The sequence below is a fragment of the Trichomycterus rosablanca genome, chromosome 9 (genome assembly GCF_030014385.1).
Source record: "Trichomycterus rosablanca isolate fTriRos1 chromosome 9, fTriRos1.hap1, whole genome shotgun sequence".
Lineage (NCBI taxonomy): Eukaryota > Metazoa > Chordata > Actinopteri > Siluriformes > Trichomycteridae > Trichomycterus > Trichomycterus rosablanca.
In genome coordinates, this window is record NC_085996.1 from 31,328,020 (window position 1) to 31,472,198 (window position 144,179).

The 144,179-nt window shown below is 38.2% G+C and overlaps 1 protein-coding gene across 7 annotated transcripts; it reads right to left on the minus strand.

Annotated features, from left to right (window-relative positions):
* Positions 1 to 18,944: 18,944 nt before the first annotated feature.
* runx2b (RUNX family transcription factor 2b) lies at positions 18,945 to 83,664 on the minus strand. 7 transcript variants are annotated; one of them, XM_063001361.1, is made up of 8 exons: positions 83,607 to 83,664; positions 53,853 to 53,933; positions 53,605 to 53,780; positions 51,230 to 51,386; positions 45,987 to 46,091; positions 29,012 to 29,185; positions 26,441 to 26,602; positions 18,945 to 19,432 (listed from the first exon to the last, which is right to left on the minus strand). In XM_063001361.1, the coding sequence occupies exons 1-8, from the start codon at positions 83,662 to 83,664 to the stop codon at positions 18,945 to 18,947; spliced, it is 1,401 nt and encodes a 466-aa protein (XP_062857431.1). The 7 variants fall into 7 exon arrangements, with proteins under 7 accessions (XP_062857431.1, XP_062857430.1, XP_062857429.1 ...); XM_063001360.1 differs by having other exon boundaries at positions 53,605 to 53,933; XM_063001359.1 differs by having other exon boundaries at positions 26,414 to 26,602; positions 53,605 to 53,933.
* Between the last annotated feature and the right edge of the window lie 60,515 nt (positions 83,665 to 144,179).

Genomic DNA, 144,179 nt, shown 5'->3' on the forward strand with positions numbered 1-144,179 from the left:
AAAACTGCAGGCCTGTCCAGTGATAAGGTCAGCATTTAGGATTTCACAGTTAAAAGAAGACTGGGTGAAATGATATAATAATAAATGAATAAATTAAATAATAATTCATACATAATTTAATTTCTATCCAGTTAAATAAAGTATCTATCTATCTAAATGAAAAAGATAAAAGGTGAAATCCACAGCTAAACAAATTAGAATATAAAAGCTTGATGAACACCATTGAGTGGTAATGTGTTGGTGTAGGGATGCTTTGCAGCGTGGGCGACTTGCCATAATTAAAAAACCCATAAAATTCACTACAGCAGGAGCAAGCAAAAGGCAAGTCAAGGTACAGCAGTAATAGATTTTTTCATTTTCTCACTACGCACCACTATGCACTACCACTTTCTCTGCACCTTCTTTGGGGCCATTTTAATATAGAATTTTACAAAATATAAAGAAATCACAGAAAAAACACTGTCTGCTGTCCAAATGTTTGCTCACTGTATATACCATAACATTAAAACCACCTCCTTGTTTCTACACTCACTATTCATTTTATTAGCTCCACTTACCATATAGAAGCACTTTGTAGTTCTACAATTACTGACTGTAGTCCATCTGTTTCTCTACATGCTTTGTTAGCCCCCTTTCATGCTGTTCTTCAATGGTCAGGACCACTACAGAGCAGGTATTATTTGGGTGGTGGATCATTCTCAGCACTGCAGTGACACTGACATGGTGGTGGTGTGTTAGTTTGTGTTGTGCTATCATGAGTGGATAAGACACAGCAATCCTGCTGGAGTTTTTAAACACCTCACTGTCACTGCTGGACTGAGAATAGTCCACCAACCAAAAATATATCCAGCCAACAGCATCCTGTGACCACTGATGAAGATCTTAGATGACCAACTCAAACAGCAGCATTAGATGAGCGATCGTCTCTGACTTTACTTCTACAAGGTGGACGAACTACGTAGGAGTGTCTAATAGAGTGGACAGTGAGTGGACACGGTATTTAAAAACTCCAGCAGCGCTGCTGTGTCTGATGCACTCATACCAGCACAACACACGCTAACACACCACCACCATGTCATTGTCACTGCAGTGCTGAGAATGATCCACCACCTACATAATACCTGCTCTGTGGTGGTCCTGACCATTGAAGAACAGCATGAAAGGGGGCTAACAAAGCATGTAGAGAAACAGATGGACTACAGTCAGTAATTGTAGAACTACAAAGTGCTTCTATATGGTAAGTGGAGCTGATAAAATGGACAGTGAGTGTAGAAACAAGGAGGTGGTTTTAATGTTATGGCTGATCTGTGTATATAAAGATAGAGATGGTCGGAGTCAACTTGATTGTGACGTCACGTGTTTCACAAATTTCATAATCCGAAATGTGTTCGTACATTAAGTTGAAAAAGATTGCTCGTAACCCAAAATGTTCGTATGGTAAACGGTTTGTAACTCAAGGGTCTACTGTAATGCAGTAAAATGTAATAGGCAGTTGTAGCCTAGTGGTTAAAGTACTGGACTAGTAATCAGGAGGTTGCAGGTTTAAGCCCCACCACTGACAGATTGGTGCTGTTGGGCCTTTGAGCAAGGCCCTTAACCCTCAGTTGCTCAAATTATATACTGTACTGTAAGTTGCTTTAGATAAAGGCATCTGCTAAATGCAGAAAATGTAAATGTACAGTAAATGCAAAAGCGTGTATAGTGTGCATACATCATTGCAATTCTGTACAGGTGAGTGGGGTGTAAAAATTTGCCACATACTTTGGTAAAGCATTTTGTGCTATGGAAAACTGTACATCTGCCTCAAGTGTGCTGTTCTTACCTCAACAGCTCTTACCCACCTTCTTCAGACACTTTATTGCCCAATAATCACTGTGGGAGTGAGCAGATGACAGTTTTGTTTTAAAGAACTACTTGGTCCTGCCTAGCAAAGTGACTATGCTACTATAAAAGTCTCCCAGCACAACTTGTGTCTAATATCTTGTTTCAAGGCTGCTGTTAAATGTTTTACTGGTATGTCACAGCTCATACATAACTTACATTTGCACCTGTGCTGGGTGCTGACCTGTTTTTTGAGCTGCTTTAGAAATTATGCCTCCCTGACTATATTTCTTCCAGCTACTGCATTAGCACCTTCACGGTATTGCCATTAACATCGCAGAGACGCCCAGCCTGAATCTCTTTCTGCTCATGTGTCAGTGAAATGCACAGTTTCTGCATGATTCCCTGTTCTCTAGAACAGCATGTATGAACATTAATACGTTTCTGAGTGAGATTGATTCAGTGCTGAAAAATCAGACTTTTCAAGCCAGGAGTGCACAGTTTCAGTCCTGCAGGAGTGGAGGAAGGTAATAATCTATTCATCTCATGCAAAACATCACTGAACAGTAGGGGGCTGTAGCTGTCCAGAAATACTAATCTTCCATTCATTTATTCATCTTTCTTTCCTCTTGATCATGGTTACAGTGGGCTCTGTGTATATAGTGTAATGCTATATGAACAACTGCACCAGTGTAGTGTTACTGGTTCCAGTTCTGCTGAGGTCCAACTGCACTGTTTCTCTTTCAAAGTTCTGTTTGCCCACCTTTGGTTATGAGGCAGCATGTGACACCAGGTATGACACCAGCAGCTATTGAAAACTGAGTAAAAGAATTGCTGACACTGCATCCCATCTTGTCATGGTGTTATGTTTCTAAACACTAGAACTGTTTTGTCTGTTCTTTGGGCTGGGCTTTGACTTTGACCATACACTGATCAGGGTCTGGGTGTTGTTATTGGCTTTCCTATACAGAATGTTTATGTTTCAATGTTTCTGCATAATATATTATCTTCTACAACAGCTAATCTAATATATAGTAACTGATAGCTTGACTATGGAATCAATGCTGATAAATCCAACCTATCAAGATAGAAGTGAATGATTATAAATGAATAGGTCTGCAGTGGACACAGGCTCAACAAAACTGGACAGTTAAAGCTTAAAAAAACATCACCTGGTCTGACAGTGGTAGCTTAGTAGTTAAGATACTGGACTAGTAATCAGAAGGTTGCAGGTTAAAGCCTCATCACCGGGCCGTTGCCACTGTTGGGTCCCTGAGCAAGGCCCTTAACCCTCAATTGCTCAAACTGTATTCAGTCACAATTGTAAGTCACTTTGGATAAAAAGCGTCTGCTAAATGCCACAGATGTAAATAATTACAATCGATTCCTGCTGCGACATGCAGATAGGGTCATAATTTGGCATAAACAGAAGCTTGGGTGGCAGCTGTCTGTTATGCTAACCCACCATTGCTGAGATCTGGGTTTGAATCTCAGCGGTGTTGTCAGCCAGCCGGGCGTCTACACAGACATCATTTTCTATGTCTGAATGTGGATGACTGAAACCTCACAATGAATTGGCACCCTGTCCAGGGTATTCCTGCCTTGTGCTCAGTGTTTTCTGGTGGAATCAGACCAGCATTTGGTCACAGTTAAAAGAAAAAATTCTAAAGAATTTTTAGCCTTTGGTCTTATTGTAAATTTTTGTATAACAGTTTAATATTATTTCTTTTCAAATTAAAATAAATGATAATTAAAGCATCAACCTCACTTTGTTCAAAGGCCCAGTTTTTTCTTTAATATATGTTAATATATAAAGTCCAATAAGTAAATCTGGAAATAAGAGTATTTGAATTTTAAGCAATCAATTGTAAAAGCATCAAGGGGTTAATCATAAAAAACAAAGTAGAACCATGGATGAGATGATCAAACATATTCCAATCTATTATACAGCTGGATATCATTATAATAAGACAAAATGGAAGAAATACAAATCCAGGATTTCCATATAGGAAACGAGTATTAAGTCTTTTTTTCTCAGAGTAGGCAGAGTTCACTAAAGTCTGCAGTGTGAGTGACTTAAGGTGGAATTTGATGGGGATTAATGCTACGATGGGCGCACGCCTGTGGCTTAAACGTGCAGCTGACAACCTAGCCAGAGGAACGTCTGGCTACAAAATACTCTACTTTGGCAGACTGTACATACACCAGGGATTAGTAATGGTCCCAAGGTCTCTTAGGTGGTTTGGTCTGGTTCACATCTACAACCTGGGTCCGATCATACAAAATACTGTGAGGGTTCTTATTTATACTGAATCCAGATCAAAGGGGTAGGTACTGTTTGAATAGTGCTGAGACAGTTGCATTAGCCACTGTATTTTGTCTGCAAATGACATGATTAAAGCCAGGGAATAAAAAAGAGGATGATGATTAGTATTCGCACGATTGAATGCACACCAAAAATGATGATTAGAGTGCATTTGAGTTTTAATTCAATATTTAATTTAATATTTTGAAATTGCTGTCTTTTATGTGGCAGGATGTTGGGGACACAGGAGCTTGCAGTATGACTGAGATTTTTATAATCCTTTTATGACATGACCTGGTGCTTAAAGGAGAAGTAAGGACAGTTGAGTTCCTTTCCTTTTCATTCCTGTATGCAATATATTTCTCCACATGAGAGAATGATCCGCTGGTTGTGCACTCAGCCTTGCCCACAGAAGCCATCGCAGCTGCACGGCTGTCAAGAAAATTCCCTTTATCATTCAGCTTTTTAAATCTCTGCACACTCCCCAGGAAATCAAGAATGTTTGATTTTCCAGTCATAAACCATTAAATCTGTCATTAATATAATAACATGATTTTAGGATGTTTGGAGACGGAGCCGGAGTATAAACGAGGAGCAGACATAGGCTTCAATGAAACACGCTGGCATGCTGCAGTGACGGCTGTTACTTTGTCATCTTCCAAAACAGAAGATCAAAAATAATTGGCATGGTGTCACCGAGACTGTATGTCGATCATCGAGAACGGCCCCTGGAAGCACTGCTTTGTGTTACCAGTTCATTAGTTCTCAATTAACACTCGGCCCCATCAAAAAGTTTATATGGCTGTTTTACTGATGAGAAACATGCCCATAGGATTCTATGGCTGAATACATCTGAAGATGGAGTTTCTGTCCAAATATTTCACATTTTACTGCTTGGCTTGGACCTATGGAAAAGGCCTGTGTTGCATGAGAATCTGGCACACGCTAGAGCTCTGTCCTGTCAAACGTTCTGCCGCCTGAGGGGCTTAATTGTGAGTCGTTTCGATGCTGGATAATCCGAGACTCTTGGCACCAAATTTGCAGACTCAACAAAGAGAGCTATTGTTTATCAGGTAGCTGTCCATGGTTCTGATATTAGAACAATTTCTCAATTAATGTAATTAAGCATGGCCTTTATTGTGACGGTTTCTGCAGGACATGCATGATTTCTTTTGCGCCTTAACGGTTTTGAGAACCGTTCTAATGTTCTTGGAACACTGACAGCTTAGAAATCAAAACTGTGACACCATATCTGTGAAACTGGAACCTAGTCTGTTCTTTTTTATTTATTTAATTTACTTTTTATTGTACATACTGTGAGCACAGTACTATTTCTAACACATACAGCATGTGCTGTAATGCATTTGAAGCTAGACATAACATTCTGAAGTTATATTAGACCCGAGGTAAAATGAAAAGGTGTCATTTTTTGTGTGAATGCCATGTGTCAGTGCCTGTTTTGGATTAAACAAACCAATATCCAACCCACTCAGCTGTTTGTTTTATGTAGTGCTATAGGACTCAATAATGGCTCTTAATTCGCTTCAGCTGGGATGTGTAATATAAACACCAAGGTGTGCCGCAACTACAGTGAAAACTAAGAAGCTGAGAGAGAAGATTATTTATTGAATCAAAAAGCATTTTGGGTATTGTCCGGGAGTTCTAAACTAATAGTGCACAAGCAAAACTGTTTGGACATGGAAGAAAGCCAAACATATTGTCCGAAGACCTGAGCAATCTCATCAGGACACCAATGAAAAACTACTGTGCTACTGCAAAAAAAACTACAGGATGACCTATTAAAGGCTGGGACAGTTTATGTGTTAGTGTCAACCATTGACAACCAAGGGCTATATTACAGTATTCCACAATGCCCACCACTTTTTACCAAGAAGCACAGAATAGGTCAACTGGAATACACCTGAAAGAATTTGGATAGACCTGTAGCGTTCTGAGCATGGGCATGGGCATGAGCATGGGCGATCGGGCGACGCACCACCGAAGGGCGAAAGGGAAGAAATTTTTCTATCACATTCAACCAGTGTTAAACTAGCTGTGACTGTTCTGGACAGTCTGTCTTGTCTCTGAATATCGTTGTCCAATCAGCAGTACCGCCCCTTTCGGGCAATTTCAGTCTGATAAAAAATCGCCCGGATTGCTCTGATAGACTCTCATATTAAGACACTTTTTTTTTAAACTGTAGGCACTGCAATACAATCTGTATGGGTTCTGTGAGGGCTCGCACTTACGTGCTTGCGTCACACGTAACCTGGTGTAGCGATAATTGGAGCAGCTTGCGATCTCGTCAACGTGACTACCATTACCTCAGGATCTGCTGCACCTAAAATAAAATGCTATCTGATGAAGACTAAATTAAATTGTTAGTGTGAAGGCTTTACTTAATTTTATGATTCATGGGAAAGCTGGTCTCTCTCCATGTTCAAAGTTATTTGTGAGGGCAAACTGACAGATGACTTAAGATGTTAATTATTAAGCTTTAATTTACCCATTGAACGGGTCACCTTGGCCATCATCGCAACAATTGCCTCCCTTGAGAGATTTGGCAGGAGCCGCCACTGGTTCTGGGACTAGAACTTGTTTGCCATACGGATCAGTGGATTGTCTGGTGCAGAAAAGGCCAGGCTTATGACCAGATAAAACCCCACGGTCAAACATAGAGGTGGGTCATTGGTAATGTGGGATGTTTTTCTGCGGCAAGAAATAGCAGTCTTGATCATATCACTTTGGGGAGGACTGTTAGACAGCCTTTGTGTTAAAATTAAACATTGATAATAATTGGACTTTACAGCAACACAATGATCCCAAGCAAACTTCCAAATCAACCAAAGCTTGGTTAATAAATCAGATCTGAAATGAGTGTCCTCTTAGTCTCCAGATTGAAATTCAATAGAAAATCTTTGGTGGGATTTAAAGGAAGCAGTTGTAGCCCAAAAGCCATGAAACCTTAATGGGCTGAAAGCTTTTGCACAATAAGAATGGGCAAAGATTCCACAAGAGGAGTGTCAGAATGTGTCAGCTGTAAATGTGTGAACTTGCTGGAACTGTGACATTGTCGGGTATAGTTTAAGCTAGTAATGAACCTCAGCAAAGCTTTCCAATAAGAAAAGCTAGACAGAGACCTTGAATGGGAAACAGCATCAACTTCCAGATGAAACTAACCGGGTTAGTGTGCTGGTTGATACTCAGGAGAGGTTCCTCTGGTGGCTGGGAGGAGCTATGACAGATGGAGTGACTTGACAGGCTGTTACTTTGGTACTATATACACCCCTTTGACAAAAAAACTGAACAAACAAAACAAAAAAGGACCCTGTACTGACCGTTCATCAATAATACCTGGTGAGTACCATGATAGTAGGCAACTTCATTACACTTATCAGCCATAACATTAAAACCACCTTGTTTGTACACTCACTGTCCATTTTATCAGCTCCCCTTACCATATAGAAGCACTTTGTAGTTCTACAATTACTGACTGTAGTCCATCTGTTTCTCTACATGCCTTTTTAGCCTGCTTTCACCCTGTTCTTTAATGGTCAGGACCCCCACAGGACCACCTCAGAGCAGGTATTATTTAGGTGGTGGATCATTCTCAGTACTGCAGTGACAATGACATGGTGGTGGTGTGTTAGTGTGTGTTGTGCTGGTATGAGTGGATCAGACACAGCAGCGCTGTTTGTTTTATGTAGTGCTATAGGACTCAATAATGGCTCTTAATTCGCTTCAGCTGGGATGTGTAATATAAACACCAAGGTGTGCCGCAACTACAGTGAAAACTAAGAAGCTGAGAGAGAAGATTATTTATTGAATCAAAAAGCATTTTGGGTATTGTCCGGGAGTTCTAAACTAATAGTGCACAAGCAAAACTGTTTGGACATGGAAGAAAGCCAAACATATTGTCCGAAGACCTGAGCAATCTCATCAGGACACCAATGAAAAACTACTGTGCTACTGCAAAAAAAACTACAGGATGACCTATTAAAGGCTGGGACAGTTTATGTGTTAGTGTCAACCATTGACAACCAAGGGCTATATTACAGTATTCCACAATGCCCACCACTTTTTACCAAGAAGCACAGAATAGGTCAACTGGAATACACCTGAAAGAATTTGGATAGACCTGTAGCGTTCTGAGCATGGGCATGGGCATGAGCATGGGCGATCGGGCGACGCACCACCGAAGGGCGAAAGGGAAGAAATTTTTCTATCACATTCAACCAGTGTTAAACTAGCTGTGACTGTTCTGGACAGTCTGTCTTGTCTCTGAATATCGTTGTCCAATCAGCAGTACCGCCCCTTTCGGGCAATTTCAGTCTGATAAAAAATCGCCCGGATTGCTCTGATAGACTCTCATATTAAGACACTTTTTTTTAAAACTGTAGGCACTGCAATACAATCTGTATGGGTTCTGTGAGGGCTCGCACTTACGTGCTTGCGTCACACGTAACCTGGTGTAGCGATAATTGGAGCAGCTTGCGATCTCGTCAACGTGACTACCATTACCTCAGGATCTGCTGCACCTAAAATAAAATGCTATCTGATGAAGACTAAATTAAATTGTTAGTGTGAAGGCTTTACTTAATTTTATGATTCATGGGAAAGCTGGTCTCTCTCCATGTTCAAAGTTATTTGTGAGGGCAAACTGACAGATGACTTAAGATGTTAATTATTAAGCTTTAATTTACCCATTGAACGGGTCACCTTGGCCATCATCGCAACAATTGCCTCCCTTGAGAGATTTGGCAGGAGCCGCCACTGGTTCTGGGACTAGAACTTGTTTGCCATACGGATCAGTGGATTGTCTGGTGCAGAAAAGGCCAGGCTTATGACCAGATAAAACCCCACGGTCAAACATAGAGGTGGGTCATTGGTAATGTGGGATGTTTTTCTGCGGCAAGAAATAGCAGTCTTGATCATATCACTTTGGGGAGGACTGTTAGACAGCCTTTGTGTTAAAATTAAACATTGATAATAATTGGACTTTACAGCAACACAATGATCCCAAGCAAACTTCCAAATCAACCAAAGCTTGGTTAATAAATCAGATCTGAAATGAGTGTCCTCTTAGTCTCCAGATTGAAATTCAATAGAAAATCTTTGGTGGGATTTAAAGGAAGCAGTTGTAGCCCAAAAGCCATGAAACCTTAATGGGCTGAAAGCTTTTGCACAATAAGAATGGGCAAAGATTCCACAAGAGGAGTGTCAGAATGTGTCAGCTGTAAATGTGTGAACTTGCTGGAACTGTGACATTGTCGGGTATAGTTTAAGCTAGTAATGAACCTCAGCAAAGCTTTCCAATAAGAAAAGCTAGACAGAGACCTTGAATGGGAAACAGCATCAACTTCCAGATGAAACTAACCGGGTTAGTGTGCTGGTTGATACTCAGGAGAGGTTCCTCTGGTGGCTGGGAGGAGCTATGACAGATGGAGTGACTTGACAGGCTGTTACTTTGGTACTATATACACCCCTTTGACAAAAAAACTGAACAAACAAAACAAAAAAGGACCCTGTACTGACCGTTCATCAATAATACCTGGTGAGTACCATGATAGTAGGCAACTTCATTACACTTATCAGCCATAACATTAAAACCACCTTGTTTGTACACTCACTGTCCATTTTATCAGCTCCCCTTACCATATAGAAGCACTTTGTAGTTCTACAATTACTGACTGTAGTCCATCTGTTTCTCTACATGCCTTTTTAGCCTGCTTTCACCCTGTTCTTTAATGGTCAGGACCCCCACAGGACCACCTCAGAGCAGGTATTATTTAGGTGGTGGATCATTCTCAGTACTGCAGTGACAATGACATGGTGGTGGTGTGTTAGTGTGTGTTGTGCTGGTATGAGTGGATCAGACACAGCAGCGCCATGTCCACTCACTGTCCACTCTATTAGACACTTCTACCTAGTTGGTCCACCTTGTAGATGTAAAGTCAGAGACTATTGCTCATCTATTGCTGCTGTTTGAGTTGGTCATCTTCTAGACCTTCATTAGTGGTCACAGGACGCTGCCCACTATTGGCACTATTGGCTGGATATTTTTGGTCGGTGGACTATTCTCAGTCCAGCAGTGATAGTGAGGTGTTTAAAAACTCCAGCAGCGCTGTTGTGTCTGATCCACTCATACCAGCACAACACACACTAACACACCACCACCATGTCAGTGTCACTGCAGTGCTGAGAATCATCCACCACCCAAATAATACCTGCTCTGTAGTGGTCCTGTGTGAGTCCTGACTATTGAAGAACAGCATAAAAGAGGGGTAACAAAGTATGTAGAAACAGATGGACTACAGTCAGTAATTGTAGAACTACAAAGTGCTCCTATATGGTAAGTGGAGCTGATAAAATGGACATTGAGTGTAGAAACCAGGAGGTCTATTTAATGTTATGGCTGATCAGTGTATATATAAGTACAATATATTATTCTTAAATATATTTACTGGTAAGTGTCTTTATTTCTCACACTACATGTACGAGGGATCTTCAAAAAGTTTCCGCACTTTTATATTTTGGTTGGAAACAGTGAGGGTGGGAGGATTAGTAATTGGTCGTGTCTGAGAGACTGAGAGACGCTTATAGTCCGGATTTAGCACCATCTGATTTTCACCTTTTTGGACACTCAATGAAGCTTTAAGGGGAAGAAGATTTTTATGTGATGATGATATGAAAGCAGTGGTGCATCAGTGGCTACGCACTCAACTAAAAATACTTTTTGCTGATGACATTAAAAAGTTGGTACAGAGCTGGGAAAAATGCATTGGAAGGTGACTCCGTAGTAAAGTCCTCATGCAAAGCCGGTTTATCAGTTCACTTTCATTTTTTAAATATAGAAGTACCTGACTGCTTTTTTCACCTGCACGAGACGGGTTCATGTGGAGCTCAGAATCGCGTACAGAGAGTCACGCACTGATCTTCATTATCCCCTGTCTTTGCCAATAAGCCAGCAAAGGTCATAAATGCATCAGTTATGAGAAATCCCCTCTGGCAATCCCACCTGCAGACCAGCCAATCATTGTTTGTGTAGGCGCCCAGCCTGCCGGTAGCAGAGCTGAGATTTGAACTTGGATTTGAGTTCGAGATATTACCTCTGGTGTACCACTGCGCCACCTGAGAGTCCCGACATGTTTTTACTAATTCTGCATTCATTAATTTATTCTAGTATTTACAATAAAAAGTGGTTATTACACTTTAAATGATTCACTGCTGGATTTGTAGCACTGCCAATGAAATTGTTATTATTATTCTTATTAACTTTATAAAATAAATTATACTCAAAATGAAACGCTAGTTTTAAATACAGTGTAATGTCAGTCCATTTTCCTTTTGTTTAACAGACTCCTTCAACTGACAAAGCCTTAGTCTGTAACAAGCGTAACCACAGACATTGCAGAGACAGCTTACTAAAAAGCCGAAATTCTAAACCTGTCGACATGTCTTTTCAGACATTCAGCACAACAGTGTTATAGTAGCACAAGCTCACTACAGCTGGCTCAGGACCTGAACATGCTGTGTTCGAGAGTTAATGTATTTTTCACCTCAAACACAGTGTCACTTCATATGAGAGGAGTCGCTGCAGGTTATGTAATAGCTCCGAGCATGTCTTGAGTGGCAGAATATAACTATGCCAGAGGTCCTTTCAGATGGACTTTAACACAGGCCATATGCCGCCGAGACTGTGCCAGACTCAAGTTTATCTTGGGCTTTGTGACATGGAGGTGTTGACTGGTTTGGGTAAGGCCTCTCTCTTTTCTTGTGTATGTGTAGAGATGCAAAGACTGATGTCCAAGCAAAAAAATATTGCAAATGCTATAAAATGCACCGTCAGCTTAAGTGCTCCAGTCCTGGCAGAGTGCTAAGTCGTTTCCAGTTCTTTCCTGCCATCCTCCACACATTATGGAAATAGCATATAGCTGTCTCTTGTTTCTCCTTTTCATTTCATAATCCTAATTGCTAGATGGGAACGATGGGAATGCAAACCTGAGACCTGCACCACTAATTTCATATTCAGGGAAATCCCTGGAATTCTCCCAGGTCACCTTAAAACAAGCTTGGTCTGAAGATGGATCACCTTAATAATTATGGTGGTTATGTCTTGAAATAATGTAGAACAGTCCCAGGTTTGGTTCCACTAGGGCCTGAGTATGCTAGGAGACAAAGGCAAGGCCATAGCCAGAAGCACTGTGCCAACGTAGACACTCCAAAGCAAATGTTTATCCGTTGCGCACTGTGAGGAAGTATATATGAGTATGTACAGTGGTGCTGAGGCCTTGTACAGGACGTACACTCTGATCCCTGGCCAGTCACATATATGATTCATGGATATAGTGACTTTAAAATAGTAAATGATTTGATTTTGGAAGCTGGCCATATGTCTTCATGTGGTGTGTATGCTTTGGAAAACCATAGCAGGAAAACCAGGCGGCAGTGGGCTTGATGGAAAGCAATGTCCGCAACGTTACTACGTTTGTAATGTAATGTAATGGATGTTTGTAAGGCTTCTGCTTTAATTACTTATAACATCTGCTTATGTAATGCATAAGAAAAGACAGTTACATTCTGTCTAAAATGACAAAAAAATCCTATTTAGCAAAAGCTCTAGGCTTTCATCTTCAGGTGTTTTAATTCATAAGGTAGGATTGAACTTGTGGGTTTTAGGGGTATAAACTGCATATATATATATTTAAGTTAGCTATTCTTAATAAAAGTTTTAATGTTAACCATGACCCAAACAAAACAAATTTTACCCTAAAATTGAGGTGCATTAAGCTGCACTGTATAATTATCTTGCTGCAATGTTACAGAAACGTACACTGTTAGTTGCTTAGTGCTCCTCTTATTACAGCTTCCTTGTATCTGCATTACATCTGTCTAGGAGGTCATGAGAATTAGAGTAAACTACTGTAAATGAACAGCAGATTAAGCCATAGAAACAGTAATATAGTGTTTATAATGCACACCAACACAATGCAAAATAGACAATGCTTTTTGGTGCAGAAAAAAACAACTTTTTGGTACTGTACTTTAAAAGCATTCATTTCACACAATTAAAACACATTGCATTTTCACATGCAGTGCTTTCCGGACATGCAGATAAAATAGGGATTTTAATAGACTAAATAAACAGGGCTTACATGCAACACATGAGATTAATTGACTTCTACACCAGCTGAGACTAAGAGCATACTTCAGATACTAAAAACATTTTAAAGAAGTAATAACACAAAGAGGGCATGACAGATGGGAGGGCTAGTAGACCAGTAAGGAAGATTAATAAGAGAGAAAATTATAGCACAATAAATAACCCTTCAAAATACATTACAATGCCAAAAAATGGCATTGTAAAAAAATGCCAAAGCACTACGCAATAATGGTTTTATTTCAGTATAGTGCTATACTGTAAAGATTAAGTATTGATTATTAATTTAATCACAGTAAAACTATGGTCATTTAGAATTTCAAGAACAAATTTCATCACTTCGTACCAACTTTTTAATTCCATCAGCAAAAAATGTTTTTGGTTGAGCGTGTAGCCACTGAGTCACCTCTGCTTTCACATCATCATCACATGAAATTCTTCTTCCCCTTAAAGCTTCTTTGAGTGTCCAAAAAGGTGGAAATCAGATGGCGCTAAATCCAGACTATAAGCTCTCTCTGTATTTCAGACACGACCAATTACTACTCCTCCCGCCCTCACCGTTTCCAACCAAAATATCCCTCATATTATTATTAGAATAGTATAGAACGCCTTTATTTGTCATATATACATATACAGACGTACAGTACAAACAAAATTCTTTCTTCGCATATCCCAGCTAGTTTGGAAGCTGGGGTCAGAGCGCAGGGTCAACCAATGTACGGCACCCCTGGAGCAGAGAGAGTTAAGGGTCTTGCTCAAGGGCCCAACAATAACTGCACGGCAGAGCTGGGATTCGAACTCTCAACCTTTCAGTCGATAGCCCAAAGCCCTACCCACTAGGCTAATATAAAGATTTATATGTGAATGAAGAGAAACTCCAGCCCATCAATATTATTGTAAATGATTATACTGTAAATAAATTTGGATGTATACTTTTTAGTTTAAAGTTGAGCATGTCAATAGAACAGCATTTTAAAGTATGGAAAAGCATTTTTAAGGACACATTGTTTTTCCATCCTAATGATAATAATAATGAAAGCTAAAAAAATTTATACAGTTGTTTGTGCATAATTAGTTTGGGCAGAATGTATTTGTGTATAAATTATTATAATTATTATAAATTATTATTTTCATTGATGCAGACACTCAAGAAGGACGAAGCTTGCGAAATGTAGTTTTATTTCCCCATTATAAAAGAGAACAAATACAACAATGCACATTAATAATAAGTAACAATGACTCCTGTTGTTGTAATTCCCTTTTGATGTTGTCCTGTAACCGAAAAAGATGTGACCTCTGAGGTCAGGAACATGATAAAGCAACAGTTTTGTGCAAGTAAAGCAAAGCATGCAAGCGGCAAGAGAAATCTGCTACGAAATGCCTCCCCTCCCGACACACTCTGATAGCTTAATGAGGAAATATAAATATGTTACAAAAAAAACAAGGATAATAAGCACAAATGCAATAGGGGGTATGTATAATAACACTCACAACACTGTAAAAACTTTGTAAACACATTTTGTCTTTGCTTTCTCACATAGCTAATCAGCTTCGTACAATTTGTCTTTTGAGAAAAAATCGGAAGTAAAGAATTCCTCAGAGATTATAAAATAATGTACAAATTACTGCTAATACAAATGTATAGATCAAATTAACTTGGTTCCGGGAAATATCCGTTCCATCAATTCCATTATACTGAGTGGCGTTATGGGTCAATGTGTATGAACCATATAAATGACCAAGTGTTCTGCTTATCTGACTGTACAAATGTAAGCATTACATCTGAGCATAAGAAATGCTCTAATTTCTTATTTAGTTCATATTATTTGAGAATTGATACACAGGGCACAGACTGGGCACAGACTGGGCACAGGCTACTCTTTTGTGTGCTTGTGCAAATTTTATAATATAAGGCACTGGTAAGTAAGGCAGTTGCAAAGATGAGGCTTTTACAGGCATGGTTGAGCATAACATTACATGGCAAGAAAGCAAAATCACATATTGTTAAAAAATAAATACAAATAAATATCCAGAGATGGAAAGTCTTTTTTGGGAACACTGGGCGTAAGGCAGTCCCTGAACAGACCCCGACCAGTTTACTGAAAAGCACTACTCACTTAATTTCACCTAGAAGCAATTTTGAAGAGCTAATCAACCTGTTACTTGTATTTGAGAAATAGAAAGATTGTAAAATGTCTTAGTCTAGCGAGTAGAGAGGTAGTATTAGAGATACAACCGAAATCCAACTGTGCAATGTTTGCTAATACAAAACAGCACAATTATGTATAATGTATAGAATAGAGAAAGTTGTTATTTGATACTAAAATACATGGACTGGTGACATCACACACCAGAAGTCACACCTACTGAACTTGTAATTCACCAATTTACTTATTAACTTTTTTAACATTTACATCAACCAAGTAGAAGCTTTATCACAAGGGGGAGCTACTGCGGTGTAATAGAGCCCTAGATTGTTAGTAACACCAGCAAGAAGAAGGCCTGTGGCTACTTGCAATCCAGCAAAATTACTTCAAGGCAGCATTTATCCTGATGTAAGATTTTTAGCTAAGGGTGAGTGTAGGTGCAATTGTAACAAAAAGCATTTGCTTTAACACTGAGTTAAGACACACCAGGTTTCTAGATTTGTGCCAGTTTCTATTTGCCAAAAAACAAGTATGTTTTATACTTGGATTTTCTCAGCAACAGATAGTGCAACTGCTCCACTATGTTGATCTCTGAACAGGCAGTGAGGCAGTGCTTCACATTAATACACAGTCAACTGTAAATGGTGAAATTGTACTTCTACTTAAACATATTTAGTAACATTTTAGCAAGTTATTGGTCAGAAATAATAATAAACAGGTCAAACTCAATAGAGACAGTAACCAGAGGTGAGTGAAACTTATGCAAACCAGCACCTCCAAAAAATGCTCTTAATGCATTCTGTGTCTTCTAAATGTACAGTAAGTACAATTACATTGTGAATTACAGCACTTAAACAGTAAGTACATTTACTTTGTTAGTAAGAAATTGCATTTATCTTGGATTTTCTTACTTTCAACAAAAAACAGAACCAGTACCAATTCAGACCTGGAGCTGATTCAGGTTTTCCAAAACCTGGGCTTTAAATCATTATCCATTGAGGCTATCAAATTACTTTAATAACAAAAAAATGCACAACCTTAATCTGCAGAATTTTACCTAAAGTATAGCCTAGCTGAACATCGACCTACATTATATTCATTCTGAATTTAATTCAGACATATCAAAAATCATAGAAGGTCTCTGGGGATTGTTTTAGCTGCCATTACACTGAGCAATACCATATTGAGAATAAACATAGCATATTTTGAGGCCATACAATAGTGTGTGTGTGTGTGTGTGTGTGTGTGTGTGTGTGGGTGTGTGGCTTTCATTAGGTACATTCTAGGTTCCAGTAAACTGATCCAACCTTCAGGTGGGTGCCCAGCAGGCCCCTTAGTCTGCAGAAGCTTTGGCAGTTTTTAACATATTCTATATAGCCCTTATTTCTATCCTAGCCTACTGCAAGCACTTTGGTTTAAAGTCATTGTGTTACAAAAGATCAGAGCTTTAAATACCAGGCAATAATTAGAACAACAATTCTGACCAGCATTCATGCTGGCTTTAAGAATTAACAAAAATTAACATTTTCAACAATAATAACATTACAGATTTAAGATATAAAATAGTATAAGCAACAACACAAAAACAGAAATCAATAAGCTTAAGGCACAATTATTTTGAAAAGTTATGGCTTTATAACTTACAATTCTTTCAGAGTATATGCATAATTTAAATTATTTAAGTTAAAAATAAAAACAATATTAATCCTAAAACCAAACTTGGTTTGTCATATTTAATAAAAAAAAGCCTGTTGTTCAGTGCTAAAAACTGCATGTAAGGTCCTAAAGTAAGCAAATAGCTAACAAACCAGTATATGGGTCAATGACGTCGTGAGTTTTTGGGGCTAATTTAATTATTTGAGATTGGTGATAATTTAAAAATACTATTTAAGACAGCCCAGGTTGATGACATTTAATTTGTCAGAAATTTTTGGGATGTTCTGCTTATGCTTTGTGTCTAATTTCCTTATTCAATTGATTTTGTATGTAAATACATTTTAATGTGTCAATATATAATTAAAGCTGGACAATTAAGTTCAGTTAAATAAAATACAATTAAAGCTATGTAACTCGTATTTTGCTGCAATTAATTTGATGATCATAAGTGGCAAGTTTAGACACATTCAAGGGGTATTTAGGTGGTTAGATGGCTGTTTTGCTTGTGCTGTATAAGTTATTTATGTTGTTTCAAGTCCCTTTAAATAATATGTTCTGGCTTAGATTAAAAAACAAAATATTCTTAGAAGTTCCAAAATCTGTAAATATTAGTGGGGTCGATATGTTTGTTTATTTGCTGGGATTTTAACATATTCTATAATTCTTTAATTATTCATACAATTTTGGTTACATTAATGACAGAACAGGTAGTTACTGGCTAGGCATGATTCATTAGTTCCAGTTTAATTTTCAAACACCATCACAGGCAGTTTTGTATCTTCAGTTCACCTAATTTACATATTTTTGGGCTGTGGGAGAAAACCGGAGCTCCCGGAAGAAAACCCACGCTGACACAGGGAGAACATGCAAACTCCACACAGAAAGGACCCAGACTGCTCAACCTGGGAATCAAATCCAGGACCTTCTCACTGAGCCACCATGTCATTCTATATGCAAATAACCAAAATTATGTAAAAAGATTTTTTAAATCGGGCAGCTTTAAAATTCCAGTAATAGTAAAAACTATTGTCAGAAAAATAAAATCATATTTCCTTAAAAATAAGATTGGTCATGATAATGTAATGTAAAAAAGACCATGACTGTGTTATTGTTTCTTATTGTTATTACTATTATATTTTATGTATTTCAGTAAATGATTTCCCACTACTATATAAGTATTAGTTTTAAGTTATGATTAGGCTGGTTTTATTTTTCAGGTTGGGCTGTATGACACCACGGTATTAAATAAGGTTTTAAACTTGCCCTTATATAGAAAATATAAACATTTTCACAATTTTTAAGCAATCTGAAAACTAATAAGATTTGTACATTAGTTACTACACTAGTTTTTAGTGGCATATTTTAGTCAAAATTAGTTTATTATTTTAGTGGTTGAGTCGTCACAATATTTTCCTGGTGCTGAATTTAGTTCATAATATTACATTTAAATTATTTACAACAGTCTAAATGCTGGAGAATGATAAATTAATTACATTATATAATTAGATTATTTATCAAATAAAAATGAACATAATATCCAATTTAATAACTAATTTAAATGCCAAATTAAAATTCTTTTGACACTTATTTTTCACTGACCCATATACTGTAATTGTTAAACATACAGTTACTATAACTGCTGAACTCTTAATGACACTCTTAATGAAACAACAACTGCCAGAAGAGTTTGCAATTAAATACTTCCATTTAAAAAACTTGTTCCATAAATACGTAAAAAAACAAAACAGAAGAGATTATTTCAGCAATACAAGACAGAAGTCCTGCTAGGCTTTGTGCTTTAGAACCATGTCTCTGGTTTGGAGTTTTCTGTTTTCTCAAACACAGTCTGATTTGTTCAATAAGGACGCCACACTCCTTCGTCCATCCTACCTGCTGGATTGAGCACGGTGGGGGAGTTGCTGTGGCTGCCGTCATCTTCCACCCCACTCCCTCCATCAGCCTGGACTGGCAGACTGGCATTGACCATCGTGGTGCCTGTGGAAGCGCTAGTGCAGGTGGGCAGCATCCTGGAGGGTGATCGGTCTCCCCCTGGAACCATGGAGAACTGGTAGGAGCCGGAAGAGGCCCCATAGTACAGATAGGGGGTGCTACTGCTCTGGAACGGTCCACTCTGGCTCTGAGTGGAGCCTGGGTATGGTGGGGGCAGGTATGTTGTGTAATGGCCACTGCTCAGCGACATGCCCGTGCTAACAGGGGTAGGTGTGTAGGTAAATGTGGGCGGGTAGTGCATTCGCGGGCTGGAGTATCGGCTCTCTGTGATGGAGGAGAAGCCCGGAAACTGGCGCTCAAACTGCCCAGGGAAGGGAGTCAGGTCTGTAGAACCTGCACACAACAAAGCACATGCACTGTTAATTACAGTTAACTTAGTTTGATTTAGAGATGCCTGTTTATTTGTTTTTGGAGGAAACCAGAGCACCAATTTCAAATATATTCAAATATTCAAATATTTAGGCGTCCTGTGAAACTGTGTGACCACATGTGGGCTGTAGTTTGGTTTGTAGGGACTGAGTCAAGCGAAGCTTTGTGCTTCCCAGCTTAAAAACATTTGATTCAACCAACCAGTTATTTACCAGGTTTAACAGATGAGTTAGTGCATGAATTTGTGTAATTACTATTATTAAATAATAATAATAATACACTACTCTTACTTTAGTAATAATAATAATAATAATAATTATTATTATTATTATTAGTGATAGTAGTAGTAGCAATAACAATAATATTTGTATTATTGTTATTATTATTATTTTTATTATTAGTAGTAGCAATAACAGTAATATTTGTATAATTGTTATTATTTTTATTAGTAGTAGTAGCAATAACAGTAATATTTGTAGTATTGTTATTATTATTATTATTAGTAGTAGCAATAACAGTAATATTTGTATTAATGTTATTATTATTTTTATTATTATTAGTAGCAATAACCGTAATATTTGTATTATTGTTATTATTATTTTTATTTTTATTAGTAGCAATAACTGTAATATTTGTATTATTGTTATTATTATTATTAGTAGTAGCAGTAGTAGTAGCAATAACAGTAGTGTTTGTATTAAAACTATAATTATTATTATTTTTATTAGTACTAATTACAGTAATATTTGTATTACTGTTATTATTATTATTATTATTGTTATTAGTGATAGTAGTAGTAGCAATAGCAGTAATATTTGTATTATTGTTATTGTTATTATTATTATTATTATTATTTTTATTAGTAGCAATAACCATAATTTTTGTATTATTGTTATTATTATTATTATTATTATTGTTATTAGTGATAGTAGTAGTAGCAATAGCAGTAATATTTGTTTTAATGTTAGTATTATTTTTTTTTTTATTAGTAGCAATAACCGTAATATTTGTATTGTTGTTGTTATTATTATTATTATTATTATTATTATTAGTAGTAGTAGTAGTAGTAGGAAAAGCAGTAGCATTTGTATATTATTATTATTAGTAGTAGCAAAAGCAGTAGTATTTGTATTATTATTATTATTATTAGTAGTAGCAGTAACCGTAGTATATGTATTATTGTTGTTATTATTATTATTATTATTATTAGTAGCAGTAACAGTAGTATTTGTATTATTATTATTATTAGTAGTAGTAGTAGTAGTAGTAGCCGTAACAGTAGTATTTGTATTATTATTATTAATATTATTAGTAGTAGCAAAAGCAGTAGTATTTGTATTATTATTATTAGTAGTAGTAGCAAAAGCAGTAGTATTTGTATTATTATTATTATTATTAGTAGTAGTAGTAGCAGTAACAGTAGTATTTGTATTATTATTATTAGTAGTAGTAGTAGCAAAAGCAGTAGTATTTGTATTATTATTATTAGTAGTAGTAGTAGTAGTAGTAGTAGTATTTGTATTATTATTATTACAATTAGTAGTAGCAGTAACAGTGGTATTTGTATTATTATTAGTGTAGTAGTAGTAGTAGTAGCAGTAACAGTAGTATTTGTATTATTATTATTATTATTATTATTAGTAGTAGTAGTAGCAGTAACAGTAGTATTTGTATTATTATTATTAGTAGTAGTAGTAGTAGCAAAAGCAGTAGTATTTGTATTATTAATATTATTATTATTAGTAGTAGTAGTAGTAGCAGTAACAGTAGTATTTGTATTATTATTATTAGTAGTAGTAGTAGCAAAAGCAGTAGTATTTGTATTATTATTATTATTATTATTAGTAGTAGTAGCAGTAACAGTAGTATTTGTATTATTATTATTATTATTATTATTAGTAGCAGTAACAGTAGTATTTGTATTATTATTATTAGTAGCAGTAACAGTAGTATTTGTATTATTATTATTAGTAGTAGTAGTAGTAGTAGCAAAAGCAGTAGTATTTGTATTATTATTATTATTAGTAGTAGTAGTAGTAGTAGCAGTAACAGTAGTATTTGTATTATTATTATTATTAGTAGTAGTAGTAGTAGCAAAAGCAGTAGTATTTGTATTATTATTATTATTATTATTATTATTATTAGTAGTAGTAGTAGTAGCAAAAGCAGTAGTATTTGTATTATTACTATTATTATTATTATTATTAGTAGTAGTATCAGTAACAGTAGTATCTGTATTATTATTAGTAGTAGTAGTAGTAGCAAAAGCAGTAGTATTTGTATTATTATTATTAGTAGTAGTAGTAGCAGTAACAGTAGTATTTGTATTATTATTATTATTAGTAGTAGTAGTAGCAGTAACAGTAGTATTTGTATTATTATTATTATTATTCTTATTATTATTAGTAGTAGTAGTAGTAGCAAAAGCAGTAGTATTTGTATTATTATTATTATTAGTAGTAGTAGTAGCAAAAGCAGTAGTATTTGTATTATTATTATTATTATTAGTAGTAGTAGTAGTAGCAGTAACAGTAGTATTTGTATTATTATTATTAGTAGTAGTAGCAGTAACAGTAGTATTTGTATTATTATTATTAGTAGCAGTAACAGTAGTATTTGTATTATTATTATTAGTAGTAGTAGCAGTAACAGTAGTATTTGTATTATTATTATTAGTAGTAGTAGCAGTAACAGTAGTATTTGTATTATTATTATTAGTAGCAGTAACAGTAGTATTTGTATTATTATTAGTAGCAGTAACAGTAGTATTTGTATTATTATTATTAGTAGCAGTAACAGTAGTATTTGTATTATTATTAGTAGTAGTAGTAGCAGTAACAGTAGTATTTGTATTATTGTTATTATTATTATTATTAGTAGCAGTAACAGTAGTATTTGTATTATTGTTATTATTATTATTATTATTAGTAGTAGTAGCAGTAACAGTAGTATTTATTATTATTATTATTATTAGTAGTAGCAAAAGCAATAGTATTTGTATTATTATTATTATTATTATTATTAGTAGTAGTAGTAGCAGTAACAGTAGTATTTGTATTATTATTATTATTATTAGTAGTAGTAGCAAAAGCAGTAGTATTTGTATTATTATTATTATTATTATTATTAGTAGTAGTAGTAGTAGCAGTAACAGTAGTATTTGTATTATTATTATTATTAGTAGTAGTAGTAGTAGCAAAAGCAGTAGTATTTGTATTATTATTATTATTAGTAGTAGTAGTAGTAGTAGCAGTAACAGTAGTATTTGTATTATTACTATTATTATTATTATTATTAGTAGTAGTATCAGTAACAGTAGTATCTGTATTATTATTATTAGTAGTAGTAGTAGCAAAAGCAGTAGTATTTGTATTATTATTATTATTAGTAGTAGTAGCAGTAACAGTAGTATTTGTATTATTATTATTATTATTATTAGTAGTAGTAGTAGCAGTAACAGTAGTATTTGTATTATTCTTATTATTATTCTTATTATTATTAGTAGTAGTAGTAGTAGCAGTAACAGTAGTATTTGTATTATTATTAGTAGTAGTAGTAGTAGTAGCAAAAGCAGTAGTATTTGTATTATTATTGTTATTAGTAGTAGTAGCAGTAACAGTAGTATTTGTATTATTATTATTATTAGTAGTAGTAGTAGCAGTAACAGTAGTATTTGTATTATTATTATTAGTAGTAGTAGTAGCAGCAGTAACAGTAGTATTTGTATTATTATTATTATTATTAGTAGTAGTAGTAGCAGTAACAGTAGTATTTGTATTATTGTTGTTGTTATTATTATTATTAGTAGTAGTAGTAGCAAAAGCAGCAGTATTTGTATTATTATTATTATTAGTAGTAGTAGCAAAAGCAGTAGTATTTGTATTATTATTATTATTATTAGTAGTAGTAGCAGTAACAGTAGTATTTGTATTATTATTATTATTATTATTAGTAGTAGTAGTAGCAGTAACAGTAGTATTTGTATTATTATTATTATTATTAGTAGTAGTAGTAGTAGTAGCAGTAACAGTAGTATTTGTATTATTATTATTATTAGTAGTAGTAGCAAAAGCAGTAGTATTTGTATTATTATTAGTAGTAGTAGTAGCAGTAACAGTAGTATTTGTATTATTATTATATGTAGTAGTAGTAGTAGCAGTAACAGTAACAGTAGTATTTGTATTATTGTTGTTGTTATTATTATTATTATTAGTAGTAGTAGTAGCAAAAGCAGCAGTATTTGTATTATTATTATGATTTTTATTATTGTACTAAATTTTTTTTCATTTACATTCTTGCTTTAAGAATTTTTTCTTGAGTAGTTCTAGTAAATGTAAGTAACAGTACTTTTATTTTAGCAGTTTCATATCTTTTGTAATATTTTTTGTAAGTAACAAAGCATTTGTTTGAATAATTCTGAAAGTAAATTCAATATACTGTTTTCTCTACTACCTCGTCTAATTATTACCTTACTTTTTTGTAACTATTTCTAAAAGTAAGACTTTACGTAAATAATTACATATGCTGTAGTACATTTACTTGAGTTATTATTTCTGTATGTAACAGGGCTTTAACATGACCAAACTTTAATAACAGTAATTATGCAAGTACCAGTACTTAATTTCTTTACATTATAGCACTTTTGCTTGTGTAGTTAGTTTTAGGTAATTTATCCACATCTTCCACTTTTTTATTATAATAACAGATTAACCCAACAAACCTGAAATCAGATATTTACATAAAAAACGTAATAAAAGTTTTAACTTACATAAGATGAAATGTAATTTAGTACAGTGTTGTAGAAACAATACTTGATTTTTTTTTACAAGCAGCGTTAAAAAATTCTATTTATAATTAAACTTCACTGTGTTTGGTTCAGTTTAAGCATTTTTATAACCTCTGTGCATACCGACCCTGAAATTATACTGTGTATAGACTAGGTTTAGTCACAACACTGCACAACAAAGCACACAAAGTGTCTTAAACTGGCCTGAATTGTTTATGCTTTTTTTCCCTTTATTTGTATGTGTACCCTCATGTGTATGTGTATTCATGTGTATGGTTGTGCGCCTCGCATCTTTTGTGATCGCATTTCCAGCTATATTTATACGCCTGTTTATGTGTGTCAGCGCATGTTCAAACTGGTCTGTGTATACTTAGGTATGCACATCTCTGGGTAAATGGTGTGGGTGCCTATGTAAAATGCAGTGGAATTGCATAAGCAGTCGCACATTTGGAAGCATTTTGAGGGGTGTGTAAAGCATCGTGGGGAGACAGGCTGGATTTTAGATGTGGGCTTCTGGTATCTTGTACGAACTGAACCCTGGCTAGAACCCTGTTCATCTGGCCCCTCTGTCCTTCACGCGCTCTCATGTTCACCCCAAAAGTCACAAAACCACTAATGGCACCAGTAACATCTTGGCACTAGCATTGTTCCAAAAGTTCTTTCAACCCTTTTCTAAGCTCAGCAATGTTATCATAAATCAAAAGGCGTCTTTCCTGTCACCATGTCTACTCTCTGGGGGACTGTGATTATGTGTGGGCGCGTTGTAGAGGCGAGGCTTGCCGCTAGGACCCTCATGTCTTAAACTCTAAATGTGTTCGCCTCCACATTTCCCCCTTTTATATTAAACCTTTTTGATTTGAACCTTATGGAATAATGGGTTTATAGCCCGGGGAAACAAAGAGGGTGTGCTCTGAATAATGGGCCGAACAGCTAAACGCACAACCTCCCGTTTTCACACAAATGTACACATAAAGGCTGTATTTGGACTGCATTTAAACAGTCGCTGCTGCTAGACAGCATCCGACTCGAAACCAGATGCCAGTTCTACACATCTAAGTAAGCTTGCCATGTTTAAGAGGCTCTAAGAAAAGGTTCATTGGCAATTTTTGCCTTGCACTGCAAATATGCTTTTAGCAAGTATTATACTGTCAACCTCAGATGACAGCGGAGCGTAATGACATTTGACAATAGCATCCGCATTTAACAGAAGGATTTCTTTAACAGTTGTTTGCTTGGCTGGCAGCAGGACGTGTCAAACAGAGTGGCCCTTATCTCAAATAATGGCTGTTATTAGCACAAAGAGCTATGAGAGTGCCACGCAACATGCTACGGTCTGACAAAACCAGCCTAATCAGACCTGACAGCACAGGTGGCCAGCTTCCAAAAGCTGCCAAGCAGCAGTCACACCAGGGAGCTGCTGGTTAATCACTTGCAGTCTTTTTAGACTTGCAGAGAGGAAAAAAGAACAAGAGGAAGAGAGGCTAAAAAACACTATAAAACAGTCACCTGGCTCCAGCTTAAACAGGTGTTTTTGGGAGAAAGTCATTAGCACATTTTTAGAGAAGGTGCAGGGAAAAACAGGACAGAATTAGCATGTACAATTTAGCATTTACTTCATCCAGTTTCCCTGGCAGGCAGTTTTAAAAACGTATAGCTATAAACCGCTTTATTTGCCAGGCACCAGCCTGTTATTATGCCTTGGTCTATTATTAACCATATTCGGCAGTGGATCAAAGACGCCAAGCAGTTAAAAGGAAACGAAAAAGGTCTCTTTTTTCTGCTTCAAGATCCTCACATCAGTTTTTGCTAACGGAAGTTTCAAGAATTTCTTTTTTTTTTACATCTAATACACCAATGAAAAAAGTCACTAATGTCAGATTATGGTTAGAAATGAAATCTTGGCAACCATGCCAAAATTTAAATCTTAACACGCCTCTGACACATTGTTTGACAAGTAAATAGTTTTTACCCTTTAAAAATCAAGGACAATGCCTTTAAAAATAAAATGTGTGCCTAATGTACCACAGAAATACGTCTGCCAAACCTTTACAAGAGGCAGCAATTTCAGGCAAACAAACTACACTAAACTGGATGAGCTATCGGCTTCCTGAAATTTAAACAAGAAATGGAACAGAGTTGGAGAGGGTTAAGGGCCGCACCTGCAGGTGCCTGAGGAGGTAGGTTACCTGGCAGGCGGCGGGACACATCGTTGATGGAAGGCAGGCCTGTAGCGCGGCTGGAGGATAGAGGGGCGGTGGAGTGCACAGAGGGGGATGCCATGGGGTTCAGGTACGATGGATACGCTTGCTCATTATACCACGGTGGGGACGACTGCGACTGGCGTGGGTCTGACCATGTGTGACCAAACAAAAAGACGATGCATTATTTCACAGTACTTAATTTACACTGTTTGATTATATTCTTGAAGTATAATGTTAGTATGTTATGTACAGTTTCAATTAGTTAAAAACTAAAATTAGCTTTTGTGTATAGATCTCTGTCCACAATTATAGAACATGTTGGTCTCTGAAAACATTCCAGTACAGTTAGTGGCTGTTACTGCAAATCAAGTAAAGACAAATTGCAAAATCAATTGCAGAAATGTGGGTTTAGTCCACATGGCTGTAACAACAAATATAGCCATGTGACTAAATATACACATTTCAGACACACACCATTTACACTCTGTTTCCTCCACTGAGACATTAAGGACTTCAGAAATGAAACCTTTTACTTATGTCATCCAAAAACTCAGAAATAATGTTTCAAATTATGCTACAAAACACTAGAGGTGTTTCTAAATATAGTAAGACTTTTAAAACCTGCCTACTCACAGTTATGCCAATTCATTTCATTTTCTTACTGCCGTTTTATCCTGGTCAGGGTCGTGGTTGGTCTGGTTTCCCCAGAATCACTGGGCACTATGCAGTAACACACCCTGGACAAACTGGCAATCCACCATGGGATCTCTGCCATTCTTCCTTCTCAGAGGTAGCCAATTATGTCTGTATGTAGATGCCCAACCAGCCAATAGCACCACTGGAGGCTTAAAAACTGGATCACATGGGTAGTGGGCTATCACAATTTACCACTGCAATTTACCACTAAGTGCCTCTTATGCCATTTATAAAATTAAACACCTTGTTTTGTAGTACATTTTTATAGATTCTTAGCTAATTAATTAATAACTGTAGAAAATTTGAATTATTATTATTCAGATTTGATATATAGTGTGTGGGAATAATTATTTAACAATTTACATTTAAAGCATTTAGCAGATGGTTTTTATACAAAGTGACTTACAATAGTGACTAGATAGAATGCAAGCAAGGGCCTTGCTTAGGGGCCCAACATTGGTAACTCAGCAGGGTTAACAAGGAACACTCAACAAGGAACCTTCCAATTAATAGACCAGTATCTATTACTAAGCTAACATAAATTTTGTGACAAATTACAGAATAAGTATTAAAAATACTTAAAGTGCATCTTCGCTTCAGCTTTACACACAGTGTTGTGACCTTGCATTTCTAAATATGAACCCAAAAGTATGTAAGTATAAGGAAAAATATTTTTAATTAATAGAAAAATAAAACATAAATATAACATATAATATAATATGACAGTATATGAAATGCAAATGAAATCAGAGTAAATTTACTTTGACCTGCATTTAAATCAAAATTGTACAACATATTTTAAGTTTGATCCTATTTAGTTTATTGTTGTTTTTTCTTCTATTTATTTATGCATTAGTCAATTTGTTGTAGTCAATTTGTCTTCCGCTGCTGGGGTTCCCCGATTGCATTCGAGGAAGGTATATTTCCTGCTCATGCATCCTCTGATCCGTGCGCAGTCCTTAGCGGACCCTTTCTTTTACACCCATGCACTCTGCACAGGTGCCTCTATCTGCTAATCTGGGTCCTTGAACAACGTTAGAAGACCCCACCCACATAGTCTGGTCATCCCACTCTAGCAGACATGGCAGCCAGTTAGAGTCCGCTAGATGGCGCCCAGCCCGGAGTTCAGAATCTCGGCACTGGTGTGCTAGCGGAATATCCCGCTGTGCCACCTGGTTTATTGTTGTTTGCAAAAATACACTCATCTGAGATGGGGGTTAATGCCTACAACAGAGTTGGGATAAGGGACAATTTTACATTTAGGCATTTGGCAGACATCCAAAGAAAACAATAAATACAGGTATGGTCCAAGTAACTGAGGGTTATGGGCCTTGAGACTTTTAGTTAATTTTCTGTGCTATCAGACTTTGTTGCTTCCAAAACACTGTATAACGCTATATAGCCATCACCATCAATATTGCTTTCTAGCTCTGCTCCTCCTTATTTTGTTGGGTGTTTTTTTATTATTTCTTAGGTTTTATTTCCTAAGTTTCAGTTCATTGTCGTCTCAAATCATTTTCTTTCTCTGTTTTTATTATTTTATTTATTTTTGCTATTTATTTTCCTTTCTTTTGTTCCCTTTTTAAGTCGCTTGCTTATGGGTTTATCTAAACATCTATACAGGTAGATGGGGGACCATCTGGCGCCTATGTTCAAAGCGCTCACCTTCCCGTTAAAGCAGTGATCTAATTGACAAAACCCTTAGATTTCCATTTTTGATTTGTATTGACTCAACAGTTTCTCTGTTTTTTATTCTTTGTACTGACTGAACCTGTTAAAACAAATTCATGCTAATCAATCAAACACAGCTGCAATAGGTTGAAATTTGCTGTGTTATTACTTTAAAGTTCTTGCCCTTACCTGAAATCTGGCTCTGGCCCTGAGGAGAGAACGAATTAGGGGTGTTTAGCGAGGTCCGATGGGTTTGAGTTGGCACAGCTACCCTCATGGTGCTCTGCCGGATGCGTTCAAGCTCGCTCAGGCGGTCGGAGAACAGGCCCGCCTTGGGAGAGTCGTCCAACTTCGGCCTGTGCCCTGCAATTAGGATGAAGATGGAATGTGAGCTGATGCTACTGGGAGCGTGGCCATGCCACCACAAGACTGTTTCATTACCATGCTCACTGCAAAGAACATATTAATCACCCACAGCAGGAAGCATGGCAACATTTTTAGGAGCAATAAACTACAGGAACTCCAAAATTAGAAATATTGCTGAATTGTCTACAGGAGTAGAAACGTCATCTGAATTATTCATTATAAGATGTAATAATTTCTTAGCGTAGCAATCCTGTGAACGAAATATGGTGTTTAGCTGTAGTGCAAGAGCTGTAGTTCATTAAAGGTTTGATGGGGCCTGCTGTCTAATATAATCCAGCAACTGTGGTAATCGCTAAAAGCCTGTATTTAACTTCAATCTTGGACCGTGCCAGCTTTTTGGATGGCTTGCGATGGATAAAAATGGGACAAGTGTTCCATTTCCTTCAGCAGGGGCGTTTCATTCCACCCTCTTTTTTTTCGATTGGTATCACTCTGTCGTATAAAGTTCAGTGAAAAAGAAAATTCAGTGGCTAAACAACAAAAGAAGTGTTTAATGTATTTTAGCTGCCCCCTGCTGAGCTTCATACTGTATTTTCCATATTCTGCATTCAGCACTGCCCATACAGTTAATGTGCAGGGTCAGAGAAGGTGAACGCAGCATTGTGGTGAACCATGCAGGCATGCTAGCAAACACCACAAGCTGTTTGCCGTCTACCTTTAATATGTCAACCAAAGACTCTCATCCTTATTTTATGGCCCCTACTGTGGGATCTGCGGGCACAACGGACCCTCGCCGCCAAAAGCTTTACAGGAGAGTCATAACAAGGCTGTTTAAAGGCACACAGGTGCCCAGTGCCTGCTCAAGCTATACCAAGGGAGGGATGAAGAGTAGTGAGAGGCCTCAAGCACTACTACCACCACCTCTCTGGCCCATTAAAACACTGCTGTTTGTCTGTCTAGGCCCGTACCAGCTTTCCCGAGAAGGCAGTAAAGTAAATATCAAACAGGAGAGAGAAAAACTGCTGCTGAAGTTGGAAGCGCTCCAGTTGGCTGGGAGAGCCGGCTAAGACAGGATCTGGGCTACACTCAGTGTGTAAAGAGAACAAAGAGGCAACATACACACTGAGAGAGACTGACAGACAGAGGTAGTTTAACAGCAGGCACATCACAGTGAGGGGAATAGATAATAGATGACAGACTAGATATTATATATAAGGGTTATATTAAAAGGGTCAGTGATAAATGGATGGTAATAAAAAAAGAATAATAAAATAGAGATGGTGTGTTTTTTGATCTATTTAGTGTATTAACATTTGTTCCGTTGTCCTTTTTACACAGGGTCATAAAAAACACAAGTGTGTACATCTCAAGCTTTGTGTAGGGTCAGTGTTTATGGCTTTAAAATGGTTTCAAGAACTCAAAAACAAAAAGAAGAACAATAATAACCAAAAATCAGAATGTTTCCTTTACATTTACAGCATTTAGCAGTGTACAATTGTGACAGTGTACAATCTAGGCAATTGAGGGTAAAGCGCCTTGCTCAAGGGCCCAACAGTTGCAACCTGGCAGTGGTGGGGCTTGAACCAGCAACCTTCTGATTACTAGTCCAGTACCTTCACCACTAGCCTACAGCTGCCTATACCTTTTGGTATAATGTTTTACACACGTTCATTCATTGCTTGTTTTACCACCCCTTTATTCTACTCAAGGTCGTAGTGCGTGCAATTGACGACGCAAAAAGTAGGAAACACCTTGGAAAGGTCACCAATTCATCACAGGGCCCCCCACAAACCCACAAACACACACATTCTCACCTAAGGCAATTTTGTATCTCCAACTGACCTGATTGCATGTATTTGGACTGTTGGAGGTAACCGGAGGAAACCCACATGGACACAGGGTGAACATGCAAACTCCACACGAAAAGGACCCTGGCTGCCCGGCTGGGGAATGAAACCCAGGCCCTTCTTACTGTGAGGCAACAGCTCTATCCACTGAGCAACCGTGCCTGCCATGGAAAGACATAAGGTGTGTAAATATGAAATGGAAATATGCATTTAAAAAGAGGGGTGAGTACTTGCAGTTTACCACTGTAAATGTGTCACTTTTTAATAACGTACAAAATGCCACGGGTGGCACGGTGGCTCAGTGAGTAGCACTGTCGCCTCACAGCAAGAAGGTCCTGGGTTCGATCCATGTGGAGTTTGCATGTTCTCCGCGAGTCTGCGTAGGTTTCCTCCGGGAGCTTTGGTTTCCTCCCACAGTCCAAAGACGTGCAAGTGAGGTGAATTGGAGATACTAAATACTAAATGACTGTGTTTGATGTTAAAGTTGTGAACTGATGAATCTTGTGTAACCAGTAATTACTGTTTCTGTCATGAATGTAACCAAAGAGTGTAAATCATGCCGTTAAAATCCTAATAAATAAATAAATGCTAAGTATTTATTTAAGGATAAAATACACTTGGACCAACTAACTACCCTAACAAAAAGAAAAAAATAACTCAAATAAACAAATAGAAAAGATCTATCATGCAATTTCACCACCGTTCTAACAGCACCCAAATTGTGCAGTGTGCATTTCGAAGTGTCCGACTGTAATTTTCTTTCCACAAGCTCTGCTTAGACAGTGATACCAAAATAAACAGTACTGGCTGAAAATAATTCTGGACAACGATGTGCTTTGTGATGGCTTTTTTTCTTCAGCTTCATATAAAAAGTAATGTTCTGTGCTCAGAGACGCAGTAAATTAGAAGAGCTGGATGCACCGGCTCATCGTGGATAGTTGAGCTGAAGGTGCGGAAGCCTCCCTCAAGCACTGCATATGCTATTGCAGTTAGGGATGGTGATACGCTTCTCTAGGGGGATTGAAACATGCACCATCAACACAGACAGCTGGTACATACTACATACACATGCACTACATACACATACATACTGGTACATACACAGCCACAGAAGCATACTATAAAGGCAGGCCGTAGCCTAGTGGTTAGGGTACTGGACTAGCAATCAGAAGATCGCTGGTTCAAGCCCCACCACTGCCAGGTTGCTGCTGTTGGGCCCTTGAGCAAGGCCCTTAACCCTTAATTGCTTAGACTGTATACTGTACTGTAAGTTGCTTTGGATAAAGGCGTCTGTTAAATGCTGAAAATGTAAATAAAGGAGCGGTTCTTAATCTTTTGTTCTCTTAAAAAATTTTTAGGACCCACTTGACACAGGTTATGATTTTATTCTTACACTTTCAGTGAGGATGACAAAAGGTATTGTGTTCTTGCTCTTGGAAAATTCGATGAATCCTTGATGAAAGTAAATATCTTGCTTTTTTCTGATATTGGTTGATGTAGTGGATTTACTTCTGGTCCACAACTGAATCAGAATCAATCACCATTGACTCGGCATCACTTTTGGGATGGGTGAATCAAATATGTGTCCATTCTCAAAGACCCAACTTAGGCTATGTGTATATTAAAACACATCTATATGACATCTCAAGAAATCTCCAGTATGCCAATAGCCTATTGATTTTCCCTTCCAATCCCTTGTGGCTCACTGAGCCCCTCTAGTTGGCCACGGCCCCCTGGTTGAAAGCCATCTGCTATAAAAGAGCAGACTTGTTATTTAGGACAAATCAGACAGAGAATATTCAATAGAAAGAAGTGATAGAAGTAGGGATGTAACGATGCACCACAAGACTGTTATTAACCGATTAAAAAATTCCACAATTCAAATCGATTTGATGTAAAATGAATCGATATTCACTTTAAACAGCAGAGGGCACTAGTGCTGTTCACCTCGCCTGGTTGATGTTACTGGCGCTATACGCCTGGTTGCCAGATTCGGGGTTTTTCAGCCAAATTGGGCTTAATTCAAAATTGTTTTGCATAGTTTGTATCTACCTCAGAAATAAAAGGGCATTCATTATTTAGATAAAAAAAGGATAATCACAAATACAGTATTTAATTGTATTTATTTATTTATTCCCCCCCCATTTTCTCCCACTTTAGCGCATCCAATTTCTGCCCGTCAATCATCCTCTCACTAATGCTGGTCCCTGCTCTTGATTGGGGAGGACGAGGCTGCTCCACGCCCCCTCCGACACGTGCACAGCAATTGAACATCTTATCACCTACACTCGATGAGTGCAGTGCAGTACAGCGCTGTGTACGGAGAGCCACACCCTCTACAGCACTCCTTTTTCCATCTCCGTGCAGGCGCCACCAACCAGCCAGGAGAGGTCGTAATCGCACCGGTCTGAGAGAGAGTCCCAATCCGGCTTAATCCCGCCCCTCATCTGAACAACAGGCCAATCGTTGTTCATGTGGCCGCTCAGCCTCAGCCGGCAAGGCAGAGCTGAGATTCGATTATTTTATTTTTTAAGACAAATAATAAAAGGAAACTTTGTCATAATTTGTCTTCAATTTCAGTTAAAAAAATCGGGAAAAAATCGTATCATGAACCCAGTATCATGAAACGCATTGCATCATGGGTAGAGTGTATTGTTACATCCCTAGATAGAGGTGATTAGATAGCATATTGTTAATTCAAGGTTTTGTTCATGCACACAAAACAATTCCTGCAGTTTAAAGTCATTTAACTTCCCAGTGTGAGCATTAGCACAGTGGCCCACGCTGATAATATATCGTATATTATACAATGAATGAAACTACGTAGCATAACGATGGTAATTATTTGCACATATCTGTATATTTTTTCAAAGAAGATTACAAATACGTTGAGAAGCGAATGCTTTTTTTTCTTTACTACACACCTTGAGACACCACGTGGAGCTGGAAACATTACAGTGGGCGAAAGCACAGCCTGAATGAGTAAAGGTATTTAAGAGAGCCAGGAAAGCAGATGATATCACTGCTTGGGGGGAAAGTCCCAAACATTCCCATCATCTCACAAAAAAACATGGGTGAGATTTTTGATAGACAACACTTCCATGTCCAGTCATGCAGCGGAAGCAGACACACATTCCAGATGTTTAACCGGCCCGGTGGGAGCCCAGCCAAATGTCAAATACATAAGCTCCAGCTGACTGATTTTAGAGCACAGGTCCAAGCTTTTATGAGGTTGTAGAGGTGGATATCAAAATAAGATCTTTAGCCATAATCCTCTCTTATCTCTTCTGATTGCTACAGTATCCACTGAGCAGAGAGCTAAAGCAACAGATAGCATCTGAGGTTAGCACCTACATTAGCACTGTTCCTAGAGGGGTTACTATTACTAACACATGCAAACAAATGCAGAAGCTCTGACAGATGTATGGAGGCTTAAGGTGAGCAGTCCAACAACAAAGAGGAAAACTTTTCTGTCTGGACTCTTAGCCACTGATTTAGCGTTTAACTATAGCAGGATTATGAGGTGTCTATGAAGTTCAACAGTGGCCACTTGCTGAGTTTTTAAGCAAGGTTCTTAAATCTGCTACTCAAGTAGATACTTAAAGTCTGATCTTTTAATTCTGGTAATGAAATGATCCAATCTTATCTGACATATGTGTTCTTGTTAGACTATTACAGGCTAAATGTTTATGGGCTTGAGAAATCCAATACAAAACTTAGGTCTGCATGGGTTTTCCCATATTTGGCCCACACAAACATAGAAGGTTGGGGCTCATTGTGGGCAGACCATGAGCAAACATGTGTCCATGAGAGTCTAGTAAAAAACCTGCTGGCGCTCAGGTAGCACAGCAGTTAAACACACTAGCACATCAGAGCTGGGATTTCGAATACATCGTATCGAATCTCAGCTCTGCCATCCGGCTGGGCGGCTACATGAACGTTTGGCTGTTGTTCATACAGGGTAGGGAGCCGGATAGGAACCTGCAATTACGACCTCTGCTGGCTGAATGATGGCGTCTGCACAGAGTAGAGGAATAATGCTGATCAGGGTGTGGTTCTCTGTGCACAGGGCTGATTCGCATATGAACTCTCCTCGTGCAGGTGAAAAAAATGTAGTCGTGTGTCAGTTCGCTCTCCTCAATCAGGGGCGGGGGTCAGCACCAGTAGAGAGGAAGCATAATGCAATTGGGTAAAAATTGGATGTGCTAAAAATCGGGAGAAAAAGGGAGAAAATGCATAAAAAAAACTGCTAGTGATTGGCTGACTGATAAAGGATTGGCGACCCGCTGGCCATTGAGCAAATTCTAATAGACTCCTTGGCTCAGTCCATAGTCAGGCTATACAGGCAATACAAATAGTTCTAGGACTATAAAGGCACATGCAGTAGGTAGAATGATTGATGAGAGACTACAGGTGAACATGTGTATCTCTTTTTCAGTATCATCAGTGATGACGGACAATTCCTTTACAGTACGAGTAACAGAAATAGCTACGGCAGATTAAAAAATAATAAAGAACTGTAAAAAAATAACAGCATGGGTGACAGCCAGACGCTCATTCAGTTTGAGAAGTAAATGACCGAAAAAAAGAGTGAGAAATAAAGAGTGAGAGACGGAGAGTCATGGAGAGCTGCCAGGTGTCTGTGTGGTCTTTGCTTTTCAGCCTTCAGAAGGCAAGCCAGGATAGGAAAGGTTACACACACACACACACACACACACACACAAAACGACGAGGGCCCTCAGCTCTTTTCAAACCACAGGCACACTCCTTCATCACCTCCATGCTTGTATGAAAGTGGTATGACTCCTAACAGAGCTCCATCAGTATTTCCTGAGCTGTAATGATGCTGCTCAGATTAGCTATACATACTGACTCAGCCAGAGCCCAAAGCATCGTTACACACACTCACTTCACACACTCTTTACTGAGCGTCCTCCTGGAGCCCGAGCGTCTCTGTTTTTCTCCCTTCTACTCTCTTGTTTGGATTGGTTTTATGTGAGAAGTTCCCATTATACATGCAGCTTTAAGTGAGTCTTGCGCTGACACTTTTTTTCATTTGCTGTGAGGTTAAATAATGGTGATTGTGCTTGTGTGGTCTCCAGAAGAGAACGTGTTGAAATGAAGCCAGATATAACGTTTTTTACTGTTTCAGCAACAATCTCTACCACTGTTATTTTTCTCGCCAAGTTCTAATCCCGATTCCAGGGGTGTCTAAAGTTTTCTTGTTGGGGGCCAGATGGAGTAAAAAATATGCAAACATGGGCCACAGACTTTTCTGTAATAAGACACATAAAATATAATAAACCTACCTGATTACTAACAATTACACTTCCTTTTTATTTGACAGTTTTGTGAAAACTAAGATTTTGCTGATTTCACTCACCAGTTGATAATTCTAATAGGAAGATTATTATACCTCTTAAATTAAATGTACACACTTTTCTCTGAAAAATATTATTTTCCCAGCATGCCTGAAATCTGTCTAGCCCTTATGTTGTGTTTGGGTCAAATTTGACCCGTTTTTAAGTTCAGGTATGTAAAAAGTACCCTTTGCTTTTTTGTATTGGAACAAGATTATATCCTCAGAAACAGCTATTTTAACACAACAAAAGAAATTTTCATAATTTTAGTCCATTCTGAATGTCTCTAATAAAAAAAGTGACATTTGTTGTGTTATGGGTCAAATATGACCCGGCATAGAATACTGGCTGTTGCGTCTATCACATAAAAGGTGTGGGTTGCTCTGTGGATCAAATATGGCTCAATTTGCCCCACCACACACATACACACACACACACACACACACACACACACACAAGCAAGTGGTCATAGACATGACAAATGGTCTTCAGGGGCACAATATAACATGCGATAATTTCTTCACGTTCTATGACCAAGAACTGCTGAAGAAGAAGCTGACCATGGTGGGAACAGGAAAAACAAACCTGAGCTTCCTCTTGCACTTCTTGGAACAAAGGACAGGGCACCTCTCTCCTCGAAGTTTGCATTCTTAGAGAGAACCACAATTGTGTCAAACTGTCCAAAAAACCCCCAGAAATGTCATTGTGATGTCCACGCTCCACAAGGATGCTGCTGTGAGCAGTAGGGAGGACAAAAAGCCAGATATGATCCTGGATTAGGTCACTGGCACATACACATGCAAGCAAAAGACAAAAAGGTGGCCAATGGCAGTCTTTTATAATATATTGTATGTTTCTGCATACAACGCATTTGTGGTGTGGACGGAAATAAATCCTGGATGGAACATCAGGAAAACCTTCAAAAGGAGGCTTTTTCTGGAGGAGTTGGGGAGGACTCTGGTATATCCCCACATTGAAAGACGCCAGCGGCTGCCCCGAACCCAAGCCTCTGTCAATTTGGTGAGAGAGCTTCAGGCTACACCCACACCAGCATCCTGCACAAGGAACCAGACAGGCGATGCCAGGGGGAACAAGAGAAAGAGGTGCCAGTCCTGCCCCTTCAACAAGGACAGAAAAACTAGCACCACTTGCCACACATATAAGAAACACATCTGCAAGGAGCACACTAAAACAATCACATACTGTGATATACAGTGTATCACAAAAGTGAGTACACCCCTCACATTTCTGCAGATATTTAAGTATATCTTTTCATGGGACAACACTGACAAAATGACACTTTGACACAATGAAAAGTAGTCTGTGTGCAGCTTATATAACAGTGTAAATTTATTCTTCCCTCAAAATAACTCAATATACAGCCATTAATGTCTAAACCACCAGCAACAAAAGTGAGTACACCTCTTAGTGAAAGTTCCTGAAGTGTCAATATTTTGTGTGGCCACCATTATTTCCCAGAACTGCTTTAACTCTCCTGGGCATGGAGTTTACCAGAGCTTCACAGGTTGCCACTGGAATGCTTTCCACTCCTCCATGACGACATCACGGAGCTGGCGGATATTCGAGACTTTGCGCTCCTCCACCTTCCGCTTGAGGATGCCCCAAAGATGTTATATTGGGTTTAGGTCTGGAGACATGCTTGGCCAGTCCATCACCTTTACCCTCAGCCTCTTCAATAAAGCAGTGGTCGTCTTAGAGGTGTGTTTGGGGTCATTATCATGCTGGAACACTGCCCTGCGACCCAGTTTCCAGAGGGAGGGGATCATGCTCTGCTTCAGTATTTCACAGTACATATTGGAGTTCATGTGTCCCTCAATGAAATTTAACTCCCCAACACCTGCTGCACTCATGCAGCCCCAGACCATGGCATTCCCACCACCATGCTTGACTGTAGGCATGACACACTTATCTTTGTACTCCTCACCTGATTGCCGCCACACATGCTTGAGACCATCTGAACCAAACAAATTAATCTTGGTCTCATCAGACCATAGGACATGGTTCCAGTAATCCATGTCCTTTGTTGACATGTCTTCAGCAAACTGTTTGCGGGCTTTCTTGTGTAGAGACTTCAGAAGAGGCTTCCTTCTGGGGTGACAGCCATGCAGACCAATTTGATGTAGTGTGCGGCGTATGGTCTGAGCACTGACAGGCTGACCCCCCACCTTTTCAATCTCTGCAGCAATGCTGACAGCACTCCTGCGCCTATCTTTCAAAGACAGCAGTTGGATGTGACGCTGAGCACGTGCACTCAGCTTCTTTGGACGACCAACGCGAGGTCTGTTCTGAGTGGACCCTGCTCTTTTAAAACGCTGGATGATCTTGGCCACTGTGCTGCAGCTTAGTTTCAGGGTGTTGGCAATCTTCTTGTAGCCTTGGCCATCTTCATGTAGCGCAACAATTCGTCTTTTAAGATCCTCAGAGAGTTCTTTGCCATGAGGTGCCATGTTGGAACTTTCAGTGACCAGTATGAGAGAGTGTGAGAGCTGTACTACTAAATTGAACACACCTGCTCCCTATGCACACCTGAGACCTAGTAACACTAACAAATCACATGACATTTTGGAGGGAAAATGACAAGCAGTGCTCAATTTGGACATTTAGGGGTGTAGTCTCTTAGGGGTGTACTCACTTTTGTTGCCGGTGGTTTAGACATTAATGGCTGTATATTGAGTTATTTTGAGGGAAGAATAAATTTACACTGTTATATAAGCTGCACACAGACTACTTTTCATTGTGTCAAAGTGTCATTTTGTCAGTGTTGTCCCATGAAAAGATATACTTAAATATCTGCAGAAATGTGAGGGGTGTACTCACTTTTGTGATACACTGTATGCATGTAAACAACACACACACATGCACACACACAAAGTATTGTTTTTCAATGTTCAATTTATAGTTTAATTTTCAATTTACACCTGCTGTTTTGAGTAAAATAAAGTTGGTTTTATGAAAAAGTGAAAAAATCTACACGGGTCACCATAGATAATAATGTTTAGATAAAAAAAAAAAAAAAGCAATTTTTGCTCAGTGTGCTCTGATATTAGTCTATTAGACTCAGATAATATCCTTACATTGTTTCTTCACTATAGGAAATTCACTATAGTGAATTTAAACAGTTTTTTTATTGAAAATGAGTGGTATATTGTGAGATGAAAAGTTTATGGAGCCAAAAAAATAAAATTGAAAACAGTGTTTACATGGATTTAAATACAAACTAAGTTAGCTATGAGGTGAGAAACAAAATTGGATGATAACTATTGTTTTTGAGTATTTTCAGGCTGATTTAAATCGGGTCAAATTTGACCCGCTAACACTAAAGATGTGGGCAGCTTTCTAACACAATACAAGGGCTAGTTTTATTTTTTTTTGAAACTGCTACATTTATCCAAAAACCCAGGAAAGTTAATGTAGGAGTAACGTCAATGTTTTGAGTTGGGGGAAAGAAGATGGGGAGTGTTTGAGATTTGTTTTATGAGATAGCGACACCCAGAGTTCAAACAGTTCAAACTTTTTTTTATGCTTAAACCTGCTTAATAGCGGGCCAATCTTAATTTTATTTCTACAACCCCAAATCAGAAAAAGTTGCGACAGTATGGAAAATGCAAAAAAAAAAAAAATGTAAGTGTTCCTTACATTTACTTTGACTTTTATTTGATTGCAGCCTTTCCTGGATGCTGCTTTTGTACCAAACCATGATTACAATCACCTGTTGACATCACCTGTTTAAAATCACATCATTATTTAGTTTTTTCACCTCATAACTAGCCCTAAATTGCCCCCGTCCCAACTTATTTTGGAATGTGTTGCAGACCTGAAATGCAGGAATGGATGTTAATTAATAAATGAAATGAAGTTGAGCAGATAAAACATGAAATATCTCAGGTTCATCCTGTCTGCAATCAAATAAAAGTCAAAGTAAATGTAAGAAACTCTGTGTTTTTTTATTATTTGCATTTTCCATGCTGTCCCAACTTTTTCTGATTTGGGGTTGTAAAATACCTTGCAAGCCATTTCATAAATGGTAACCAGCCTACAAATGGCCCACGGGCTATAGTTTGGACATCCCTGCTCTATTCAACATTTGCCACTGAGGCACTGATTTACTAAGTTACTTACTGTTTGGTTCTGGACAGGGTCATGCTGGGTATAGTCTAGTGCCACCTGGACATCACGTCTTCGAGGTATGAATACACACTTCCAGGTGGGAGGCAACCCAAGCGCCATAGAGAGAACACGTGAAACTCAGTAAAGACATTGACTGGAGAAGAGGCTCAAACCCAGTTCCTTAGGTTGCTGTGCATCGCCTAATCTATCAAACGTGTCACAGTGACAACGGATTTATTAGGATTTCAGTTGCAGTTGACAAATTAGCTTCTTTCTATTATATCAGATGGTATGATTGCACACCATATGGTCAAAAGTATTTGGACACCCCTTCTAATTATTAGCCACTGCTACCAGCAAGCTGGGTGCCTGCACGAGCACGAACAATGATTGGCTCGTCTGGCATGTTGGATGCTGGAGGGGAGTTCTTATAACTGATGCAATTACAACCTCTGCTGGCTGATCAATGGCGCCTATATCAGAGATGAGGGATAATGGGGATCAGTGCGTGAGTCTCTGTGTGCGAGACTGAGCCTCATGAAAGTTAAAAGATGCAGTCGGCTACTGCACGTGTCGGAGGGGGCATGTTTTAGTCCTGGCTCTCCTCAGTCAGGAGTGGAAGTCAGCATCAGTAGAGAGGAAGCGTAATGCAATCGAGTAATTGGACATGACTAGATTGAGAGGAAAATGCAAAAAAAAAAATAGACATGCTTATGGATTAAGGCAAACATGCAAACAACTGTGTCATTCTGCTTATTTGAAGAACAATACTTCCTGGACACTGTAAGTAAATCCGTTTGCAGAATTTATGTTTTGCATGTTTTTACACCCACCTAAAATCAGGAACAAAGAGTCTGAATAGTAAAAACAGTATTTAGAACTCTAGTAGAGCTTTTTTTAAATGAGCTCTATGTCTTTTTGAATTCCCTTACACTGTGACATTTGATTGGTGTAATTATTCAAGCAGAGAAATGTAGCCTACACACAAAGATCTCTCTAAAGTTGTAAAGCATGACAGTTCGACACAGCTTCTATAATTACACAGGGCCTCCAGCACAAGTGTGTTGGTTTAACCAACCCCGCCCAATCTATTAGTTCAAATAACTTTTAATGAGTGTTATTAGGGGTTACTGAGAAGCCATCGTTACCCCCGAATGACTGCACACACACATAAATTTGGGCTGAGAAGCAACAGCCTCGTAATTCTACCGGCACACTTTCTTGTTCAGCTTCTGACAGGCATAAATCAATTTAGAGAAATAAACAGAAATGAACACAATTATGATATTAATGAGAAAAAAAACAAGGAGAAACTGAACAATACATGATGGTTGTCTGTCTTGTACATTCCTAACATAATGTAAATCAGCTGTGCAAATCAGCTGAATTCAGCAACTGCCAGATGTATAAAGGCCTGAAATGAAAAATAAAGAGGTGTGTGTGTCACCGGACTGTCAACACTCACATTGTTCTGCCTGTTCACTCATTCACTCTCTCTCTCTCTCTCACACACACACACTGGCAGTCCTTATGCCTGAGAGATTCATATGGCACCCATCAGTGCCTATTAAACACATAAACACATTAATAATGTGTATACTGTGCTGAGCTAAACCTGCCGTAGACGACGACCGAGACCCCGCAGACAGACGAGATGAAAAAAAAAAGAACTTCGGCCCCAATATTAAAACACGGGGGGCCCACAGCAAAACGGGCGAATGATATTTTGACTGAAAATGAAACATTCTGTACATAAACATGCTGATATTTCAAAATTACACATAAATGGTCTGAAGCATAACAAATGGAAGTGTTGACAAGTGAATCAGAAGAAGTGTTCTTTTAGGTGTTCGGGTGGTAAAGAAAAGCTTTTTGACGGCACACTGTTGGCATTGTCTGCCCCGGGTAGCCGGGCCTCTTTCTTAATTGCCCTCTCATTAACACCAATTGGAGGTTTAATGATGCAGAATCCCAGTGTTAAGCAAGTGCTGAAATACGACATTATTAAGAGGGCACACATGTTAGTTCAACTCAGTGATCTGCACCAGTGACCCGTTATGCAACAGCTTGTCCTCTGGTGTGCTACTACTACCTCTCTGTCTATACTAAAGTACCTACATCACCCTAAAACTCATAAAGTCCACCTTTTTTTCTTTTAAACACATGTATATCCAGATCAACACATTATAACTTAGTCAGTCAAGGTTTTAATGAGACATTTTAGCCCTCAAACACATTGAGGTAAATTGTTTACTTAAAGTAAAGTAATTTAAAGAGTAGAAGTAAGAAGTGGTCTTTGACAGTGCAGCAAATAAATCCAAATGACCCAAAAAAGGGCATTTTCCGCTTTTTCTCTTAATCTAGTCATTCCCTATTGCTCACTATTGCAACTCCTCTGCTGTTTGCACAACCCCCACTCAGCCAAGGAGACCCACAGACTAACAATTGCCCCCATGACACGTGTGAAGTTGTCGGCCACTTCAATACACCAGTCGGCAGTGGAAAAGTCAAGCTATGCCCTGTACTTAAATCCACCATTTGATCAAACAGCAGAGGTTGCTATCAAATCGGCACTAAGGAGAAATTCCATCCAACCTTAATTCCCTCTAACACAGTCAGTCGTGTCTGTTGGGTGCCCAGCCAGGCCGGTTGGACCTTCAAGATGTAAACTTAAGAGCTTTAAATCTTGCCAGTGGTGGGGTAGAGCATGCCATCTTTATTAGCTTTCTAAATTATACTTGATTAGTAATGGGGGGATGGGTGCCAATAACATTCCACAAATCATTTATCATTACTATGAACTGACACAAAGTTCTGTTTATGCCAAATTCTGACCCTACTATCAGCATGTTGAAGAAAAATGATAATATACAGTATATGACATATAATCATAATTTGGTATGAGTGGATAAGACACAGCAACGCTGCTGGAGTTTTTAAACACCGCACTGTCACTGCTGGACTGAGAATAGTCCACCAACCAAAAATATCCAGCCAACAGTGCCCCGTGGGCGGCATCCTGTGACCACTGATGAAGGTCTAGAAGATGACCAACTCAAACGGCAGCAAAAGATGAGCAATCGTCTCTGACTTTACATCTACAAGGTGGACCAACTAGGTAGGAGTGTCTAATAGAGTGGACAGTGAGTGGACACGGTATTTAAAAACTCCAGCAGTGCTCCAGCAGGCTAAAAAGTATGTAGAGAAACAGATGGACCACAGTCAGTAACTGTAGAACTACAAAGTGCTTCTATATGGTAAGTGGAGCTGATAAAATGGACAGTGTGTGTTGAAACAAGGAGGTGGTTTTAATGTTATGGTTGATCGGTATACTGTATATATATATACAGACATATTATATATATTTCCAATTGCAAATTGGTACCTGTGAAATCAGAAAGAGTCACTGAAGGTGAAGCTGAGAGCAAATGATGTGGTGTGCTGTTGTGCTCTGCAATTTTCTGGAACCCTGTTTAAGTTTTTTTTAATGTTTTTCTGAGACACTGCTTTAAATGTAGGACTTATATTTTACACTCACTCTACTGGTGATTCTGTCTGACCAATCAACAATGTGCACTGCTTCTCGTCCCACCCATATGGCCCCCTTTAGTACCCTTGCTCCCTAGTCAAACAGGGTAACCAAATTTAGCATAGATACATAGATAAAGTACAGGGCGCTTTGCAATTAAAACAACCACTAAATGTGTGATCAAAAATTTAAAAAACTAACATACCTGTGCTAACATACCTGTGCTAGAGAAATGGTCTGTTAGACTTAAGAAAGAAAAAAATACTCCTTGGGATCTTAGGAAATCAGGTATTAAGAGTGTCTTCAAACAGCACCATTAATACCTCATTTGTTCTAGCATAAAAAATTACCATAGTAACAAGAACGTCACTGGCGTCTTAAACCTATATTTAAAATAGCAGCAGATGCATAGGTAGTATTTAACATCAAAGAAGTGCTGCAACTGCTAGAGGCTGTCCTAATACATCGAGGAATCAATACCATGCAGTCAGTGTGTCAAACACCAGAACCATATGTGTTTGCTGTGGCTGGAGTAAGAGAAAGAAAAGGAGAGAGAGTTGGAGTGATGTGATAGGGTTGATTTCTATGCCAAGCTGGAGTATGTATTTTTTCATGATAAAGTAAAACAGCTGCTTTCCAGACAAGTTGGCACTGAACACCATTAGAAATGAGCTGATGTTAGCAAAATAGCACCTCGCTGGAGCCGCTGTGCAGCCTGAAACACCTTCACTAACAACTGGCTATGAACACACAAAGACAAGTGGACTAGCATAACAGAGAATAAAGAGAAAAATAAATAAGGAATATAACACAGATGGTCGCTTGGGGGAGATGTACTTAGTTTCCCAAACTAAAAGTGTTAAAGGTAACTTTTGGTTTTCTTCTATACTGATATAAACTCTAGTTTTGGTTAAAAAAAATGTAAACCCCAATAACCTCTGTCTAGAACCAGTCTAACCAGACTTATCAGACCAATACCCAGCATTGAGACTGATCTGTGTCAGAATCAGAGGTTAAGAAACTAAACAATTAATTGTATGTTAGTTTTCAATACCATTTCCACTATGTCCACTTTAATTTATTACAATGAGCACAGAAAATACTTGATTCTGATTGGCTGGTAGGTGTGGACAACTCTAAACATTTAATTAAATTTCTTAATCAATCGTCAATCTAGAATGTAAGGATATGAATAATAAGAGTAATTCAATGTCTTTATTTGACATATATACATACGGTATAAACATCTTTATTTCAACAGGGTCAGAGCGCAAAGGCAGACATTGTACAGCAGAGCCATGCAGCCACTGTTGGGCTCTTGGACAAGGCTTGCCCTGCATCTATACTTTGCTATTGCTGGTACAATAAAAATCTCACAAACATTTCACTGTCATTTAATATATACATTTTTAGCTGCTCCCATATTTAAATGCAGCCCCAGCAAATCAGTTTAGTATACATATTTAATTTGGCACAGTTTTTAAGTTAGATGCCCTTCTTGACGCAACCCACCTATTTTTATCTTGGGACCTGCACTCAGAGCCACTGACAAGTGCACCTCCTGATGATTAATGCTGTTCGTAATCTAATCTACCCCGTGTAGATGTCTGACTGGCTGGTAGTGCCGAGTGGCTGGTACTCAAACTAGAGTTAGCTTCTAAGACATGTGAAATCAACCACCACATCTTTTGGAATGGTAGGGATTCTAGGTATTTTGGATTCTAAGGCTTGTCAATTGGTGTATGTTAAATTCTAGATACTACTGACTCTTATAGGACATTATTGATACAATAAAAAATTGTATAAATATGATTATAATTACATTCTCATATTGACTAAATAATGATAATTCATGAATGAAACCACAGACTCAGAGAAAGTGAGGACAGAATGCAGACAGTGGTTAAAGTGTGTGTGGGGTGAACGCCACTCACTCCTTGGCTCACGTGGTCCATCGACGGTCACTTTAATGGCTCTGTGGTAAGTGGCCACTTGTGGTGGATTTGTGAACACTGTAATCGTCAGGGTGAAGCTCTTCCCTGTGCAAACACAACACATATTAAAGGTTTAGAAGCACAAGAAACCTGTTTTACACAGCCTTCAACTTAATTTTCCAAACGTTCCAAAATGTCCTTCACTTTGTGGCTGCCCCAAACTAAGATAATAGCCAAAATTCAGTCAGAAAGTACAAGATAACCTTTGACTTGATTGTCATTTATGTTTGCATCATCATCAATCAGGTGTTCAAGCAGCTCAATGCATGTGTGTATGGTGGGTTTTATCTTAAATGAGATTAAAAGTCTGAATTCATTTGTGAGGATTTTGGATATGTGGGTGGGAACAATGTTGTACAGTGGTCAGAAACTGTGCAGTTGCTGAAGGAAGTGAAAGTACAGTAACAGTGGTATGTAATTCTGCTGATCACAATTAAGACAATGTAATTGGAGTAAATATGCCAACAGAACTGGCCAGAATCATAAATATATGAACACTTAGATTTGCATTAGACAAAAGTGTTGTTGTGTTACCCTTTAGCATGGATGCAAAAAAGTAACCCAGTGCTGTAAAATAAACTGTATGACAAACTGTAGTTTAAAGATTTTTAGACAGGTTTGAGATGTTATGAAAACACAAAGGCTAAATTTGTCTGGATTTACTTTTTCCATAACTTTCAGCTTGAGCTGAAACAGTTCTTTAAACAAAAATCACAGATGAGGTCTTTATCACTGATCCAAGCAACTACCATGATGTTGAGAGAAAGAAAATATTGTGATTATATTACTACACACTGCAATTATGATCGGAACTGGAGTATTTTAAAACACAATGCTGAGGTTTTACTGCTGTAAGATAAGACATTTGTATATTACAGACTATGAGTATCAAAAATCAGTTAAGATAATATACAGTGTATCACAAAAGTGAGTACACCCCTCACATTTCTACAAATATTTCATTATATCTTTTCATGGGACAACACTATAGACATGAAACTTGGATATAACTTAGAGTAGTCAGTGTACAGCTTGTATAGCAGTGTAGATTTACTGTCTTCTGAAAATAACTCAACACACAGCCATTAATGTCTAAATAGCTGGCAACATAAGTGAGTACACCCCACAGTGAACATGTCCAAATTGTGCCCAAATGTGTCGTTGTCTCTCCCTGGTGTCATGTGTCAAGGTCCCAGGTGTAAATGGGGAGCAGGGCTGTTAAATTTTGGTGTTTTGGGTACAATTCTCTCATACTGGCCACTGGATATTCAACATGGCACCTCATGGCAAAGAACTCTCTGAGGATGTGAGAAATGGAATTGTTGCTCTCCACAAAGATGGCCTGGGCTATAAGAAGATTGCTAACACCCTGAAACTGAGCTACAGCATGGTGGCCAAGGTCATACAGCGGTTTTCCAGGACAGGTTCCACTCGGAACAGGCTTCGCCAGGGTCGACCAAAGAAGTTGAGTCCACGTGTTCGGCGTCATATCCAGAGGTTGGCTTTAAAAAATAGACACATGAGTGCTGCCAGCATTGCTGCAGAGGTTGAAGACGTGGGAGGTCAGCCTGTCAGTGCTCAGACCATACGCCGCACACTGCATCAACTCGGTCTGCATGGTCGTCATCCCAGAAGGAAGCTGACGCACAAGAAAGCCCGCAAACAGTTTGCTGAAGACAAGCAGTCCAAGAACATGGATTACTGGAATGCCCTGTGGTCTGACGAGACCAAGATAAACTTGTTTGGCTCAGATGGTGTCCAGCATGTGTGGCGGCGCCCTGGTGAGAAGTACCAAGACAACTGTATCTTGCCTACAGTCAAGCATGGTGGTGGTAGCATCATAGTCTTGGGCTGCATGAGTGTTGCTGGCACTGGGGAGCTGCAGTTCATTGAGGGAAACATGAATTCCAACATGTACTGTGACATTCTGAAACAGAGCATGATCCCCTCCCTTCGAAAACTGGGCCTCATGGCAGTTTTCCAACAGGATAACGACCCCAAACACAACCTCCAAGATGACAACTGCCTTGCTGAGGAAGCTGAAGGTAAAGGTGATGGACTAAACCCAATTGAGCACCTGTGGCGCATCCTCAAGTGGAAGGTGGAGGAGTTCAAGGTGTCTAACATCCACCAGCTCCGTGATGTCATCATGGAGGAGTGGAAGAGGATTCCAGTAGCAACCTGTGCAGCTCTGGTGAATTCCATGCCCAGGAGGGTTAAGGCAGTGCTGGATAATAATGGTGGTCACACAAAATATTGACACTTTGGGCACAATTTGGACATGTTCACTGTGGGGTGTACTCACTTATGTTGCCAGCCATTTAGACATTAATGGCTGTGTTATTTTCAGAAGACAGTAAATCTACACTGCTATACAAGTTGTACACTGACTACTCTAAGTTATATCCAAGTTTTATTTCTATAGTGTTGTCCCATGAAAAGATATAATGAAATATTTGCAGAAATGTGAGGGGTGTACTCACTTTTGTGATATATATATATACTGATCAGCCATAACATTAAAACCACCTCCTTGTTTCTGCACTCACTGTCTATTTTATCAGCTCCACTTACCATATAGAAGCACTTTGTAGTTCTACAATTACTGACTGTAGTCCATCTGTTTCTCTACATACCTTTTTAGCTTGCTTTCACCCTGTTCTTCAATGGTCAGGACCCCCACAGGACCACCACAGAGCAGGTATTATGTAGGTGGTGGATCATGGACAATGACATGGTGGTGGTGTGTTAGTGTGTGTTGTGCTGGTATGAGTGGATCAGACACAGCAGCGCTGCTGGAGTTTTTAAATACGGTGTCCACTCACTGTCCACTCTATTAGACACTCCTACCTGATCGGTCCACCTTGTAGATGTAAAGTCAGAGACGATCGCTCATCTATTGCTGCTGTTTGAGTTGGTCATCTTCTAGACCTTCATCAGTGGTCACAAGACGCTGCCCACGGGGCGCTGTTGGCAGAGATGCTGTGTCTTATCCACTCATACCAGCACAACACACCACCACCATGTCAGTGTCACTGCAGTGCTGAGAATGATCCACCACCCAAATAGTACCTACTCTGTAGTGGTCCTGGGAGAGTCCTGACCGTTGAAGAACAGCATAAAACAAAGCTAACAAAGCATGCAGAGAAACAGATGGACTACAGTCAGTAATTGTAAGTGAGTGCTTCTATATGGTAAGTGGAGCTGATAAAATGGACAGTATAGTAGTAAAGAATATACAGCATTAAAAACTTCCACTGGTATCAGCATTGTAGACTCATTAATCATAGTTTGAAGATCCTAAGCCAGGAACTCAAAGTAATTGTACTCTTCTGAGGTATTGAAAGTAAATGCAGGGGTTTAATTTGGAGGCCTAACTGTTCCTGCACAGGAATGCCATTGCCCAACTGAGGAAGAAGTGGGTGGCAATTTATGACAACAGGGAACAACAGCTGGAACAGCAAAAACAATCAACTAGTTTTTATACAGACACACATGATTTGATTAAGTATTATGAGCTTTGAGGCAACCCTGCAGAAAACCCCCTGCTCCTGCTTTTTCTTTGTCCCTATAATCAGCAACTTAAGTTCAGGTTCAAGGTGCCGATTTCTTTCCTGCTCGAGAGCCTTAAGGTCCAGGGTAACGTAAAGCTCGATTAACTGTGGACAGTTTCGCCCATGTTTCAGTGGCTTGTAATTGATTGCAGACCTATTTTTTTGATGACTCTTGGATTACATCTGACCATCTAGACAAATTTCCTTTCAGTATAAGGTGACATTTTGTGTTTTCCTCCCAACCTTGGCAGGAGAAATATGTTCCATGTACTTTTATGAGCGCAGTATAACTAGCCCTTTTATGTGAGCACGAAGAAGTCATCAACAATAGTCAGTCCTAATCACTAACCAGAAGTTAGGAAGCCATGTCACAAAGTTAAATGGTGTTATAAAACTTCCTATAACACCAGTTTAATAATTTTACTTGCTATGCATGTTTTTGACAGTAAAATTCCAAAAAACCTCAATACGCTAATTAAATAACATACGTCTCCTAAAAGTGCATATAAACATTTGACTTTAACTCTATATTTTTTATTAAGTCTGAAGTATATAGACCTTGTAATACTTATATTTCAAACAAGCATACAGCCCTCATTTTTAATATTTTATAAATACGTCAATAGAAATTGGTGCAGCAGGTAATGCTGGCATCAGACATCATGCTGGACTGGTGTTTTTAATTGCCTATTATGTGTAAATAAATGAGTGAGTGAGTGATTGAGTAAGTGTGTGGGTGTGTGCATTATGCCCATCAATGGTTTGGCGCCCTGTTGAGGGTATATTCCAGCCTTGTGCCCAGTTTCTCTGGAATAGGCTCTGAACCAAATGAGGTGCTTTTTGGATGTGGCAGGAAACTGAAGAGAACCATCATCAGTCATGCTAAAAATATACAAAACTCCTGACTAGGAGTAAACCAGTGACAGAGGTGGATCAGAGCCATCATAACTGGGTTAATGAAGCTGTGTGGCACCAACACTACCTACTGTGCAACTGTTCTGCTCCAATCAAAAATAACATAATTGCAGGTCAACGTTTCATAATTATTACTTTTCATTAGACAGTAATTCTTGTAACTGAAGACACTCAGATACTAATTGGCTTGGAACTGATACAGTGATTAATCTCACTAGCTGTAATTATCAGATGAATGCCATTTTACTCCAGGTGGCTGCACACATGCTTTCTTGTACAAACCTACTCTTAAATACACAAAGTGTGCCGACTTGGGGCAGGTGGAGGTAGTCAGTGAATATCAAAATAAATACTAGGTGACTGCCGCTGTTTAAGCTGCTGACATATACTAAGCTCTTATTGATAAAACCTTTTTCATTTTGTTTTGACATCCCATCCTTCACCTAATCTTATCTACTTAAAGATCTCCTTATGTAAATAACGGTAAATTGGCATTAAGTGGATCAGACCTGATAATTACCCACAGGAGACAACATGGCTTTACCCTTCTCAAGTCTGTTGACAGCTTGAATAGGGCACCTTTTTTCATTAACCGATTTCTGTTCTGCTGTCAAAACAATGCAAATATAATAATAATTAAATAAAAAAACCAACCTACATTTAACAAACCTGCCAAAACACAAACCTAGGCTTACAGGCTATGGGTGAACTAACCTCGCCCACTGCGGCCGACAAAGCGTAGATCGTTAAAGCGAGCCACTTGGTTCTTCATCACTCCAGAGGCATTGCGTAGTTCAGCTGAATAATTCTCATCGTTTCCAGCCATGACAGTTACAACAGTGCCATCAGGAACATCACCCAATGCCACAACCTGCACAAACAGAGCAAGAACTGCAATTATGAGAACCTCCAGAGCTCACTGATCCATGTTAAAAAGCAGTGGAACCAAGTGTCTTAGTCCAGTGCCATTCCTGTCATTTACTCCCATTTTTACAGTCAGTCCTGTAAAAATACTGGTTATAAAATAATAGAATATTTTATAATGCATTATTAATACATATTAATATACAATGTTGTATATACATAATTAATAGAATAATTTATAATGCATTATTAATACATATTAATATACAATATCGTATATACATAATTAATATTATATTTTATAATGCATTATTATAATGCCACTGTTGGTGGTATTCAAATTTATTTCTAAACTGTAGTAAACTATTTTAAAGGTCCCCATAACTTTAAATTTTAAATTTTAGTAATGAAAACAGCAATAGTGCTCAGGGCAGGTGAAAACGACTTTAAATTGTGTCACAAGACAATTGTGCAGAATCAAAAATACTGAACGTGATTTTTATTTGTTTTACCTTTTTGATGTCCTAACCATAACTTTGAAATGTCCAAATAATTAAACACAAAAGCTCTATAAACCCATTTAGTTATTCACTCATTGTCTGTTTTACCACCCCTTTATCCTGGTGCCCTAAGAACTGGTGTGTCCGAATCTGTCACTGCTTCCTATATATATAAACAAAATGCACCAAAATATAATAATTTACAATCATATTTTTAAAATATAATATTACTTCATGTTTTTTAGATTAATGTAAATTTTGGAAAATTGTAAACATAAATAGAACATTTCTATTAGCAGATGTGGCTAAACTTTTGACTGCTACATATCAAAATATTAAAAACCTTGAACAAACAAAAATAAAGCAAATAAATTACATGAGCAAACTAAAACAAATGCATATTTATTTGTTAAATTTAGCACAAATAATAATATAAATAAAACCTGTCTATGGGCAATTATGTACAATTTGTTGACACCTACGTATATAACATATAATAATAATAATAATAATATTAATAATAATAATAATAATAATAATAATAATAATAATATTAATAATAATAATAGTTTTAATTGTGAAAAATGGTGGTAATGTAAATGTAAATGTAAAAATGTGAAAAAATAACATTTTAATTTTAAAAATGTGAAAAAATAACATTTTAATTTTAAAAATTCAATTTTTAAATACTACCTACCTACCTAAACAAACAAACAAACTGATAAATAAATGAATAAATAAATATGCATGTTTCACTTTCAACGTATAATGAATATCTACCATTACTCTTCGGGGTGGGCAATGGTTAAGAAAAACATTTATTTTGAGTGGGTATCTCCAGACTATTGACTGGTATTTAAATATTTATAAATGTCTAAAAACAAACTTAACATATAATTAAATAAATTATATTAGTATTAGTGTTATTAATATTAGTATTGACACATAGAATAATTGAAGTTAACAGCCTGATTTACTATCTGTTCTTTATTTAAAATCACATTTTCACTGTAAATCAATGTTACAAGTAGCTTACAAAGAGATCATAAACTTTCAGAAATACCTTAGAACTGACATTCACAAGGCACAAGTGTGGTGTTTATGGTTTATTTGTGTATATTATGTAAAAATAGCAATAAAATAGCAAATGTAAAAATAGCAATAAAATAGCAAATGTAAAAATAGCAAATGTAAAAATAGCAATAAAAAAAACTTTTTTATTTACTTTTTATTAGAAAGACTAAAGGTTTAAAGGGAATAAAAGTGTAAATTTGGGTTCAGCTTTCTGACAGAATGAGGGGAAAACAGAGCATCAGTATTTAATCTTGGAAGAATTTAAGGATGGAAAGTTTTGTGGTAAGTCAATTAACAGAAAAAAAAATACTTGAAAGGATCCCAAATAGCCAAAATTAAACGTGTTCTTTAATATTTATAACATTTTTATAAATCAGATATTATTAAACAGCCCTTCTGAATAAATAATGACTGTAGTAACTTACTAAGGTAATTATATCACAGTTAAATTCTTTTGATTGACCAAATTGATGACAAAAAGAGGAGCAATCTAACCTTTTGGAGAAATATTAATACTAATATTGCGTGCGCTCATGTTAGAATGGAAACTTAACAAAGTCTCTTGGGCCACACAAATCGCCTCACAATACACTTGAAATAAATCAGCATTTTGAATTGAAGAGTAAAAGTAAAAGTAAATCTGAGCCTTACCTTAAAGGCGACAGGCAGGGTTTTGTTGCACCTCCAGTGAGAGGGCAGAACGGAGCAGAGGAAATTGGGACTGTCGGTGCGCACCAGCTCGGCGGGGTGATCGGCGATGATCTCGGCCATGGAACGATTCTCTATCGGGCGCAGTCTGGAGTCCTGCTGTCCCGAACCTCCTCCTCCTGCATTCCCGGCGCTCATACTGTTGTTAATATTTCCAATACCACCTCCACATCCACCGCTGCTGTTGCTACTGCTGCTCACCTCGTTCATTTTGACCGGCAGCGGCTGCAGGCTGCTGGACGGGGGACTGAAGCGCCGCGTCGCGCTCGCATCTACGGGAATGCGCATCACAGAGCAGTTCAGTCAAACAGTCGAGGAGAGGAGTTTAAACAGAGCAAGAACTACTGTTTTATATATAAGTGTAGCCTTCAGTCTTCCAGAAAGCGCAGCAGCTTCATCAGAAGTGCCAATGTGAAATAAGTTTCGGAAGTGTCCGATCTCAGCTCCCTCACCATCAGGCTTCAAATGGCGCTTTATGCGGAGGCGTCATTCGCTACCTTTCCTCTCTAATAAACTCCACAGCCTTAGAAAAAAGTTCTCACAGCTACGCTCTTATGAGAATGTTAGGACACCCCTGGTCAGATCCCACATTTAGTTGATTTTCTAACTAAAAAATAAGTTAACACTTCAACAACATTTGGCAAAATTGAATATTAAGTGTCCACATAACCTTTGGGCATTAAACTACATAAATGATACTGTGCATTCTGTGATATTCAGCCATCAGTATTGTTTTGGGAGTGCCCCTGTGGCACAGGAGCTCATTCTGTGTAGCCTTTGGGCCCACTGGTTTAAGCCTTGTGTATATTTTTTTGGGTACGCCCTGGAGCCACTGCAATCCTGACCAGGATGACGTTACTAGAACAATATAAGACTAATGCACTGATTTTACTAGTAAATATGTTCCAAAAATATGGAGTAACATCTGGAATCAGCTAAAATCTGGCATGTCAATAATAAATGAAACAAATCTTTACCTTTAGTTGTTAAACCAATTAATTGACTTGTTGATTCAGAATTAACAAAGAAGAACCTAACATTATATGTAAATCTAAAAGGCATAAACAGAGTTTAATTAGGAATTCTGAGCACTAAATACTAATCAGCTCTTTTTAAGATTTTGTATAGTATGAAAAACTATTTAATTCTTATCAAGAATGATGCATGATTGCACTGTCCAAAGAATCTTTTCTACCAGGTCTGTATTGTTTATTTCAGTTGCCAAATACTCTAGACAAAACTGTAAGCATGTTTATTGTATTTTGAAACTTAAAAACTATATTCTTAACAAAGATGCATTAAGCATCATAAAGTACCATAGTGTGATTAAGCATCATAAAGTACCATATTAAAAGACCTTTATAAAGTTATTAAGTCTGAAGTACACTAAATACACTTGTAATGGACATATGTATCATGACTTGGAATTGCAATTATGTCTGCAATGTTTTTTGGTGACTGAATGTTTGGAACACAAATTCTAGTTGTTTCTTAAGTTAATTGTGGATGACAAAATTATGCATGGTCAAAAATGTGCAAACAGCAGGTTAGAACTGTTTATTTGGTGGCATAGAACAACACTACAGCTAGCAATTTCTTTGTGCCCATATAAATAAGGCAGCACTCAATTCATTTCATTTCCATTTTCAGCATTTAGCAGACGCTTTTATCCAAAGCGACTTGCAGTAGTGTGACAATATATTGTCTAAGCAATTGAGGGTTAAGGGCCTTGCTCAAGGGGCTTGCACCTGGCAGTGGTGGGACTTGAACCAGTGACCTTTTGATTACTATTCCAGTACCTTAACCGCAAAGCTACAACTGCCCTTCCATTCAATTCCAAAGTAGACAAAACAAAGGTCTGTTAGCCCAGGTTGAGGAAAAAACCCAAACTGTCACCTTAGGTGAAAATCTGTCAGAACAGTCAGATGTAATTCAGGAACCAGCAAAAAGTCAAGTCCATCCACAGTCAAGCTAGCTTGGACAAAAAAGGATGGACCAATGGTTTCTTTTTTGCACCACAGACTTTAAATTCATGACAGTGTAAATGCTACCCTGGAATTAGTTTAGTTTATGTTTGTGTTTCAATGTTTTAAAATATGACCCAAGACTGCCATTGCCCTCATATTGTTTGTAAATGTTTGACTTTAAAAGTATTACATTTAGATTGCGATTAAGCTGCAGTTACGATATTTTGTTGGTTGGTGCTGGAATAATCTAAAACTAAATTCTATGTTGTGCTGCAACATACAGTGTATCACAAAAGTGAGTACACCCCTCACATTTCTGCAAATATTTCATTATATCTTTTCATGGGACAACACTATAGACATGAAACTTGGATATAACTTAGAGTAGTCAGTGTACAGCTTGTATAGCAGTGTAGATTTACTGTCTTCTGAAAATAACTCAACACACAGCTATTAATGTCTAAATAGCTGGCAACATAAGTGAGTACACCCCACAGTGAACATGTCCAAATTGTGCCCAAATGTGTCGTTGTCCCTCCCTAGTGTCATGTGTCAAGGTCCCAGGTGTAAATGGGGAGCAGGGCTGTTAAATTTGGTGTTTTGGGTACAATTCTCTCATACTGGCCACTGGATATTCAACATGGCACCTCATGGCAAAGAACTCTCTGAGGATGTGAGAAATAGAATTGTTGCTCTCCACAAAGATGGCCTGGGCTATAAGAAGATTGCTAACACCCTGAAACTGAGCTACAGCATGGTGGCCAAGGTCATACAGCGGTTTTCCAGGACAGGTTCCACTCGGAACAGGCTTCGCCAGGGTCGACCAAAGAAGTTGAGTCCACGTGTTCGGCGTCATATCCAGAGGTTGGCTTTAAAAAATAGACACATGAGTGCTGCCAGCATTGCTGCAGAGGTTGAAGACGTGGGAGGTCAGCCTGTCAGTGCTCAGACCATACACCGCACACTGCATCAACTCGGTCTGCATGGTCGTCATCCCAGAAGGAAGCTGACGCACAAGGAAGCCAGCAAACAGTTTGCTGAAAACAAGCAGTCCAAGAACATGGATTACTGGAATGCCCTGTGGTCTGACGAGACCAAGATAAACTTGTTTGGCTCAGATGGTGTCCAGCATGTGTGGCGGCGCCCTGGTGAGAAGTACCAAGACAACTGTATCTTGCCTACAGTCAAGCATGGTGGTGGTAGCATCATGGTCTTGGGCTGCATGAGTGCATGAGGGCCAGGGTAGCTCAGTGGTTAAGGTACTGGGCTAGTAAGCAGAAGGTTGCCGGTTCAAGCCCCGCCACCACCAAGTTGCCACTGTTGGGTCCCTGAGCAAGGCCCTTAACTCTCAATTGCTCATTGTGTTCAGCTCATTGTGTAAGTCGCTTTGGATAAAAAGCGTCTGCTAAATGCTGAAAATGTAAATGTAAATGTAAATGTGTTGCTGGCACTGGGGAGCTGCAGTTCATTGAGGGAAACATGAATTCCAACATGTACTGTGACATTCTGAAACAGAGCATGATCCCCTTCCTTCGAAAACTGGGCCTCATGGCAGTTTTCCAACAGGATAACGACCCCAAACACAACCTCCAAGATGACAACTGCCTTGCTGAGGAAGCTGAAGGTAAAGGTGATGGACTAAACCCAATTGAGCACCTGTGGCGCACCCTCAAGTGGAAGGTGGAGGAGTTCAAGGTGTCTAACATCCACCAGCTCCGTGATGTCATCATGGAGTAGTGAAAGAGGATTCCAGTAGCAGCCTGTGCAGCTCTGGTGAATTCCATGCCCAGGAGGGTTAAGGCAGTGCTGGATAATAATGGTGGTCACACAAAATATTGACACTTTGGGCACAATTTGGACATGTTCACTGTGGGGTGTACTCACTTATGTTGCCAGCCATTTAGACATTAATGGCTGTGTGTTGAGTTATTTTCAGAAGACAGTAAATCTACACTGCTATACAAGTTGTACACTGACTACTCTAAGTTATATCCAAGTTTTATTTCTATAGTGTTGTCCCATGAAAAGATATAATAAAATATTTGCAGAAATGTGAGGGGTGTACTCACTTTTGTGATACACTGTACATCTGGTTTTCTGTTAGAAATTTGAATAAAGCTGAGATGAATAAAAATTCTGGTAATTAAAGTTCTGTAAAGTATGTTGAACTTTTACTGTTCTTTAAATGAGAAAAATATCTGCACTGTGCTAGCAATTTATACATTACTATGAGTTTATGGTTAGTGAGCCATAGAAATAGAAATATTAGTACTTTTGGTGTAGCTGCCCAGTTACCTACCAGGCAAGCTAACTTAATGTAGAATAGAACACCTTTATTTGTCATACATAGTACATATACAGACGTACAGTACAACGAAATTCTTATTTTGCGTATCCCAGCTTGTTTGGAAGCTGGGGTCAGAGCGCAGGGTCAGCAATCGTTTGGCGCCCCTGGAGCAGAGAGGGGTAAAGGTTCTTGCTCAAGGGCCCAACAGTGGCTGCATGGAAGAGTTGGGATTCAAACTCTCAACCTTTCAGTTGATAGCCCAAAGCTCTACCACTGTCCCAAAATAATCAGACACAATGTGTCTACCTACCTACCTACAGCCATAACATTAAAACCATTTCATCAGCTCCACTTACCATATAGAAGCACTTTGTAGTTCTACAATTACTGACTGTAGTCCATCTGTTTCTCTACATGCTGTTTTTAGCCTGCTTTCACCCTGGTCTTTAATGGTCGGGACCACCACAGAGCAGATATTATTTAGGTGGTGGATCATTCTCAGCACTGCAGTGACAATGACATGGTGGTGGTGTGTTAGTGTGTGTTGTGCTGGTATAAGTGCATCACACACTGAAGTTTTTAAATACCGTGTCCACTCACTGTCCACTCTATTAGACACTCCTACCTAGTTGGTCCACCTTGTAAATTTAAAGTCAGAGATGATCGCTCATCTATTGCTGCTGTTTGAGTTGGTCATCTTCTAGACCTTCATCAGTGGTCACAGGACGCTGCCCATGGAACGCTGTTGGCAGTGACAGTGAGGTGTTTAAAAACTCCATCAGCGCTGCTGTGTCTGATCCACTCATACCAGCACAACACACACTAACACACCACCACCATGTCAGTGTCACTGCAGTGCTGAGAATGATCCACCACCCAAATAATACCTGCTCTGTAGTGGTCCTGGGAGAGTCCTTACCATTAAAGAACAGCATGAAAGGGGGCTAACAAAGCATGCAGAGAAACAGATAGACTACAGTCAGTAATTGTAGAACTACAATTACTGACTGTAGAACTTAGGGCAGTGATAGCTCAGTGGTTAAGGTACTGGACTAGTAAACAGAAGGTTGCCGGTTCAAGCCCCGCCACCACCAAGTTGCCACTGTTGCGTCCCTGAGCAAGGCCCTTAACCCTCAATTGCTCATCGTGTTCAGCTCATTGTGTAAGTCGCTTTAGATAAAAGTGTCTGCTAAATGCTGAAAATGTCAATGTAAACTACAAAGTGCTTCTATATTGTAAGTGGAGCTGATAAAATGGACAGTGAGTGTAGAAACAAGGAGGTGGTTTTAATGTTATGGCTGATCAGTGTATATATTTATCTATAATATGTAACATCATTGCTTAAACTTTTAAAAGTGTATTTTATTTTGACCGTATTACTGCATTTATATGACATTGTGAATGACAGAATTAGTGCTTGTAACACTGATGTGCCCGTGCAGTTAAACGAGTTGTATTGTCTTGGGAAAAAGTTCCCAAGGGACAAGTTTTATGTTTTGCAAATTTGACAAGAAATCTTTAGCATTTCAATAGAATGTTCAATAAAAAATTTTTTAATAAAGTTTCTGATTACTACTAATACTAAACTGTAAAAAGTGAAGATGAACCTGCTAATTTAATTTATGTGTGTGTGTGTGTGTGTGTGTGGTAAAATGTAATATTGCACACTTTTAAAGTGAAAGGTGCCAGCAAGACTTCTCTAAAGCTATACCATGCCATATTAAAGGACATTTTACTTGGCAGGTGGGTCATATAAAAAGGGACAGGTGGGCTGGTTACTCTAGAAAAAGACAAATACAGTGGTGTAAAAGTTTCCCATTTTTAAATTGCCTTTACTATTGCATATTTGCAACAGTAAACAGTATTTTTTGATCCCACAAAAACACTACATTTTGAAAAACTGTTATTGATTTAGTGATTTGCCTTCCCTGAAGTTGTCGTTAATCTGCATAGGAGTTGTCAACTCACCACAGCTTCAATACAGGCTTAGCGACAGCTCGTCTTTAATTAAATATAGAGTTTAATGGAGAGCAGCACCTCAGCAAAAAACACCTAAATTATTTTAATTCCTGGGCGAATCAAAATTTGAACAACAACAAGGGTCTGTTTATATCTAGTATAAAGCAACCACATCATTTCATAATAAAAGCATTACACCAACATGGTGACTTGCTCTTAGAATTTACATATAAGGGACCTAGATTTATAGTTAGGAGTAGAGGCAGTTACATTTTCACAAGGGTCAGTGGGTTTGGGTGTTGGATATGGGTGCTTGGAATATTGATCTGAAATTATCACACGTGCCAAAAATGCATTTTTTTTATGGCCAAAAGTATGTGGACACCTCTCCTTATTATTGACCTAGTGTATATTCAGTGGCAATAAGAAATATTCAACTCCTCACTTATCACTAAAAGGTATTATAGAATTAAATGTATTTATATGTATAGAATTAAATAAAAATATACAAAATTCTTAGTAAACAGAGAAATAAATATTTATATTTACAAACAATTTTGATAGATAAGTTGAGAATTTTGAAATAAAAAACATCTAGTTCTCTTGACATATATCCATGTGCACTATTACTCAACCACACTACTCACTACTTGGTGAAACAGTCTTTTGCCTTGATTAACTCTAATAAGGGCCGCTAAGGTGGCGTAGCGGTAAAAACACACGCTGGAACCAGAGCTGTGATCTCGAATACATCGTATTGAATCTCAGCTCTGCCTGCCGGCTGAGCGGCCACATGAACAACGATTGGCCAGATGTTGTTCAGATGTGGGCGGGACTAAGCCGGATGTGGTCTCTGTCCCATGACTGGTGCAATTACGATATGCTGGCTGATTGATGGCACCTGCACAGAGATGAGAAAAGAGTGCTCTCAGGGTGTGTCTCTCCTTACACAACGTTGAGCTGCACTGCACTCGTCAAAGTGTAGGTGACAAGATGCATACGTGTCGGAGGGGGCGTGGGTTAGCTTCGTTCTCCTCAATCAGAGCAGGGATCGGCATTGGTGGAGAGGAATCGGGCAAAAAAAGGGGAGAAAATGCATAAACAAACAAAAAGAAAACCTCTAATAAGCAATTTTGGTAAATGCTAACAAGCTTCTGACACCTCTCTTGTGGAACCTTCACCTATTCTCCTTGAGTAAAGTCTTCCAGCTCATTAGGGTTTAATGGCTTTTGTGCTTTTCTGTGGGATTTGAATCAGGAGACTGATGGGGTCACTCCAGGATATTTCAGGACTGATTCCTTAACCATGTCTTGGTTGATTTAGAAGTGTGCTTTGGATTATCGTCATGCACGAAGAGTTAAATTATCACCAAGGTTCATTTTACCACAGAAGGCATACAGCAATCCCCTTTCTCAGCTTTTGTGGCAGCTCCTTAGTTTTCACCATGGTTTTAACCCACCTTGAACACTCTAATCTCTGGGTGGTGTTTATATAACACATCACAGCTGAAGCGGATTAAGGGTTGTTATTGAGTTCCTAATGGTTTAATCATGTTGTAATCCAACATTAGGTCATATAGACTAGCAGTAAGATTTAAGATCAGCAATATTACGTAGGGGTTGAATAATTGTGACATGGCTGTATTAACAAAATATTCTGCTACTTTATTTAAAGCAAAATCAAGCTCTGCAGAAAAGTTTAGAGTTGTAAATCCTCATTTTCTGTGGGTTCAGGGTGGAATCTTTCTGATTGCAACTGTATATTTCACTTGCAATAATGTGAGCACATAAATGCTCTGATGTGAAATAATGCTGTCTGCTACTAGATGTTTAAATAACAATGTCTACTAATCATTTGCCCAGTATGACTAATATGGCATAAATGTCGTAAGCACAAACTTTACAGAATCCCTAAAGAACAATGTATTGTACCATTTTTGTTTGATGTGAGAAGCAAAAAAACTAAAAAAAATATTCTTTCTTACCACAAATGCTTACATGATATATGTACAAGATGAATGTGGTAAAAAGCAGTTAAATCTTTTTGTGGCATTACCTAAAATAGTTTGAAACTTTACTTTACTGTGGGGAACAAGAGGTTATCAGATAGTATTACAGTCATTTAGATTGAGTGAAATTAACTTAATGTAAAAAGTAGAGACTCCTGGATAAATAAGCTGCCTACCAAACATTTAAAATGCCAGATTTTTTGGTTATATTAATTGACATATATTTATATACATTGTTTATGTTTTTAATATTAATTTATTGTAGGGTATAATTTTATGGCTATAATTAAGTCATAATTTTATTATATTACATTACAGCCATAATAAAATAAATTATGGCTATTATATCATGCTCTGTTTTGTAAGTTTGATTCAGATTTTACTCAAAAGCACTGTAAAGTACTGACAAGTTTTAATTAAAACAATTAAAATGGCCTCAAATCATGCTTAAAATAAGAATGCAAAAACCCCAAACAAACCACTGATCATTAAGAAATGATACATACTGCAAATAATAGTGTAATATAAGCTAAGTGCAAGTGTAAGAAAATGAATTAAAACTTATAAAGTTTAAAAAGCATGAGGAACATTTAAAACATCTGAAACATTAAAAGTCAATTTACCCATCAATAATACCTTATTTAAAAGAAATACAAGAATAGACAATTAATTATATGCGCAAACATGTGCAAATATAGTATCTGCTACCTTCCTTATCATTAGCCAAGAACATGTTATTCCAGTCTGGAGACAATTCATTATGGTTCCATGAACTGGATTATCTGTTTCGATATGTTTCCATTCAGTTCTGTTTAAATACTTTTGTCAATGAGAATTTGAAGGAACTTTGACACCTTCATCACAATTGCTAATTGTAATTGCTACACAATGACAGTGTATTTCATCTTAATGGGTCACTAGAGTAAATCATTCTGGTCTGCAAACCTGAGATAGCACAGTTTTTATGTTGGATACAGTTACTGACACAACCCTCCTTATTTTTGTCTGGTCTTTTGACTGGCAATGAGAAAACACTGACAAGTGCACTTTCCAGTGGCAAGGCTGTTCTTCCACTGCCTCCACCCCCTCAGGCATAACCAATTACGTAGATTTAGAGTACGTGTAGATTTAGAATGGCTGATAGCACAGCTGAGATTTCAACCCCTGATCTTAGAGAGAGCCCCTACATGCATGCACAACTTCTTTTTATGATCTGGGACCAAAACCTTTTGTACATACAGTATTCATACGTTAGAAATAGAATATTTTATTTATTTACAAAAAAAGCGCTAATGTTCTATGAGCATAGCTATAGATGTCAAATATTTACATAAACTCAAACTGTAAATGACATGTATGTCATGGCATTGATGTCATTTCAATAATAATAATAGTATATTATATCAAGTAAAGTAACCCTCTACATACTTTGTGACTGGGAGAATGATAGATTGTATGAAACGTTACTAAATGTTACTAGGCATGAAACAATGAACAAATGCATTTAACTTCTGTAAATAATCCATTCAAACATGATCTTTCTCATTATTTTATAGGTTGGCACATAAGGTTGGGACATAAACCAGGCCTGTCTACCCTGGTTTCTATGCCTCTATGGATATATCTTAAAGTATATTGTTATATATTTTAGTGTCTTGTATGTCTTTGTACAAAATATGTATGTGTATGTGTCTGTCAGTATAAGGATGTGGTAAGAGTAGAAAAAGTCTCAGGAAGCACTGACGTGCATATGGCACATCGTTATGACAGAGAAAAAAAGCCTATTGAATTACGTTCCTTCTCTTTCTGCCCAGAATAGTAAAAATATGGCTCAGACTGGCCAACACTATAAAATATTAACTTTATTTATGGAGAGATAAATCAGTAGAGTTGTAATTAAGGTCATAACTGTATTAAACATCTCCATACTAAAATAGCCCTGCATATTATTCAAACAGTCTCGGCTTTCAGGTTTCTCTCTTGCTTTAACATTATTTAGTTGTTCTGGGCAAGAAGTAGCCTTTGCTAAGCAGGAAAAAAAATGTTAGACTGTTTCTAAGACCGTCCTGCTGACAATTACTCAGCAGCACATAAATATATCAGAAAATGCAAGATTACCATGACGATCAATAAAACAATGGCAAGAATAAAAAAATTAATAGAAAGAACAGGAAGGCTGTCGACATGCCCAAGCATAGCTGGGTGTGTTACTTAGTTGTACACAGAGAGATATCAAAGAGCATTTGTCACATCTGAATCCACTTTGCTATACAGTACGGACGCCATCTGCCAGCAATATCGGCGCGGGTGTACGCACTTAATTTCAATCATTCACTGTGCCTCGAGACCGGGGTTCGGCCCACTCCTTTTGGGCTTGGCGTTTGATGTCCTAATGAGCCGAAAGCAGCCCACACAGCTGGCTCGGATGTGCCACAGAGATGAGGGGTTGAACTCAACTTGTTCAGGTTTAGCAAGGACGCAGGCTCAGTGTTTGCTCTTCACTGTTTTCATCATGTCTCAGCTAATCTGGTAAGAATGGACAGGCCTCTATGGTGTTACCAAGCCAGGATCTGATGCTGGAGTGTTAAGCTGAATTTAGGCCCAAGATGACAGCATGATCAAGGATGCTAAACTTCAAAATGATTTATGCAAAAACAATATCAAGTGAAATAACCCTCTCTGAACTAAGCAAACCGCTCCTCTGTAATGAATAATCCTATGTCGGGCTCTAACTAGTCCTAACCAGGGCTCTACTAAATTTCACAGGAAAATGTGCTTAATTTCAAGGACCTTGTTTTTTAAAAACCCACAGATTTCATGGATTTTTAAAGAAAAGTGCCACATTTAATTAAATTGCACTAATAAATTAAATAATAGAATAAATTAAAGCTACAATACACAGCACAGCTACCTTATTGATTGAATGTATACCTAGAACATCCAGTGACGGTGCAAGGCTTCATGCATAAAAATTCTCGTCCATGTTTTGACACACGTTCACAGAATTGGTTGGGAGTTTTCCTCAGTTACCCGAGTCGTGTTTCTAGCTGCTTTAGGCTTTAACATCTTGGACATTTTGACTAACCAATTGCTAACTGAATTGCCATAGGATTGCTAGGACCACCTCAACGTGAGACACTTGAATGCTATGCAAATGAAAAATGTTAAATCGCTAATCACAAACCTTAAATTTTAAATTTCACAGCAAATTGCATATTACATTGTAAAAGGCTAATTTCACGCTACGTGACATGATTTTCATGGCCGTGAATTAGATAGGGCTTGACAGATAACTAAACCTAATCTGAACTTAACCTTAAATGCTCAGTATGTTACACCAATGGAAGTTTGAGCCCTATACTAAATAAATAGCAAATTGTCACTTGTATATCCCCCAAGAAAGTGGTGCAGTCGTGTATTCATGGTATAAATTTAACAAGGCAAATCAGCCTGCTTATATTATCTCAACTGTAAAATATGGTGCTGGAAGCATCATGGTATAGGGATGCTTTTTTAAAGATGGTAAGGATTGGTGAACAAAAATAATGACCCAGAAAATGAAATACATTAATTGGGACTTAATCAAAGATATGACTGGCTGTAACTGCTGCCACGGGTGACTCAACCATGGACTAAACAAAGGAAATTGAAACTTATGAATTGTTGACACTGAAAGTCTGGGGCGAAACATCAAAGCTGCTGTACGCTACATCCTGCCAACTGAGCTAGCATGATCAAAATGACCTACATCACACTGTGCAGATTACTTTTTGATATATATTACATTAAAAAGCTGATTTTGTTAATTACCCTGTTTAATTAATACAAATCCTTGTTTGGAAAAAATTTATTTAGGTGAAAAAAGGTAAGGGGGGTTTATACTTTAGACCCCACCAAGACTCGTACATGACAAAGACAGATGAAAAATTTGTGCAACACATTTATTAAAAATGCACACCTTATTAAAAGCGATGACAAGAGACAAAGGCGCCATTGTTGACTGGTAATTTAAACAAAGGAGACACTGAGCTCCGGGGCTGTAACGATATCCAAATGACTCCAATTTTGATTCATAAAGCCCTGGTATTATGTAACGTGCTACAGAGTGTTTTTCTGTGTTTATGTGTGCGCATGTGTGTGTGTGTGTGTGTTTTTGTCATCCCAGTCTCTCATTGGCTGCAAGGAAAGAATCCAACCATTTAAGTCCCTGGATCAAGGCTCTATTTCACAGTGGTGCATTTTTAAAGACACTTAATTATGGCTTTATGTGTGGAGCATTTTTGATGAGGCCGTAGAACCTTCCAATTTCAAACAGTTACTTTCCATCCTTGGCAGGCAACCTAACGCAGGCGAAGTGGAAGAGTGAGAGAGTACGGAATAACATATACACCGAATACATATTCCTTACCTAATCAGGAAGACCCACACAACTCTTCTCGAGCCCTAGATTTCACTTAAGCCCAAAATTACTATTTGTCAATGAACGTATGATGACATCACCATAGAAAACAGAAGCCGTAAAACCGAATGTGCCAAGCTAAGGATCCGAGTAGGCAGCAAATTACAACCATCCAGGAATGGCAGAGCCGGCTAAGACGGCATGAGCGATAGAAGAGAAATGAGGCAGGCCAGGAGAGTTTCCACAAAGGCAGAGGGTGCACTTGGAGTTTGGCTGTTTTGGATGAGTGCGGCGTGCGGCATGGCAGCCTCGTCTGGAAATCAGAGTGGGGATGGAGACTTGCTGTGGTCGGTGGAGGGGGGTGGCTACAAAGGCAATTTCCTTCTGCTCTTATTGGCATGACTGTCTGCCGCCTTCATCCTTCGTGGAGGTCCTTAATTAAGATCACTTGTACTTAAAAATAGGAACAGAAAAGGAACCTCTGTGGCTAAGAAAGGGGAAGAAATAAAGGCCGTCAATACCCAGGCTGCCATTAAACTCTCATAACGACAGAGCTTTTGTGGCTCTCTGGGGCTCTTTAGGTGTTTAAACGTTTTACACAGAATCCACTCAAATGATGCTTTGATTGTCTATTTTCATTTATTTATATATTCTTAAATAACCTTTTCAAATCCTGGTTTCGGTCACAGTGAGTCCTGGTGCAGAACACTGAAAGGAGTGCTAGCCTGTTAAACTGAATTACACACGCCCCCCTCTTACTCAGTTGCTTCCATGTTTCTGAATGTAGAATGAGAACAAAGTACGGAGTACAGGCAGTGATCTAATACAATAATCAAACCTGGGTTACTGAGGCTGTGCAACACTACTGCTACTGCTACTGCCATGTGCTGCCAATGTTTAAATATGTCATAAGATGTGTAATGTGGGCTGCAGGATGGGCATCATTTGTAAGAGCCATAGGTGCCATGTGCACAATGAGGAACCAGAGAAGGAAATGATGCTAATTCCAAGAATAAGGTAAACATGATGCTACAACTATTTGCTAACTACCTGCATACATACTAACACAATGGATTCGGAATATGTTGACACATTTAGCTACTTATGAATAAATATTAAAATATAATAAATAGATAACTGTATAAATGTAAATAAATACACTAAAACCTAGATCACATGACCAAATCAGCTAGCTGGTATGCTAACATTAGAGGCTGCTAAAGGCTAAATATTACATAATCAACATACTAACAAAACAACTCTATTGGTAGTGCACTTTTTTGGACATATTTAGTGCTACTAAATGTTATTTGGCATAAAAACATGAAGCTGTTTTACAAGTCATTTGTTATGTTACTCAGCAATAGTTTTTTTTAGCATTTTAGCATTTTTTAGCCGTAGCATTTTTAGCATTACACAGTGCTGTTTTAGCATATTATACAGTCAGGATTCTAATGAAGGCAGAAATGTCAATGTGCATTCCAGAATGACCAGGCATGGGTTCTAAAAATAAGCTGCACTTGTCTGTTAAGTCTCGGCCAAGAATAAATATATAAATCTACATACACTTAGTGTATCACTGATCTTTATGTCGTAAAGCAACACCGTCAGAGAGAGGGCAGTTGTAGTCCAGTGGTTAAGGTACTGGACTAGTAAACAGTACTTGTCAGCTTTGGTTTGATTACAACAAACCCTGGTGCGATTGCTCTGTTGGTGCAGCTTGTTACAGTAAGTGTGAACGCTTCCTGGTGCATTTTGTTTCAGGTATGAACACATTTACAAATGTTCACAAGTGTTCACAAGTGTTCACAATACAATACACAAGATGCAACACTAAACGTGTTGTAAACACAAGTGCATTGATAATAATAATTATTATAAGTGTAAATGTGCAGTGGAGGAATTTCTGGTGCAGCTTCACCTCCTTTATCTACTTTATTTGGTAAAAATACCTCCAGATACACACAACCCTGATGAGTGCATTAAGCCCATTGTGGTACAGGCTGACGACTGGCTCACAAAATGTGCCATACATGTGTTTCTTTTTACCTTTTTTAGTTCAATTGTAAATTTGTGAGTGTGAACGCTAAGCAAACCAGAACTAAAATGTAACAATGCATATTTTTCTGGTTGGTCTGGACCAAGGTAACCAAACTACAAGTATAAACATGACCATAGAGGCAGATCGCCCTTTATTAGTAGATTTTGCTGTCATCTTGTAAAATGTTACTATACACATTTAACTATTTTTGATTCTACATAGAATGTTGAATTAATAAAGCACAAGGATTTTTTTTTCATTGAGGCTGTTTGCTTTACAAGAGTACTAATTTTGCTAATTGAAGTGATTATTAATTTGTTCATTTTCACATCATGCAATTACCAGTAAGTAAGTGATTTTGATAGAGTTATAATCAGAGATTGGTGTAAACAGCTGCCACTCCTGGATGAAGATTGATTGTAATTTTTCCACAACGGTTCCACAAACCGTGTTTGTTTTGGAAGAGAAACAGAACCAAAATACTACCTCACACTTTTCCCTTCCGCTGTGGATTGCACTGGTCTACTTCCTCTCCGAAACGGGCCGCTAGCTTGAAAAATATTTATAGTTCATGTGCAAGACACGCTGTTCTCATGTATCCACTGTCCTGTAGCACTCTTCTGTACGCAAGGCAAAACTAACAGTAGATTTATAGTAAAGGGATTTCACCTTGTCCCACAGTAGATTGAGGAGGATTTATTGACGGTATAATGTATACAGGCAATGGATCGAGCAAACCAGACAGACTGAGATCCAAACAGTCCCAGGGGAGCTATTGCCCATCAAACGTTACTGTACTCAGCTCCTGTTTAGTGTTTAGATTAAGGACAGCCCGTGCCCAGGTGCTCAAAAGAAACAGGCTGGAGGGAAATGGCAACAGTGCGTTATAACACACACCAACCACAGACAAACTTAGCAGTCTGGAGCCTGAGCAAGACAGACAAAGCATTGCTCTTCAGGAACATTAATGCTAGACCTGAGGAAGGTATACCACAGCCATATGTGCACAGCAGTAGATTACAAGAATTATTCCAGGACGTCAAAATTCTGTCCAAGCTGGTGGTTTGCTTGGCCACAGCTCTAATAGTTCATTATGAACAGATGAAGCTGCCATTGTTTGCTAGAAACTCAATCATTTTGGTTGGCGTGAGGCCTTTCTAACTGTCTATTCTTTTCAGGTCATAGGATAGACTCGTTTAGTTGTTCACAAAGCTTAGAAAGACAATGATGAAATGCTTTTGGAAGCTTCTGGGAAAGTTCGTTTGTATATGCCAGTGGATTAGTCTCTGGTTTACTGGACTCTTTTTAACTCTACTAAATAATTAAGCTTAAACGTAACCAACAGTAACACCAAAGGTGCATTTAGCTGTTTCACGCTACTTATAATCAACATTCATCAGACATTTATCTGTAGCTTGCATGTCCAGGACAATATCATTTTTAACTGTGACTATCAAATGTTCTTTTTAAACTAAATGACAAATATGGATTAAATAATTTAGTATTAGTATTTATATTTACAATACTAATACTGAAAATAAACAATATAACCTTGGTGGTTCTTAGCTGTGAAATGAATTTATTGTGATTGCATTTTTATTTATGTATCTAATTCGTATGAATGTATTTAAATATATTTAATATATCTACAGAACTAAAACTACTGCCCTGTGACCCATGTTGCTGTGTAGCACCGACTACAAATCATGTCACTCTAGAGTTAATTTTATATATTTAAAATGGCATTTTTAAATTGAGGTGTATAATTTTATACTAAACAAAAATGTTACTGTTATTTTACAACATAAACAAAATATATTACAACACAATTGTTGCTAATAGGTAAGGTGGGTGATTCTGTTGTTTTTCCTGCAGTTAGGCATGCTATCCTCATGAATACACAGACTTCCTTGACAAATACCATACCCATAGGTAGATTGGATACACTTAACTTCCCCCAGGTGTGAGCAAGTGATAAAATAAGTGTGCATTTAACACACTTTGATGGTTTGGTACCCTGTCCAGGGACTGCCCAGATTCACTCCGACCCTGATTAGGTTAAAGCACCTACTAAAGATGGACAAATGAATAAATGACTTAAATTAAATTGAGCAAAATAAAGACTCCTGCTCTTTTTACTTGTTTTAGGTTTTTAGTTCTTGAAGACATAGCTAAATTAGATACATTTAATTACTATAAAGGTAAATAAGTGAATTCCTGGGTGTCTGGTGTCTTGCAATGAACTGACACCCTGTCCGGTGATTACAGATGGCGCTTGACCTACATATGTCATGACAAGAATGAGGCAGTGACTAATGATGAATAAATGAAAGGTATACACTGTTAACTTTTGGGTCATGACCATTTAGGAATACTGAACTAGATAATAGTTGAGAAATTGAAAGCATTGTGTTGACTAGGTTTCTATTTTTCTATAAGGGGCTCCTTTCTATAAATCGCACATGACAAAACCTTAAACTAATGACTTTGTGAGTATTTATTTCTTTATTTACCTCTTTTACCTCCTGATCTTTGAGTAATCAAGGCTGATTTTTTATTGTTGTCTATTTATCTATAGAAGATTAACTGTATGGTTTCTGTCAAGCACAACAGTGTTTAGATATCACATAGACATGTACCTTTACAGTAGGGGTATTGAAAATGAGATGTCACTTTGTCACCCCTTGTTACCCCATTTATCCAGTGAAAGGGGTCACAGGACCTCTACTGACCAGATCATGTTTGGGAGCTGGACCATACTTTGCACTGCAGTGACAATAACATGAAAGTAACATTTATAAAAATAAAAAAAGCATGTATTGATCTGCTATAACTGCATAAGGTACAGCAGTGTTGTTGGGATTTTTAAATACTGTTTAAACCTCTCTATTATGAACATGTTTTCTGTCAGCAATCATTGTAGGTGTACAGTTAGAACTTGCTCTAGTTTTTTTTTTCTGAATGGACACTGATAAAAAAAAAAACCTTAATGAAATACCGCAAAGACTAGATTATAAGTAGAAAAGAGTTTTAATCTCACAGACCGAGTCTCACTTGGAAGCTCTGCAAATGTGATAAGGTGGAAAGACAATAATCACCCTTTATACTCCCACCAGTGACCTTGTAGCACAGTGTAAGATGCCACTGTTAACAGAGATTTCTAAGCTAGAACATAGGAACTGGTCTAAACCAACTAGAACTGAGTTTTGAACATCATACAATGGAATTGATGCACTTCTTGTCACGTACACCACATACACATAAAGTAACAGTAGCAGTAGCAGTATTCTTAGAATATTGGATTATGACTACTGGCAGTTATGTCCTAAAGCTATTTACAAGTATCAATAATACTTCTAGTGTAAATTAACATCTTCTCCTTTATATTTATGTTTGGAGCACTTGTCTCCTCCCAGTATTTACCTCAAGGTGTTTAGAATCCCAACAACACAGCTGCACATGCTACACTTATACTTGTACAAGTACAACAAACTAGGAATAGTCCATGACCCGAATTACAATCAATCAAAGAGGGTCTTATGGAAATCCCATTTGACTGATAAATGGTGGTATACAGCGGTAGATAAATAGGGGACAAAGTGTACAAAGCAGCAGATGGGTAACAGTAAGTAAATGTATACCCACAAAATTTATCCGTATGGTAGATGTTTGAATAGAATGCCTTTATTTGTTATACATACTGTACATATACAGGTGTACAGTATGACAAAATTCTTTTTCTGCATATCCCAGCTTGTTTGGAAGCTGGGGACAGAGCGCAGGGTCAGCCATGGTACGGCGCCCCTGGAGCAGAGAGGGTTAAGGGCCTTGCTCAAGGGCCCAAAAGTGGCAGAATGGCAGAGCCAGGATTTGAACTCTCCCTTTTGATTGACAGCCCAAAGCTCTACCCACTAGGCTAGGCAACGTACACCCCTGAATAATAATAAAGTGATTGGTGTAAATCCTGCTAGTACATGTGCACTCACGTCCCTGTCTCATTGTTTTATGCACTCGAGAAAGAGCAATATACTGTATATATTCAGTTTGTCAGTTTGTACATGACACCCAAACATGAATCTACAGAGTAATTTTAAGTTGTCAAAATTGGAGTCAGCGAACATTGATTTTGAAATGCAACATCATGTCAGGGCTGTTCGGTGGAGTTTTAAACATGCCCAGTTGTTTGTAGACTCAATCAACACTCCAAAATGAACTGAAAGGAAAAACACATTGCCTGAGAATGTTGTTGTGTTTCTTACTCACAGTTCCTACTTTGAAGTACGTTTTCTCATGTAGGGTGCCTGCGGTTGCTAAAAATGACAACTTGGGAAAAAAACAAAACATATATACGCATATATAAATATATTGCATTTTACTTTTAGGTCCTCTGGGAAATCTATTATAAACCCAGTCTCTGTTTTCAACAGTATGATCCCGAAAACAGACGCCTCACTTCTCAGATGCATGACAGAACAACAAGCGGGGCGCCAATAAAACGACAAAAGCATAACCGTGCACATCAAGATGCAAACTACATAGCCTTTGTTGCCCTTTCGGATATGAAACTCTTTCTTGGAGCTGTAGGAATTCATAACACCAAAGTCTGTACCACAGAGTTAAACTGACGGAGATTTTGATTGAAACTGACGCAGCACTTTGGAAAGGTGGACTACTGGTAGAGTTTTAGACATCATATGATCCTGGGAAGCAGGAGGTGGAATGTCAGATGTAATCTTCTGCTCATGCATATAATGCTCTCTTTGGCGTCCCAGAAAAACTGAAATTATTATCAAATTTAAATATGGCTGGTCAAGTGGCATGTAAAAAGGACCAATTTTAAAGTAATTTAAATACATACTTAATGTTGCAATAGGTGGAAATCAATAAAGAACAGATTACAACCATTTAAACAATGTTTATATTCCCCCAATAGGTTCCCAATAGGTTTCAATTCACCATAATTATTGGTGCTCACAAATAAAAACATGCAGACTCCCCTGTAAATTACCTAACATCTTATGATACTATAGTAGCGATGTAAAATAGGGGGTCTGCTACTGCAGTTAACCTTGTAACCACTAGACCACTTGAAGCCAAAATTCAAACCATGTACCTTTAAACATTACCGATGTATATTCATTCATTTGTATTTTATTGTATTCGGTTCGAAACTCGGTGTTGCCTCCGGTCGGCTGGGCACCATCTAGCGGGCATAATTGGCAGTGCCTGCAGCAGATACTACTTGGCCGCCATATCTGCAGGGTGGGGGCCGGACTATGTGTGGGTGGGTGGGTCTTCATACGCTGTGTAAGGTTCCTGATTGGTGGAAGAGACGCCTGTGCAGAAAGCAGGGGCGAGAAGAGGAGGGCTGTGCACGTGTCGGAAGAGGCGTGTACAGCGACGTGCTCTCCTCGGTTGCAATCTGGTATCTCTGGTAGCAGCGGAAGACAGAATTGAGTGTGCTAAATTGGGAGGAAAATTGGGAGAAAATGCATTAAAAAAATACATTGTATTTTAACTCTACATTTTTATTAAAAATATTAGGACCTATAAATATACATGAATATGTAAGTTATAAACACCCCTATTCCCTTCTGTCAAACTTTTATGGCTAGATGAAAAACTGCTCATACCAAGCCTAAAGCTACTAATTAAATATGTTACACTGGGTAACGTATTTGCTAACATATTAGCAGGTTGGCTAACTATCACAATTAAAGTGGCAACATAAATATAATGAAGAGAACCAGTAGGCTCGCCTCAGCATGAGAGCGTATGAGGGTGCCTATTTTGGCTAGCAAAGGGAGCACAGAGTCACAGTGTGACCTGTCATGCTCCAGGTGGAATGGTTTTCTATAACTATCACAACTACTTTCTGTATGCTTTGTCAGCACATCAGCTGACACAGCTATTTTCTCTTAAAGCCATGATGCTGGATTGCTCGATCAGCTCTGGTCTTCGTTGACGCAAACTATCAGCATTCTATTGGTTCTGGGAAATAGCTCTGTTTCCCGGTGGTCTGGGAGAGAGGGATGCCCCGGAAGTGGTGTGATGTCCTATTTTCTTGAGGTGAGGCACGCCTGTAAATCCACCACAAGCACAGAGTAGGCAGGATTAGTGTGACTGGGGTGCTCACCCTTTCAGGGCTGAAACCAAGAGGCACAGAAAGTTCTCTAACTGGCTTGTCGGGGTGCTGTAAGTCCATCACATTTCATAAAATCCAGCAGTCATAACTATGCTATAACTTGTCTATTCCCCGTTCTCTGTAGTGAGTTAATTTTTTTTGTATTATTGTTCCTTTATTACTTTTATTTCATTAAAATTTTTTTTTTTTTTTTTAATGCATTTTCTCCCTTTTTTTAGCGCGTCCAATTGCCCGATTGCGTCATGCTTTCTCTTCACCAATGCTGATCCCTGCTCTTATTGAGGAGAACGAAGCTAACCCACGCCCCCTCCGACACGTGGGCAGCATGCCGTATGCATTTTATCACCTACACTTTGACAAGTGCAGTGCAGCTCAGTGTTGTGTACGGAGAGACACACCCTGAGAGCACTATTTTCTCATCTCTGTGCAGGCGCCATCAATCAGCCAGCAGAGGTCGTAATTGCACCAGTCATGGGAGAGAGACCCCATCCGGCTTAGTCCCGCCCATATCTGAACTACAGGCCAATCGTTGTTCATGTGGCCGCTCAGCCTTAGACTGCAGGCAGAGCTGAGATTTGATACGATGTATTCAAGATCCCAGCTTTGGTTCCAGCATGTGTTTTTACCATTACTTTTATTTTATTAATCAGCCACTTTCTTATCAATTTCCCCCTTTCAGTTAGTGGTTCTTTAGCCACAGTGTTGTTCTACCTCTGACTGAATAATTGTGTATGGATTTTCTCCTCGTTTCCCCTCTGTGCAAGCAATGATGGGCTGTTGCTCATTACATAGTGCCAACTTCATGAGAAAATTGTCAATCAGTCCAAAAATTATTTCTACACACAGTGCAGGTTATTTAAAATATTAAATCAGTCGCATAGTAATAAATCTTAAAGTTAATGTAATTCGTCAGCTACAATGTAAAACACCACCTCTCTCTATTTTGTTCCCCTGAAGGTTAAAAAAGTTTAAACAGGTAAAAACAGACAATCTACACAGACCAGGCATAACATTATGAGCACTGATGGGTGAAGTGAATAACACTGATTATCTCTTCATTACGGCACCTGTTAGTGGGTGGGATATATTAGGCAGCAAGTGAACATTTTATCCTCAAAGTTGATGTGTAAGAAGCAGGAACAATGGGCAAGCGTAAGGATTTGAGCGACAAGGGCCAAATTGTGATGGCTAGACGGTCAGAGCATCTCCAAAACTGCAGCTCTTCTGGGGTGTTCCCGGTCTGGTCTGCAGTGGTCAGTGTCTATCAAAAGCGGTCCAAGGAAGGAACAGTGGTAAACCGATGACAGGGTCATGGGCGGCCAAGGCTCATTGATGCACGTGGGGAGCGAAGGCTGGCCCGTGTGGTCCGATCCAACAGACGAGCTACTGAAGCTCAAATTGCTGAAGAAGTTAATGCTGGTTCTGATAGAAAGGTGTCAGAATACACAGTGCATCGCAGTTGCAGGGCTGTTTTGGCAGCAAAAGGGGGACCAACACAAAATTAGGAAGGTGGTCATAATGTTATGCCTAATTGGTGTATATCTTAGTAGCCAAACTACTATTTAAAATATTTCACTATTTAGTTTTAATATGTTAGAGATTGTATGTGCAGCATTTCACTGAAAGACTATCAGTTATAGTTTAATTACAAGTTAATAAAATATGTACAATAGTTAACATTGTATTATGGCGTCAGTGTTGGCACATACTGTAGCTAAGTGGATAGGGTGGGTAATCATATTTTGGAGTACATGGAGACTGTTGAATTTTGTCTCAAAGTTGTGGTTAAGTAATAAGTAATGTTACTTTGGACACATTGGACCCAGGGTTTTCAACACTGTCAGATTGGGCCAGGGACTCCAGTAACCAGCATTAATTGTTTGGAAAAATTAAAATGATTTAAAAAAATGTTTACATTTGTGTATTTAATGTTATTTGAGACTCAATGTAGTAGTGTGACATTAATTATTTGAACCATTGAGGTTGAGGTACTTGGAAGCAATTGAATTTGGAAACATAGAGTTGGCACCCCTACCAAAACCCTGGATGTGTGGAACAACAGATCATATTGAATAAAATTCTCCTCAGACAGAAGTAAACCTGAGCTGCAGGGTAAATCCATGATTACCAGAGTAGAGCTTCCAGCTTGCTTTAGGGCATCTCAAAAGTACTAAAATACCAGGCTGCATTTACTTCAAAGCTAATTACTAAACACAGTATCAATGTGCACACCCACTCGGTCTTTTGTGCCCACAGCATATATGATTTCATCCTGCGTGGGCGAGTGCGCCTATACAAGAGGGTCCCACAAAAATCTATTGTAACCATGCATCACAGGTGCTGAGACACCTTTCAGCTGAGGGTTATGAAGCTGATTTAATAAAGCACATGGGAGGAAGTGAAGGGGAGTAACAAACGAGGGGGCACTAAAGCCCCCCACAGCAGATGGGTGCTGTTTAATCTACAGGTGGTTTTCTAGTGACACAACAATTTTGCAACTCCAAGGCACAAGCTGATATGTTCTTTCTACCCACTCCAGTTACAATTCCAGGCTCATATGGGTGGCAGCAGCCAGAGCTTATATCTAGTGCCAGTGGGCTGATTTTCAGGTGTGCAACTGATCCCATCACATTTTACACTTTTAGCCTCGTGGGAGTGTGCAGAGAGGTAAACTGAACAAATTAGGAGATGGTCCTTGTTGTGATGTGAAATTTAATCTGTCCTTTTTTCCACCCGAATGGTCATTTCCTCCATTCTGTATCCTCGTGCTATATGCATTTGCAGTGACAACAGAAAAAAGGGTTCGATTTCCTGTCCAGTTTTACTAAGTGCTTTGATTAAATGTACATTTCCATTCTGTATACCAATTACTGGCACATTTTCTCATGTTTCACTTGTAATACCATATAAAGATGGGTGAAAGATAAAAACTACATGCTTGACAATAAGTGGAGAACATAGATGCAGAAACTGGTACAGTTACAATTATTATTCTATCACATACAAATGTTTTATTCTATTGTACTAAAAGTCTGAGCAGAATAAGCTGACCACAACTTTAAATAGAGGAGAAAAAGACCATTAGTGGTCCATAAAAACAAACATATGAGCTGTACACCTAGAGAACAGTGCAAGTGTGAATGCATGACCTCAACAGTAAGGGGGTCCAGTAGCTCTGTATTACTGTGGGGGAATTTTGCTGGCATTGTTTTGGTCCATAGAGGAAAATGGCACTGCAAATCAATTCTAATTACTATGACTGAATGAATATGACTCTGTTCTGTCAGCTCAATAATTTTTGTTTTGAAGCTTTGAACACAGGGCAGCACGGTGGGTAGCACTGTCGAATTACAGCAAGAAGGCCCTGGGCTCGATCCCCAGGTGGAGATCCTTTCTGTGCGGACTGTTCTCCCTGTGTCTGGGTGGGTTTCTTCCAGGAGCTCCGGTTTCCTCCCACAGTCCAAAAACATGCAGTCAGGTTAATTGGAGACACTAAATTGCCTTATAGGTGAATGGGTGTGTGTGTGTGTATGTGTGTCTGCCCTGAGATGGACTGGTGCCCTGTCCAGGGTATTACTATGTGCCTTGTGCCCATTGAAAAGCAGGAATAGGCTCCAGCAAACTCCCCCCCTTCCCCGTGACCCTAATTGGATAAGTGGTTAAGAGAGTGAGTGACAGTGAGTGAGCTTTGAACACTGATTTTTTTCTTAAACAAGATAAACAGACATAATATGTCAAGTGGCTTAACTGTACAAGTATTTAATTATTTACTAAATTATTTACTAAATATATGTTTAAACCAAATTTGCAATGTCGACATATTGTAAATTAGATTTTTAATACTGCAAGCACGTGACACAGCTACATTTTTACCCTTGTAGTCTCGCACCAGCAGATGTAAGCTGAGCCTACCTTAGCCATGACTTTCTTTAAAAAATTTAATTTTACCCTAAAAACATAATAAAATAAATTAATGTCTGTACAAAATACTTCCAAATATAAGTTTTATTGACAATACTGGACGTTCTGCACCACACATATTTAAACTTGACAAAATAGCAACAGTAAATTTCAATGTTAAATAACGTGATACATTGTGTTTATTATATTATATATTGTCTTCTATATTATTTTGAAATAAATATAGGATTTTTTTTGTTCATTCTATTAAATAAACCCTTACCAGGCTCATTTGAACATGCTCTGTCAACATACACCTATTATGCTTTTTAACTTAAGAGTGGACGCACAACAGTTTTGTAATTGTTATGGTTAAAAGCTCAGAGTTTGGAAATGAAATGACTAAAAAGCCACAATAAAAACAATTATTGTCAAAATGAATTACTGTTGAGTATGAGGTTAAGCCCTTTTTGTGTTGATTTGTATATACTACTATATTCTATGTATTGTATTTTATGTACTATTATGTATATTGCAAAGAAAATGATTTAAAATCTAGTTTAGATAAATTACAACTGATTTAGAGTTTCCTTATAAAATCTTTACCAAAATGGTATTACTTTAAATAGATATCAAGACAGCATACTACATATTTTCTTTCTAAATTAATAATATTATTTAATAAATGAGAATAAAATGACACATACCAAAAAAGCACATTCATTCTACAGTATATTACAATTATGGATTGTTAAAAAGTGGAAATTAGATTAAACTAGATGGAAAATGCAAAACCACTATGACAAAAAATATGATAATGCTTACTAATATTATAAATAAAAATATACAAAAATAAATGTCAGAAGAGTCATTTTTGTACAACCTTTTTGTACAACCCCAAAAAAGCTTAGAAATTTAATTAAATGTAATAAAAACACATCATCTGTGGATAGAAAAAATCTTTTTGCACTTTTATATAACTGACACTGACTTTTAACTCGATTGTATTTTGAAAATATAAACAAAAGTTTAAATTTGAAAGGTGCAAATGCCAACTTTTGTCATGGTATGGGGGTGTATCAACTCCCCCAGGCATGAGTGACTTGCATATGTGCTCGTTCTGCACACACTATTACAGCATAACTGCTTGACTGGCCTGATTGCAGTCTAGATCTCTCTCTTACTAATAATGTATAGTGCATCATGAATAGGAGAACCAGACCATGGCGGCCACAGACTGAGAAGTTGAAGTATCAAGCAAAAAATCAAGCTGCAACAATTATTATCCTCAGTTCCAAATGACTAAAAGTGTAATTAATAGGAAATTGAATGTAACAAAGTGGTAAAAATACCTCTGTAAAATTTTTTTGAATGTGTTACAGGCATCAAATTCTACTTAATCTGTGTTTATTTGTACGAAATACAATGAAGTTGATCAGTGAAAACATTGGGAATGTTTTCTTTGTGCTTTTGTCAGTTAAATAAAGGCTCACGAGAAATGACAAACCACAGATTCTTTTTTTTATTGCATTTTACAAAATGTCCCACATTTTTTTCAAAAAAACTAAATTTCACCAACTTTGCAGTATATATTGTTCTTAGGCTTATATGTACTTTTTGTAGTTAGTTGCAGGTGCTATTGGGAATGGCGTATGGAAATTTGCCAGATGTAAGGGGGCTGATTCAAAGCTTGAACCACTGAATGTATTATCCTTAACAGGCTTTTAAAGTAGAAATTGTAATACCTCGTAAAATTTACACCACATCCTAAAAAGATTTCAGAATGTCTTTTCTTCCAACTACTTTGGACAGCTTTGCAAGTAGAATAGTCACCACAAATATATATAAAGCATTTTAATAAATGCAGCATATGAAATATACAGTAAAAATACACACCTCTAATTACACACCTATTATTACTTTTAGTACATCAATTGTACGCTGACATATTTTAAGACAATTATAGGAGTAATTAGGCTATAACTTCTGTTAAAATTTTATAGCATTAAATTGCACAAAATAAGCATTTAAGAATGGCATGTACTTATAGATGACTCTCCTGTCTCAGAAGTCACCGCTAAGAACCTAGCGATTTTTCCTCAGTTCAATTACCTATTGATGAGAGACCTTCCCTTCATGAGCACTGCTGTGGAAAAGCGATGTCTGGTTTGCTTTTAGGATGTCTCAAAAAACGAAAGTCTGCGGTAGGAGCCTTGGAGCCCGTGCATGCAACAGAAGCTGCCTTTTAAATTCCCAGCTTAGATCACCCCCATCCCACCACACCCCACACCCCCAATTACTGTATATGGAGATTCTGGAACCAGTCTGGATCTGTAGTCATCAGGTTCATTAAACCATCTCTGCTTTCATCAGCATAAAGTTTAGGTGGATTGTTTTTGCTCGTGACTATAGTTTTTCTAAATGATAATTGCAACCATATAATTGTCAATACTGGGTTTAGATTTTGATGCACGGGGTAAAATAAGCAAGAAAATATGTCATGCAGGGAGATTGGGAGTCTGCATATTGCCACACATGTTGATGATTATTCAAATCCACAGAAATAGAATATAGTGGCGCACAACCATAATTATCTGTTGTGTATATTGTGTGGTAGTGTTGTATTAATCTCTGCAAAAGTTGGCTACACTTCATACGAGGAGTTTCAGACCACAATTGTGGCTGTGAATCAGTACTAACTCCCATTAGAATTTATACTGGTAAGTTGGAATTAGGGGGAAACTTGGTTATCTGAAAAAAATTATAGTCTGGAGTGTCTTAATTTCTTAGACTGTTGTTATACTGTAGTTCATGTGGAACAAGTTTTGACAGGTATGAGGTTGTTAAGAAACGCTATATGGCTGGTAATTACAACTGCATGATTAGTGCCTGAACAAAACATTACTTTGTATTATTTGGATGATATTCTGTATTTATAAACCACAAATTAATTCATGTTTAAAATAATGCTTAATATTTATTTAATATACTGGGTGCATATGATATGGGATTTTAAAGCTCTTTAAATTGTAACTAGAACTAAAAGTAAAATCATTTACATTTGTACAGAATTTGTAGGGGTCAGCCTGGTTTAGGACATCTGAAACCTAAACAGCTGTAGGACTTAATTCATTAATTTTTTTTTTTATAAATATGTATTTAGTTTATATGAAACTTTTGGCAAATGTGCTACAAATGAACCTGAATTACCTTAAATGAAAATATAATTATGTATTCCAACCATTCAGATTCATATTTTCGCTACATACTGAGACCTTTTATGTGATTGACACATATATTTAGTTGTGATTGTATTAAGCATAGTTAGCACATTAAGGCTGAATAGTTACACCTGGGGCAGCTTTAATGTCAGGTATATTATTATTGCTCATGCTCTTAACTTTCCGCCACAGCGCTCTCATCCCACTGTTCTCTCACCCCAGAGATGACGGAAAAGGTCACAGGTTAACATGCTAATAGAGCGTGCTGATTGCTTTAAGTAGCTTGCTGGCTTTGGCCTGGTGGAGGGAAGCGTGTAGCTCGTGTGGCCAATGAGGGCACGCTCCACACAGCTGTGTTTGGACTTATTCAAAACTGCTCTAAAGCATTTGTTTGGGATGGATTTGCACAGCTATAGATCAAGCTAGATAAATGGGGTTTACTGGGTTGACATGGGAAAGTCATGCACAATGATGCTTTGTGCTAGGTTACTTCTGTTTCCTAATTCATCATATAATTAGAAGATGCTTTTCATATCCAGTTATCATACTTTATAATAAAAGCTGACTTTAATGGCTTATTATGTTAAATGCTCTAAAAATTTCTAATTATTATTTAATATAGATTTATAACACAGGTTTAGTAGAATCCGACTGCCAGTATATAGAATACATTAAAATTCAAAAACTGAAGATTCATTTTTAAAAGAATTTTTACATTAGTACACACATTCACCTTTCCATACAAATCAGCTTTTTTCCACTTACTTACATTTACATTTTCAGCATGTAGCAGACGCCTTTATTCAAAGCGACTTACAGTACTGTGACAGTCTAAGCAAATGAAGGTTAAGGGCCTTGCTCAAGGGCCCAACAGTGGCAACCTGGCAGTGGTGGGGCTTGAACCAGCGACCTTGTGATCCAGTACCTTAACCACTAGGCTACAACTGCCCTATTTTTATGATGATATAATGATGGCAGTGATGTGTAGTATTATTTATTAATATTTAGCCATGTTTCCCATGTAAACATTTTTTTTTTTAATTATGCTACTGAACAACTGCAGGTTATTGATTTTTATAAATCCTGCAACTAAAAGGTTGTACATTTTGCATACTTCCACATGCCCATATGCTCCTATTGTTAATAGTTGTTTAATTACTACTGGGACTGTTTGTTGGGCTAGAAAATTGCTTCATGCATGTTTTTATTTCATATAAAATATAGATTTTTTTGTAGTTTGTTAACAAAAAAAAAACTTCTAAATTGCCCACCAATAAAACTAAGCTCTGGTGTAGCTTGTACACTTTTTAAACAGCATTCTATTACTATTTACATACATTTTAAATAAATTCTTACATAATATGTTACAGAATGAGTTTTACTAACTAATTGTTTTTAACTAATTTTTTACAATATTTATAAACAAACAAGCCAGATTTCCAACATCTTCAAATACAAAATCAGTGTAAGTAAAACTTAAGTCCATGTATATGGTACATGTTTGGTTCTCCATTTTAGGCATATCCTGTATATTCATCTGGTCCAGGTCCATTTATCTCGAGGCCAGCTGCTGAGACGGACCTCCAGACAGCCCTGTTTCTGCCACAGGCCGTCCAACTGCAGAGATGCTGATGCACACCCACTAATCCAACAGGCCATGTCAAACATTCCTATATTTGCTTTTATATTCCACTCAATTTTCCTGTCTTGTTTCGCTGCTTGTCTGTAAATGTGTGCAGCATGCTGAGTGAATGTTTATGTTTGTTGGAAATGTTTCAAGGACTGCATTTTCCCCTCAACATTGCTTCACAAATGTAACCTTAAGCTGTACAAACATTTAGAAAATGTTTGCAAATACATATTCGGAATGTAAATGTTTCTGACACAGTCACTGATCTTTCTATACCATCAGACATTTGGCTTGACTGACCTTTGACTCTATTGGCCTTGTCTCTGTAATTTGGGACCTGACAGTAAAAATCTACACACCATCAGAGATTAAAAAATGAAGCACTTACCCCAGTAGAAGTTCTGTTGGCAAGGTGTCATTGAGCTGAAGAGGCTGTTTGATGCCATGCTCGGCTCGATCTGTCACTCCGCAGAGGAAATTTGTGTCTCTTTGGTTTCGATGACCTTTCAGCTAGGCACGTGCATCATGCCAGGAAAAAATGCAAGAGGGTAAAAAAGATCCACAAGAATTGTGTTTTCGCATCAACTATTTTCATGACCGCAAGTAATGACCAAGTCTGGCTCAAAAAAATGTCCCCTAACAGGAGAGGATGGAGCCAGACTTGCTGCACTGAAGAGTGCGGTTGAAGCGTACTTACTGACTGGTGTGCTCTGTAAGCCCGGGCTGACCCGCTACGATTAACCATTAAAGTGCTGCACAAAGTCTGAGCTGAACTCCTGTGGTTCTGTGGTCGCTCAGGAGGTAAGTGAAGGCTTCACACAAACCCAAAAAGGCGCAAGCTTTCAAAAATCTCTCTTTTTTTAAACCTCCCTTCAAAAAGCTGTCACTGGAGAGGCAGGGTCACATGCTCGTGACATCACCAGAGCACCGAGTGGAGTGGGCCAGCTTTACTGGTGTGGTTTCTGCTCTTTTTTCTCTTTTTCTCTCTCTTTTTTCTTTCTCCCCCTCTTTCCTACACTCCCTCTGTTTTTCTTCTTGTGGAGAAGCGTGGTTCGGCAGCTCTTCCTGGCACTTGGGGTGGGGGTGGGGGGGGGGTGGGGGGTGTTTGTAAAGAGGCTGTGCCCAGGGAGGGAGGGGTGTTGTGTGATGGAGCTCCTCAGCTCCCCTGAGTCATAGTGCTTCAGAGGGGGGTGCGAACAATTACCAGCTCTGGCCTCCCGTATGGAGCGGAGTGCGCTCGCTGCTTTTTCTACCCACGGCTCTTTCTTCCATCGACTCCCTCTTTCTGTTTTGAATGCAGCCAGGTGGCATGCCGTAGCCTGTCACTGCTGTCATGTAAGAGGTGGGGTAAGGACAACAGGGAGAGTTGTCTGCATAATGAGTCTGCAGCAGCAAAAAAGAGAACTATTACAAGTATATGTCTTTCCAGTTCACGCCTGTCTCAAGCACCCTTTCAGACATATTTGCAGCGATATTAACCCAAGATTTACTGGGAAGACTTATGTGTAAAAGCACTCTGGAGTTGATTTTTGAAGTAAACTTAATTTATAGGAATGAGACCAAGTGCAATTGTAGGGTAATTGCCAGACTGGCTCATGTGTGAGGAAAAGCAGATACATTTTAATTTTAAAAACAACAAAAAGCATTTGGTTGGATACTTTCATTATTATTACTATTATTATTATTGACATGTATACCATTTGAGTACATAAACACCAAACTGTAGACTTGTAGAACATCCTATTTTAAAACCATGAGCATTAATATGAAATCCTTCCCATCCTTTGTGTCTATAACAGCCTCCACTATCTGGAAGGGTTTTCCATAGGGCTTTATTAATGTATTTATTTATTAGGATTTTAACATCACATTTTACACACTTTGGTTACATTCATGACCGGACAGGTAATTACTGGCTACACAAGATTCATCAGTTCAGGTTTTATATCAAACATAGTCATAGACAATTAGTATCTCCAATCCACCTCACTTGCATGTCTTTGGACTGTGGGAGGAAACCGGAGCTTCCGAAGGAAACCCACGTAGACACAAGGAGAACATGCAAACTCCACACAGAAAGGACCCGGACCGCTCCACCTGGGAATCAAACCCAGGACCTTCTTGCTGTGAGCAAACAGTGCTACCCACCGAAATGTGTATCTGTAGTACTTATCACACTGTGCTTAATAATACATATACAGAACATGTAGGCTGGAACTCACCTTGGTAGTGAGCCAGTATCCACTTCCCTGATAGGGCTCCTTTAACACTAATCATAATTCATTATTCTGCGTATCGAACTCAGCCAAGTTTTCATATCTTGGGAGACAGTATGAACAGTTATTCCTAGAGTGTTTCTGTACTTGAGCAAACCATAAGACTCTTATTCTATATGTCATGGAAAATGTTCCACATGTTCAATCATACTGTATGTATAATCTGAAATGATTTTTACAGCTTGTTTTATAAAATGTATGTACACCAATCAGGCATAACATTATGACTACCTTCATAATATTGTGTTGGTCCCCCTTTTGCAGCCCCATATGCAACAAACTGTGATGCACTGTGTATTCTGACACCTTTTTTATCAGAACCAGCATTAACCTCTTCAGCAATTTGAGCTACAGTAGCTCGTCTGTTGGATCGGACCACTTCCAACGTGCATCAATGAGCCTTGGCCGCCCATAACCCTGTCGCCAGTTTACCACTGTTCCTTCTTTGGACCACTTCTGATAGATACAGACCACTGCAGAGCAGGAACACCCCACAAGAGCTGCAGTTTTGGAGATGCTCTGACCCAGTCGTCTAGCCATCACAATTTGGCCCTTGTCAAACTCATTCAAATCCTTACGCTCGCCCATTTTTCCTGCTTCTAACACATCAGCTTAGAGGATAAAATGTTCACTTGCTGCCGAATTTATCCCAACCACTAACAGGTGCCGTGATTCACTTCATAATGTTATTCCTGGTTGGTGTATAGTTTCTTTAGTCTGTCATGTAAACAATCCAGAAGAGAAGAATTGTTAAATAAAAACCTTTAATTGACTCAGAATTTGCTGGTAGTCCAGTAATGAGTCTGTAATAAGAAATTGTTTGTTAGTGAATTAAGTAGATAATGAACCCTTTCTGCTAAGAATCTAAATCATTTTAAACTTACATTTTATCATATTCACTGCAAGTAGCTTTGCTTCAAGTCACATGGCATGAAGTGGGTTGTTTATGTATTCATGTATTCAAAATGGCTGCTATCCAGTAAAATGAGTTAAGTTTACATTTGGGAATTTGGAAGTCACTTTTATACAAAGTGAATTGTAATTGATACAGGATGCAATAAATCAAGGGTTGAGGCCTTGCTCAGGGGCCCAACAATGGCCACTTGGCAGTGCTGGGGTTTAATAATACAATGACTTTGTTGTGTAAAAGTTATGCAGTATTTATATGGATTGGTTGGATTAACCAGCTTTTAAAGTGGTTAAGTTGTCACAAGGTCGATCTTGTCTGTGCAGGAACTGTGCCGAACCATTTTAGATGTAGGATCAACACCAAAGCTACTCCTAATAGTTTTTTTTTTATTAAATCGACTCCAAACCCTACACATTAAATTGTAAACCAAGGTGCATATCCCAATTATTATGCTTTATATTATTAAAAAAACTAGCTTGACTGTGGACTGTATTACCCATGTTGCCCCAGCTTCTAAATAATTCTAATAAGACCTGTTTTGGTGTTTTTTGGTGGTTCTACACATGACCATACGGACACATTTCTTTAATAATAATGTTATGGTTTTGATTTTGTCTTTTCTTCCCAACCTTGGCGAAGAGATTACTGATTTATAGCCAGATATGTAAAATTATGATCATAGAACCTAAAATTCATTGTCTGTTTTACCACTGCTTTATCCTATTCAGGGTCACAGTGGGTACAATTCACTGGGCAATAGGTAGGAAACACAGCAGCCAGGTTGCCAGTCCATTACAGGGCACACACACACACTCAGCTTAGAGTGTGGGAGAAAACCAGAGCTCCTGGAGGGAACCCACACGGACACTGGGAGAACATGCAAACTCCACACAGAAAGGACCCTGAACACTCCACCTGGGAAATGAACCCAGGACCTTCTTGCTGTGAGGAGACAGTGCTACCCGTCAAGCCACCGTGCCATCCATAATGAAATACAAACATTATAAATAATGTTACTAAGTGAAATGACACTTTCTACACAACCAAATTAAATTTATGTTGCTTTATGTATATTTTTTGACCCACCCAGTAGAATTTTACAATTAACCTATATAAAACTGTACATTTAAATAAAAAAAAATCCCTTTAGGTACCCCTAAAATAAGATACCAAGTGCTACCAAAACTTAACATATTGTTTATGATAAGTATGATGCAGGGCATGGTGCAGGGTAGTAGCCTAGTGGTTAAGCTACTGGACTAGTAACCAAAAGGTCTGTGGTTCAAGCCCCACTACTGCCAGGTTGTCAATGTTGGGCCCTTAACCCTCAATTGCTTAGACAATATACTGTCACAGTACTGATAGTAAGTCACTTTGGGTAATAGTGTCTGCTAAATGCTGAAAATTTAATAAAAAATGGTAAAACTAAAACATTTAGAAAATATTCTGCTATTCAGCATTAAATTCTTAGCTTTGTGTTTGCTTCTATAGCCGCTTCAGCTGGTATCACTGTGGTCTATGTGAGGTAAGAAATGTTGGTGTTTACTGTAAGTAGGAGTAAATAATACCTAGCTGTGTGTGTGGGGAAAGCTGGCACACTTCTGACAAACCATAATCAGCTCAGGTGACTCATCAGATTCACACGCCACATAAAAAACGCTGGCTGGGCCGTGGCTCGGGTTGTGGCTCGGGCCTGCTCTGTGATCACACGTTACAGGTTTGTTGTACCTGATAAAGCATGCAGGCACGCTTACATCAGGAATGCACGGAATGCGTCTCGATGCTCTTTTCATCTCGTTTAATTCACTGACTTAGACTGTGGGAAGGCGTAAACAACTCTTAAAGCTTTCTTCGTGGGCTTCAGTTCAGCTTATTGTTTTGCTTTATACGGAAGTTGAGCTTGAATGTAGGCATGTTTCATTTAGCTGATGTTTATACTGAAACACAATGTTCCCTTTTTATTTTATCTCATAATAACTTTAAATCTAACTTTAATGCATAAAAAACATCGTAGGATTGTTTAGGCAAGACGCTACAAGTAAGCAGGCTTATAGCATAACAGTAGATACCATGAAATACTGTATATGGCAGCAGGTAATGTTTGGTGCCGCACAACTACAGCAACCAAGGTTTGATCCTCCATTGATGTTTGACCCGTGTCTATGTGGATTTTTTCCCACAGCCTTTTCAAAACATGCCAGCAGATAGACTGACGACTCTAAATTGCCCTTATACTGTATATAAATAGTTGCGTGAACAAGTGCTGCCTTGGCCATAGTGCATTACTGTGTATCTTAGTTAGCTCTTTTCAAGAATAAGGCAGTTAAAGCTGAATAAATTATTACTAATATTCCTGGTAGTATTTTTATGCTTAAATTTATGCAAATCAGTCTTCATCTAATTAATAGGTGTCCAATCATATCCACAAAGGTCCAGTTTGGCCAATCTATTTGAACATGCATATTAAGACTTAATAATAATAGAATCTCTCGAGATTACTAAATTAATACTAAATTAATCTCTTAATTTCTTTTAAAAACTTTATTATTTTTTATTTTACCAATAAATCACTAATACGATCTAAAATTTAAGGCAAAACCTCACCTACTGCATCTCTACATGTATGGCAGCCATTCAATTTCAGTGTATTTCAACACAGACACACCTTATTCTGTTTAGTGTGTGACTGATTAATGATCCTTTAATCTTATTTAATGAGGAAAAATATAAAGAGGACTGGAGTAAGAAAACTAGAGTAAGGTAATCTCTGATCAGTCAAATTTTTAGCTTGGCCCAACACCTCATCATCTAATGGTTAAACAGAGACCAGGGAAGGCCGACAAGCCTTGTTGTACCGTGTCGTAGTGTGTCAGACCTAATGTAAAATTTGATGAGGGATTGGTGACGTTATGGGTTGCTTCAGCAAGGCTGGAGTCAAGCAAATTTGTCTGTGAAGGACACATGAAACAAGCCACGTACAAGTTTATCCTGAAAGAAAACTGAACCGACAATGTTCCCCAGATCTAAGGATTGTTTTTTTAGCAGGAAAATGCTTCGTTCCACACGGCCAGGATTGGCATAAAATTAACAAATAGCAATGTGAAAGACTGGTGGGGAGCTTGCCAAGACACATGATTTCTGAACCAAATTCAAACATTAGTATTTTGTTCTGAACTTATTTCTTTTTTGAAAACACTTTTAAAATGTTTTAGTTGGGAGAAATGAATAAAGTAGTTAATAAAATGCAACTAAAATGTTAATTGCACTCAAACACACACCTAAATATAGTAAAACCAAAGAAACAGATAATTTAGCAAATAACAAAAGAGGCCCCCAATTCAATCATTGCTTTCCCCCACACATATTACCTATGCAAAATTTAAGTAGTCCTGTCTGTTAGATCCTGTTTCTTCCATAATTATTGTCTGCTCCGACTGATTAAAATAATCAGTAAAGTACAGATCAGCAATTAGAATCAAGATGAGTCTTGTGAGCCCTGAAGAAACAAAGTTATTACAAACTCTTCTGTGTGTTTTAAGAAGTAATACTGTACCACACCCGGATCACAAATATTTTTCCATTAATTTGAATATTATGTTCGACCTATGATCATGATATTTGCAGGCACTCTGTAAACCTGAGATTTTATGGGTGGGACGCTTTACTCCGAGTGGAAAAATAAGAGCGCAAAAACAACCCTCTAACCATTTTCCCTGTGCTGGTTAAATTATTTAGTTTTTAGCATGTACAGCCATTCTCATGGCAAAATGTTTCAAACAAAAATAATGATAATAACAATAATAATAACAATAATAAAACAATAGAAGGCAAAAATCCAAGACCATTAGTGAAAATGCTTATATTATATATTCATTTAATGTATTAAATTAATTTACAGTGTTTGCTATTACAATTCATATAATCAATATAATTTAAGTAAAAAATTATATTATCAGTAGTAGGTCTGTTTTTGGTTTTGCTGTAATGACAACATCGGGGTGGCATGGACTGGATGATAATCCATATTATTTTGTAATATTCCAAAGAGCATCTTGTGATGTGACTGAATGCTCCATTAAGTTCAGATCAGGTGACATTAAAATAAAGTCCATGACAGTCAGAACTCCCTGAACTTCTTTGGCTTTTAGCAGTTGTTACAAAGCTTTGAGGTGTCTTTTTTCCACAAAGATTTAAATCGGAGGGTATCAAATCAGAGAAGTTGTTGTTCTATCTCTCGGCTTTATGTACTGATCTGATGCTGTGGTCACTTTTGGTCTGCCTGATTGTGGATTTGGCAAACCATTTCAGAGTGTCATGCATTTAATACAAAGTAAGCCCTGGTTTGCTTAGAAGATTTCACGTCTTCTCGACAGAGTAATTAATTCTGATTTAATAATTTAATAATTATCATCTGTCACAATGCTAATTAGTATGCACTAATTAGCTAATTACTGCATCCATAATTATAACAGTTAAGCAACATCTGAAAATTCATTAACTTTAACAAGTTTGTAACTGGTAAACCAAAAGTGTAGTCTGAGCATTTGCTTCAGTGAAAAGAATAAAGCTCAAGGAAATCTGATCTTTTGTACTATGTAACTGACACAGTTTGGAACTGACAACTGTTTAAAATGTATTGTATTAAATTTAAAAGAAATACAAAAAACAAGCATTTTCAACAGTAGCTGCCATTATATATTAACAGAATGTTTCCACATGCTGTCAGAAAAAAAAACAGATAAAATCACTAGTGAGTTGGTAAAAGTGTCAGCATTAGATAAAACACCATGCTTTAGATCTTTTGGGCCATATCTCATTTTAACAGCATGTAATTGAAGGGGCATGGACTCTGATGATCCAAAGACAAAATTGATATATAGTTAGTGAAAGTGTCAGTGTCATATAAAAAGCCATGCTTTAGGCCATGGCTCCTAATTTTTTAAACTGTGTGCTGGAGACCCACTCAGACACTGGGAGAACATGCAAATACCACACAGAAAGTACCCAGACCACTCCATCTGGGAATCAATCCCAAGACCTTCTTGCTGTGAGGCGACAGTGCTCATTTTTAGGGGGGTTTGCTATTTTGCTCATTTGAGTGCATAAACACACTTACACAAATGTGAGCCAGTGACACAGGTCCCAAATGTCATGTTACTTACCACATTTAAAGCACTAACAGGATGATAGCACCTGTAATTAAAAATTCTAAAGCTTTTTAATTCTTTAGAATCAAAACAAACATCAATAAATGCTGTAATGCAGCAAACATACAAATAAATACAAAATAAAGATACAAAATATTGTTTGTAATACATTTGTCAGAAACCACTGTCAGAAACCCAAGTGTAATGGAGTAAAAGTGCATTTATATACTCTTGAAGGAAAACGTAAAAAGTATTAATTAAAATAACTCTTATAACCTTCATTCACTCACACATACAAAATGTAAATATAGCAGATCTTTAATAAAAAAGCCCTTTCATTCAGCAATGCATCCACTGTTTAAGTTCTGTTTTATTCTTATTGATTGTGTCTACTGAATAGCCTGTAAATAACTATTAACCTGGCATTAATTACTGCCTGGCACCGCTTACAATTAATCTGCACAGACAAACAGTTATGTACAATAATTTATTTAAGTGAGATTACTCTGTGGGAGGCTCTGAATAACTTGCCTCTTTTTCGCTGGCTGACTGCACCCCGACTCTAACTACACATAGGAGCAGAGTTTAGATAGGAACTGACCATATTTACTGGACAAGAACTTGTCCAGCTTCGTACAGTTTACCTCAGGGAATTCCGAGGCACCTCCATGGCGGGAGAAACTCAAGCCGTTAGGTAATATTTCCGCAAGGATGTTTATATTCAACCTGAAATGTTCACTATGGTCTGTAAGGTATAATTTGAATGAAAGTAGATATTTTTCTTTAGCTGTCCAAAATGAGTCTACATCTTCCAGTGACCTCGGGGGCCTTTCTTGTGGTGTCTCGTCGACTGTTTTTAGAGTAGCTGCTTGAAAGGAAAATAAAATCACCCTCAGAACAGGGAGAGGAGGGAAATGTTTAATATCGCATGGCACACTTACAAGCACAACACCCATTAAAAAATAACTCATGAGTAGAAACTATATCAAAATTTTAAAACATTAAAAGTAAAGGAGTCAAGACGAAGTGAAATACTTTATTTTGGTAAAAAAGATATTTTAGTTTAGTGGCTTAACCACTGCAAACTCAGACAAGTTCTACTTTTTGCAATTTTAATCAAGGACCACATCCAGGATAAACACAAGTCTACCTACACAGCAGTTCAAAAACCCAGAGCCTCTTGGGAATGGGAGTGATGATTTCCAAGGTTTTTCCCTCACAAGTTTAATTAGCTGGTTAGGAGCAGGGGGGTCAGGCTCTGTACGTACAAGCATTGGCACCATCCTCCGGCCTGTGCTAGTTTTTCACAAGATGAGTGCGGTTCACACGTAGAGCCATACTTACAACTGCTAGATTATTTGCTTTATTTACTGGGTAAAAATGATTTTAGAATGATTTTACATTGCATAAAAAAATTAAACAGAATGTACAACCACACAATAGAACAACATGTGCTACATGAGTCCAACTTCCAATACAGTGCTTTTTTGACATGATAACTTGCATTTCATTTTTGCATTTCATGTTTGACATTTAGAAACAGGACTGATGTCATTCCTTTTTCTGTCATTAATCCAATTATTTAAGTGTAAGATTAATGTAATACAGTTTCCACACTGCCTTATACATTAGGTGCCATTAATTATTATATGATCAATAAGACCATATTAGTTGATAATAAAATACAGTGGTACCTTGTAACTCAACGTCCCCTTAACTTAAAATCTTTGAAACACAATGCCCTTTGTCAAGAAATTTGTACCCTTAAACTCAACTCAACATGTTCACCTTTTATAAAAAACATTTATTTAATTTCAAATTAACACTGAACAGCCATTTTCAAGCGCTCGTCTTGAACGATGCAATAAGACGTCATCAAAGTGAGAATATGAGACGAATCTGCATTTGCATGGAATAACCGTCTGAAAGCTGCACATGTATCTGTGTTCAGCTGGATTTTTCTCCTGTTTCACTTTAAAACTTGTGATACAGCTCAGGGTTCTGAGAAATTGTAAGAATCAGCTTTTTTTTGAGAGAGTCTAAAACGCTTATTGTTAAAAAAAAAATCTTAACGTGACTTAATGTATTAAAATTATGACATAGAAACACTAAACCTCTCTTAACTATTACCGCTCATATGTTCTCTCCACTAATGAAATTCCTTGCTCGTTTTAGTACAATAAGTCACGTTAAGCTTTGTTCAGCAGTTATTGATTTTTAACTGTTTTTAATTGTATTTCAGTGTTTTTATATTATATTTGTGTTATTTTCAGTGTGTAAGTGTCAAAAACCACCCCATTATTTTACATTAGCCTAAAATATATGCAGTTCCACGGGACCATGGAACACATTAACAGGTTTTCCATACATCCTTATGAGAAAACATACCTGGAAACTTAACGCCTTTAAAACTCGGCGACACTTCCAGAACCAATTGAAATTGCGTTTCGAGGTACCTGTATTTGTGTTTTATTTATTACCTTTAAATCAAACATGTAAACCTTTCTTTTGCTTTTGATATTGCTATTTGATATTGCTATTTGATATTGCTATTTGATATTACTATTTGATATTGCTATTTGATATTACTATTTGATATTACTATTTGATATTACTATGCTATGTAAATAATTTACAAAATGACTGCAATATGTAATCCTCTATTTCATTTATAGTGCACTCTTATTTATCATATCATTTATTTTTAAAACAAGCCTTAAAACAGAACTGGAATGTGAGAACAGGGTTGGCAAATGAGGGTTGATGGTAATAAGTTCTATGATACAGAGATTTGTATTTTTATATCAGGCTATTTCTTTTCCACCCAAATACAAGCTTTTTATTTTCTCATTTTACATGAGAGACAAGTGTTCATATTATTTAAGTATGAATGGTTTATTTTTATTATTATTATTATTATTATTATTATTATTATTATTATTATTATTAATAATAATAATAATAGTAAGAAGAAGAACAGTAGAACTGTTACATAAAGCATCGTTTAATTCTTTTTTTTTTTTAAGAATAAACAGGTACACTTACAAGATCAGCTTAAAGATTTTTATTAAAACAGTATAATAAAAAGTTGCATTATAAAGGGTTCACTTGCAGAGTCACAGGTTTGAAGGTCACAGGGTTTATATTCTTGGCATGTTTTGGTTAAAAAAATTGTTTTACCTGTCTAATACTTTCACACCTATTTGGTTGCAATGTCCAAAAAGGATTGGACATAAAAATGATCACTTAGTAAATGTAAATAAGACTATAAAGTTAAAAACACCACAGTACCACATGTGAGCAATCCAATAGTTCAATCCAAGACAAGGGCATCTGCACAATTTCTATCTGAATGTCACTACAACCCAATATATCTGTTGAAAGATGCTTTTGAAGAAAACAACAGACAAACATGCTACTGTTTTAAAGAAACTGTGATCAACAGTACAGTGAACAATTGCTTGAACAAAAGGACTCTGTCTTCTCAAACACTCTTTTGGTGAGTGTTGTATGACAGTTAATTTTATCCTCACATGATGTTACATGAGGGGACCAGAGTCTCCAGTTTCAATTTACCATGATACAATGGTACCCATAAGCAATTTCTTTGCCACAGCAAGAAACTGTAGAAAGACAGATGAGCGTATGGATCTTATATAACTTAGATAAGCCTGGGGAATGTCAGAAAACACCGACTTCAGCCATCAGCATTTTAAAGTAACATAAAACCTGAGCAACCACTTGCTAAAAATAGAGTGTTTTATGTTGCTGGTTTTATTTATTTTGTCTTATAAAATAGACAGCAAAAGTATATATAGAAATGAATATTATAATAGATGACATTACAGTAGAGCTGCTGAGAAAAAGGATTAATAAAATCTATACTAATATTGAATTTGGCCATGTGATGTCTTGACATTTCTGAACATAGAAGAACCATTTATGAATAATGTGGATGACATTAACAGTGAATTTGATCAAAACAAATAAACTGTTCATTATTACTCTTACATTATGACTAAAAACCACATTGAGCCATGTGGACAATTTCCCTGGTGCACTGAAATAATAATAATAAAAAAAAAAAACTAAATCTATTTTCAGAGTTTCCCAGGTTTATTTGGAAAACCTAAGACAATTGTATTTAAACTCTGTATGTATATGTATTGGGGGGTGGGGCAATGTTGGGGGGTGGTTATAATGATAAGTAAACTGCTGGAAGGGTTGGAGAGGTAAGGAATGCTAATATTGCTTAATTTTTTTTGAAAATTTAAACTTCCTTAATATTATATTCCATATTACAGTATTTACAGATATTACATATACACCGATCAGCCATAACATTATGGCCACCTCCTTGTATCTACACTCTGTCTATTTTATCGGCTTCACTTACCATATAGAAGCACTTTGTAGTTCTACAATTACTGACTGTAGTCCATCTGTTTCTCTGCTTGCTTTGTTAGCCTGCTTTCATGCTGTTCTTCAATGGTCAGGACTCTCCCAGGACCACTACAAAGCAGGTATTATTTGGGTGGTGGATCATTCTCAGCACTGCAGTGACACTGACATGGTGGTGGTGTAATAGTGGTGTGTTAGTGTGTGTTGTGCTGGTATGAGTGGATAAGACACAGCAGCGCTGATGGAGTTTTTAAACACCTCACTGTCACTGCTGGACTGAGAATAGTCCACCAACCAAAAATATCCCGCCAACAGTGCCCTGTGGGCAGTGTCCTGTGACCTCAGATGAAGGTCTAAAAGATGACTAACTCAAACAGCAGCAATAGATGAGCAATTGTCTCTGACTTTACATCTACAAGATGAACCAACTAGGTAGGAGTGTCTAATAGAGTGGAGAATGAGGGGACACAGTATTTAAAAACTCCAGCAGCGCTGCTGTGTCTGATCCACTCATACCAGCACAACACACACTAACACACCACCACCATGTCATTGTCACTGCAGTGCTGAGAATGATCCACCACCTAAATAATACCTGCTCTGTGGTGGTCCTGGGAGAGTCCTGACCATTGAAGAACAGCATGAAAGGGGGCTAACAAAGCAAGCAGAGAAACAGATGGACTACAGTCAGTAATTGTAAAACTACAAAGTTGGCTACTGCACATGTGTCGGAGGGGGGGGGGGCGTTTGTCAGTTCGGGGCGGGGGTCAGTTGGGGCGGGGGTCAGCACCAGTAGAGAGGAAGCATAATGCAAGTGAGTAAAAAATTGGACACGCTAAAAATCGGGAGAAGAAGAGAGAAAATGCATACAAAAAAAAAAACTCATGCATGTCTGCGTGAATTTTATCTTGGTTTGCCCCCAGTGACATACAAAAAAATGAAGTGGATACTCAAAGTTACTTCAAGGTGTGAGTGAGTGAATGGTGAATAATGGAATAATAAATTACTTAAGTTTATACTTAATTAAAGTTTATTTCATTAAGTGAGGGTGAATAATTCATTTTGTAGTGATGTAATTCCTAAATAATGCAATAATATGTTTTTTATTAATTTAATTATTTTGGATGTAATAATGTTTTATAAGACTTTGTAATGACTTTTGGCCAGAAACCACAGTGTAAATAATTTAATAATTTAATTCATTTAAATAATTAATTTTGCGGCAGCATCTGTAAATAAGTGGAGAATCTGTTTTCGAGACCTGGATTATGAAGCACTGTGAAAGCATGCAACCTCTCTGACTTAGCAAGGAGTAATTAAAGAGAGAAGGAATGTATTTGTACTCCGAGGATAAAAGATTTCACAAGGTAGAGACAGAGAGATTTGGTGAAAGAGGTGTGATTTGCTCAGACTTGTAAGAAATGCTACGCAGCAGTGATTTATGATGACGGTGGAAAAGCTCTGTCATGTTAGGTAATATGTGTGTTTATTATTCACAGTCAGAATTTACAGTCTGATCAGGTAAAATCGTGTATGAAAACCATTTGCTGTCTCTACTTTATGTATGTGTGTGGGAAAGTACAGTACAGTATGTGGTGCTGAATTACAAACCTTTGTTTTTATAATATAAATAAAAGTATTTATAATACACTTTTATAAGCAGCAAAACTGTTTACTGCTGGATGTGTAACTGAGCATCAAGCTTAAAAACAATGTACGTACAATAGTGACAATATTAACTGACAGTAATGACCGTATTCCCATGCTGTTTTGGATGAAATGTATTTAAAACGAAAAAGTTCCTCACTGATCGTCATTTGAAAAAGTGAGAAGAAAAAATGAAATTTTATTGCTTTAATCAGAGGGTGCATTAAATCTTATTAAAGAGCTTTAAAGCCACAGCAATTCCAGGATTAGTAAAAATATTGTTACAGCTACAACATTTTCTCTCAATGCTATGTTTAATTAAGTATAATACAACAGTTCAGGGTTTTGTGAAGCATTCTGTCCACCATAACTGTGCTTTGCTGTATATAAACAGTAAAACATATAAAGTGTTGCTTTGGTGGTGCTTTGAAAAGGTCACCAGCAATCTGTGTCAACATTCAATAAGATTGCATTTTGAGTTCAGCGGTGAGCTGTGAAAACCTGTGCAGTGTGCAACACTTAAGCTAGCACAGCGGCAAGGTACGCAGCACCACCTCCTTCCATAGTAAACAATGGCACTGGCAGTGCAAAAGCGATTTTGCTGTGTATTATGTGAACACAGCCTTAAATTGTTGCCACATACAGTTACAGTATACACACGTTTGTGCACAACTGAACGAAGTCGTATTTACATGAGTTGTAAAATAACTTGTTAGTAAGGCTATAACAGGCCTACTTGCTGTAAAGCTCAGCAGAGCGGCACAGATTTATTCACTAATGGCAGCGGTACATGGATGTGCAGTTGACTGACAGGCTCAATTCCTTTAATTGGCAGTCTCTGCACCTCATTAAGTGCTAATTCAGTGCAGCAGAAAAAGTCCCTTTATAATCCCGACCTCAGGGTCAGATCCTGGCTGGCTTCTCTGAGTTTGCTGCACTTTTCACTGAGGCCATGATGCCTTTCTAGATCTGGTCTGATTTTTCCACTGGTGCTTATGTTGGCACTCTATATCTCTTTCTGAAGGAACACTTTTAGCTTAGGCCTTTTTGCTGTTAGAAACTGCCTCCATAGATGCGCAGCAGTTAATAAAAAGAACACCTTGCCAACTCTGACACACAACAGAAGACTATTGTATTCCTCTAAATATCTAAAATGTCTGACAGCAAAAGAGACAGTCAGTCAAGAAACTGACTGCAACTGGACAATCCAAAGCATACCCCCAAAATCATCAGAAATTATGTAAACAAAAGCAAACCACAGCTTTTAGAATTCATATCTTAAATATCACAGAAAACCTGGGGAGAAACACAGAAACACTTCTATAGTAGTTGTGTTCTCTTTTTATCAATCTGGATGCACAAACTATTGCAATACATACTGTAAATTACGTTACTGACATTGAGTATTGACATTTAAAAATCCCAACAATTCTGCTGTACCTGCTATGCATATCTTTACCATGTTAGTGCCCCTACCTTAACCACTTTGATACCCCTATGTATCAGTACCTAGTAATGCAATGTTTTGTATAATCTTAAAAAAAATACTACTAAAAGATGATAAATTATTTTGTGAAGTATTTTATTGCAAAAATTGACTGACAATTAAATCTGTAAAAAGTGTTTAAGCCCCAGGATACTCAGACTCTCTAATTACAGGTTAAAGTTTCAGCCATAAAGATCATCTCTCTATATGCTTTTGATAATATGATTACCTGCTGAAGACAAATGTGATGTGATTATGCAATTTCTGAGCAGGAAAGAATGAGAAATGATAGGTGAAAATACCACTGTGTGTATCATTAGACTGAATTAGGAGCAGAGATGTATTTTGATGTTTTACCTCCCAGTTTTACTCCACCAATACAAATTCACTTTTTTACACACAGATACCACAGATAATAATAACAATGTTAACACACAATGCACTCATAATACTATAAGACTGTTATATCTTTTTATCTCTTTTAGTATTTTTGTAAAATAATATATATTTTTCTCTTTAGTTCAATAATACCTATGCTGCTGTTTTTGCTAATGTTTTGTCTATTGCCTATGTCCTATTATGTTTACTTGTGTTGAATAATGTCTGTCTTCCCTTGTGTAATATGTAAAGTACTGTGACACTGCAATTTCCTTTGGGATCAATTAAGTGTTATCTTATCTTATCTTACACTATTCAGAAGCTTTTACTTTAGTTTCTTTTAAACCATTCATAAGTGGGCTTGCCCTTGTGCTTTGATTTATTGTCATGTTGCATTATACTGTGCCTGAGCTTTGGGTTACAGACTCATTACCAAATGGTTTTCATTGGTATTTTTTTGTAAAGAGCCTAATCTATGGTTCTAATAATTGTAGAAAGTTGCCCACACCATAAAGCAGCCAAGTATCCAAAAACCACACCACCAGCAGATTGAACTAAAAAGCAGCTTACTGTGTGCAGCTTAAGTGCTGTGTGTTAAGATTTGTGAACCTTCTTTACATTGCTGGAAAGGTTTTGTTTGATGGGTGTGTCTATTCCATTAATTAATTAATTAATTAATTAATTCATTCATTCATTCATTCATTCATTCATTCATTCATTGTCTGTTTTACCACTATTTTATCCTATTCAGGGTAACAATGGGTACAATTCAGCAGCTTTGTTGTGAGTGCAAGAGGTAGAAAACACCCTGGATGGGTTGCCAGTTTATTACAGAGGCAAACACACACACACACACATACACACCTAAGGGAATAAAGTATCCCTAATTAGCCTGACTGCTCCACACAGAAAGGACCCAAACCAGTCCTACCTGGGAATCGAACCCAGGACCTTCTTGCTGAGAGGCGACAGTGTTACCCACCGAGGCACCATGCCACCTGTACCTACTCCAATAGAACCTAATTATAAAACACAATTGGTCAATTACTTGACTGATTAATTAAAGGTCAATCACTTTTAGGACAAGGGAAAATATTCCAAAAAATGTTTAAGGCTCTGTAAGTTAAGGCACTATATGATCTCTGACTGTTTTTTTTGTGTCTAAATGATTGGGACACACTTCTTTGTCCAAAAAAGAATGATGTTCCAATTATTTAGACATAAAAAGTGACATAAATCATTAATATCCCTCTACCATGGCATACTCTAAATGAACATTGTGTGAATGTACAGTGTGTGTATGTAAACTACAGTAACTAGTAAGACACTTTATTCTTAATCAAGTTGGCTACTTTTGGCTCATTTAAACCCCTCTTATTATCACTTTTTTTTTTAAATAAAGAAAACACACAAAACTTTTGTTAGTCGCTTTGTTTAAGAGATTTTGCTAAATGTTGTAAATGTAAAACTCTGTGTTCATTTATGTAAAACTACTCTTTGCAGAATAAAAGGCAGACTGTCATTGTGATTCATGACTAACCATGAACATATTGTATAACAGCTACAGCAAACATACTGCCAAATATTTAAGTTCTCACTAAGAGCAGTGTTTTTCAATTCCAAGCACAGATTGGATGTTTTTGATACTCCGTTTTTCAGCAGTTCGGTTGTTGATAATTTTTTATTCACTGAATCCTACTGTTTGTCAGTTTATTGGTGTCATGCCAGACAGACCTTGAAATACTTGTGATCTTTTTGTCTCTTTGAAACACCAGCAGTTTAAATCATCTGTCTTATAATTAGCCCTCTGAAATAGAGACAAACGCCCTGGGCTGTGTTTTTTTGGTTTATACTAGAGCAGACTCAGCAGGGTGAAGTCCATTCCTCACGATGAAAAAGAGCTCTGAAAAAAGAAGCCTAAATAACAGTCCTAGTTATTAGTTTGTTCCACTTAGATTCAGCTACAAAACCCAGATCTGCCTTATGCTAAACGTGTGGTGATCAGTAGCTTGTGAATGCCCTCTTTTTAGTCATTTTTTTGCTTGTAGTGGTGATTTTGGCCTGTGACCAGAACCGTACCTTCAGAATGTATTACTCAAATATTTACCTTGCTGCTATATTGAGATTCTTCAGGAGGATGATTTAATGGGCACACCAAAGAGCCCGCCCTGGCGCTAACAATCCACCATTCTGGTGGTCCGGTCATTCCATGGACTTCAGACAGACGCATAATGACTGTTTTATCACCCTGAGAGGTCATGATTCAAGAGTCAGCATGGCACTGAGTTAGCTAGTGTTGGACGCTGGGAAAGAAGACAGCCTGCAGAGAGCAGTCTCCACTGGACTAACCATCAAAGATAATCATAGATGACTGGATTTTAAATTCATAAGGACTTTAATTAATTTGAATGGCATTATAATATTGTGCTATTGAAAACACCAGTGGAAACAACTTGAACATTAAGTGTGACCCTTGTCTCTGTGTTTGATTTATGTAGATGCCCATTTGGTCTAAGTAAAAAAAAATGGGTTTGGATCCAACATACATATTTGCCATTACTATTTATTGCCCATACCCTGAATGACAGACCTTAGCAAATGACCATATGCGAGACATAAAACACCTTAGATATGTTTCTTTCCTCTTAAAATGTCCCCATTCATACCAGGCCTAATTTACACTACAAATAAATGTATTTTCCCATTTTGACATTTGGAAAAGCAAGACTCTGGCAACTTTGTGTTTTATTTAGGACTCTAAAAAGTACCATGCTTCACTAAAAATATGTCTCAGGGGAATTTCCCAGTTGGCTATTTCACAGTCAACTAGTCTTGACTGTACATGCAGCAAGGAACTGTCTCTGCAGACTTTAAAATAACAAATTTGGCCTATCAACCATAGGGCTGCAGTGGGAAGTGTTGGTGCTGAACAGCTCCAAGGTTTAGAGTTTGAAACCTGCCTCTGGTTACTGTGTTTGATATATTGTCCCTGTATCAATATGAGCTTTATTGTGTATGCCATTTTTGTTCTACCTTATAAAACAAGAAGACTAATGTTGCTTTCCCTATAATAAATGTTTTTTTCTGTATCATCATGACACAGTTGCACTATGACATAAGGATCAGTGACAAACTATGGATATAGAGTTTAGCTCAAGTCTGATGGTATATATTTAAAAAAAAACATGGATTTTCTTAGGGGTGTCTGTCAAATTGTTTGAAGGTAAAGCAGGATTTTAGGCTTCTTTGCAGCTGCTTGGACTTGGAAAACTAATCTATGTATTGTTTATCTCCTGATAAATAGTTCTAGTGCCGATATTGCTTTCAGATAAAGTTTGGATATTGGTAGTTGGTGTTTTAACTGAGGACAGCTGACTTTAAGATCTGTTAAGCACATGGCAGTTGGATTCAATGTTACATTACTGGCCTGGGCGAAAATATGATGAGTTGAGTTTTTGAAAGAGTGATATAACAGGGTCAAGGTAAAAGTTATTGGGTCTGTCTAAAAACCTAGTGATCTCTCTACATAGACAGCATTTTACATCATCCTACACACACTCCAGAGGAGAAGGCTGTCCAAATTCTTAGATACCTTAAAATGCTGTCTTATGAGGTGCCTTATTTTGAAGCGATAAACTGCCTGAATAACAAGGGAGCATCCAATGCTTCTTTACCGGTGAAGGCAATCCCAGACTTTTCTCACAAAAAATTACAAATATGTAAACAAGTGTCATTTATTTGCAAATTCAGGTGACAGTCTAACCGCTTTCGTTACACAGAGCGAGATAGCCGGCATGCTAGCGGGTTGTGTGGTTTGAATTGCCTGAGGCTGTGTTAGCTGTGTTAGCTTAGTAAGCAAAAACTGCGGTGACATAATCATGGTAATCTGTCTAAGTAGTGTGTCTGAATAACCTGCCTTAGAGTTGCGTGTCTTATTGATGTCACTTACTAGAATATTCTCTACTTAAGCGGCAGTAGATAGCAGGGCAACTGAGTAGGTTTCCAAACAGACCCATTATTGAGTACTATTTTTATTGAGTTATTATTTTAGTTATTGAGTACAATACATTTCAATGCTATTGCTTGTTTAGGAAGACAACTTGACTGTTATTTACTGAAAAACACAATTGTAACTTTATTGAATGGACCTGGTACCAATCTGTATTGAACTAATGAACCCAATAATTTAGTGTGGTTTTACGCCGTTTGTGGTAATTATAAAAAAAAAAAATTGGAGTAGTAGTGGTTTAGTTGTAGGTCTACTGAGCTACTGAAATATTTATCCATGACTTTCAAGTTGCCCTTGTTGGATTCATCAGTTGTCCATCAGATGGCCTACTTTAATCAGACTGTCCACTCAACATTGAATTGTCTGTAAGTAATACCTAGTGGACTTTTACTTATAAAATATTAGTGCTGAAGCATAAAATTTGCTTACATTAGATCTTTGTGTCTTTTATACCCAGCAGTTTAAATAATCAGACGGCATGGTGGCTAAGTGGGTAGCACTGTCGCCTCACAGCAAGAAGGTCCTGAGTTCGATCCCCAGGTGGGCAGCCCAGGTCCTTTTTGTGTGGAGTTTGCATGTTCTCCCTGTGTCTGCGTGGGTTTCCTCCGGAAGCTCCAGTTTCCTCCCACAGTCCAAAGACATGCAGTCAGGTTAATTGGAAACACTAAATTGCCCTATAGGTGAATGGGTGTGTGTGTGTCTGCCCTGCAATGCCATCCAGGGTGTTACTGTGTACCTTGCACCCATTGAAAAGCTGGGATAGGCTCCAGCACCACCCCACCCCCCCACCCCCCATCCCCCCGCGATCCTGATTGTATATGCGGTTAAGAAAGTGAGTGAGTTTAAATAATCTATCTTTCATACACCATGCCATTGAAAACTTATTGTCAAGGATTGCTGGATAGGATAGAACTCTAAACTCGATCATTCATTTCTTCAGTTCTAACTCGTGTCACTTCTGATCATAGTGGGTGGCTGTTTTGTTTGGTTTAAGATTTGAGTTAAGATCTGATATTTTATGGATTGCTTGTTTTGGAGGTGTAAGAGCAACCCTTGAAGGCACATGGATTCTGGATCAAGTGTTTTTAAAACCTCTATTACTTTTATGGTATTTTATTCTCATTATCATTTCCCTCTTTTTGAACAAGGTAGAGCTTTCGTACTACTGTTCTGTTCTCCTCAGCTACATCAGTAGACCAGTGAAAGCACCTACAGTGCCTGGGTGGTCATACAAACAGGTATTTGACATTTACAGTGGTTTATATTTTTTGTAATTTATTACAAGAATCATTTGTCCTCTGTTTTGTAGTTTCAGTGGACATGTTAACATCAGTGGTTTATTGTTTTTAGTGCGTCTAGCACTTAATCATTCAGTAATGCTAAACTGTAATTTGTACAGATCAGTGGGGAGGAGAGTAATAGCGCTCATGTATTCAATTTCCCATAAAAGCTGAAGTTTCCAAATCATCAGCAAACTGCTGCAGCTGCATTAATGTCAATGAATTCCACTGATATAAAGATCATTATATTAACTAGGTAAGGAAAATTCTATAGTGTAGACTTTATGGCCAAAAGTATGTAGACACCTCTCCTAATATTGATAAAAAATACCTGTCTGTGTTTTGTAGATAGTAAAGGCAACACACCAACACTAAATCTTCATACCATATGTGATGAATGGTAAAGGGAACATCATGTGTGGGGTTGCTGTGCTGCTCTAGCTTTTGAAGAGCTTGTAATATCTGGAAAAAAAGACAACTGAAAACTCATAAAAAAAAACATGTTGTGGTCTATGTGGTCCTTCTCTACCTCATAGAAAGCTAATTATGTCTGTGAAGAGCCTGGCCAGGCTGGTACCATCTCTGAACTCGGCAGCTTGAATTCTCCATGCTGGTGGGCTAACATTTTATTTTATTTTATTTATTTTTTTAATGCATTTTCTCCCCTTTTTCTCCCTTTTAGTGCGTCCAATTGCTTAATTGCGTCATGCTGCCTCTCCACCAATGCCAATCCCTGCTCTGATTGAGGAGAGCGAAGCTAGCTCACGCCCCCTCCGACACATGGGCAGCATGCCGTTTGCATCTTATCACCTGCACTTTGACAAGTGCAGTGCAGCTCAGCATTGTGTACAGCGCCATCAATCAGCCAGCAGAGGTCGTAATTGCACCAGTCATGGGAGAGAGACTCCATCCGGCATTGTCCCGCCCATATCTGAACAACAGGCCAATCGTTGTTCATGTGGCCGCTCAGCCTTAGCTGGCAGGCAGAGCTGAGATTCGATTCAATGTATTCAAGATCCTAGCTCTGGTTCCAGCGTGTGTTTTTACCTCTGCGCCACCTGAGCGGCGTGGGCTAACATTTTAGACCGCTGCGTCACCTATGTGTTCTGACTGTAAAACTAATTCAGTATGTATAATTGACATTGACAAGGCAGGAATACCCTGGACAGGACCCCAACCCATCACTAGGGCTTCAGCTGTCAGATCTCAGAGATTTATGGCTGATAGCACTGCTGAGATTTGAACCCAGATGGTGGGCTAGTATAATAGACCCCGTTTTAAATGTTGTTGTTTTTTTTTAAATACATTTTCACTTTTTCAAACACTTAAAAGCACTCTGTATTCCGCCAACCACTTCCAGTTCATGAAAATCAGAACGAGATGGGACAAAAAAAAAAAATTTTATGCTCTATATAACGCATAGCCCTGCTAAGAGCATAATGGATCAGCATAGCTCACTCATTAACTGTAATTGCTAAAGAATAAGACATAATAAGTCACTCATTGTGGACTTGAGTGGAACTAATAGAGAATTAGCTGAGCAAATTGTATAAGTGTAGTTTCAAATCAAATCACCATCCAGCCAATAAACATTCAGATCAATGGAGGCTTCCTCAAAACAATTAATGACAATAAGCAATAACGTTTGCAGAAGGAAATATGACTTCTACAAAGAGGAAACGATAAGGCAGAAATGTATTGCAATGCTCATACGGCGATTTCCTCCTGCCTGTTTAATAACAAGAACAGAAAGCACACAACTTCACAAGGTTGCCAACTGCATCTGCATCAGTGGTTGCCATCCGGATGCTGTTTAAGTGTTTTTTTTTATAGCATTTAACTTGTTTTTAAAGCTTTTAGAATTATAATAATCAAGGAAATAAAATCTTTATTAAAATCTGGTTTCCCAAGCATCCTTTTTTATTTAAGCAGTGTATAAGTCATTCATAATATGTAAATAAAAGTTTAAAACAAGAGAACACATCGCCCCTATTCTTAAATCCCTACACTGGTTACCACTATGTTATAGAATAGTTTTAAGGTACTGCTACTGGTCTATAAATCTCCTAATGCTGTTGGACCAGCATATGGACTGAGATATGAGCCAAGCAGGAATCTCAGATCACTAGAAACTAGTCAGTTAGTCCTGCCTAAGGAGAAGTCCTTGTTTCTACACTCACTGTCCATTTTACCAGCTTCACTTACCATATAGGAGCACTTTGTAGTTCTACAATTACTGACTGTAGTCCATCTGTTTCTCTACATACTTTTTTTACCCTGCTTTCACCCTGTTCTTCAATGGTCAGGACCCCCACAGGACCACTACAGAGTAGGTATTATTTGGGTGGTGGATCATTCTCAGCACTGCAGTGACACTGACATGATGTTGGTGTGTTAGTGTGTGTTGTGCTGGTATGAGTGAATAAGACTCAGCAGCACTGATGGAGTTTTTAAACACCTCACTGTCACTGCTGGACTGAGAATAGTCCACCAACCAAAAATATCCCGCCAACAGCGCCCCATGGGCAGCGTCCTGTGACCACTGATGGTCTAGAAGATGACCAACTCAAACAGCAGCAATAGATGAGCGCTCGTCTCTGACTTTACATCTACAAGGTGGACCAACTAGGTAGGAGTGTCTAATAGAGTGGACAGTGAGTGGACACGGTATTTAAAAACTCTAGCAGTGCTGCTGTGTCTGATCCACTCATACCAGCACAACACACACTAACACACCACCGTCATGTCATTGTCACTGCAGTGCTGAGGATGATCCACCACCTACATAATACCTGCTCTGTGGTGGTCCTGACCATTGAAGAACAGGATGAAAGCAGGCTAAAAAGGTATGTAGAGAAATAGATGGACTACAGTCAGTAATTGTAGAACTACAAAGTGCTTCTATATGGTAAGTGGAGCTGATAAAATGGACAGTGTGTGTAGAAACCAGGAGGTGGTTTTAATGTTATGGCTGATCGGTGTATATATTAGTCCGTATTAGTCCTTATATATTATATTTGCCTGAAACATGATTCCTCCGATGCGTACTCAGTCCACCAGCCCCTTATTATTCACCCATACTTTAGTGGACTCACACATGGGGCCAGTCTCGCGCATGGAGAATCATGCACTGATCTCCTCGTTCCTCTACTTCAGTACAGACACCTCGGGCTACTAACCAGAGTCCTTACACAGCGGTCTTTTCCCATCCAGAAAACTAGAGACCAACATTGTCTGGTGCTGGCATTGCCAATTGTGCCTGCTAGGGAGTGCCCAGCTGGGAGAGTTTAGAATTCCAGCACTGGTGCGCTAGCAAAATAATGGGCACCAAAAATCTTTTTAAACTTTATTGTTACTTTTATACTTTTATTGTTACTTTAAATAAACTTGTCTTGCCCTGAATAGATAAATCAAGTGAGTTTTACTAGATTAGGCTACTAATAGCTAATACCTGCCATTATATATGCAGTCCTAATGAATCGCCAGATCGCATAAAATGCAATGATGATGTAACCCTTCAAAACCACACCTATGCAGAGTAGAAGTAGATTCATATGCTTTTAATGCCTATATTTTCCAGCTCACATATGGTTTCAGGGCTGTGGTCCTGACTTGGCTGTGAGTTGATGAGAGGCAGCGTTATCTCTGAGCTCTCACTAAACCCGAGGAATCACCAGCTAATGTGAGTAATCAGGTCCAGACGGTGGGCCACGCGTCTCTAGGTCGTATAATAGACCTCCCAGTCCTGGACCTGGATTAACTTTCCGACTGCCCTCTGTCTTCACCCTGCCTTGATTTATGACGGTGTGTTTGATGACAAAATACTCACTCAGAAGCCATTAGTCTGGTAAAACATTGATGTTATAATTAGTGCTAGCCTAAAATGTTATGGCTTCATGGAACCTGTTATGTTAGTTATAAAATAAAGCATAACAGTTAGTTTTAATTTTAATTCTACTGTGGTAATGTATTTAGTTACATGCCTTGTCCTATACAATGATACAAAGCAAAATCTAAAGTACAGTACAGCATATATTTATTTAGATCATATTTTTATAAATCTATTTATAAAATGAATATAAAAGAGAAGTAGTGACTCTTGATAATATCTAGACCCACCTAGCAGACGGTCCATGTTGGTTAGTCTGTTCCCTTAATTAACAACAGACAGTGATTTATAGAGAAGTAGAGAATGAAAAAAATGATCAAGTTATGTGACTGTGATATGAGGATCATTTGAATGCCAGGACCGGGGGCCCCAAGCCTCTGGAAATCATTTCAGTCTTACCACTTAAGCCTGTCTCTAGCTCTTTCGTTTTTGCCAGCTGTAGAAATTGCTGGAATCTGTGCTTCTGTTACATGAACTTCAGAGATACTAAATTTCATCACATAATTTAGGTCCCCCGGGCCTCTTCTAAGCAGAGCCCTACCTTTCAGTATTTATTTTACTTCATAGGCTGCAGGTTTATTTTTCATGCTTTTATCTTGTACTAAAACACATTGTTCTTCCTAAAATTAAATAAATCTATGTAAATAAACTTGACTCACATCTTTAATTGTTTGGTTGATTTAAACAGTTCTGTTGTTACAACTGTTAGGAATGGACTTAGATTCCTCAGGAGCGCTGTCAGAAGCTGGTGTCTGGCTATGTCTCACATTTACAGCTGGAGTGTGCTCTATTAAGTACTACAGATGCTTGACATGAAGCGGTTGAAGAATTCTGAGACTGTAGTGGTCATTAAAAGTGGAATGAGAAAACGTTAATTACATTAAATGTGTCAAGCTACTAATTTTTTGTTTGTTTGATTGGTTTATTGCAAACATTATTTTTGTTATAACAAATAATAATTATAAAAATCTAATAATAAGGTGGCATGGTGGGTAGCACCTCACAGCAGAAAGTCCTGAGTTCGATTCCCAGGTGGAGTGGCCTGGGTCTTTTCTGTACTGTATATTGCTGTCTGCATGGGATTCCTCCAGGTGCTCTAGTTTCCTCCCACAGTCCAAAGATGTGCAATCTGGTTAATTGGAGATACTAAAGCCCCCTAGGTATGAGTGTGTGTGTGTGTGTGTGCCCTGTGATTGACTGGTGACCTCTCCAGGGTGTTTCCTGTCTTTCGCCCAGTGAATTGGATAAAGAAAAGAATGCATTTATTTGTCATATATACGTCTACAGGTGTACAGTACAATTAAATTATTTCTTCGCATATCCCAACTTGTTTGTAAGCTGGGGTCAGAGCACAGGGTCAGCTATTGTACAGCGCCTCTGGTGCAGAGAGGGTTAAGGGCCTTGCTCAAGGGCCCAACAGTGGCTGCATAGCAGAGCTGGGATTCGAACTCTAAACCTTTCAGTTGAAAGCCCAAAGCCCTACCCACTAGGCTACCACAGTGACTCTGAATAGGATAAAGCAGTGGTAAAACAGACAATTAATAAATAAATGAATAAATAAATAATAATAATAACAATCGACATTGATAATTAATACATATAGATACCGCCAATTATGACTGCATAGATGCCTGGCTGGCCAACAGCACCGCTAAGATTTAACATTGAATCTTAGCAGTAGTAAGTAAGTAAAAATCAGTAAAAAATTTCAATATATCCGTCAAACCTTGAAGATATTTCTTGTGAGATGTACTGTTTATTTTTCTAAATGATTAAAGCTTTTCTAAACAAACCAAACAGAACCATCAACCATCAACCTTCTTATCAATATCAATTTTATTGAATTATTAATTATTTTTTCACTTACTGTAATCAGTTAGACTTTTGTGAGTATCAATTGCATTCCTAAACCAGTGTAAAATAGCACACATAAAAAGTACTTAAATAAAAGTTACCAGCAAAAACCAAAGCTGAGAACCAAAAGCAAAGTGTTGTTGATTCATACTTCAGACACTGTGATCATTTCCTGTTATTGAGGAAACACTATCTTTATTGTGTTGTGATGGACGAAACGAAGCATAACTCCTGGCTTGTTTGCTTGGTTATTGGGCACGGGCAGCATGTTTAGTAAGACACTGGGGTGAAGGACATTTAAGTGCTACCTGATGTTAGTGGTATTACATGTGGACACAGTGGGGTTTTTTAGGCGTGCCTCAGCCTGGATGCGCAATAATTTCACATTCACTGTGGTCATTTGATGGTATGCTGCAGCTGGTATATTTGTTAGGAATGTATTTTCTTCTATTTCTATTCATTCTATTTTTACATGGGCCTGCTCACTGTTGGGTTGGGTTGACTACTTATCACTGCACCACACAGTCGAGCTGGCATGGCTTGTCCTTGCCAGAGTTTGGACTCCAGTAAAGCTCAATAAACCCCCTTATTCCCTTTTATTGTTTTTTTTTTTCAGCTGCCATCTGTGACTGACTAGTTTATTCATCTTTTGATATTATCTAAAAGAACTGAAAGAATTTTAAATATAACCATTGCACATTTTTACAAAATGTACCAGTGGGAGAGCAACAAAAACAATGTTAAACGTTGGATCTGCTTTTCATATGAACTGATATTTTTAAACATAGCAAATATGCTATATTTCTGTAGCTAGGGTTAGCAATGGTATGAAAAAAAATAACAAGTTCACATCCATGACTGAAGGAACTGGTGTTTATTTTTCTGGACAGAGCACATTGAAGGAATTTAAGCATTAACTGACATTCTTCTAAATATTTATAAAAATGGCACCACAACAGTAGGGACATCAAAAAGTGTCCATCAATATTAATGGTAGCCTGTGTTTCCACATGTCGCTCGCTAACCCTGTCGCGCCAGATTGTACTAATTCAACAAAAAAGGACGGGAACCCCCCCCCATCCACGACATTTACACTAATTGAAGTAACTCACTACCAGACAAATGTGCAGCCTGTAAGTTCCAGACCACATTCTAAATTATACATTACCTTTATTCATATTATTATTGTCTACTTACATGTTGTGTATGAAATTGTCTCTGGATTTTAGATGTATGGTTAGTATGGTTAAATGGAGCGAAAAATTGTGGTGAAAGTTTGTGAAGTGCAATTATACAACATACCAGTGTTAAAATCATGTTATTTTCTAAATCCAACATTACCACTACAATATAATTTAGCTGGTGAGAAAGTGCCATAGTATATAATTAGATTTCGCCACCTTTGACAGCACCACGCTGACGATATTTGTCATTTATTCACTTATCTTTATGAATCATTTTTTCCTGATCAAGGCTGTGAAAACATTTGGTCTTATTCAAAATTTACTTATGTATTGAACTGTCTTTTAATTTCACACAAATTATGTGATGTGTTCTATTTGCTTTCTTTTCTATTTGTCTCTCTCTTTCTTGTTTGCTTTTTTTCACTTAAAGCACTTGACAGGCTGTCATTGTAAATACAAACTTAATGTCTTGACTGGTTAAATAAAGGTAAATAAGAACAATAATACACATTATGAGCATTGCTCTACTATAGACTTGTAAACAATTACAGATGAAATCCCAATTGCCAATATTAAATTTATTGCTTTTTTATCCACAGTGAAGTTTGATTGTTGCTAAAATACTTTATATACTTGCTATCAATGTAATATGTCCTAGCTAAAAGTCCTAAGTAAAAATTACTAACTACTTTAAATACAACCCCATATCAGAAAAAGTTGGGACAGTATGGAAAATGCTAATAAAATAAAAATGCAGTGCAGACACAGTGTCTTACATTTACTTTGACTTTTATTTGATTGCAGACACAATGAACCTGAGATATTTTATGTTTTATCTGCTCAACTTCATTTCATTTATTAATAAACCTTCATTCCTGCATTTCAGGCCTGCAACACATTCCAAAAAAAGTTGGAAAGTTGAAATTTAGGGCTAGTAATGAGGTGAAAAAACTAAATAATGAAGCGTTATTAAACAGGTGATGTCAAAAGGTGATTGTAATAATGGTTTGGTACAAAAGCAGCATCCAGGAAAGGCTGAGTCTCTGATGAGCAAAGATGACCAGAGGATCTCCAGTTTGTCAACAAATGTGTGAGAAAATGATTGAAATGTTTAAAAAACAATGAACCTCAAAGAAAGATTGGAAGGGATTTGCATATTTCTCCCTCTACAGTGCATAATATCATTAAACCATTCAAGGAATCAGGAGGAATTTCAGTGCAAAAAGGCCAAAGGCGCAAGCTTAAGCTGAACGCCCGTGATCTTCGATCCCTCAGACGGCACTGCATCAAGAACCACCACTCAACAATAGCTGATATAACTACATGGGTGAGGGATTACTTTGGCAAACCTTTGTCAAGTACTACAATACAGAGTTACATGCACAAATGCCACTTAAACCTTTACTGTGCAAAAAAGAAGCCTTATGTTAACCATGTCCAGAAGCGGCGTCGACTTCTCGGGGCTCAGAGGCATCTAGGATGGATCATTACGAAGTGGAAACATGTACTGTGGTCAGATGAATCAGCATTCCAGGTCTTTTTTGGAAAAAATGGACGCTGTGTCCTCCAGACCAAAGATGAGAAGGACCATCCAGACTGTTATCAGCAACAAGTCCAAGAGCCAGGGTCTGTCATGGAATGGGGCTGTGTCATTTACACTTCTGTGATGGCAGCATTAATGCAGAAAAGTACATTGAGATCTTGGAGCAACATATGCTGCCTTCAAGACGTCATCTTTTCCAGGAACGTCCATGCATTTTTCAACAAGACAATGCAAAACCACATGCTGCACACATTACAAAGGCATGGTTGTGGAAGAAAAGGGTTCGGGTACTGGACCGAACTGCCTGCGGTCCTGACCTGTCCCCAATAGAGAATTTTGAAAGGAAAATTGCGACAACGACAACCCCGTTGCACATCTTAAGACATGTTTGCAGGAAGAACGAGACAAAATAAAAGCTGAAACACTAAATCACTTGGTCTCATCGGTGCCAAAACGTCTTTTAAGTGTGGTAAAAAGGAACAGCAACATTACAAAGTGGTAAATGCTTTACTGTCCCAACGTTTTTTGGAATGTGTTGCAAACCTGAAATGCAGGAATGGAGGTTTATTAATAATGAAATGAAGTTGAGCAGATAAAACATGAAATATCTCAGGTCCATCCTGTCTGCAGTGAGATAAAAGTCAGAGTAAATGTAAGAAACTCTGTTTTTTTTTTTTATTATTATTATTTGCTTTTTTCATTCTGTCCCAAATTTTTCTGATTTGGGGTTGTACAATACTGTAAAATCTTTTCAGTGCATCAGCTAGGAATGGAGTGAAAAAAATCTAGGTACCCAAACCAACCAACGTAACTGTGGAGCATAAACATTACCTACTGTGTTGCCACTCTACTCTGATTTTATTTGTTAAATTTTAATGAATTGTTTTTCTCTGTGTCTAGTTTAGTAAATCTCTTTAGGTAATTTACACCATAGTTGCTTTGTAGAGTAAAATTACTTTCAATCAGTCTTATATAGTTTTTTTTTGTAACCTGTCATCACGAAAATGTAAACGTTTAAGGCACACAAGCCTGTGCGTGGCAATAAGTAATACAGTTTCTATAAACCTAAGTGTCAAGTAGACTTGATTTATTTGAAGTGGAGGGGAAGAGTTTAATATGAGACACATGTTTCTGATAGACAGTTGACGCTTGAACTGATAAATTGCTGGAGAATGTAAGATGGCAGTTAAAGAGTTTCGAGTAATGAAGAACAGAGATGGCTTATTTTATATGAAATGCAGATTTTTCTATTGGTTCGTGTTTAAATGTTTATATATCGTCTAATTCAGTGTTGACAACAAATATTTTTACTGTATCATGGGAATTTATTGTTGGGGTTTAAGTTTCTTCTAATGTTTTTTGCTCATGTGGGTAATTAAACAAATAACAGAAGATTTATAACCCACATAAAATCTAAAATATGCTTTGCAGATCATTTAATGAAATTCAACAACATGTGACTCGACAACAATTCACGTTTTAATCGACATGTTTCTCAATTCATTTTAATTATGGAGCTAGAAACACAACATAGCGTGCATCTCAGTGTAAAAGCTGACTGCATTTCCTGAAGCAAAATTTTGCTGATTCACACGGTAAAAAACTAAATGGATATAGAACACCTGGCCCATTGTGTTTTCCCTCCCACGTCTTATGTTTATTGCATATCTGAATTAAACAGTACTATGTTTGAAAATGGTATGCATTTTATGATGTCGCTACATGAAAGACCAGTTTATTTCTGGTGACAAATATGGGAAACAGACTTTAAAGACACATTGAAGTTCTACTTTGGTGGCTGTTTTACATCCGTCTGATTCATGTACATATTCGCAGTAAATTTTTTGTTTCTTTTTAAGGATGGTAGTAAAATGTCGCCCTCTGAAAGACCACATGTTTAATGACATTTTTGTGTCCCTTCCCCATAGTCATTTCATTAGTCTCTTCATTTACTCTTAAATGTGGTTTCTGAATGTCTGTTTGGTTGTCAGGAAGTGGTTCATCACCTGGTTACTGAAAATAAAAAAATGCAGCTTTATAAAGGTTTCCTTTCTGTTTAAAACATATAAATCTCACTGCAGGGTAACAATACATCACAAAAGTATAAATGCACAGAAAAAGCTGTTGATTATGTTACAAGGAAAAATTAATCTGCTGAAGAGACAAGTAGTGATGAGTTTTGATCAGGATTGATGTTTACCTGTCGGCTACTGGAGGGCACCACTGGCAGTAAGAGTCTGTTAAAGTTCTTTATATCTTATGACATTTTTTTAATTGTTACAAAGCACAGACATAATCTGCCTAGTCTAGCACTTAACATCTATTTTCCCTCTCCAAAATCATTCTAAGACTAAACAAATTCTAGGTTAAATTATAAATCATTAGGCTGCTCAGTTGGCGCAGCAGTAAAAACACACGCTGGAACCAGAGCTGGGATCTCGAATACATCATATCGAATCTCAGCTCTGCCTGCCGGCTAAGGCTGAGCGGCCACATGAACAACAATTGGCCTGTTGTTCAGATATGGGTGGGACTAAGCCGGATGGGGTCTCTCTCCCATGACTGGTTCAATTATGACCTCTGCTGGCTGATTGATGGCGCCTGCACAGAGATTAGAAAAGAGTGCTCTCAGGGTATGTCTCTCCGTACACAACGATGAGCTGCACTGCACTCATCAAAGTGCAGGTGATAAGATGCATACGGCATGCTGCCCATGTGTCGGAGGGGGCGTGGGTTAGATTCGTTCTCCTCAATCAGAGCAGGGATTGGCATTGGTGGAGAGGAAGTATGACGAAATCAGGCAGTTGGACATGCTAAAACAGGAGAAAAAGGGGAGGAAATGCACATAAAAAATTTATTTAAAAAATTTACACATCATTTTATATAGTTATGCATCTTTACCACTTTAAACAGCATGTCACCTTTTCAGTAAAGTTAGAACATTTTAAAATGCAATAAAAACAATAATCTGTGATTGTTTATGCTCCTGAACCTTTATTTAACTGACAAAAGTACAAAGAAAAAACTTCATTTTGTTTTGTTTTGCCTGACCAACATTAATGTATTTTGCAAATGTAAACAAATTTTGAATTTAATGCCTGCAACACATTTAAAAAAGTTGGGACATAGGCAATATGAGCTAAAAGTTCACAAAATATTAAAGATACACTATTTTAAAGTCCTCCTTAATAAGCAGGTGAATTGGTAACAAGTGAATTTATCATGATTGCCTAAGATTACAAATAATGTAGATTATTTTGTACATAATATGGTAAAAAGATTAAGGAAGTACAAAAATATCTCAGTCTGTGTAGGGCAAAGCTGGATACCACTGGTGAATTTGCGTGACCTTTGAGCCCTCAGACGACTTTGCATGAGAAACCGTCATGCTATTGTGATAAATATATCCACACGGTGTCTGGAGTACATGGTGTTCGGAAACCCATTGTGTCTTATTACAGTCCACCGCCGCATCATAAAATGCGACCTGAAACATTATTAGGCAAAGAGAAAGATGTACATCAGTTTAATGAGAAAAAGCTTTAGAATTATCCACAAACCATGTTGAGCAGCTGAGGTCTTCTATTAGGCAAGAATTGACAAAAAAAATATCACATCTAAAACTGCGTTAATCAGTATCCTCAATTCCTTAAACCCAAAGTTGAAAAGTGTAATTAATAGAAAGAGTGATGTAACACAGTAGCAATTTGCCTTTGTTTTTAAGTGTGTTGCAGACATCAAATTTCTTCACTTCATTAAATTTCTATACTTTGATCAGTTAAATAAATGTTTAAGGGAATTAACAAAGCACAGATCTTCTGTATTTCATTTTACAAAATGGCCCAACGTTCCTGGTTTGTAATTGTCATACACAGTTTTATAGAAAGTATTTTACAAGTCTCTGTGTCGTAATCCACATTGTTCTATACTGAATTCATGACAATACACAAACATCTGTGTCATTACTATTCTAAATGCCATTTAGTTTGTCAGTGATTTGTGGAAAAATGCCAAACATGTCCATGCAAACGCAGCCTTACAGTTACTCCTAAATGACCTGTATACAGCATTAGTATAGCACAGATGCATGGCACAATGTGTAAATTATGTAACGATGAAAGGGCAGCCAAGTTCATTATTAAATATATTTTAAAGATCATGTAGGGACAGTGGTAGCTTAATGGGTAGAGCTTTAGGCTATCAACCAGAAGATTGGCGGTTCAAATCCAGGCTGTGCAGCCACTGTTGGGTCCTTGAGCAAGGCCCTTAACCCTCTCTGCTCCAGGGGCACCATATGATGGCTGACCCTGCGCTCTGACCCCAGCTTCCAAACAAGTTGGGATATGTGAAGAAAGAATTTCATTGTACTGTACACCTGTATACAGTGTATCACAAAAGTGAGTACACCCCTCACATTTCTGCATATATTTAAGTATATCTTTTCATGGGACAACACTGACAAAATGACACTTTGACACAATGAAAAGTAGTCTGTGTGCAGCTTATATAACAGTGTAAATTTATTCTTCCCTCAAAATAACTCAATATACAGCCATTAATGTCTAAACCACCGGCAACAAAAGTGAGTACACCCCTAAGAGACTACACCCCTAAATGTCCAAATTGAGCACTGCTTGTCATTTTCCCTCCAAAACGTCATGTGATTTGTTAGTGTTACTAGGTCTCAGGTGTGCATAGGGGGCAGGTGTGTTCAATTTAGTAGTACAGCTCTCACACTCTCTCATACTGGTCACTGAAAGTTCCAACATGGCACCTCATGGCAAAGAACTCTCTGAGGATCTTAAAAGACGAATTGTTGCGCTACATGAAGATGGCCAAGGATACAAGAAGATTGCCAACACCCTGAAACTGAGCTGCAGCACAGTGGCCAAGATCATCCAGCGTTTTAAAAGAGCAGGGTCCACTCAGAACAGACCTCGCGTTGGTCGTCCAAAGAAGCTGAGTGCACGTGCTCAGCGTCACATCCAACTGCTGTCTTTGAAAGATAGGCGCAGGAGTGCTGTCAGCATTGCTGCAGAGATTGAAAAGGTGGGGGGTCAGCCTTTCAGTGCTCAGACCATACGCCGCACACTACATCAAATTGGTCTGCATGGCTGTCACCCCAGAAGGAAGCCTCTTCTGAAGTCTCTACACAAGAAAGCCCGCAAACAGTTTGCTGAAGACATGTCAACAAAGGACATGGATTACTGGAACCATGTCCTATGGTCTGATGAGACCAAGATTAATTTGTTTGGTACAGATGGTCTCAAGCATGTGTGGCGGCAATCAGGTGAGGAGTACAAAGATAAGTGTGTCATGCCTACAGTCAAGCATGGTGGTGGGAATGCCATGGTCTGGGGCTGCATGAGTGCAGCAGGTGTTGGGGAGTTACATTTCATTGAGGGACACATGAACTCCAATATGTACTGTGAAATACTGAAGCAGAGCATGATCCCCTCCCTCCGAAAACTGGGTCGCAGGGCAGTGTTCCAGCATGATAATGACCCCAAACACACCTCTAAGACGACCACTGCTTTATTGAAGAGGCTGAGGGTAAAGGTGATGGACTGGCCAAGCATGTCTCCAGACCTAAACCCAATAGAACATCTTTGGGGCATCCTCAAGCGGAAGGTGGAGGAGCGCAAAGTCTCGAATATCCGCCAGCTCCGTGATGTCGTCATGGAGGAGTGGAAAAGCATTCCAGTGGCAACCTGTGAAGCTCTGGTAAACTCCATGCCCAGGAGAGTTAAGGCAGTTCTGGGAAATAATGGTGGCCACACAAAATATTGACACTTCAGGAACTTTCACTAAGGGGTGTACTCACTTTTGTTGCCGGTGGTTTAGACATTAATGGCTGTATATTGAGTTATTTTGAGGGAAGAATAAATTTACACTGTTATATAAGCTGCACACAGACTACTTTTCATTGTGTCAAAGTGTCATTTTGTCAGTGTTGTCCCATGAAAAGATATACTTAAATATCTGCAGAAATGTGAGGGGTGTACTCACTTTTGTGATACACTGTATGTACAGTGTATCACAAAAGTGAGTACACCCCTCACATTTCTGCAAATATTTCATTATATCTTTTCATGGGACAACACTATAGACATGAAACTTGGATATAACTTAGAGTAGTCAGTGTACAGCTTGTATAGCAGTGTAGATTTACTGTCTTCTGAAAATAACTCAACACACAGCCATTAATGTCTAAATAGCTGGCAACATAAGTGAGTACACCCCACAGTGAACATGTCCAAATTGTGCCCAAAGTGTCAATATTTGGTGTGACCACCATTATTATCCAGCACTGCCTTAACCCTCCTGGGCATGGAATTCACCAGAGCTGCACAGGTTGCTACTGGAATCCTCTTCCACTCCTCTATGATGACATCATGGAGCTGGTGGATGTTAGACACCTTGAACTCCTCCACCTTCCACTTGAGGATGCGCCACAGGTGCTCAATTGGGTTTAGTCCATCACCTTTACCTTCAGCTTCCTCAGCAAGGCAGTTGTCATCTTGGAGGTTGTGTTTGGGGTCGTTATCCTGTTGGAAAACTGCCATGAGGCCCAGTTTTCGAAGGGAGGGGATCATGCTCTGTTTCAGAATGTCACAGTACATGTTGGAATTCAAGTTTCCCTCAATGAACCACAGCTCCCCAGTGCCAGCAACACTCATGCAGCCCAAGACCATGATGCTACCACCACCATGCTTGACTGTAGGCAAGATACAGTTGTCTTGGTACTTCTCACCAGGGCGCCGCCACACATGCTGGACACCATCTGAGCCAAACAAGTTTATCTTGGTCTCGTCAGACCACAGGGCATTCCAGTAATCCATGTTCTTGGACTGCTTGTCTTCAGCAAACTGTTTGCGGGCTTTCTTGTGTGTCAGCTTCCTTCTGGGATGACGACCATGCAGACCGAGTTGATGCAGTGTGCGGCGTATGGTCTGAGCACTGACAGGCTGACCTCCCACGTCTTCAACCTCTGCAGCAATGCTGGCAGCACTCATGTGTCTATTTTTTAAAGCCAACCTCTGGATATGACGCCGAACACGTGGACTCAACTTCTTTGGTCGACCCTGGCGAAGCCTGTTCCGAGTGGAACCTGTCCTGGAAAACCGCTGTATGACCTTGGCCACCATGCTGTAGGTCAGTTTCAGGGTGTTAGCAATCTTTTTATAGCCCAGGCCATCTTTGTGGAGAGCAACAATTCTATTTCTCACAACCTCAGAGAGTTCTTTGCCATGAGGTGCCATGTTGAATATCCAGTGGCCAGTATGAGAGAATTGTACCCAAAACACCAAATTTAACAGCCCTGCTCCCCATTTACACCTGGGACCTTGACACATGACACCAGGGAGGGACAACGACACATTTGGGCACAATTTGGACATGTTCACTGTGGGGTGTACTCACTTATGTTGTCAGCTATTTAGACATTAATGGCTGTGTGTTGAGTTATTTTCAGAAGACAGTAAGTCTACACTGCTATACAAGTTGTACACTGACTACTCTAAGTTATATCCAAGTTTCATGTCTATAGTGTTGTCCCATGAAAAGATATAATGAAATATTTGCAGAAATGTGAGGGGTGTACTCACTTTTGTGATACACTGTATATATGACAAATAAAGTATATCTTCTTCTTCTTCTATATGTTCCTTTAAATAACTTTGATGTTAGTGTTCCACCTGTAATGTAGATGTTAACTGTAACCCATTGTTTTGGATTTATACAATCATATCCCATCAGCTCACTTACATATTTCACAATAAATAATGAGATTATCACATTCCTTTACTGCTTACTAACTTCAAACCCATCATATACAACCTGCTATCTGGGCAAGTTTAGACTTCTCTCTGTACTTAGTTCTGAAGCTATGTGAACTTTTTATGTCTGAGTACATGTTTATATAATTGCAGTCTGCTAAATTATCCTATAGGCTTTGTTAGCATTCGCAATTGCTTATGCATTATTATCCCACATCAGAGTAAATTAAAATAACAAAGTCACTGCATGCATTCTCTTAGCAGGTCCTGCAGAGGCATAGTATGGAGTGCATGGAGTGCTTAAAAGTAGTAAAATCTTCTGAATTTTCAGAAACTCTTTATTATATAAATTAGGGCTGTCGTTAATCGCATTCATTAACGCAATTAACGAGTTTAAAATTTTAGTTGTGATTAAAAAAATTTAACGAGAATAAAATTTTTCATCAAACGATTTTTATTGGGCTATGTTTGTGCCACTTTAAATATGTGTCTCTGTGGTAATTTGCACTGCTTTAACACAGCAACATTGTGTTTATACTGTATAGTGATAACACGAGTCTTTTTCCAGTTTGCGTTGTGAGGTTGTGAGTTACAAATTACTCGAGCTGCTGCTGCTACATATTGTGAAATATAGGGTGAAATCATCACTAGACAAAATTACAGTTATTAATTAAGGCTTTAATATCATATTTGGTCAAAGCACGCCTTTGTCTCGTCGGGCATCTGCGGGCACAGATACGCATTACAGGCAAAATGAGCACAGACTCAGAGAAATTTGGATGGAAAGCCCATGGACTGTACACATCTTAGGAACATTACAAACACTGGTGTTAAATGGATTGCAATGGACTGTAGACGCTTTAACATATTTAACAATGTGGGTCTACATGACCTTATACGTGTTGCATCTACAAATGGTTCATTGTAGTACCCTGAGTGCCTGTTTCTATTCTGAGGGTTATGAACAGAAAAAGATCCTCACTTCTGCCAGATAATGTGAACAGACTTGTCATTTTAAACAACTGGCTGAAAGATGGGTAACTGTTAACTACTCTAAACATTTTCTCATTATTATACCACAAAAGTGTCATTAGGCAAGTAATTATAATATAACCTAAAAACTATTAAGCATTTAAATTACTGGTGTAAAATAAACATAAACATTACACTTTTAGTTGCCACTTATTGTAATGAGGACTCACAGGTATTTTTAAAACAGCAAACAATCCAAAAACACAACCCAAATAACAAATGGTCAAGAAACTAGGCAAAGGTCGATTGATCTGCAAACAAGTTCCAAAGGACAAGGCCCACGAGAATGGGCAAGGGTACAAAGCTCAGCTCGAATCAAGAGAATTCAGACAATGCAATTTGCTCAGTACAGGCTATGATTAGCACTTATACCTTGTACTGGCCTGTGAAGACAAACAGGTGGAAACCAGACACAGGTGCAAGGCATTACCACAATTAAGAGAAACAGAAAATGGGTGTATTAACAAAAACAGGCAGAAAACACAATCAGGACTGAGACCAGTGCGAGGTACTGACACCTAGTGCATATCAAAACAATAAATAGACACACAAACAACCCTTCATAGGTCAGTCCAGAAGCATGACTAAATTTAGCTAAATGTTTTTTTTTCTCAAGACAAACTCAGCCAGATGAAAGACAAAGACATACTTTCAAAAGCTGAGGGAGGTTCAACAAACAAAGAGAAAAAGAAAGAAGAAATGGATATTGCCAAGTTACCAGGAACATAAGATCTGCCACTGAGATAAGACAAAAATGACATGACTTTTTAGTCAAGCTAAAAAAAAGAGGCAGAACTCAGGAAAGAGAGGGCTAAGACTGGTACAGGTCAGTTGTCTACACCCTATACCAGCCTTTACTCCAGAAGAAGAAGAACTGTGAGTACTAGGTCCAAACAGTAACTGAAAAGATCTCTGGGAGGAGAGAAGGTAGATGTATGTTTAAATAAGTTCACATCTACCCAACTGTGCAACCTTCCTGGGTCTCCTCCTGTACGCAGCAAAGCCAGCAAACTCCACCTAATTCAGAGACTCAAAAATACCTGTGGGTGCAGTAAGGAGTTAATAGCCCTTGAAAGAGAAAGGCTGAAGGTAGAACAGAGCAGCTACAGCTAAAATGCGAAAACTCCCAACAGAATGAGAGGCACCATAAAGAGTTAGTTGAACTGAAGAGGCCCAAACTTGACATCTGGCTGGACAGCTTTCAGTTGTGTGTTGTGCTGGTATGAGTGGATCAGACACAGCAGTGCTGCTGGAGTTTTTAATAATGTGTCCACTCACTGTCCACTCTATTAGACACTCCTACCTAGTTGATCCACCTTGTAGATGTAAAGTCAGAGACAATCGCTCATCTATTGCTGCTGTTTGAGTTGGTCATCTTCTAGACCTTCATCAGTGGTCACAGGGCGCTGCCTACGGGGCGCTGTTGGCTGGATATTTTTTGTTGGTGGACTATTCTCATTCCAGCAGTGACAGTGAGGTGTTTAAAAACTCCAGCAGCGCTGCTGTGTCTGATCCACTCATACCAGCACAACACTCACTAACACACCACCACCATGTCAGTGTCACTGCAGTGCTGAGAATCATCCACCACCTAAATATGAGAGTCCTGACCATTGAAGAACAGCATGAAAGGGGGCTAACAAAGCATGCAGAAAAAACAGATAGACTACAGTCAGTAATTGTAGAACTACAAAGTGCTTCTATATGGTAAGTGAAGCCGATCAAATGGACAATGTGTGTAGAAACAAGGAGGTGGTTTTAATGTTATAGCTGATTGGTGTATGTTTATACCAAAAACCAAACAAGAGACACAGACACTTATCCAAAATAATTACTTTGGTAAATGAAGGTAAAGACATTCCTTATGATTTACCTTTGTGTTCCAACCCAGCCTGGTATAGTCCTAATCTTTGAATGTTTCCTTCCTTTCTCTCCTGGTCCTCATCCTGATCTTCCTCATTTTCCTCATCGGGAAGGCCATCATGCACTGCAGTGCTGTGCAGCATAACACATACAACAATGACGGCACAGCTGCATTCTGCTGAATGCTCAAGCCCGCCAAATGATTTGTGCAGGCATCAAAAATGCATTTTCCAAATGCTCAAAGCTCTCCGAACAACGCTGCAAGTCCTGTGGTGTACAGTGTTGTATCTCTCCTCAGTTTTGACATGTGGATTCAAGACAGGAGTGAGTAAGTAGCTTTGGGTGACCACTGTCACCCAGTACATACCATTCCTTGCCATATGACACACTAAAGAAATGGCCCGGATGAAGAAGTTAAAAGTACTCCTAGGCCACTTGGCCACAATGTCCATAAGTAGCACTTGGTGGTTGCATATGATTAGCACATTCAGGCTTTATGGCAAATGTATTTAGGAGTCAAAGGGGCTGTGCATAGAAATCAGTGTGCCGTCCACTGCTCCAACAATTCCAGGAATGTTTCTACTTGTATGAAAAGCTTTTTTGGTTTCATGATACACATCCTCAGTGTGTGAAAATGTTATATATGTTATCGCACAGAACAGCAATGCACACATTTACATACAACAGCTTTGCTTAGCACATGGGCATCACCAGAGTCTGCAAAAATCCACCGTCATAAAATCAGAGAGCTGTCAGTCTGTGCATGGTGGGGCTAAGAGCAAAAAATTCTTCTGAAGGAAAAAGATCAAATAAACCAAAGATGGCTTAATGTGATGTATTAATCTTATCAACATATGTGATCTTTTACATAAACATCTTATTAATCCAAAGCAGCCATCACAAAAGGGTGTGAATGTTACTCTTTAATGAAGACCATGATGTGTGGTTATAAGTGTGTGGTCCACTTAAACTTATATCCTAGTAATCTAGAAACAACATTGTGGTTATAGGAATGTGTTTTAAAGGGAGCACAGGTCTTCTCATCAGTTTCTTACAGGTGCTGAAATTTATTAGAATTTTAACGAAATTTATTAGGATTTTACACACTTTGGTTACATTCATGAAAGGACAGTTAGTTACTGGTTACACAAGATTCATCAGTTCAAGTTTAATGTACAAACACAGTCATGGACAATTTTGTATCTCCAATTCACCTCACTTGCACGTCTTTGGACTGTTGGAGGAAACCGGAGCTCCTGGAGAAAAAACACACCAACTGAAAACCCACATAACATACTGCTGCTCCTCTTACTGCTGCTAGAAAGAAGTCATTGCCATTAGTTAACTTCACCTTAAAGATCAACTGATCAGATTTACTTTTTTACCTAAGAACATTGTAAAATATACACTTATGTGATTTATGTAATGCTTGTTGTCATGGTAACGTGTGTACTAACTTGTACTCTACACATAAACACCTCGTTTTAATCTATAATCAAAATGAATAGGTGTCATGGTGGCTTGGTGGGTAGCGCTGTCACCTCACAGCAACAAGGTTCTGGGTTCGATTGCCTGGTGAAGTGGTCCGGGTTGTTTCTGTGTGTAGTTTGCATGTTCTCCTGTGTCTGTATGGGTTTCCTTCGCACACAGTTCAAAAACATGAAAGTGAGGTTAACTGGAGATTAATTGGGAATTGTCCTAGGTGTAAGTGTGTGTTTGCCCTGTCATGGACTGGTGACCTGACTGGTGTGTTTCCTACTTATCGCCCGGTAAGTCATACCCACAGCAACCCTGAACAGGATTAATCAGTGGTAATGTAATCATAGCCAAAGATTTTTTTTTTACCATCAGTCCTCTTTTTACCTCACAGCGTAGTAAATGTGTGTACATACAGAAACATTGCATATAAACCTAACCAGTTATAAAATACATTTTAGCAGTCAAAAGTACCATTTCAAGACACAATTTAAGAAAATGTATGCTATTGTGTGTGAGATCATTTGAAAGAGATGGGTGTATATTTTACAATGTACTTATTTAAAAATTGAATGTAATTGGTTGAGCTTTAAGGTTGAGTTTACTAATGGGCAGGGACTTCTTTCTAGCACAGCAGCCTCTAAGCTTATGGTGACATAAAGCTTGCTTGACTGTGTTTTCAGCAGCTCCTAATTTTTGGCCGACCTGTTTTTGGTGGTTCTTGAATTACATCTGACGTTTCTGACAAATGTTCTTTCAACATTAATAGCCCACGATTTCTTCTGACCTCGGCACTGAGATTACTGTTTCATATACTGTAAGAGTTGCAACCAGAATAGCCTTATTTATGTGGGCACATAAAATCCTCCAGCTGTAGGCTAATTATCATAATCACTAACAAGCAGGTCATACCACAGAGTCACTGTATAAAGGCCATAGTGCAAATTAAATGACAGAACTTTCTGCATCACAGGTTAATGATTAAAGTTACTGTGTGTATATTTTCGAATCAGCAGGTTTGGTCGTACTAAAAGAAAGCTCACAAACTCAGTGAGAAATTAAAATAACCCTGAATGCAGCATTATGAATCTGTTGTTCCATAACCATTACAACCACTACGTAAAAGTCAGTTTGATGTTTGGTCCATAAAATTGCCTTAATATAATAAAAATATCTGTAATATTCTTTATTTATGAGAAAACAAAAATACAACCCCCATGTTTGAACAGTATCTAGTTAAAGTATTAAGAGTATTATGGATTTTTTGATAAAATATTGTACCAGCCAATTTGACCCAAATATACATGTATCTAATTATAATAAGCCATTTAAGTAATACTAAGTATTTTTCTCTAAATTAATTTACATTTACATTTTCAGCATTTAGTACACGCTTTTATCCAAAGTGTAATTGTACTGTTAAACAAATTATTGGCATACTAAGATTCTTTAAATGCTGGTTTGAGAGTGTGAAAGTACTGTATAGGGAGCTGTGATTACATTCAGTCTGCTTGAATTTATTAGTAAGGAGCAGAGGTCATGCATAGTCTTGAGGACCGGGCCATGAGTCTGTTCATGCTACTTAAGTAGAGACCACACCAATGATAGGCTGAATTATGAAATAAATTCTCTCCAGATGTGCACATGCTTACCCCCAAATGTGACAGTGTGTTCTGGATCTGCAACGGCTTTGGTGATCAAGTTCTACACACACACGCTCTCTCTCACTCACTACACAAACAAGCACCCACACACACACACATGTGCCTCCCCACAGGTGGTGCTTCAGTGGATGGTCTAAGTGTTTACATTTTTCTAAGAGATTGCTTCCATATTGGTGTCGGTCTGAAAGTGTCGGCGATTCTGCTTCCTATCCTTCAGCTGAAAACTGATCGTATTAGCAAATACTGTTTATTTAAACCTTTTAATAATTGCACCGTTGTAGGAAGCTTGTTGGAGGGCTTTTTCAAAACAAAGACTGTGTCGTTACATAGCTGACACTTTGATTAATGTGTATTAACACAGCAGTGAACTCACAAGTTGTCACTAAAAGCCAAAATTGACTCTGAAATATATTAGGATTTTTAAAATGCTCTCTGGGCGTGTTTGGGGAACAATTGTTTTAGTACACCAGAGAACTTCATTTTAAGAAAGTAAAATGATCATTTTAAAATAATGCTTTTTTAAAATGATTATTTCTTAATGTCAAAGAACATTAATAGTACAACCCCAAATCAGAAAAAGTTAAGACAGCATGAAAAATGCTGTTTCTTACATGTACTTTGACTTTTATTTGATTGCAGACAGGATGGGCCTGAGATATTTCATGTTTTATCTGCTCAACTTCATTTCATTTATTAATAAACATCCATTTCTGCATTTCAGGCCTGCAACACATTCCAAAAAAGTTGGGACAGTAAAGCATTTACCACTTTGTAATGTTGCTATTCCTTTTCACCACACTTAAAAGACGTTTTGGCACCGAGGATACCAAGTGATTTAGTGTTTCAGCTTTTATTTTGTCCCGTTCTTCCTGCAAACACGTCTTAAGATGTGCAACAGTACGGGGCCGTCGTTGTCACATTTTTCGTTTCAAAAGTCTCCACACATTCTTTACTGGGGACAGGTCAGGACTGCAGGCAGGCCAGTCCAGTACCCGTACCCTCTTCCTCCTCAGCCATGCCTTTGTAATGTGTGCAGCGTGTGGTTTTGCATTGTCTTGTTGAAAAATGCATGGAGGTCCATGGAAAAGATGACCTATATTGCAAACTTATATTGTATATACCATGTCATGACAAGGTCAGATGCACTTCCAAAAAAAACAGGGTCACAGTTGATCTGGTTTCTCCTCAATTACTGGGCACAATGCAACAATGCAGTAACACATGCTGGACATAACACCAGTATATCATAGGGCCTCCACCAACCCCATTTTAACCCCACCCACCACCACAGACATAGTCAATCATGCCTATATGTAGTGTTACTGGGGTTTGAAACCTGCATCCCAGGGGTAGTGGGTTAACATAACTTACTGCTGTACCACCCAAGCACCTAGTGAAATTGTCTTTTAATCATTTTCTGCAATGAATTTCATATTCATTTTAGTATTTTCTTTTCATTAAAATTGTACAAATCCTAGAACACTCGATGGTCACTGACCAGTTAATTTGTTTTTTTTATTCTAACTAAACACTGGAATATCTGATGTGCTGATGTTTGGGTTTTTGTCAGGATGTTTGTGCACAGTCCTTTTAAATATCTTACCAAACCCTGTGGCATTCTGGGTGGCCAAATAGATGCAGTTTCAAATATGCTCCTAAAATATTTAGATTTTCAGAGTTATTTATTTGTGTTTTGGATGAATATGCATAATGGAAAAGGCAACTCTTAGATGCACATCCTCAAAACAGCAAGTCGTTCATCCTCCAGAACTGTGGTTGGTCTTTTGAGACACTGCTTGGCAACTCTTATGACCAAGCAACACCTAATTTAGCGGGCAAACATTTATTCACCAAACCGAGAACATAGTGGCTCTATTTTAGACTGCAGCACCAAAACACATTTGCATATTCAGCTGTGTGATATGATGCCAATCTCAGTCTGTATTCAATTAGCAAATGTGTTTATGACTGGCAGCTGTTTGTAGTTGTGTATAAATCTATTGTAGAGATGCTGCACATCCACATTTTATCAGTTTAAAGGTATACACCGATCAGCCATAACATTAAAACCACCTCCTGGTTTTTACACAGTCCATTTTATCAGCTCCACTTGCCATATAGGAGCACTTTATAGTTCTACAATTACTGACTGTAGTCCATCTGTTTCTCTGCATACCATTTTAGTCTTTCACCCTGTTCTTCAATGGTCAGGACCCCCACAGGACCACCACAGAGCAGGTTTTATTTAGGTGGTGGATGATTCTCAGCACTGCATTGACACTGACATGGTGGTGGTGTGTTAGTGTGTGTTGTGCTGGTATGACTGGATCAGATACAGCAGCACTGCTGGAGTTTTTAAATACCGTGTCCACTCACTGTCCACTCTATTAGACACTCCTACCTAGCTGGTCCACCTTGTAGATGTAAAGTCAGAGACGATTGCTCATCTGTTGCTGCTGTTTGAGTTGGTCATCTTCTAGACCTTCATCAGTGGTCACAGTACGCTGCCCACGGGGCGCCGTTGGCTGGATTTTTTTTGGTTGGTGGACTATTCTCAGTCCAGCAGTGACAGTGATGTGTTTAAAAACTCCAGCAGCGCTTGTCCACTCATACCAGCACAACACACACTAACACACCACCACCATGTCAGTGTCACTCCAGTGCTGAGAATGATCCACCACCCAAATAATACCTACTCTGTAGTGGTTCTGTGTGGGGCCTGACTATTGAAGAACAGGGTGAAAGCAGGCTAAAAAAAAGTATGTAGAGAAACAGATGGACTACAGTCAGTAAATGTAGAACTACAAAGTGCTGCTATATGGTAAGTGGAGCTGATAAAATGGACAGTGAGTGTAGAAACAAGAGGTGGTTTTAATGTTATGGCTGATCGGTGTATGATGCAAATAGTGTAATTAAGTACATAGAAAACACTTCATACATTGATTTAAGGGTGCCACGGTGGCGCATTGAGTAGCTCTGTTGTCTCAAAGTAAGACTAGGTACAATTTCCCAGCCAGGCAGTCAGGGCCTTTTCTGTATAAAGTTTGCATGTTCTCTCTGGACTTGTGGGAGGAAACCACACACAGCAGACATGTAGTCTGGCCAATTGTGTAATTATGTGCATGTTTGCCCTGTGTTGGATTGGCAACCTGTCAGTGGTGTTTTCTGCCCTTAGTCCAATGAATCAAACCCACCGGAACCCTGACCAGGATAAAGCAGTTGTAAAACACACAATGAATGAATGAACAAAGATTTAAGGGCCGGAATGTCTGATCTCTTTTCCCCAGTGGGTTTTTTATTCAGCTGATCGCTCCATTCATCTGGTAAACATTAACTTTTCACAAGCGCTACACTGAACAGGTTGACATCCAGGGTTAAACAAATCCAACCTGTGCAGAGGCCAGATCAGCCAAACATGGCTGCGTTCCTACTGGCTACTGTGCAAATATTGTCTTTTCCTCCTATTTTGTCAAACTAAAAATGATATTCTGTCCTTTTAGAAATATACCGGAAAAACACAAGCTGGGGAATTTTTAGGATTGCAGTGACTGGTAGTGTCATAGTTCTTTAAAATCAAATTAAGGCTTATTAAACTAGTAGAAATTAATTACTGTCCCTTAGATATTACAAATATAAAAGGTATAAGAGTTATTTCAGCATTATTGAATTCCTGGGTTTGATCCCCAGTCGGGGCGGTCTGGGATCCTTTCTGTGCGGAGTTTGCATGTTCTCCCCGTGTCTGCGTGGGCTTCCTCCTGCGTGGGCTTCCTCAGGGTGTTACTGTGTGCCTTGCGCCCATTGGAAAGCTGGGATAGGCTCCAGCACCCCCAGAATAAAAATGCCCAGCTTTTAAACTAAATTTTTAAGCTTTCTTTTATTTTAATTAAATTGACAGCAAATTTATTTTATACAGCAAATAAGCAGATAAAGCAGAAAGCAAAAAAAATATATATATATTAATTATATGTTAGTATATTTTATGCAGTAAAATGTAGCACTGAATTCCAATGACTGATAAAAAGCTATTAATATATTCTAATATGCCTTGTCACTTGTTCTATAGGTTCAAAAAGCTGCATATATCACATTATGCAGACTTAAGCACTCGTGAAAAACTTAAATATGCATGTAAATGCTTTTTTTTAATAGAGCAAGTATTTAATTTCTCATTTTTTCTGATTTCTCATTTTTGCTACATCACTACTGGAAATGACAGCTCTATTCCCATATCATACACGATTGATCCTCAACCTTGAGGGTCAGTTCCAAAACATGTGGGAGGCTGAGAGTAAATAAATGAAAAAAGCATCTCTATGGAGAGTTGGAGATGGTTCAGTCACCATGTCAGTGAGACATGTACGGTTGAGGAGAGGGAGTCGTTTGGAGATTGCATTGCGGGTGTTCCCTTGATGTACTCTGACAGGAACCAAATTGAGAGGCATATGCCAGCGTCTGTGCCTTTTCCTTTTTATTTGTCTGGCTCCGGTGGCTTTTTCCTGGCCCAGCCGGACCAGAGGGGAGAGTTTTGGGCTAGTTATGCTGCTTGGTATTGTGAGTAAATGCTAAGAGGGTTTAAAGAAAATTAAGAGTTTAGTAAAACTGGGCTTTTCTTTAAAACTATAAAGAGATAAGCATTCCAGCAATCTAGGTAAAACGTCAGAACTGTGGTTTGGTTTGGAGAAGGTAACAAACAAGATTTAAGGGCAAGTGACTAACAAAATTTTACACATCTTTGATATGTGTTTAAAATTGTACAACCCCAAATCAGAAAAAGTTGGGACAGTATGGAAAATGCAAATAAAATACAAATGCAGTGTTCCTTACATTTACTTTGACTTTTATTTGATTGCAGACAGTTTGAACCCAAGATATTTCATGTTCTATCTGCTCAACTTCATTTCATTTATTAATACACATCCATTCCTGCATTTCAGGCCTGCAACACATTCCAAAAAAGTTGGGACGGGGGCAATTTAGGGCTAGTAATGAGGTGAAAAAACTAAATAATGATGCGATTTTAAACAGGTGATGTTAACAGGTGATTGTAATCATGGTTTGGTACAAAAGCAGCATCCAGGAAAGGCTGAGTCTCTGATGAGCAAAGATGACCAGAGGATCTCCAGTTTGTCAACAAATGTGTGAAAAAATATTTGAAATGTTTAAAAACAATGAACCTTAAAGAAAGATTTGAAGGGATTTGCATATTTCTCCCTCTACAGTGCATAATATCATTAAACAATTCAAGGAATCGGGAGGAATTTCAGTGCGTAAAGGCCAAGGGCGGAAGCTGAAGCTGGCACTGCATCAAGAACCGCCACTCAACAATAGCTGATATAACCACATGGGTGAGGGATTACTTTGGCAAACTTTTGTCAAGCACTACAATACTACAAAAAGAGTTACTGCACAAATGCCACTTAAAACTTTACTGTGCAAAAAAGAAGCTTATGTTAACCATGTCCAAAAGTGGCATCGACTTCTCAGGGCTCAGAGGCATCTAGGATTGGCAAAGGTCATTAACACTTCTGTGATGGCAGAATTAATGCAGAAAAGTACATTGAGATCTTAGAGCAACATGCTGCCTTCAGGACATCATCTTTTCCAGGGACGTCCATGCATTTTTCAACAAGACAATGCAAAACCACATGCTGCACACATTACAAAGACATGGCTGCGGAATTCCCCAACAGAGAATTTCGAAAGGAAAAATGCGACAACGACGACCCCGTACTGTTGCACATCTTAAGATGTGTTTGCAGTGAGAATAAGACAAAATAAAAGCTGAAACACTAAATCACTTGGTATCCTCGGTGCCAAAACGTCTTTTAAGTGTGGTGAAAAGGAATAGCAACATCACAAAGTGGTAAATGCTTTACCGTCCCAACTTTTTTTGGAATGAAATGCAGGAATGAATGTTTATTAATAAATGAAATGAAGTTGAGCAGATAAAACATGAAATATCTAAGGTTCATCCTGTCTGTAATCAAATAAAAGTCAATGTAACAAACTTGTTTTTTTTAATTATTTGCTTTTTCCATGCTGTCCCAACTTTTTCTGATTTGGGGATGTAATAAAAAAATTTAATTAAAAAAATTAAAAAAAATTAATATAATATAAATTTCTGCATCAGCCATAATCTATCAAAATGTCATAATGTCAAAAACACTGACATTTATCAATAACTCGTATAACCAAGTCATTGTAAAAATATAAATTTTTGCCCTCTCTAAAACCACTTCTGATGTGCACAGGTAAAAAGGTATTATGGTTATAATTTTCATGTTATGCCAAAGAAAAAAAATTGTGCTTCTATCAAAATGCATGAGGTAGAGAAATGTATTTTTATACAACACAACGTATGATTACATGTGTATGCTTATAAATGCTTTGCAATTCTTCATTTACATACTTTAGGTTCCAACACTTTAACAATTTAAACTTGGCTGAATTTACCCCTAATATGATCCAGATTGCAGCATCTGGCAATGCTATAAACTTCTGTAGTACTCTATCCATATGAACCAGAATAGACAGAATACTTAAAATACTTGTTATAATACATAATCAGACAAAACATATTCACAAAACATATTGAATCCATTTTTAAAAGCACATATAAAACCCAAACCCCACTATTTCTCAACGTTAGTGAAAGACTGTTGCAAGAGGTCCAACATTTGGAAAATAATTATGAAAATAATCTAATGTATACAAAACCACAGCAGTAGTTCAGAAGTCGCCCAGTCTGGCCTAGAGAGAAAACAATGCATCTGGCAACCCTGCCTGGAACATTGTATGCAAGAACACTATTTTGTTTAAACTCATTTGTAGAATCTGTGATTTGGAAAGTCTCTTGACCCTTCATTTAACTGGAAAATATACAAGAAAATTTCCAATGTTTTTACTACCCACTTAATTGTATTTTTTAAATATAAAAATATTGAATTTAATGCTTGCAACACAAATTAAAATAAGCAAAATTAATGTTTGGAGAGTGCAGGTGAATCGGTAACAGGAGGTAAGAGTATCCAGATTGTGTATAACTAAAAATCCATCCAAGTTTCAGTCTTTGGATCATGGGGCAGGATGAGTCCACTTTTAAATTCATTTTGGGGAAAAATAGATTAGGGGCATTGGGCCAAAAATTAAAAGGACCATCCAGACAGTTATCAGCATGTCAGTTTTGGCACCCAGGTGGTGCAGCAGGATATTCCACTAGCTCACCAAGTTCGAATCTCAGCTATGCTACCGGTCAGCTGGACGACCCCTAGCAGGCGCAGTTGGCAGTTTCTGCAGTTGACAAAATTGGCCACCAAGTCTGCTGGGTGGGAAAAGTCCGAACTAATAAGGGGGTGGGGAATTCAATGCTGTGTAAGGAACCTGGTTAGTAGTCCGAGGCACCTGTGCTGAAGTGATGGAATGTGGAGATCAGTGTGTGACTCTCCATGCGCAAGACTGGCCTCATGCACAAATCTGCTGAAGTATGGGTGAATAAGAAGGGGTCGTTCGCAGGGAGCCTGTGTCAGGTGAATCTACCTTCCTCAAACGCGATCAGGGTGCCCAGCAGTGCAAGACTAATTGACTCTCTTTGAGATGCACCCTGATGATGTGTAAAACAGTAACTTGTGTTAAATAACTTTAATCTCTAGGCACAGAAGCTTTTTACATTCTCACATTAATTAGGATTAAGAGCACTGCACTCCAGTCTTATTTAAATTTATTGCTTTACAGTCGGGGAAACGAGTGGTTTGGCAGCTTTTAGATCTTTACAGAAGTCCATACAGTATGATCCAGATCCCTGCATAAGGACATGACTGAGCCGTACAGCACTGGAAGCATTTTACACAGTGGAAGAGGCCAGTATTAGCGGCTGCTCCGTGGCCTGGTTCTTGTAATGTGGAACAGGGCTTGTTCTGTACCTAATCAGCTTAGTTCCACACTGTTGTCAGTGACTTCACTCCATTCAGCTGAAAAAAAAGAACCTCGCTGGTCGTGGGTGGTTTAGCAGGGGCAGGCGACTGACAGTACGTATTTCATAAGAAAGCAGCCACTTAATTCTGCACCATTCGTCAGATTAGCTAATTTACATGAAGACAGCTATCATTTTGTGTGCAGGCTGACATTGATAAATGAGGTGTTTCACTTAATAGGCAAAAAAACAAAAAAAAAACAAATGAGCACTCTTCAGTCAGGATGTTCTTTATTAAGCTTCTAGTTTCTGTCTTTATTGGGGATTGTAAAAAAAAATACTGCCATGTGATTGTCTCAAGTCAAACATTTTTGAATTTTTTTGTGAAAAAAATTATAATAGATTAAAGCACATGAGTATTTTACTTCAAGTTACAATATTTGTGTAAAAATTCTTTAACAAGGGTGTTCTTTTTAACTCACTGTTATTCTGCTTGGTTTTAAGTCCCCAAGAGCTTATAAGATCCCTCAAGTAGTCCAACCCATGCATAAAAAGTTTCCTCTACTGATTTAACGCTACAGTACCAGAGAACAAGCACTCTCGTATTCTACACTTTTGTGTGGCAAAGAGTCTGAATTTTCAAATGGTCTGAAACCATATTTACTTACGGTATTAACAAAATATCCTGTTACTTTAAAATGCTACATCAGTTATTTTCTTTGTACATTTGCTGTATCTTTTAAAAAGTTAGTTATTAATTTTTTATTTTTTTCCAGGGTTTAATATATCCAATTGCAACCGCATATAAACAAACTAAAATATACAAATTAGACATTTGTAATATTGCAAATTACAATACTGCAAATAAAAGACGGAAGGGAAAAGTGTGTTAGTGCAGTTGTGAAATTCAACTGATGTTTAGAATTATGATTTATAATAATCCATATCACAGAGTTTGTCTAAATGACATTTAAAGTACATTAAAGAAACAATTGAACCATTAAATCATGTAGGGAAAGGTCATTTTTGTATTTTAATATGCTAAATATAATAGTGGCCAAGAACAGAGAAACAAAACTACAGCATTACTCGTGTAACATTACAATAATCATATACTGTATATATATACAGTGTATCACAAAAGTGAGTACACCCCTCACATTTCTGCAGATATTTAAGTATATCTTTTCATGGGACAACACTGACAAAATGACACTTTGACACAATGAAAAGTAGTCTGTGTGCAGCTTATATAACAGTGTAAATTTATTCTTCCCTCAAAATAACTCAATATACAGCCATTAATGTCTAAACCACCGGCAACAAAAGTGAGTACACCCCTTAGTGAAAGTTCCTGAAGTGTCAATATTTTGTGTGGCCACCATTATTTCCCAGAACTGCCTTAACTCTCCTGGGCATGGAGTTTACCAGAGCTTCAAAGGTTGCCACTGGAATGCTTTTCCACTCCTCCATGACGACATCACGGAGCTGGCGGATATTCGAGACTTTGCGCTCCTCCACCTTCCGCTTGAGGATGCCCCAAAGATGTTCTATTGGGTTTAGGTCTGGAGACATGCTTGGCCAGTCCATCACCTTTACCCTCAGCCTCTTCAATAAAGCAGTGGTCGTCTTAGAGGTGTGTTTGGGGTCATTATCATGCTGGAACACTGCCCTGCGACCCAGTTTCCGGAGGGAGGGGATCATGCTCTGCTTCAGTATTTCACAGTACATATTGGAGTTCATGTGTCCCTCAATGAAATGTAACTCCCCAACACCTGCTGCACTCATGCAGCCCCAGACCATGGCATTCCCACCACCATGCTTGACTGTAGGCATGACACACTTATCTTTGTACTCCTCACCTGATTGCCGCCACACATGCTTGAGACCATCTGAACCAAAAAAATTAATCTTGGTCTCATCAGACCATAGGACATGGTTCCAGTAATCCATGTCCTTTGTTGACATGTCTTCAGCAAACTGTTTGCGGGCTTTCTTATGTAGAGACTTCAGAAGAGGCTTCCTTCTGGGGTGACAGTCATGCAGACCAATTTGATGTAGTGTGCGGCGTATGGTCTGAGCACTGACAGGCTGACCCCCCACCTTTTCAATCTCTGCAGCAATGCTGACAGCACTCCTGCGCCTAGCTTTCAAAGACAGCAGTTGGATGTGACGCTGAGCACGTGCACTCAGCTTCTTTGGACGACCAACGCGAGGTCTGTTCTGAGTGGACCCTGCTCTTTTAAAACGCTGGATGATCTTGGCCACTGTGCTGCAGCTCAGTTTCAGGGTGTTGGCAATCTTCTTGTAGCCTTGGCCATCTTCATGTAGCGCAACAATTAGTCTTTTAAGATCCTCAGAGAGTTCTTTGCCATGAGGTGCCATGTTGGAACTTTCAGTGACCAGTATGAGAGAGTGTGAGAGCTGTACTACTAAATTGAACACACCTGCTCCCTATGCACACCTGAGACCTAGTAACACTAACGAGTCACATGACATTTTGGAGGGAAAATGACAAGCAGTGCTCAATTTGGACATTTAGGGGTGTAGTCTCTTAGGGGTGTACTCACTTTTGTTGCCGGTGGTTTAGACATTAATGGCTGTATATTGAGTTATTTTGAGGGAAGAATAAATTTACACTGTTATATAAGCTGCACACAGACTACTTTTCATTGTGTCAAAGTGTCATTTTGTCAGTGTTGTCCCATGAAAAGATATACTTAAATATCTGCAGAAATGTGAGGGGTGTACTCACTTTTGTGATACACTGTATATATATATAAATATATATATATATTGTATATATATACACTGTACACTGCATTTCGTTGGCTTTGTACTTGTTTACTCTGCACAATGACAATAAGGTTGAATCTAATCTAATCTAATCTACACTGATCAGCCATAACATTAAAACCACCTCCTTGTTTCTACTCACTGTCCATGTTATCAGCTCCACTTACCATATAGAAGCACTTTGTAGTTCTACAATTACTGACTGTAATCCATCTGTTTCTCTGCATGCTTTGTTAGCCCCCTATCATGCTGTGCTTCAATGGTCAGGACTCTTCCAGGACCACTACAGAGCAGGTATTATTTAGGTGGTGGATCATTCTCAGCACTGCAGTGACACTGACATGGTAGTGGTGTGTTAGTGTGTGTTGTGCTGGTATAAGTGGATAAGACACAGCAATGCTGATGGAGTTTTTAAACACCTTACCGTCACCACTGGACTGAGAATAGTCCACCAACCTAAAAAAATATCCAGCCAACAGCGCCCCATGGGCAGCGTCCTGTGACCACTGAAGAAGGTCTAGAAGATGACCAACTCAAACAGCAGCAATAGATGAGCGATCAACTCTGACTTTACATCTACAGGGTGGACCAACTAGGTAGGAGTGTCTAATAGAGTGGACAGTGAGTGGACATGGTATTTAAAAACTCCATCAGCGCTGCTGTGTCTGATCCACTCATACCAGCACAACACACACTAACACACCACCGCCATGTCATTGTCACTGCAGTGCTGAGAATGATCCACCACCTAAATAATACCTGCTCTGTGGTGGTCCTGTGGGGGTCCTGACCATTGAAGAACAGCATGAAAGGGGGCTGACAAAGCATGCAGAGAAACAGATGGACTACAGTCAGTAATTGTAGAACTACAAAGTGCTTCTATATGGAGCTGATAAAATGGACAGTGAGTGTAAAAACAAGGAAGTGGTTTTAATGTTATGTCTGATCAGTGTATATATAATATATTAAATAATTAAATATGCAAGTCATTCCATCAGCCATCTATTAGTGTGCATTATAAATGAAAAAATAGCATTTTGTGTGTCTAACACTGTGAAACAAAGTTAAGCATTTTATAATCCAAAACTTTAGGATCACTGACCTAACATGCTGTCAAAATAGCTCTGACCAGCCGAGACATGGACTCCACAAGACATCAGAAGTAGTCCTGTGATATCTGGTACCAAAACAGCTGGTAAACAATACACACGTCTGGCTTTCTATATGAACCTGAAGAAAACAGGATTTATTGGACCAACCAGCATTCTTCCATTCCTCTGATGTCCAGTTCTGATGCCCGCATGCCCACTGTAAGGACAGGAGTTAGCATGGGCATAACGGTTACAATGCACAGTGTTGTGACATTAGCCTCATCACCAGTGTTAAATTTATTTAGAAATTTAAGCCAAAGTAGACCTTTTGTTGGTCCACATCAACAGCCTGTTGGTGGTTTGTGGCTTGTCCTTTCGTCCTTTTCGCCTCGACCACTGAGGCTGTACGGCTGCTCTGTAATAATTATCCTGGTGGGGTAATTCATTTCTAGACGACCACAAACAAAATCAGTGAAATTCAAAAGCGGTTGTATGCTCACGACACTAAACGATTCTGGCACCCATAAGCAGCTGAGTAAGGGCACAATAACTCTGTTAGCCACATTTAATCAGTACTGCAGCAAATTATTTTACAGTGATGCGTAGAGACTCTTCAGTAAAAGAAATAGTTATCAATACTGTAGTCATGGAAGACGAGAAGAAGTGAAAAAGTGGAAAATGAGCAAGAAATGGAACCTCCGTAAGTAGTCACCAGGGCATTTCATCACTAACCACCAGCGAATGAATGATGGTAGCTGGGTTATGGCAGTGTTTAGAGAACTGTCGGCCTAAAGTTTTTTCCTTAGGAGCCTTTGTGTCTGAGCAGCCAACCCCCCCTGCATCTCGATCCAAGTTATAAGTAGGATATTTCATGCAGTCTCACTCTGAATATCGTTTGCATGCTCCTAAATTATCTCTGGAACCAGACTGGATTCCTGGTGGAATAAGCTGTTCTTAACTTGATTGCACGATTCCAAGTTCATACACTAAGAGAAAATGTGGGTGAAAGGCAAGGACCCTCAAAAGCTAATTGTATCTTGTTTAGGACACATAAGAGACATTGTGATGAACTCAAGTGTTTCATTTTACATGAAATCCATGATCTAAAAAAACCTTGTAATTAATTCATTATTAATGTGATTCCAAAAAGTAAGTAATTTATTACAGTCGACCCTTGATTCACGAACTTAATTGCTTCCAAAGGGCTGTTCTTAAGTCAAAATGTTTGTATGTTAAACCTATTTTTCCCATAAGAAATAATGTAAATAGAATTAAAACATTTCTAATGTCTTAAATGGTCTTTTTTGTTATAAATACGAGTATATTTTCCCTTAAATCTTAAAGTATAGAATAGATAATACTGTAATAAACAATAATAAACAAAAATACACAGTAGTACTGTACATAAAACACATACATCACATTTTATACACCATCACATACACCATAATACATTTCCTTCTTTTTTTATAAAATGTACTCACCAGAAACAACAATAACTCTCATATTTCTCTATTATTTCCTTCTTTATTTCAATATTGTTGTATTTTGTAGGTATAATTGCACGAAAGAAACAATAATTTACTCAGCGGACTTTCTTCTTCTCTCTCACTCACTGTCCCCTCTGTCTGATACAGTGACAGCTACTGGCAGGAGTAATTATACAACAACAAATGTAATGTTTCTCAGCTCTGCGCTCTCTCTGCACCTTATTTGGGGACATTTCAATATTGAAAACACCTGAAAAACACTGTTCGAATGTTCGCTCACTGTATATATACAGAGAGAGAGAGACGCTCAGAGTCAACTTGTTCGTGACGTCACGTGTTTCGCGAATTACGGTTCGTAATCCGAAATTTGTTTGTACGTTAAGTTGAAAAAGATCGTTCGTAACCCGAAATGTTCGTATGGTAAACCGTTCGTAACTCAAGGGTCTACTGTATTAATGTTTTTAATTATTCAAGCAAGTAAAATGATTTATTTTATTATTTTGTTGTGGAATTTTGCTCAATACTCAAACTTTTTTTTCTTTTAGACCCCCCTGTGTTTAAAACAATATTTCTGGGACCCCCTTGACACAAGGTTGCAATATTTTTCTTATCCTTTCAGCAAGGATGACAAAAGTAATTGTTTTCAAACAATAGCCGTAATAATAAACCGTTTATCAGCCCTTATTGTTCATGGGATATTTAATGAATTCAAAATTCAAAAATGACATCGTATCGAATCTCGGCTCTGCCTTCTGGCTGAGGGGCCACATGAACAACGATTGGCCTGTTGTTCAGATAGGGGACGGGATTAAAGCCGGATGGGGACTCTCTCTCAGACTAGTGCAATTACGACCTCTGCTGGCTGGTTGGTGGTGCCTGCACGGAGATGGGAAAGGAGTGCGGTAGAGGGTGTGGCTCTCCGTACACAGCGCTGTACTGCACTCGTCATAAGATGATCTTGGTGATCATCTCGGTGATAAGATGTTCCATTGCTGTGCACGTGTCGGAGGGGGTGTGGAGCAGCCTCGTCCTCCCCAATCAGGAGCAGGGACCAGCATTAGTGAGAGGATGATTGACGGGCAGAAATTGGATGCGCTAAAGTGGTAGGAAAAAGGGAAAAAAAATAATAATAATAATTCAAAAATGATACAGTATATCTTGATATTTCCTGAATTTGGTTGATGTAGTGAATTTACTACCAGTGCTTCCTCACCTGGGTCCATTCAGTGGGAACTGCATCAACAACTGAATCTAAATCATTCATAGTCCCCATCTGCTGACCTTTGAGAATGGACAAATAATTGACTTGTCCACCTTAAAAGTGCAAAGATGGGCGGCACGGTGGCTAAGTTGGTAGCACTGTCGCCTCACAGCAAGAAGGTCCTGGGTTCGATCCCCAGATGGGGCGGTTCGGGTCCTTTCTGTGCAGAGTTTGCATGTTCTCCCCTTGTCTGCGACTCTGCGTGGGTTTCCTCCGGGTGCTCCAGTTTCCTCCCACAGTCCAAAAACATGCAGCCAGGCTAATTGGAGACACTGAATTGTCCTATAGCTGCCTAGCCGCTAGGATGCATAAACCAGTGCATTGTAGTGCCGGTTCCAAGCCCGATTAAATAGGGAGGATTGTGTCAGGAAGGGCATCCGGCGTAAACTGTGCCAAATGAATAATGCGGATCACGAGCCGCCAGCGACCCCTAACGAGAGCAGCCGAGGAAATAGAGAGACCTCAAAAGTGCAAAGACCAAACGTAGGCTATAGTTTAAAACAAATCAATCTGACATTACAAGAGATCTGCCGTATGCTAACAGTATATTGATTTTGCTGTCCCATCACACGTGATTATTTTTTTACTCTTCTCAATAAAATGCAACAGGACCCACAGCTGGGCTTACTGAGGCCCCCTAGTGGGTTCTGGCCCCTTGGTTGAGAACCACTGCTGTAAAAGACATGCAATTCTACTGCTTCATCAGACAATATTGTTAATTAATAATGTTGATTAACTATACCAGCACTGGTATGACGTTAACAGCTTCAACATATATCCAACGTATAGCTACTAATAAATTACTTGTAAGCAATAGCTAATGCACAGGTGGCCTGTCTGACAATTTAAGTAGCCTAACAATATGCGTACTAGAAACATTTGATGTGACATTCCAGTAGTGTAACAGAAAAGCACTTGCCCTATTTTCCAGGATTTTTTATTCCAAACCCATAGTGTCTACATTACATTAAGAAGTAGTGACTTGTTCCATGTGTCCTAGAGCCTCACCCTCACAAAATGGGACTGATGTGATAAGGAGACACAGACAGCAGGTGGAAATTGGCTTTTTTGCTCCAGGGAGTGAGGAAAAGTGGTGCTCTGTGGGAAAATTATATCAAGGATGTGTTTAGTGAATTTACAATCTGTTTAAAGTGTTGCTATTTAAATCATTTAAAGTCCAGGAAGGTACAAATACCAATGACCAACAAATGTACTGTGGCAGTAGTAGCTCTGTGGTAAAGGTACTGGACTAGTAATCAGCAGGTTTCTGGTTCAAGCCCTATCACCACCAAGTTACCACTGTTGGGCCATTCAGAAAGGCACTTGACCCTCAAATATATGGGTCAAATAAATATGCCACAAATATAAATGTATTTGGCTCAGTGGGTAGCACTGTCGCCTAACAGCAAGAAGGTCCTGGGTTCGATCCCCAGGTGGGGCGGTCCGGGTCCTTTCTGTGTGAAGTTTGCATGTTCTTCCCATGTCTTCGCCGGTTTCCTCCAGGAGCTCCGGTTTCCTCCTAGTCCAAAGACATGCGGTGAGGTGAATTGGAGATACAAAATTGTCCATGACCGTGTTTGACATTAAACTTGTGAACTGATGAATCTTGTGTAACCAGTAATTACTGTTTCTGTCATGAATGTAACCAAAGTGTAAAAACATGACGTTAAAATCCTAATAAACAAGTTGAAACACAAATTTTTAGTCATGAACTTTTTTACATTTCTGTCTTTTTGCAATGATTTTCATACAATGGGCAGCTATAACTTGCATAACAGTCTTATATGTTGCCAGTATCAAGGGATGTTTATCCACTAATTAAGCAATAGAACACGAGAGGGAGTGTGTTATCGCGAATAACATCACGGCTGTGATTTGGTCGCAGGCACGAACCGAAGGCGAGTGCCGTAGATCATCACAGCCGTGATGTTATTCGCGATAACACATGACCTCGAGTGTTCTATTGCTTTTATACAACAGTTTTTACAAAATAAAGAAAGAAAATAAATCAAAGAAGCCCTGAATTTCATAATAAATATGCTTTAATATTGACAATACCTTCCACCAAAAAGTAGTTCCACAACGAATATAAAGTTTAACACTACAAAGCAGACATCCCAAGTTGCAAAAACTCATTTCAGGGAGGTAAGAACAAGAAGAAAAAGTCAAGAACTTCCGAAGGGAAAAAAAAGAAATAAAAAAACCTCTCGCACACACCAAAGGATATACTGTAAGTGAAAACAGAACTTCTAGATGCTGCTAACTGGGCTATTAAGCTAACTGTTCGCGTTACAAACACATTAATGTTCCCTACATAGTGCACTAGATTGTGTATCAGATCATGGATATATGTTCCCTACATAGTGCACTAGATAGTGAATTAGGCAATTGGTTATGTTCCCTACACAGTGCGCTAGATTGTATATCAGATAACGGATTTAAAACGTGACCGGGAAAAAAAGTCCGTGTCGCCTGCGTGCGCGTTTGTGTGCATGAAGCTTGTCGTTAATGGCAACGCGTCAGCGGAGTAATACCATTGTGGTGTGAAAAGGCCGTGCTGTTGTCACGAATATCAGCACGGCTAGAACGCTTCTCAA

Excerpts from the sequence above, each read along its gene's own strand:
- runx2b (XM_063001359.1), bottom strand. The coding sequence starts at position 83,664 with ATGGCATCAAACAGCCTCTTCAGCTCAATGACACCTTGCCAACAGAAC. Across the intron at positions 53,934-83,606 it reads CCAACAGAACTTCTACTGGG|ATGCGAGCGCGACGCGGCGC; the intron begins GTAAGTGCTTCA and ends GCATTCCCGTAG. Across the intron at positions 29,186-45,986 it reads TGGACCACGTGAGCCAAGGA|GGCACAGGCCGAAGTTGGAC; the intron begins GTGAGTGGCGTT and ends TCCTAATTGCAG.